Below are 144,179 nucleotides of genomic sequence, written 5' to 3' on the forward strand. Positions count from 1 at the left end.
GTGGCCTGATGTAATCAATGTCAAGTTCAAAAATAAAATAAAGGTGGTTTGGACATGGCTGACCATACCTATTTAATAAAAAAAAAACCTGAATAGTCACCTTCTCACCTTCTGTAATGTGCCATTGCTATTCAGCCTCGGGTTCATAGGGGAGCCCTACCTAGAGATGACCGGCCCACTACTGAATAGCATGTGTCTCTTTCTGGTATTTGTGGGTCCCTTATAAAGTTCATAAGTATTATTACTTCCTTGTAAAAGATATTATAAAGTGGTGCCTCCTTATAATAAAAACAAAGAAAATTGTTTTGTCATATTAATAAATGTAAAAAATTATGTGGACATCTCAGGGACTTTTTCTTTTAAGTCTTGGAGGTGAAATGTCAGCTCTTACCAGGGCAACAAAGTCCTGGAAGAAAGAAATAAGCATTGGGATGACTTTAGAAGTCATAATAATGACAGTGAAAGGAATGTGGATGACCATTTCTACACCACTAATGAACCATAGGTTGTAGAATCTCAGAACTTATTTGCAGCCTCTAGAAATGATGACGGGAAGTTTTCCAGAATCCTTTTACAAGTGCTATTCAAAGAGACGGAAAAGATCCCTTGACACGAGTTGTCTGCAAAAATAGCAAAGGCAAAAAAAAAAAATTTTGGATTAAAACCAAAAACTTTGCTGCTCACCTAATAAAATGAAAATAATGAATTTAAGAGTGTTACTTTTTGTGTGAGATTGGAGTATCCCTGGCGCTCCAGTTCAGAAACAATGTACATAAATCATATAGTAAATCTAATAGCTTAGTTTATTATGAAATGAGATTTAAATTAGATAAAAGAGGGGGTCCACATTCATATGTAAATATATAAAAAAATTATCACAGGCTACTACCAGTAGACAATATAAAAAACATACTACATATATGACAAACTACATAAAACAATGCAATTGCTCTGTAGGAAGGAGGATTGTGAAGGAAGATACGCCTGTTGTGGTTTACTCTGTCCTCCTATATGGAATGAATATGCAGCACCCTCCAGGGTGTGTGTATTCAGATAGAGATAGTCAATGTTGATATATTGAAAAGTAGGTACCTTCAGTACGACTTTGTGGACCCAATAGGGTATCCTATTGGTCAATCGGGATGCTTGGTGGGGATGGAGGTTGTTTGCTGGCAAACTAGTAAGGGTGGGATGCGTGTGAACCACGTCCTGTGTTGTCCCTTACCTCTCTCAATCAACGCTTTTCACCTGCACTTCGGGCTTCATCAGGATAGGAGGACAGAGTAAACAGCCACAGGCGTATCTTCCTTCACAATCCTCCTTCATACAGAGGAATTGCATTGTTTTATGTAGTTTGTCATATATGTAGTATGTTTTTTATGTTGTCTACTGGTAGTAGCTTGTGATAAATTTTATATATATTTACATATGAATGTGGACCCCCTCTTATCTAATTTATATCTAATTTTATAATAAACTAAGCTATTAGATTTACTATATGATTTATGTACTTTTTCTCAACTGAAGCACCAGGGATACTCCAATCTCTCACCTATTAATATACAGGGAAGATGAACCCCTGTTACATCATCCCCAGGCAGCATCACAGAGATTCATAGAGTTATAGCGCAGCCATCTCACCCCCCCTTTACTTTTTGTGTGTCTGTCACCAGATAACTCAGAGTTATTCTTTGTGTGAAAAAAAACACTGTATAAAGGTTTGTTTCCAAATGTGATAATAAGATATACTCACCTGTGCCAGAGGAGAATATGATTTTTAAGAACTTAAATCCCATAAACACTAGTTTACTCCTTTAGTTCCTTTTAGTGAGTTATTATTTCTCAGAGTAGATATACAGTAAAAAAAATAACAATATATAATTTTGTATTGTTAGCGCAGGATATGAATGGTGTTTCTGGATTGTTGACAGACTACCTGCTTGTATCCTTTTAAAAATTCAAATTAAATATAAATGATTAAAAAGAGATGACAATCTATACATTATTTAAGTAATTCAGAATTACATTCAGTTGTCATATAGACAATCATTAGGTCGATATTGCATATGTTGGAGCCCTGTTGTCGGCACCAGTATGCCAACAACATTGCTATGCTACTTAAAGTAGTTTACCGGCATTGCTAGTATAACTTTAATCATGCTGCTTTTACAGCATGTTTACGGTTATATCAGTGACACCATTAAACTGCTATAAGTTGTATATTCTTGTCTGCATATTGGTGCCGGCAATAAGGCTCCCATAATTATTATACCCCTTGAAATCTATATTCCTATTGCTCACCAAATCAGATGCCCAACTCTTTAATTCCTTTAGCTCCTTTATCTGGAAAAATAAATTCCCATGAATTAGCTTTATGAAATTACCATAACCCATTACCCATGGGGACATTAAACCCCCAACTTTCCGCAAACACTATTTCTGCCAAACTTGTCTGTCAGTCTTTCTACATATTCACGAGCAAGAAATTCCTGCTGCAATATTAGCAAATTAATTTAAATGACTGATGACATAGGGAGGTCTGATATATAAATAGGGGCTTGATGGTGCTCTGGCATATAAAGGACTTGTGGAGGAGGGGCTGTGTCATGAGTGGGCTTAGACATTCATAGGGGCATGTGGAGGAAGGTCTCTAGCATATAAAGGGTCATGAGTGGATCTGACTTAAAAAGGGTCATGTGGGGATGCAATATAGAAGACTTTGGTATTTATGAAGCATGTGGAGGAGGGGTGATCAAGCCCGACGACAAGGGGGGGACTAGGGGCACAGCCGTACCAGGCCCCGAGATTCTAGGGGCCCAAAGACAAACCCAGCTGTAACAGCTGCCTGCTCTGCTACAGGCATGTACGGGCCCCGTCACTGAATGGTCTATCACAGGCTCAATGGCATAATGTATGGCAGTGCAGCCGGTGCATTGTACCGGGGGCCCGTGGTAATGAGGGTGCCCGCATAGTTATTGACAGCAGAACTGTGAAGAGTCAGACTGACTCATTATAGTACACTGCCATGGGCCGTAACCTCCCATCTCCTCTCTGAAACTGCTGTTGCCAGGGGCCTGACGTCACAATGTAGTAACCGGCCTCGGCGCAATGAGGCCGGGAGACTGGCGGTATTACCTGCGAGCAGCACCCATAAATCCATTTTGGCAACCAAAACTTTACAGATAAAATGGTTATAACTATACAATGGTATTGGCCATGCCACCTGTCCGTGAATTTGGAAATAAAAAGGTGGTAGCCCTAATTGAATTCATGTTTTAAAGGAATTGCAGGATTGGTGATTGTATTTACTGATCAGATTGAAACATAATGATTTATCATAGGTGATCAGAAAGGCTTATAATTTGTCCTTTTCAAAATAATATTATTATTAAGAAAGTAGCAGTTATGATATATAACAATTATGTCCATCTACTGTTTGGGAAAGAGCTGTATTACAATTCACTTTTCAAATAAAGTTACTATATATCAAAGAGGAGTGATTCCCAATCATATTAGGCATACAATAAAACTTTATTATACTTTATGCTGTGTTTGTGTTTTTTTTTGGTTCACAAATAGATGTTAATAAATTAAGTGTTGCAGTGACCATGTTAATAAGAAAAAGTGCTTTCAATTAGACCAAATACTTGTTAACAGGGTTCAGAGTACTTTCAATTAAACTAAATAGTTGGTAAATCTGTGCCATGTGTAAAGCTTAATGATTAAAGGTGAGGTTTAATTAAAGATAAAATAAAGCAGAATTACAACTCATCAAGCAATTACAACTCATTATCAATTAAAAAAGTGTAATTCACAAGTCACAGCCTGTTTCCCGCTCTACAAACACTAGGGCAGTGCTCTGCATGCAGAGGCCCTGACCTTTACACATAGACACAGCATAAACAGAGCCGTAACTAGGGTAGTGCGACCTGTGCCATGGCACAGGGCACCGCAGGGCAGGGGGTGCTGTTTATGCCTTTCAATTTTCCTGTTTATTATCATTCTCACTTGTAGCTTCCTCTTTTTTATCCTCAGCATCTCCTGGCTGCCTCAGGAGTACCCCTATCTGTTCCCTGGCCCTTCCCCATGAAGCCATGGCCCTTTTTCAGGTGCACTATCTTATATCCCTATTTAAAAATGGGGACGCCAATGCTCTCTCTGGCACAGGGCACCAAAAAGACTAGTTACGCCTCAGAACAGCTGCTTTCAGTGGCCTCCAGCACCATCCTCCAGATTCTGCTCTAACAGCAGTCTCCAGCATCCTGTCCAGCTTACTGTACATCAGAGATAGTGAGTTATTGGTGGGGGCTGCTTGTTTAGGGGGACCCTATTGAGGGGAATTGTGTGACACTCCTCCCTCTCTATTGCTGTGTGTGTTTCTTTCCTATTGTCACTGTGTGCCTGTGTGTGAGTGGGAAGCTTGCTGTTTTTCTTATTTTACTCTCTCCTCTGTGTGGGTGCAGTATGATAGGCAAGAGTGCTGCCTCTAAAGCTTCACAGAAGCTTTAGGCCTGTAAAAAAATGCAACACTAAGTTCACTCAGGCTCACTCAGAGGGGGCTCTGCTATGTGACTCTTGTGACTCGGGGGAACCTGCTCCTGTGGGGGCTACCCCAGTCCTGGACCCCTCTCCTCCTTGGATCTCTACTGGTGTCATGTCAGATCTTTCTGCGGAATTAGCAGTCACACGCAGGGAGAGGAAAGCATCTAGGGTGCAGGGTTCCAGTTTAGGTTCCTTAGCAGCCTGGTAAACAATTAAGCTGGCCTGGGCTCAAGCCTTAGCCCGATTTATGGATAGTTTGGTTCAGGTGGTGGGTTTATCCTTGCAGGTTCATGGGGCACCAAGAGTTCTGCCAGCGATTTTACAGTCCAATGAGTCGGAGGAGGACTAGTCGTCCCTTTTGGTGGAAGGAGAATTACTGCAAGAGGAGGAGTTACTTCCGGAGGAGGATCCTCAGGAGGCGGAGGTGGGCCTGTAAGGGTTGGAGGACTCTCGCTGTACATCAGGTACTTAAAGTAAAGGATGCGGAGTCTCCAGCTCAGACGTACCTTTTTGCTAACCAACAAAAGTCTTCTATTACTTTTCCCATTTCCCAGGAGCTTGATGGCCAACTGGCGCTGGCTTGGAAACATCTGGACAAGAAGTTCCAGATATCTAAGCACCTTCTGTCCACCTACCCCTTTCCTACAGAAAATAGGGTTAGATGAGAAACTCCTCCACCAATGGATTCATCAGTTTCCTTACTCTTTAAGAAGACTACCCTACCGGTTCCAGGTGTAATTTCAATGAAGGAAGCTTCTGATTGTAAACTGGAAACAATGTTATAATCCATCTATACTGTAGCTGGGGTACTTCTCCATCTGGTGTTAGAAGGCTCTTGGGTCAACAAGACTACAGAACGGTGGGCTGCAGAGTTGACTAAGGGTTTGTGTTCTGGAACACCAAGGTCAGAATTACCCATCTTAGCTGAGCACATCAGAAAGTCGGGAATCTACTTTGGGGAGACTTCCAGGGATGTAGGCTTGCTTGACTCCCGGATTTCAGCTTCAGCGACTGCTGCTCACCGAGCACTCTGGCTCCACTCCTGGCAGGCTGACACTAAGTCCAAAAAGGCGGTTGAGATGTTACCATTCTCTGGGGATACTCTCTTTGATCCCGAGTTGGACAAGTGTATCTCCCAGATTTAAATCTGTTTCTCTGATTCCACAGGGGGCACTGGAGGCCCACCCTGTGCTGCTTTCTGCTTCATGTTGTTGCAGTGTGATTGTTTTGATGTCCCTGTTTGTTCTGTTCTTCCTCCTTCTCTAGAGGTTTCTCCTCTCCGTCTCCTCTCAACTCAGTTTCTATAGCTGGGGATGGGAGGAGCATAGAGGGGGAAGAGACAGTCACACTTGCAATTTTTCTTAAAGTGCCAGCTCCACTCTACACCTGTCTATACACTGCAGTCTTGACTCCAGTTTCCCATTTGGAATTAGTGAAACAGATTTAATGGAGAGTACCAAAATCTTGTTTTTACAGCCAGAAGACGTATAAGGGCTATAAAATGTAATGCACGCCATAAAAAAAAAAGCTCATGGAAAATTAGTATACTTATGCCCAAATACTACTAAGATGTGTATGGCTCTGCATTGGCAGCATATACTCCTGGTTTACATCAGGTATACATCACATATACTCATCAAGAATCCCGCACCTTGATATATCTCCCGCAGTGTATGACCCAGGGACAGGGCCAGTTTAACAATGGGGCGGATGGAGCTACAGCTCCAGGCCTCCACATAAAAATAGGCCCATCAACATGACAGAATGATTACCAGCTGCCTAACTGGCCATAAATTTTAGTATTTAAATAGTTTTTCTAGTTTTCCTTTTAAAAAAAATTATGCAATTGTTCTATTTCTATGTAGTTAGGGAGACATTGTGTCTCATAGTGTACGTGGTGTACACACCAAGGTCACTCTGACCACACCACACCGCACCGATTACAGCTCTTCCCCTTCTCAGTATAGGCCCTTGAACATTTTCAGCTCCAGGCCCATGTGGGCCTTAATCCGGCCCTGCCCAGGGATCACAGTGAAAGCTTAGGTGGTCAAAAAGGGTTCTCTGAAAGAATTTAATATGGGCCGCAAATGTATTTTTACAAGGTTATTCAATCAAAATATAGCACAGTGGGGTAAATAACAAGAATAAAAGTTCATTGTGACAATGAAACTCCAACTCCTGCATCATTTAAAGATGTCCGTCAGAAGATGCCAGTGACAATCTGTGGTCCAGTTCATGTCAGTTTATAACACCTTGTCACCTGTACAAAGAAAGAAACAAGTCACTCATTAGACACATTGTAAATGCAGCTGTTTGGTTGTAGCCAATTGTGGGTAACTTTCGTCCGTCAGTCACAAAACTTGGCAAGTATTCAGCGTGGCATATTTAACTAGTATGTTACATAACCGACCTATTAAATGTCATTGTACCTGGTCAGCTTGGAACTAATTTTTGAGGACATTCATATTGCATATCATATTCTTAGGGCCAGATTCCACTGAAATTGTAATTGAAAAGCCCCGGCTGACCAATTAGCCCACCGTTAATTACCTCGGCTAATTGAATCCAGCTCTTAATGTTAGAGAAGCACCATAACTCTAATGTTCTAGTTTTCTTTTTCCTTACTGTCCTCCATGTCTCTTCTTTCTCTAATAACAAATCATCCAATCAGTTTTCTTGTCTGAATCCAATCTATATATACATTGACTTTCATTTTTCCATCATATATATTATATATAATGCCGTTTGCAGTATCATTTATAAAATATGTATTGTAACTGTCTTATCCCTTAGCCCCCATACTTCTCTTTTCTGCAAGCCATCCCTAATCCTGATTGCATTTTATAAAATATTTAATAACATTTAAAAAAAAAAAAAAAATAAATTAAGCATAACCAGGAGCTGTGATATAACATGCTGGCATCACCAGCATGACACATTAGATAAGGTGTTGTCCAAATACTGTAAAAAAAACAAAAACAAGATGGGGAGACTAATTAAATCCTAGTTTAACGAGGCCCCTAATTACACTATTGCTTTTATCTTTCTCTGCAGTGTAGACAAGCTTTACCTTGCAAGCACATCCTGATAAGTAAGGCATTTATATGAACTGCTGAGACAAAACATTATTAGCGCATTACAGAGATGTGGAATTTCATGCTCTTCCTTTAAAAAGCTACGGATGTGTCCTCATACATCTAGCTGCCTTGCCTCTAAACAGCCCTTCTAGTTGCGGCATGCCGTGGTGTGACTCGGTAGTGCCAAGTGTCTTTTCGTGTGACTTTTTACCTGCAAATGCGTCTTATTCGCACGGCGATTATGCGAATATTTAGCACAAGCAGCTTCTGCTAATTAAAATTATATGCAGTATGCCTATATTCTGTGAGTGACTGCACTTGTATCTGCATGCGAAATGCTAAGTTACAGTGTCAGCAGCTGTAACACTGTAACGTAGCGTTTCATATGCAGATACACCCGCAGTTGAACACAGGACTAAAGCTGGCCACACACTAGACCAACTTACATCCAACCAGCCAACTAGTTGATTGGTTGGAATGAAAATCTGGTAAGGAATGGGAGTAAAATGATGACCAGCAATTTGCTCCTAAATGCCAGAAAACAGATGAAAATGGTCGTTCAGACAAGTTTGTTAAATGTTTGATCTAAACTATTTGTTCAAACAACAGTTTTGGTCCATTTTCCAGCGTTTGGAAGCAAATTGCTGATTGTATTCCTTACCAGATTTTCATTCTAACCAATCAACTAGTTGGCTGTTTGGACAGATAATCTTTAGATGTGTGGCCAGCTTTAGGCTTGCTGCATATTATTTTAATCAGCAGAATCTGCTTGTGCTAAATATTCGCATCACTGTGCGAATAAGACACATTTGAAGGTTAAAAAGTTGCATGAAAGACGCTCGGCACTACCGAGTCACACAGAGCTTCCTCGATATGTGTAGCGAGACTTGTAGTACACGGAGGATAGATGTATGTGGACACATCTGTATTCTAGCATAAAGATATTAATTAGACAACAGAATTTATTTGGAGTTACCCTGAATAATTTTTGAAATTCTATGTTAAATTGTATAATGTTACATTATTTTTGGCATACAGGTAAAATGCTGATATGAATGAATTTATTACTATATGTCTTGTGTATATTTGTATATAATTATTTTGTGAAGGTTATTTAAAATATATCGCTGCCTGTGACATTCAAAGCTCATGTAACGACAGGTGATGTTTCCAAGACATTTGTACCATCCCCTCACCTGACGAGTAAAAAAATGTGCTTTTGCTGGTTTATGGTTTATTACATCTGTAAGCACCAGCAAATTCCTAAGAGTAAAGAATCACCCCCCCCCTCTCTGCGCCCCTGATTACTCATTGACACATTTTAAAACATCCACAGGTGCGGGGTTTTTGGGTGCCCTAGGCAACAATTCACCCACCGCTCCTGCTCCCTCCGAGTCATAATTAGCCAAGCATTAGTGTCCCCAATTTATAATATGCCACACAGCAGAGTCCAAAACTATTAATATGCTATATGGAAATGCCCCAACTAATATGCCACACAGCAAAAACAGAAATCATAATTTCCCACTGGTACACTGTCCCCAATTCAAAATATGCCACACGTTATTGCCACAAATTCTTTATATGACACACAGCTGTATCCATACTTATGCTACACATCAATGCCTCCAATAAATAAAACATGGCATACATTTGTGCCCCAAATGTATTGTGTCACATAGTCTTGAATTACACCATATAATTCCCCAATACATATGCCACACATGTGCCCCAAATTCTTTATGTCATACAGATGTGCCCCAATACATTATGCCACACATCCGTGCCCCAATACATACTCATGCCAGACATCTGTTCTTCAAATACATTAGCACCCATTAAACCCCCACACACGGGCATTTCTAGAGAGGAAGGGGCACGTGTGCCGTCTCCGACACAGACCCCCTCCACTCCGTCCGGCGGCCAGCTGCGCACTGAGCAGTAGACTCTGGGCACTAGAGTGTGCTCAGAGTCTATTGCGCATGCACAGGTCACAGGGAAAATGGCCACGGCAGCCATTTTCCCTGTATTGCGCATGCGCAAACGATGGGAAAATGGCTCCGGCGGCCATTTTCCAGCCGTTTTTTTCAGGTGCAGACACCAGAGCCGACGTGGGACTCCGGAGAGGTAAGTTTTATGGGTGCAGGGTGGGCGATGCGGGTCCCCCCTGGTCCCAGGGGCAAGTGTGCCCCGCACACTCTGCACTCATTGTAAATACGCCCCTCACCCCACACATACATTAACCTTTTCAGTACTCATTAATACGCACTCACTCTGCCAGAACTCATATACACACACACACTCGCTCTGCCAGCACTCATTAACCCCCCCCTTCCTGGAAGGGTGCAGCCAGTTGCCTTTGCCCGCCCTGGACACCTCCATTGCACCCACAGTACACCTCCTGGCCTGCCTAAGCCTGCTTCAAATGAGCGTGGCTTACAGCGATGGGCAGTGTAGATGGTGTGCGCTCAATCCTGGTGGGAGTAGTATGTGTGCAGCAGCACTCGCCATCATCCATCTAGGTGATCGGAGTTTAGTCAAACTCGCACCGTGAGTGTCGCTGGTGCTGACAGGCAGAATTCAGGGATGGGCACACAGCCAGGGAGCCTGCAAACCTGCAGGGGCAGCTCCTCCTTCTAGTCTGGCCCATTGCTTTGTGATATGCAGGATGGACGCGGATAGCAACCTGGAGCCTGTTAAGCTGGCCTGTAACATTAAGCAATGCTGCAGGGTTTGCATAATGAATGGCACATATGAAGCTGTGAGGATTAATACAGACTGGATGTAGACGGGTTATCTATTTAATGATTTAGTAGTTGCCCAGTCAGGTGTAATGATGCGGTGGGGTGCCAAGACTGGAGTAATGATGAGGTGGGGTACCCAGTCTGTTGTAATCAGTTGGATTAAAGTTTTTGTCCTAAGTCAGCTCCTGTACCATATGAGTGAACATTGCATGTACTGAACTGCGGAAAGGAGACAGAATTGCACACTACATTATGTACTATGCACGCAGCCCTGACACTGATGAATGAAGTCCGCCAGGATCACTCATTCCCCCAGGAGCGAATTTCTATATCTCTACTACATGCAACAGGGACCACCGTCAGCACATATTTCGGCTGCAGATGGAGTTATCCTACTCATCTCTGGTTTTATATGGCTCATTTGATGCCTGATCTAGTAAGTTTATGAAGAAGTGATTATTTGCATTTCGTCCAGTTGCGCTGTTGTGTTGTGGAAACAAAAACATGACAGAATCAAATTAATTGCTGCTGGCTCATGCTTATCTGACCCTGGGCTAGGACTCTCTGCAGTTATAGGGGTCTATGTACTAAAGCCTTGGCGATCGATAAAGTGGACGGAGATAAAGTACCAGCCAATTGGCTCCTAACTGTCTCTTTACAGGCTGTGTTTGAACTATGTCAGGAGCTGATTGGGTGGTACTTTATCTCGGTCCACTTTATCGCTCTCCAAGGTTTAGTACATAGACCCCCATGGTATCTTGTCTGCATGAACCAGGAGTGTAGGGGCGTAACTCCCAGAGACAATGGAGATGCCTGCCTCCGGGCGCCAAGCCCTGAAGGGGCTCCTCTATCTATAGCATATACAGCAGCACTTGTGTGGTTCACATAGGAAAAGAAGTGTGACTGCTGATCTTCCACTGCAGCTCTGTAGCTGTGCACCCTCTGCTGCAGCATTGTTCAGCTTTGTCCAGGGAGCTCCTCTAACACCTGCACTAGGGCACTGGAAGGCTCCCATCTGATACCCCTTAGCCTGCACTGCAGCAAGCGACGGTACACCCACCACTGCTGCTGGAGAGTGACACCTATCTGATCTCCTATCCCAGGATCCACTAGTACAGTCACCTGCCGGTAACCCTGATTCTGCTCACAACACATGGCGGCTCACCAGCATATGCTGCTGCAGACTTGGCTGAAACTCAGTGAGTCTGTCTGACTCTGACCCAACAGCCGTTGTCACACAGTATACCTATACCTGTGAAACAAAATTTACATATCAGGCATAATTATATATGAGCGTCTGTGCTTGACCTTGTAAAAGCCACAGTGAAATGCACATTGGTGTCCTACTGTGTGTTCGATGCCTCATGTACAAATTGTGGATACTACATAAATATGATTGCACCTATGCACTAACTTTAGGAGAACTATCCCTGGGTTTTGATACTGCAGGACCCTGTGTCTTGATACCAGAGACTTGGCAGCGCTGAATCAGGCACAGACACTCACATTATACAACTATACCTCATGTGTAAATCATACACCTCTAGACCCCATAGAATCATATTAATACATTCTTTTTGTGTGTAATTGCTCGGAGATTATATATTACACATACACACAAACCAAATTATTTATGAAGGGGGGGGGGGGGTTGTTCGCCAGACTCAAACTTGCCTCCGGGCGACTGGGATGAACTTGTGCCTCTGCAGCAGTGCATATTGTGGTATTATGTCACAGGGGCAAAACCGAGATTCAAGGCATCAAATATCTACATACAAAATGACACAAAGACACATTATTTGGCTGCCTCAATCCATAGTACCAAACAGGTAACTGAGTCGGCAGTCTCTAGATCCCAAAGGAACTCAGCATGAGGCCTGACCTCCAACATGCACAAATTGTTTGCGCAGCTTTTCTCCCAGACTTTTTCCGTTAATGGATGCACTCCTGAGACTCTCCAATGAAATCAGTCCCGCAGTGCCTACTAGGAGAACGTAAGAATACTGTATCTACACTGCTATATTAAAGGGGCATAGTGATACTTTATAACAGGGGGCACACCACCCAGGCTGCATCAGTACTAATGTTTACACACCTGTTATATCCCTGTATCATATGATACTTATTGTTCCATCTGATTCAATACATTTAAGACCTGGTTGAGCTATATCACATGTGGACTAACCACCATCTGCACCAAACAACTATGCAACGCATTTAACACCTTATGCACTCTGACCAAGTGTATGGTCTACTACTAAGGGGGGGAGATCACACAACACCAATTCCACCCAGTGTTATGCTGGCATACAATTCCGTTGCTGCTACTCTGCTAATACCCCAGAACCCCCATAGCCTTAATCCAGTTCTGCCCCTACTCTTCTGATTCAGTCAGTATCTGAAATATGTATGAGGGGATGGCTGACTGCATTTACAACCTCCTGCCTGGCTATAGTTACACGTCAGTATGTGTCCATGGCTCCGGTAGCAGCATTGTGGCCAGGTGCTCAACTCCTGCTGCCTGCATCGGTCTCCCACTCCAGGGACAACGTGCTTCTGCCAATTGGAGGAGCCAGCTCTCTGTGTGTGTCTCGAGGAAGGAAGTGGCAGGTGCTACTGTTCCCCTGCCTGATTGATAGGCACTGAGAACCAGCCTGGAGCTTCTTTATCTCAACATATAGGGTAGGACCAAACCAGATAGTGCTGTCAGTACTCTATTCTCCTCCACATTCTCCTACTCGGGTGAGAGTTTTTGCAATTCAGAAGAGAGCTATGAGACATATAAAGGGGAATGAGGGGCTATGGGTTGGCACATAAAGGAGCACATGGGGGTTCTGGGCTAGCATAAAGGAGCATGAGGGGGTTCTGGGCTGGCATATAAAGAGGCATAAAGGGGCTTGGAGGCCGATATGTTGAAAGTATTGTCCTGTTCAGGGTGGCAAAGATAATTTTCTCCCTGGGATTAATTTGGTCTAGAACTGTCCCTGCCTTTAGTTATGTTAATGGTATTTTTTGAAGATTTTATTGTCAAAACTAGTTTATAAGCAGTTCATTGTGTATTTCTTATTGTGACCCAATTCCCACACATTTTTTCAACTGACCTTTTTTTTTGGCGTCTTAATTCAGTTTCAGAATAATCTATTACTCACTTGAAGAGCATGGAAGAAGTATCAGGGACAGTCTGCCATGAACATAAATAAATGATTAGTTATTGCAATATGTGAATGGTATGGTGACACAGTGGTTAACATTGCTGAATTACAATCTGTTTTCTTAACATGACACTTTCTGTGTGGAGTTTTCATATTCTCATCTTCGTATGGATTTCGTGTGGGCATTTTTCTTTCTTTGAACGGTCCTAAAAAACACAGTTAGGTCAATTGGCTTCTGATAAAATTAACTCTAGTATTTGTGTGGTAGAGAATTTAGGGGTCAATCCAATTAGGTGCGAATTGCGAGTTGCTATTTTCCCTTCGAATTCCCATAGTAACTTAATTTTGCAATCCAATCAGCAACTCGCACTGAATCAGTCAGACTGAAATCACATTTTTCCATTCGCACCTCCCTGATGGTGAGAGATAGAAAGTAAAAAATCTTTATTTTAAGGTTAAAATCTCGGGACACTGTGCTGAACCCCTTGGACCCCCCCCCCTAATGACTAAGTTTCCAATTAGCTTAATTAGTCCAATAATTACATGTAATTTTTTTGGGGAAAAAACAAAAACTCAAATTACCCCAAAATCACATTTTTCGTTAGTTTAGGCACCCCAAATTTAACTACAATATTTTTTAATTGAAAAATTATTTTTATAATTTTTTTACATTTTTCAAGGTGCCCTCAAAGTACCCCAAAATCACTTTTTTCCTACTCTTTTTTGTTGAATTAATTTGAGATTAAACAAAGATTGTTTTTTTATAATTTTCTTGCATTTTATTTAAAAAAAAAGCACAAATCAGCCATTTGAAAACCTACAGTACCTTCCTAATGCCCACAAACAGCCTTCTATGCGGTCCTGCTGACAAAAGTATCCATTTTGGAGGGTCCAGGATGGTCTCCCCACATTTTCATGCACTTCTCTCAAATCTCATTGACAGTCAATTCGCAAACCTCTGCTGCGAGTAGTGCGAATAAGCATTTTTAATTGGATTGCAGTATTCTCAGATGCGCGCTTCTGTGCGAAGTCTGCAAGTTTCAAGAAACGAACTCGCTCCTCGCAATTCGCACCTAATTGGATTGACCCCATAGATTCTAAGCTCCACTGAAGCAGGAATTAATGTGATTAATGTTCTCTGTAAAGGAGTGTACGAGGTTGGTGGCGAAATTTAATTATAGGACACCTGTAAGTCTCATGTAAACCCCTATGACAGTGATTCCCAACCTCGGTCCTCAAGGCACACTTAGTGATATCCATGCTAAAGCACAGATGGTTAAATCAAAATAACTGAGGTACTAATTAAGTCACCTGTGCTCAAGTATGGCTATCCTTAAAACCTGGGCTGTTAGTGTGCCTTGAGGACCGTGGTTGGGAACCCCTGCCCTATGAGATAGGTAAGAACATTGTCAAGCTAACATATAAAATAGAGTTATTGAAACTAAGCAATAGTTTACCATCTCACAATTATATAATCTGATCAAATTTTTGGGGGGAACTTATATTTCTGGAGATGTGCTACCAAGCATTGTAGCAATGCTCAGCTAGGTATGTATTGGCCAGTTACGGTTACTGCCGTCATCACAAGTTTAATAAACACCTCTACGTGATGTGATGCAATATTAGCGATATAAAAGGACTTGCTGTGCTTGATTTACGCAGGTAAGTGACATCATACGCAGATGAGAAGGCAGCAGTGGGAGTCGCTATGCTTGGGCGATCTTTGCAACCATTAGCTTATTATTACAGCTGCGTTGCGTACAAAATCGCTACTGTGATCACCATCCATCTCTGAATCAGGTGTAGAATTGAATTGCCCCCTTTTTGTTGTAGTTCACATTATAAAATTAATTTATGTAGGGGCTTCAGGGAGTTTAGAACATTAAAATCACCACTTCTTTGGTTGGAGTAATACATTTTCAGCAGTTTCCCAGGGATAAAGCAAAGCTATGTCCCCATGCCACAGACTGTTTAGATCTGCCTGTGCAATTAATTCACTTCTGTCCTAAAGAACAGAGCTGAGAAATGTTCTGCATACTGTATCTTGTGGGTACAGCACAAGTGGCTGCCATGTAAAGTTCTTAGAAGTGGCTAATTTACATATTGTCTCTGCAGGGTAGCTCCATTGTTCTGATGAAAGCATCATTTTAATGATCAAATTTATGAAAGATACAGTTTACATAACCATCATTACTAGCAGAATTTATACCGTTTTGCTGCTACATATTTCCAAAACTTTTATTACAACCACCTAGATTATTATCTTTCCAAGGAGCCATTTTCACATAAACATGCTGGCATTCATGGACAATAATAATTAGGTTAATTACATTTTTGCAGGCACATTGTAGGGCTGTTTTGATGTAATTAATAAAACTTGATATACTGTAATATAGTTCTCTAGCATTGCAGAAGCATTACAAGTCACTGAATGCTAGTTATATTCTCGTTCACAGTAATAAAACATGATAGATTTAGTGAACAATGCAAACATCTCTGTCCAAAGAAATAATTTCAAGAGCAATGTTCTATCGGTCAGTAATACTGCTTTTAGACCTAAATCCTGGGTCTGACCAGAGTTTTGGAACTCACTTCAACAACAACCTGCACCCTTTAAAAATGTGTGTGTCCAACAAATGACCTGAAACCTTTAAAAATGTATCTAGCTCTTTGCAATTTTCCAGTGCCCAGAGGAAGCAGCTCCCCAAACTTTGTTTTCCTCCTGTCCTCATCCATTTTTATTTGGCAGTGCATCTGCTGAGCTTCATGTCTCCAGTGAGGGGGTAAGTTAGCCATGCTGCCTAAAATCACCACTTCTACACATTTTTCACTCTTGGAATGTTGGTGTTTTAAACTCCCATTAAACGGTAGCCTGTCAATTCTCATCTCAAACGCCTACGCTCCGCTATCATTTTCCTTTAGGAAAATCACTGGGTAAGGGAGCTGGGTCTGCTCTGAGTGCTTTGGACCTGTCTCTCAGCCTCTTTTTGTGCCAAATCTAGAAGGGCTGCCATTATTTTCCACAAACGCTTGCCTTATACAATCCTTGTCAGGTTGTTGACCCAGAAGGTCGCCATGTAATAGCAGATGTAGAAATCTTTAATACTAAATACACCCTAATGATTGTTTATGTCCCGCATATCAATTCACAACCTTTTTATATCCAACTACATCAGGTTATACATAACTTTCCTTTATTGGTTGCAGGGGATTTCAGTGCAATTGATGATCCTGCTTTAGACAAATCACCCCCATTGCAGAGAGACTGAACCTCTCTCCTGGAGACATATTAGTTATCTTAAAACTCATCACCAATTAACAGATCCCTGGCGACTTTTTATACCTTACATTCAGCAGTTTACCATTCTTGACTACATAACCATAGTCAATGTTCTTGTTTCTCTAGTACAGCGGACAGATATTTATGATAGTCATATCAGACCATGCACCCATATCAATACCTTTGACACCTTCCTGCCACCAGTCTCCTGACTGCTTTTGGCGATTTCCACAGAATTTATCTCATTCATTGGAGTTTAAGACATTGTTACGTTATTGTTAGGTGGAATTTCTCAATAATAATATCGATCATTGTGAAAATACCCAGCTTTTTTTGGAGTCTTCTCAAGTAGTCATGTGGGGCCATATTATCAACTGGACTACTGCAGAAACTTTTCAAGCGTGATTCCCAGCCGAGAGACGCCTCACTTCTAGCTTACAAATAGGCCAAAAAAACTTTTGGCACATTTTCTCTTGGTCCAGGCTAAGAGGGATATCAGTAATGCTAAAAACAAGTATTATAGGTGGAGAAACAAAACTGGTAAAATATAGGCCTCTATGTCCAAACCATAAAGGAAGAGAAAATATGAGATATGGTAAGAATTTACCCTTGTTATCTCTATTTCTACGAAGTCCATAGGGTTCCACAAGATACCTTGGGGTATAGGCGGATGATGTCAGACATCGGGCACCACATAGTTAAAGTTTTCAGCCTCCCAGGATGCACTGGGGTCCCCCTCCTATACCCTGCCCCCGAGCCATGGCAAACCAGTTACGTAACAAGCCATAGGCCGGAGGAGGAGAAGAAAGAGAGAGAAGAAAGTCTGGAACACACAAGAATCACATTCTCACCAGAAGGAGACGGAAAAACCGGTGACCAGATCAAAGCCCATCTGCAGTACAGGTGCGACAGGGCCGGAGTCCTGTGGAACCCTATGGACTTCATAGAAATAGAGATAACAAGGGTAACTTCTTACCATATCTCATATTTTCTACTTCAGGGCTCATAGGGTATCCACAAGATACCTTGGGGATGTCCCATAAGTAGTATCCTTTAAGGGTGGGGACGTTCCTGTGCTGGAATGAGAATCCGCCGCCCAAAGCAAGCATACTGAGAGGCGAAGGTATAGAATGCATAATACCTTACAAAGTTATAGACAGAAGACCACGTGGCTGCCTTGCAAAGCTGAACAGCAGAGGCACCACGTCGAGCTGCCCACGAAGGACCCACAGACCTAGTGGAATGAGCCCTAACAGAGTATGGAACAGGAAGGCCTTCATGAATATAAGCCTCAGAAATAGCCATGTGAATCCATCCTGCCAAAGTTTGCCAGAGTCCGACTTCCTAAAAGAATTGGTACGGTCAACATAAAACTTTAGAGCCCATACCACATCTGTGGTGGCCTCACCAACCGAGAGGTCTGGAGAATTAAAGGCCGGCACTATGATTTCCTCTTTAATGTGGAAACTAGATACCACCTTCGGGAGAAAACTAGGGCGAGTGCGAAGCACCGCCCTGCCCCTATGAAAAATGAGAAAGGGAGGCCGACATGAGAGAGCCCCCAATTCTGAAACCCTTCTGGCCGAAGCAATGGCCAGAAGAAATACAGTCTTAGCTGTAAGCCATTTCAAGTCCACTGAATCCAGTGGTTAAAATGGCGGTCTTTGGAGAGCCTTCAGGACCACAGCCAGATCCCAAAGAGTCACTGGAGGAACAAAGGGAGGCTGAATACGAAGTACACCTTGCAGAAACGTGCGGACATCAGGAAGAGTAGCAATCCTACGCTGAAACCACACTGACAGGGCAGAAACCTGCACCTTCAGAGAAGCAAGGCGAAGACCGTGATCTAAACCCGCCTGCAGGAAAGCCAACAACCTGGATATCCGAAACACCTAAAGGATCATAGCCTCTAGAGCGACACCATTCAAAGAAAGTATGCCATACCCGATGGTAAATTCTTGCAGACGCAGGCTTCCGAACTCTGAGAATGGTGTTAACTACAGAGCTGGAAAAACCCCTGGACCTTAAGAGGGCAGTCTCAACAGCCACGCCATCAAAGACAGACGACCCAGGTCCGGGTAATGGCAAGGACCTTGAGACAACAGGTTCGGACGTAGAGGCAACAGCATCGGAGTGTTTACGGAGAGACTCCGAAGATCTGAGTACCAGTGCCGTCTGGGCCACGCTGGAGCTATCAGCAGGAGCCTTCTTGCTTGAATTTGCGTATCACTCGAGGAAGAAGGGAGAACGGAGGGAAGAGGTACGCAAACAGGAGGGTCCACCGGACCGACAGAGCGTCTACCAGAAGTGCCTCTGCATCTCTTATTCTTGACCAGTACACAGGTAGCTTGTTGTTGTGTCGGGAGGCCATGAGGTCCATCTCTGGAAGGCCCCACTTGTTCACCAGGAGTTGGAACACCTCCTGGTGAAGAGACCATTCTCCTGGATGCACGTCTTGACGGCTGAGAAAGTCTGCATCCCAGTTGAAGACTCCTGGTATGAACGCTGCCGATATGGCAGGGAGATTGCCTTCCGCCCAAGCTAGAATGCGGGACACCCCAGTCAGTGCCGCTTGACTGTGGGTCCCTCCTTGGCGGTTTATGTAAGCCACTGTGGTGGCATTGTCTGATTGCACCTGCACGGGTTTTCCATGCAGGACATGTCTCGCTTGCTGGAGAGCTTTGAATACTGCCCGAAGTTCCAAGATGTTTATCGGAAGCGCAGATTCTGCTGGCTTCCACCTTCCCTGGAAGAAGTGTGGACCCGTCATCGGTCCCCAGCCTCGGAGACTGTTGTCCGTTGTCAGAAGGACCCAGTCTGCAACCCAAAAGGGGCGCCCCTTGTTCAGGTGAGCAGTGTGCAGCCACCAGGCCAGAGACAGTTGTACCTCCGGGGAAAGCACCATTGTCTGTGTCTTTATACGATGGGGAAACCCATTCCATCTGGAGAGGATCAACTTATGCAGGAGGTCTGGAGTAAAACTGGGCATACTCCGACATGTCGAACATCAACACCATGGATCCCAGTAACCTCGTCGCCAAGTGAATACACACCCGGCCACTCTGCAAGCAACTGCATACTTTTGCCTGTAATGCAGAGGTCTTTACCTCCGTCACAAAGATCCTCTGTTGTTGAGAGTCTAGGAGGGCTCCAAGATGGAGCAATCTCTGTGAGGGAACCAGGGAGGACTTCTTTCAGTTTACCAGCCAGCCGTGAGTCTGCAACACAGAGACTGTCAGTTGCAGATGGCACTGAAGAACCTGACCCTGATGGGACTGTAGCCGATGGCAGACACACAGACTTAGCTGCTGCCAGAGTGGCTACAATTTTGTCCAGATCAGGGCCAAAGAGGACCTGTCCATTAAAAGGCAAGCATTCCAAACCCTTTTTGGAATCCACGTCCGTTTTCCAAGAGTGCAACCATAGGGTGCGGTGAGCCGCCACCGCTGCCGAGGAGATTCTTGAAGTGAGGAGACCTATATCCAAGGCTGCCTCATTAATGTACGTGGCTGAGTCTCTCTCTAACTCCACCTGCTCTGGTGAAGAGTCAGTGTCCAGAGACGCCTCCAAGCTATCATGGCTCTGGCCACCCCAGCAAGGGAATAAATTGATTTTAGGCATATTTCAACCTTGCGATCCGTAGCATCCTTTAAGGAGGACATGGAGGGCATGGGCAATGTAGCACTCCTAACTAAGCATGTTACATGAGAATCTACTTGCGGAGTTTACCACTTGGAAAAATAATTATCCGCAAAGGGGTATGCAAAAGCCAAACGTTTTTGAGACTGGTACCGCTTACCCAGATTTTTCCACGCCTCCTCTAAATGATCCACTAACTGACCAGACAGAGGAAATACAGTGGCATCTCCCTTAATATCCTTAAAGGCGTATTTGGATTTAGCCACGGGGATCGTCATCCTCAATAACCAAGGCAGCACGGACTACCCGTATAAGACCAGGTATATAGACTTTAGACCTAGACTCCGCCTCCTTAGTACGGAGAGGCTCCTGGTCTGAAAAGTCAAAAATATCACCGTCATCAGACGACATATCATTCTCATCATACTGAGCCGTCTGAGACATTAAAGGCCGCAAAGATGACCCCCCCTGTAAAACGTCCAACAGGTGTTGCACCGTATTGGACAATTAATTCACCCACCCAGGCTCCTGTGAGACCTGGGGGGGCAAAAGCGGGACACACGGGGGTACAATCAACTGCCTGGGGAACCCCTGCATGGGTGACGACACAACCGACTGTGATAACCCCATCTGGGGGAACGCAGGGGGCGTTGCTAGCTGGCCCACAGGGGTTGTAAGTGCCTTAGCAAAACAAGCCCAGGGCAGTGCCAAAAATCGGGTGTGATATAATATAACATGCCCTACATAAACCCTTTGGAAAATGGCCACCGAGGAGCAGAGAGGAGGCGAGCTCGGGGGAGGAGCGCTGACACAGCCCGCCAGACTGCTATGGAGAGGCACTGTGCAGCGGGGGAGGCGCCGGCTGTGAGACAGGGAAGGCGCGCTCCCCTGGCATGCAATTAATCGTTGGGACGCCGGAGCTTTGCCGCTCAGCCGCGGCCCGCTGTCCCTGGTGGTCTAGTGGAAGCGCAGGTTAATACCTGGCTCCACGTGCAGCCAGTCCCCAGGGAGCCTCCTGCCTGGGGACTTAGGACTGTGTATCAGCGGGTACCCTCCGCAGGACCCCGCCGCTTACCTGCCCCCTTGAATCCGGCCACAGTCCGGGTAATCCAGGGTCACCGCTAGCTGTGACCCCAGACACCCACCAGCATCCCCGGATCAGTACCGGCATTCTGGTCCGGTGGGATGGAGGAGTGACAGCATAGACGTCACAGTATATACGTCAGTACTGACTGTCTATGCTGTGCAGCTCATCTTGTGCAGCCACAGCTGCCTTGAAGAACTGCAGGGGCCATTACAGTCGCCCTCTGTTAAATGGTGATCCGACTCCGAGCTGGGAACCTACGAAACTGGGTTGCCTTGGCTCGGGGGCGGGGTATAGGTGGGGAACCCCAGTGCATCCTGGAAGGCTGAAAACTAACTCTTTGGTGCCCGATGCCTGACGTCATCATGGCAATTGCAGTCTTACAACCCCACAATCACCTGAGCCTGATGGGTTATCCGGCAGTTACTATAAAACGTCTGCAACTTGCTATTACCCGTTTTGGTTGAATTATTTTAAAATTTGCATAGACATACACCGCCATTTCCTGCCTTTAACGAAGCCCATACTATATTACTTCCCAAACCTCATTCTGACTCCCAATTACACACCTCATACAGACTGATTACTCTACTTAACACAGATTTTAAACTTCTACCCAAAATTATGGCCTCCAGACACCAGTCTATATTTCCTGACCTGTTAACTGAACATCAGTTTGGCTTGGGAAAGGGATGTCACGCGGTGAAGGGTATATGCACAGCCATTGCTGTGATCCTAGTGTCCAAGAGATACCATTCCATTTCACCCATGCTTCTTAGTCTTGACGCACATAAGGCTTTTAATATTGTGTTGTGGCCTCAGCTGTTCGCTGTACTGGATCACAGGAACTTCGTCTCAAAATGTATTTAATAAAATTTTTAAACTTGTTCCAAGTCATCTCGCCCAGAAGACATTATCAGATGGGACTTTATTATGACTTTCACCATTGCCCAAAATGTTTTCCTAATCAGGCAAACCTTTTTCATTGTCTATGGGAGTGTCCGTGTCCTCTAATTAGACACTTTTGGTTATTGGTATGCAAGTACTCTGAAAATCAGCTGGTGAATTATGTCCCTTCTGGCCCTATTGGGGTTTTTCTCAGAGAATCAGAGGGGCAGTAAGAAACAACTATTAGCAATCAGTGCAGCTGGTTAGAAAAAACATTATTCAAAACAGGATTCAAAGGGAGCCCCCCTCATTTGTTATTTTCAATAAGTTAGGACAGTGTTTAGGATGGACTGGAACGAGACATTGTGGAAAATAAGCGTTTTGTAGGTTTTTCTTTGAGGTTTGGGAGAGTAACATTGATATACTTCCCAACGCCACCAGATATCAAAACCACAAGAGCTTACAACATACTGTACCTCCCTGTTATGAGCTTAGCATGGTTGATAATGATCCTCTGATTTCTCTGAGTTAACTTTCACTGGAATTTAAGTAATGTGTCCTACCTCGCCCCGACTAGATCTACTCCTGGGCACACTTAAATTTTGATTAACTTTTCTATGTTTTGTTTGTATATTGGTGGCAGGTTTTCGGCTTATTATGTATCCCATAGTTTTCTCTGTTAACCCAACATATTCTTCCAATGTTACTTCATTACCCATCTGATTTCTTGAAATGTTTTAGTACTGAAGTGTTTAATATTTTGTATTGTTGCAATGCAATATGCTTCAAGAAAAACATTTTTCAACAAAAAAAATAGAATGTATCTGTGTCCAGCCAGCAAGTGGGCAATAACCTGCAGCCCTTACCAACCATTTAAGTGTGTTCAGTCCTGCCAGCAAGCAATTACCCATAATGAGTAAGAAGTTAAATCAGAAAACAACTCTTTAAAAAAAATTTGAAAGAGTGAAAACAACAACAAAGTCAGCGATTTCCAACAAGGACATTGCAGAGGATGGTTCATTTTGTGAAACACAGTCTGTATCAAATGAAAAAAAATATGTCTCAAAACACTGCTGATCAGGAGTAAGAAGGGACTGGTTATTGGTGAAAGATAGCGGAATGATTTGATCAACACACAACTATTAAAACCCTGAGTAGAGGGCTCAATTTTTAGAACACTCCATCTTTAACTCCATTCTTGCTTACCTCCAGGTAGTATTTTAATAAAAGTGCATTAAACTATAACTGACAGTTTTGGCATAAGTTTTAAGCTCTACTTATCAAGATGGAGCACATTGCTTTATTCTGTTCCCTGAAATGTGTATTATGTTACTGTCCTCAAATAACTATGGGCTTCATTTATCAATGAGTTTTATCATATGCAATGCGTTTTAAAACTCGTTGTGAATGATAAATGGTGCTCAAGCCAATCTCCCAACTCTTATTTTTCAAATAAATGACAGTTGGAAGCTGATTGGCTGGAGCAACATTATCATACGCAAATAGTTTTAAAACTTTCTGCGTATGATAAAACTCATTGATAAATGGGCCCACTGAAGAAACAAACTTCACAGAAGAACTGATTTTCACCGTCACACATCACAGTAACCAGGTACGACATGCCATTGCGTAACCAGTTCTGCAGGCCAGACCACAGTATAGAGGATCTGAGAATGCTAATTCAGAGGAGATTTTAAAAACAGGAAAAGAGAAAAATCTGGGAATTCAAATTTATAACATTATTTACCACATTTAAAAGAGATTTAGTCCAGTATCTATGACACACTGTGACTTTGAAGTAAATGACTGGGTTTTCACACTATACAATAATATTCACTAATGTTTATATCCAAACCATGTCACGTTTATATATGCAGTCACACAAAAATGTGACATTTCGCAATAAGTACACTATTTTCTCTGGTGATATGGGAACTTCTTATTGTACAATAAGTGTATGTTATCTATAAAGTACTAATTTATTGGCCATAAATATAGTTGATCCTGAAGCTCATGCAGCCTATCAACTCAAAGGGCAAAATTTACTAAGCGGCAGGTTCTAATCCCTGGCGGTTTGGTGGTGGTTTGTAAATGACAGCCCTGTTCTATTTTAAAATTTGTTTTGACGGCGGTTATGCAGTGGTTTTGGCATTAATAAATCTGCGGATAGCAAAACCGTCGCCAAACCACCGGGGTTTAGAATCTGCCACTTAGTACATTTTGCCCCAAATATCCTACACAGTCTCATATCTAACAAACAGATCATCATCACTAGACATACAGTCCAGGTATAAATAATTACTGTGAATGAAAAATGCCTCTCCCATTGTAAACCATTGCAGAGAAATGTGCAAACTGCATACTGCAGAGAAAGATCCCCTTACATGGAAAAAGACACACGCAGAGAAATATTCCCGTACATTACAAAACCCATTTTGCACATCCCCCATGCCAACGCAATTACTGCACAGAAACCACCAACTGCCACCCACTTTTGACACAGAGAGCCCTTCAACACCAGTCGTCTTGCACTGGTCTGCTCAACTTAATACTCCAGAGACTCCACTACACATGCAATAGACAAACAGTTTTACAAGAAGAAAATAAAATTTGCATTACTGTTCAACATTTTGTATTTACTCATTTACCATCTATTACCTTGTGTTGAGATTTAGCAGTAACTTGTGATGTTGATCCTTAGCTGTATATCGGCAAAGAGGTTAACTTGTGTTCATGTGTTAATGTGCTAACAGCTAACATTATGTTAACTACAAAAAAAGTTAACTCCTTTAGGCAGAAATTTTCTATGGGATGCATTTTAAAATAAAATATAAATCAGGGTTTATACATTAGTATATACTATGGGAACATTTATTTTAAACTGGTTCACAGGTAACTGCACAAAAAAAAGACAGGGTTTTGCTTTTATTTTCTAGATTACACTATGAAGAATAAATTGTAGACTTGAGCTGTTTCATGTGCTTGGCCAAACTGATGATCGTTATTATGCATGCAGAACCATATCTGGGATATCTGGCTGCTCAGGCCAAAAGGACGTATGATAAAAGGCGCTATGTACCATGTGGTAATTGGATGTCTGGATATGAAGCCTTCCTGTTCTACATCCAGCAATAATTTATGGCAATTAGGTCTAAAAGGACCTAATTGACTGAAAAAAATCACATCATGTTGTTATATTTATAACTTTATTTATAGGTGCCACCTGTGGTCCGCAGAGGGAAAACAAGACGGTACTTGATATAACAGTGCAATACAGTAAACGAATAACACTACAACACAGCTAGTGATGCAAGGTGTATATTTAGCTCAAGCTGAAACCTGCACCCATTAGCCTGGGTGCAACTAACAAGTTTAGAGCCCCTGAAAGAGGACCATAGACAAAGAAGGTTTGGAGTCCAGGGGCAGAAAGCCCAAGAAGGAGGTGTAGAGTGTAGCTTGTGAGCAAGAGTTGTAGGTAACGAGAACAGGAAGGAAGAGGGCCTTACTCATAGTAACTTACAATTGGGGGCAGACAAACAGTTGACACAAGGGGTGTGCCAGTGTAAGGCAAGAAGCAAGAGTAGGAAAGAAGGAACATGAAAGAGGTTGAGGTAAACTACATGGTTAAGCAGTGGACTGGTATGCTTTTGTATACAGGTGGGTTTTCCACTACATGTTTGGACCCTTTGAGTCTCAATAAGATTATATAACTTTATTTGCTTCAACAGTAATCCAAAATGTAGTAGACAAAATCTATATACCGTAATAAGCAAGAAAGTGTCTGTGTGTGTCCTTTATGCACAGCCAGAGTTTTGTACCTAACTCCACTAAATTTGGCATGATCGTGTAGTCTGACCATGATTAGGTTTTTGGCTATGTTTGAAGTTCTTCAGAGCCATGTTGTCAACATGGTGCCCATCAAGTTGGCTATGGAGTCTCTAATTTGAAATTGTGGTTTAAGCAAGTTTGCTCAGGATGTCTTCCAGTGCCTAAAACTGCACTGATCTGAAGGCACAGGCTGATATGGGGGGGCAGGCAGAGGTCCAACGGAAGAGCAGTGAGTCGGAGGATCAACTGTCACACTGCACCTACACTGACTGTTACTAATTTCCTCCCAGCACATTCTCATATGCCATGGTCTCCAATGTCGGTCTGCAGTGTAAAAAATTAAGGCTGCAGATGTACTCCAAGGTCCATTCCCATTCTTCAACCCGGGCAACAATGGGTATCCCAGCTAGTATTAAATAAGGCTATTGGTATAAAACAGGTTACAGCATGAAAATGATCTCTATTCAGAAAAACAAAAGTAGATATTATGGGGCCAATTCAGAGTTGCACACAAGTCAGCCACAATTACACTTGCATTGTGTGCATGGAGCTAAATGAAGATATTTGCCCGTATGCAGAGTTCTATACAACTATTCATATGCTTTGTTTCATAGCAGTCATTATTGTCAGTGGAAACTTGCACCATCCACATTTTTGGCGCAAGCAATGCGTTTGTTAATCAAGAATGCACAACCCTGCATTGCCTGCAGTTCCAACTAAACGTAGCCTATATGGGAAGGCCCTGTTACCACCTATTTGAGCCCATTCAGCTACAAGTAGAGATACTACCGAGAGGAGTACAAAACGCCTGTAGAGGTGCACGCTTGGCTATAGAGCATACGCAATGCAAACATCTGTCAGTAAAGCGGACTTGCATGTTACTCCGCTTCAGCCCGTATATTTGCCCCTACATTTGCTAATTATTCATTCTTGTTTTTTTAAAAATAGAGTTACATGGTTAGATTAATATGGCCATGTACTGGACTCAAACATAAAAGTGAAAATATATGCAATTATAACTATACAGTACAGTATATGCAGCTACGCTCAAACACAATACAAGAGAAAATCTTTTGTGTTAATGTAGCATTAATGATTAATACAGTGCATCCGGAAAGTATTCACAACGCTTCAACTTTTCCACATTTTGTTATGTTATAGCCTTATAAAAAAATGGAATAAAATCATTTTCGTCCTCAAAATTCTACATACAATACCCCATAATGACAATATGTAAACAGTTTTTCTGCGATTTTTGCAAATTTAATAAAAAAATAAATAAAAAAAAACACTAAGAAAATCACATGTACATAAGTATTCACTTTGCCATGAAGCTCAAAATTGAGCTCAGGTGCATCCTGTTTCCACTGATCATCCTTGAGATGTTCCTACAGCTTAATTGGAGTCCACCTGTGGTAAATTCAGTTGATTGGACATGATTTTGAAAGGCACATACCTGTCTATATAAGGTCCCGCACTTGACAGTGCATGTCAGAGCACAAACCAAGCATGAAGTCCAATGAATTGTCTGTAGACCTCCAAAACAGGATTGTCTCGAGGCACAAATCTGGGGAAGGGTACAGAAAAATATCTGCTGCTTTACAGGTCCCAACGAGAACAGTAGCCTCTATCATCTGTAAATGGAAGGAGTTCGGAACCACCAGGACTCTTCCTAGAGTTGGCCGGCTAAACTGAGCGACTGGGGGAGAAGGGCCCTAGTCAGGGAGGTGACAAAGAACCCGATGGTCACTCTGTCAGAGCTACAGCATTCCTCTGTGGAGAACCTTCCAGAAGGACAACCACCTCTGCAACAATCCACCAATCAGGCCTGTATGGTAGAGTGGCCAGATGGAAGCCACTCCTTAGTAAAAAGCACATGGCAGCCCGTCTGGAGTTTGCCAAAATGCACCTGAAGGACTCTCAGACCATAAGAGACAAAGATTGAACTCTTTGGCGTGAATTCCAGGCGTTCTGTTTGGAGGAAACCAGGCACCGCTCATCACCAGGCCAATACCATCCCTACAGTGAAGCATTGTGGTGGCAGCATCATGTTGTGGGGATGTTTTTCAGCAGCAGGAGCTGGGAGATTAGTCAGGATAGAGGGAAATATGAATGCAGCAATGTACAGAGACATCCTGGATGAAATTCTGCTCCAGAGCGCTCTTGACCTCAGACTGGGGCGATGGTTCATCTTTCAACAGGTCAACGGACCCTAAGCACACAGCCAAGATATCAAAGGAGTGGCTTCAGGACAACTCTGTAAATGTCCATGAGTGGCCCAGCCAGAGCCCAGACTTGAATCCGATTGAACATCTCTGGAAAGATCTGAAAATGGCTGTGCAACAACGCTTCCCATCCAACGTGATGGAGCTTGAGAGGTGCTGCAAAGAGGAATGGGCGAAACTGCCCAAAGATAGGTGTGCCAAGCTTGTGGCATCATATTCAAAAAGACTTGAGGCTGTAATTGCTGCCAAAAGGTGCATCAACAAAAGTATTGAGCAAAGGTTGTTAATACTTATGTACATGTGATTTCTTAGTTTTTTTTTTAATTAAATTTGCAAAAATCTCAATAAAACTTTCTACACATTGTCATTATGGGGAATTTTGAGGACAAAAATGAATTTATTCCAGCATCCTGAGAGGCAAAGGTGTCAAAACGCGTAATACCTCACAAAGGTATGGACAGAGGACCACGTGGCAGCCTTGCAGATCTGGACTGCAGAGGCACCACATCGAGCTGCCCACGAAGGTCCCACAGACCTAGTGGAATGAGCCCTCACAGAGGATGGAACCGGAAGGCCCTCATGAAGATAAGCTTCTGAAATTGCCATCCGAATCCAACCTGCCAAAGTTTGCTTTGAAGCAGGCCAACCCTTTTTACGGAAGCCATAGAGGACAAACAAGGCGTCCGACTTCCGAAACGAGGAAGTGCGGTCAAAATAAATCCTTAAGGCCCGCACAACGTCTAAAGTGGCCTCACCCACTGAAAGGTCGGGTGAGTTAAAAGCTGGCACAACGATTTCCTCGTTGATATGGAAACGTGAAACAACTTTGGGAAGAAATTCAGGACGAGTGCGCAGCAATGCCCTGTTCCCATGAAAAATCAGAAAAGGGGGTCTACAGGATAGAGCCCCTAAGTCAGAAACACGTCTGGCCGAAGCGATGGCCAGAAGGAAAATTGTTTTAGCTGTCAGCCATTTAAGGTCCACTGAGCCCAGTGGTTCAAACGGCGGTCCCTGGAGAGCCCTCAGGACCACAGCTAAATCCCAAGGTGCCACCGGTGGAACAAATGGCGGCTGAATTCGAAGAACACCTTGCATAAAGGTGCGCACATCAGGAATTGTAGCAATCCTACGATGGAACCAGACGGACAGGGCAGACACCTGCACCTTCAAAGAAGCAAGGCGAAGCCCATGGTCTAGTCCCGCCTGTAGGAAAGCCAATACTCTAGACAGACGGAACTTTCGAGGTGCATAACCTCTCGGCCGACACCACTGGAAGAACGTATGCCACACACGATGGTATATTCTCGCAGAAGGCTTCCGAGCTCTTAGCATAGTTCATACTACAGAGCTGGAAAACCCCCTGGACCTTAACATGGCCGTCTCAACAGCCACGCCGTCAAAGACAGCCGGGTCAGGTCCGGGTGAAGACAAGGACCCTGAGACAGTAGGTCCGGTCGCAGCGGCAACCGCAGAGGACTGTCCACGGACAGACCCTGAAGGTCTGAGAACCAGTGCCTCCTGGGCCAAGCGGGAGCTATCAACAGGAGCGTTCCTCCTCCCTGTTTGAATTTCCGGATTACCTGTGGAAGAATGGAAAACGGAGGAAATAGATAAGCAAACCGGAACGTCCACTGGACAGACAGAGCATCCACCAGAGACACCTTTTCGTCTCTTGTGCGAGACCCGTACACCGGCAACTTGTTGTTGTGCCGTGACGCCATGAGGTCGATCTCTGGAAGACCCCACCTGTCCACCAGAAGTTGAAAGACGTCCTGGTGCAGAGACCACTCCCCCGAATGAACGTCCTGGCGACTGAGAAAGTCCGCCTCCCAGTTGAGAACTCCCGGGATGAATACTGCTGATAATAGCCAGGAGATTGCGCTCCACCCAGACCAGAATGCGGGACACCTCTACGAGTGCCGCTCGACTTCGGGTTCCTCCTTGTCGATTTATGTAGGCCACGGTGGTGGCGTTGTCCGCCTGGAGCTGCACGGGGTGACCTTGGAGAACCCGCTGTACCTGCTGGAGAGCATTGAAAACGGCGCGGAGTTCCAAGATGTTTATCGGAAGCTCCGTTTCTGCCTGAGACCATCTGCCCTGGAACAAGTGTGGACCCGTGACCGCTCCCCAGCCTCGAAGGCTGGCGTCCGTTGTCAATAGGACCCAGTTCGCCACCCAAAACGGACGACCCTTGTTGAGATGGGTCGTCTGCAACCACCAGGCAAGGGACAGGCGAACCTCCGGAGTGAGCACCATCGTCTGAGATTTTAGACTCTGAGGCAGTCTATTTCATTTGGACAGGATCAATTGCTGCAGAGGTCTGGAGTGAAACTGGGCATATTCCACCATGTCGAATACTGACACCATGGAGCCCAGTAACCTCATCGCCGAGTGTAGAGACACACGGCGACTCTGCAGACAACTGCGCACTCTCAACTGCAAGGCCGTCACAAAGATCCTCTGCTGACTGGAGTCCAATAAGGCTCCGAGGTGCAGAATCCTCTGAGACGGGATCAGGGTGGACTTTTGCCAGTTTATCAACCAGCCGTGGCGTTGCAGTACTGCAATCGTCAGATCCAAGTGGCGTAGAATTAGCTCTGGAGACCCTGCTACCAACAAAAGGTCGTCTAGGTATGGCAACATGCGGACTCCCTGCAGCCGCAGGGACGCCGCCATGACCGCCATAACCTTGGTGAAAACACGTGGTGCCGTCGCCAGGCCAAAAGGTAACGCCCGGAAATGAAAGTGATCGTTGCGGATTGCAAACCTGAGGAACTGTTGGTGACGCAAAAGAATAGGGACATGCAGGTAAGCGTCCTGTATGTCCAATGACACCATGTAATCCCCAGGTTCCAGCGCCAGAATGATGGACCGTAGGGTCTCCATCCGAAACCGCGGTACCCGCAAGGACTTGTTGAGGGCCTTGAGGTTGAGAATCGGACGGTACGACCCATTGGGTTTCTGCACCAAAAATAGATTTGAATAGAAACCCTGGCCCCTCTGGGAGAATGGAACAGGCACTATAACTCCAGCCTGGAGCATAGTGTGCAAAACCTTCCGCAGTTCCATGGCTTTGGTCTGGTCTAAGGGAAGACCCGTGGTGAAGAATCGGGATGGGGGCCTGTGCCGAAAGGAGAGGGCATACCCGTGAGAAACCACCTCGTGAACCCAAGTGTCTGTCGTAGTTGCCGACCAATACTGGGCGAACTGCAGCAGGCGGCCTCCCACTTTGGGATCCCCCAAAGGGAGGCCCGGACCATCAGGCCGCAGGCTTGTCATCAGACTTAGGGGCCGGATGTTTGGTACTCCAGGCCTGTTTCCTAGGCTTGGCCGATTTCTTGGGCCCAGCCTGTCGGGGAAAGGACTGTGCCTTAGGCCTATCCTGGGCCCTATAAGGCCAAAAGGACGTACCCAAACTAGAAGGGACCGCAGCAGATGGGAGACAAGCAGACTTGGCTGCCGCCAGCGTGGCCACAATTTTGTCCAGATCCGGACCAAAGAGGACTTCTCCATTAAATGGCAAAGCTTCCAATCCCTTTTTGTCCGGCTTCCAAGATCGCAACCATAAGGTGCGACGAGCAGCCACAGCTGCCGAGGAAATGCGAGAAGTGAGGGTACTAATATCCAAGGCCGCTTCATTGATGTAAGTGGCCGAATCCCGGAGGTTGCCTATCAACTTGGACTGTTCAGCCGAACAGTCGGAATCCAAAGACGCCTCCAAACTATCGGCCCAGCGCTCCATAGCTCTGGCTACCCAACATACGGCCATAGCCGGTCTGGATGCCCCCCCGCGAGGGAATAAATGGACTTTAGGCAGATCTCCACCTTACGGTCCGTAGCATCCTTCAAGGAGGACATGGAGGGCAGGGGCAATGTGGCACTTCGTCAGTGGTGTAACTAGGATATTTGGAGCCCAGGACAAATTTGAAAAGGGAGCCCCCACTCACCCACGATGTGCGCGCTGCAAAAAATGGGCGTGGTCACTTAAAAATGGGAAGTGTCAACATGACACACCCCTTTATTTTCAAACTGAACATTCCTATCCATATGCACCTTAACCCCAGTAGTACCCCTTATACAGTACCCCCAGTATGCAGTTGTGGTCCCTCTTATGCAGGCCCATAGTAGTGCCCCTTATACAGTATCCCCAGTAGTGGTCCCCCTTATACAGCCCCCAATTAGTTCCCCTTACTCAGTACCCCCAGTAGTGGCCCCCCAAATGCAGTGCCCCAAGTAGTGTCCCCCCCCCAAGTAGTGTTCCCCCTTATGCAGTGCCCCCAGTAACAATGCAGTGTGCCCAGTAGCGGTATCCCCTTATGCAGTGCCCTTTATATGGTGCCCCAAGTAGTAGTCCCCCCCTATGCAGTGCCCTTTATATAGTGCCCCCAGCAGTAGTCCCCACCCATGCCGTTTTCCCAGTAGTGGTCCCCTTAGGCAGGCACCCTGTAGTGATCCCCCCTATCCAGTGCCCCCTGTAGTGGTCCTTCCTATTATTGCCCCCAGTAGTGGTCCGCCGAGTGCAGTGCCTCTAGTAATAGGCCCCTTTTATAATGCCCCCAGTGGTAGTAGTTCCCGCCCAAGTAGTAGTCCCCAGTAGAGTAGCCCCCCCCCAGTAGAGGTTCTCCCAATGGCACCCCCAGTAGTAGCCACACCTCCCCCAGTAGAGGTCCCCCCAGTAGTAGCCACCCCCTCCCCCGTTGTGCAGATAGGTTAACAAAAATAAAATAAAATATATAATATATATATTATATAAGTATACTTAGCTGAATTCCTGCTCCTGCCCGCGACGCTGCTCCCGTCCGGGCTGGCGCGCTCAGCATTATGGGACAGACGTCATGACGTCAGTCCCATTACCCACTGACTCTCATTGGCTGCTGTTTAACACACGCATCGCCGCCAGCGCTGTTATGCACAGCCTGAGCCCGCCTCCTAGCGCTATTGGGCAAGCGCTCAGGGGGAGGGAACGGGCTCAGGTGTGAAACACAGGACCGGCGCTGGAAGCCTAGCGCCGGTCCTGTGTAAATGTGTAGCGCTGACCGCACTCATTGCGGTCGGTGCTACACTGGCTAACTAGGGCGGGCGGGCCGGTATCGTGGCTGGCGGCGCCCCCCCGCGCCGCCGGTCCAACGGCGTCCAGGGCACGCACCCCGCTCGCCCTGCCCTAGTTACGCCACTGCACTTCGTACTAGGCGTGTCACATGAGAATCCACCTGAGGAGGGGATTCCCACTTAGAGAAATAATTGTCCGCAAACGGATAAGCCACCGCTAAACGTCTTTGAGGCTGATACCGTTTGCCAGGATGTTTCCACGCCTCCTCTAAATGGCCTACTAATTGACCCGAAAGAGGAAAAACAGTGGCGTCACCCTTAATATCCTTGAAAAAGGCATATTTGGACTTTGACACCGGAGGATCATCATCCTCAATAACTAAAGCTGTGTGGACTGCACCAATAAGGCCAGGAATATAAACCTTAGACTTAGCGTCCGACTCTTTAGTACGGAGAGGTTCTTGGTCAGAAAGAACCAGAATCTCCCCATCATCGGACGTCCCGTCGACATCCTCATAAGGAGCAGACAGAGACGCCACCGGCCGCTTGTGAGGCCGCAACACAGACTCCCCTTGTAACACGTCCGACAAATGCTGTACAGAGCTTGTCAGTGAATTAACCCACGCAGGCTCCTGAGAGATCTGAGGAGGGGAAATAGGGAGACTGCGGGGTACCATCAGTTGTCTCGGGAACCCTGCATGGGTGACGACACCGCTGACTGCTGGGACAATCCCATTTGAGGGAACGCAGGTTGCGGAGCTAACTGGCCCACTAGAGTTGTAAGCACTTTGGCGAAACAAGCCCAGGGCGGCTCCTGTACCGGAGCCGTGACAGTAATTGGTCGCACCAATAAAAAAACACTGCCGACATAGCCCCTCCGCTATAGGTACCTTGCACGTAGTACACAGAAGCTGGTGAGGAAAATCACTCTCAGACATGATGGCAAGTATGTGACCCCTCTCACTGATACTCGTTAGTATAGTGGGAGAACCGCCCTGCAATCACCGCACCGCAAGGGCTTTAGAAGAAGAGCAGGGACAGTGAAAAGGCTGACAATAGAAAGTGAAAGTACAGGCAGCAGCGCTAGCAGAAGTCACATACAATGCAAAGAAATCAATCCCTGCACTATCAGCGCTGATCCTCAACTACGCAAACATAGGGCCTGGTAGGACACAGCGCCGCATACACAGACCTGTGCCAACGGAGGAGAGGTATGCCGGGGGACCCAGACCACGATCAGCAGCTTCCAGCAGCGTTCACCATGCTTCTGTAAAGATGGCCACCGAGGAGCAGAGAGGAGGCCGGCCTGAGGGAGGAGCGCTGCCACAGGGCCAATCGGCAGGTGCAGAGAGGGCTGTGTGCAGCGGGGGAGGCGCCGGCTGTGTACAGGGAAGGCGCACTCCCCTGGCATGCAATTAACCCCTGGGACGCCGCAGCGCTACCGCTCAGCTGCGATCCGCTGTCCCAGGGGGGTAGTGGAAGCGCAGGTTTGTTACCTGGCTCCATGCTGCAGCCAGTCCCCAGGGAGCCCCCTGCCTGGGGACTCTGGACCATGTTTCAGCGGGGACCCACCGCGGGACCCTGCTGCTTACCTGCTGCCCCCCCTTGAATCCGGCCATGGTCCAAAACATCTGGGGTCACCGCTAGCTGTGACCCCAGATGCTTACCAGCATCCCCGGATCAGTGCCGGTGTTCTGGTACCGGCGGGGGTGTAGGGAAGACAGCATGGACGTCAGTAGTGACTGTCCATGCTGTACTTCCAGATGGGCAGCCACAGCTGCCTTGAAGAAAACTTAAGGGGCTATCCTTAGCCCCCCTCTAAACAGGTGCTCCGACTCCGAGCCGGGCACCAACGAAACTGGGATGCCTTTTCTCGGGGGCGGGGTAAAGGAGGGGGACCCTAGTGCATCCTGGTAGGCTGAAAACTTAACTCTATGGTGCCCGATGCCTGACGTTATCACCCATACCAAGAGGTATCCTGTGGATACCCTATGGACCCTGATGTAGAAAATATATATATATATATATAAATTATATACAGATCCCACCTGGTCTGGCACTACTCCATAAAGAAACACGCTGCCTCCGTGCCCTCTGCAAAACTTAGTACATGGTCCGGTATACATACATATTATAATTATATATATATATATGGCATAAAGCTTGGCACTCCTCCTCAGCCAGTGATTTCGGGTGCCCTCCGCAAGTAACAGAAAACTGTAGTGTAGAAAGTGGTGGCAGCGGCACTCCTTAGTAATAAATCAATAAACAGATGAAGTTCTAAACTTCTTTACTTCAACGTTTCAATCTTTTGGATTTTCGTCCTGAATATAGAGGGTTCACCACAAGATGTAAACCATTGGCGAGCCACAAAAACAGGAAGACCAGATTAGAGTTTGCCAAACAACATCTAAAAAGCCATTACAGTTCTGGAACAACATCCTATGGACAGATGAGACAAAGATCAACTTGTACCAGAGTGATGGGAAGAGAAGAGTATGGAGAAGGAAAGGAACTGCTCATGATCCAAAACATACCACCTCATCAGTGAAGCATGGTGGTGGTAGTGTCATGGCGTGGGCATGTATGGCTGCCAATGGAACTGGTTCCCTTGTATTTATTGATGATGTGACTGCTGACAAAAGCAGCATAATGAATTCTGAAGTGTTTCGGGCAATATTATATGCTCATATTCAGTCAAAGGCTTCAGAACTCATTGGACGGCGCTTCACAGTGCAGATGGACAATGACCCGAAGCATACTGCAAAAGCAACCAAAGAGTTTTTTAAGGCTAAAAAGTGGAATGTTATGCAATGGCCAAGTCAATCCCCTGACCTGAATCCGATTGAGCATGCATTTCACTTGATGAAGACAAAACTGAAGGGAAAATGCCCCAAGAACAAGCAGGAACTGAAGACATTTGCAGTAGAGGCCTGGCAGAGCATCACCAGGGATGAAACCCAGCGTCTGGTGAAGTCTATGCGTTCGAGACTTCAGGCTGTAATTGCCTGCAAAGGATTTGCAACTAAAGCTGCATACACACACAACGATTTTTTTAATGAACGATTTGAGTAAACGATTTTTTCCCTTGAAAAAATGTACTAAAATCGTTTACTAAAGTTGTTCATTTACTAAATGTCATGAACGATTTTTATGAACTACAAACGATTTTTGCATATTCCCTTAATGAAAATCGTTGAGTTGACAAGTCTGACTGAACGACAAACTACAAACGACAAACTACAAACGTGAACGCGCATGAACGATAATCGTTCATCGTTTGACTCAGAAAGTGAACGATTTTTGCCATCAATTATCGTTAAACGATATCGTTTAACGATAATCATTAAAAAAATCGGTGTGTGTGTATGCAGCTAAAGTATTAAAAAGTGAAAGTTAGATTTAGGATTGTTTAGTTTGTCTCATTACTTCAGGCCCCTTAAAAAGTGGGAGGCACATATAGAAATCGTTGCAATTCCTACACCGTTCACCTGATTTGGATGTAATTACCCTCAAATTAAATCTGAAAGTCTGCAGTTAAAGCACATCTTGTATGTTTAATTTCAAAGCCATTGTGGTGGTGAATAGAGGACAAAATTTGAAAATTCTGTCACTGTCCCAATATTTATGCACCTGACTGTATATATGTGTGTGTATATATATATATATATATATATACACATATATACATACACACACACACATATACATACACACATACATTTTGGAATGCCACAAATCTCGTTTTCATATCAAGTACTATACAATAGCGTCACATACAAATGAAAGACTTTCCAAATACTTCACCTAAGTCAGAAATACAATAAGTATACCTAATGATAGACTGAGAACACTAAATTAAAGAGGACCAAAGCATAAATTAAATTCCACCTGAGCTGCAGTCAGTGTCAGGAGAAGTAGCAGCAGCTGTAACGATCCAAATAACTGTGTGAAGAGACTTAAGATCATTTAAATATTCACATTCTTCAATGCTACCTTCAAACTCGCTTAGTATAGACAGGAGAAAGAATATTTCCCATTCAGCGTTACACATCTAGTAACTAACAATAAAATATTCAGTTATACTGAAACTATCTTGTTCTTGCAGCTAAATGTTCCCTGGGGGAGGAGGTAAGCCCAACCATTACTTCACTAGCCTCCCAAAGCTTTTTAGCAATGCCAGCATCCTGCACATGGGGTTGTAATTTGCATGGCTTGGAGTCTGAGAAGTAGCCACCATTGTGCTGGAGAATGTCGTCAGACACAGCACAGTATATGACAGTCTGAGCGGCCGCCTGGCAGGAGATGAAGAACAATGACGTGATGACACACATCACTATACGGAAGAGGATGGAAAACTTGGATGTCCATTCACCAGCAACATAGCCTGTAAAAGAAAGGGGTGCAGTAATGATTACGGATATTTAACATAACTACTGTGCTCTATACAATAACGTACAGTATTTATGGAATAAACAACAGAAGTATTATAGTTGCATAAAAGAAATATGACAAAGAAAACTAACTGGTAGAAATGTGTAGGTTTAAAGTTTGGTATAAAGTTTGTCAACATTTATCATGTCGACATGATTAGAATGTCAACAAAAACGTTCCTGGTGGTTTAGTGGTGACTTACCTGGTACGATGGATCCTGCAGTGCTTCCGGCGGTAACCCTCCTGTAGCCTAACCCTAACCTTGCCCCTAGCGGGGATTCCATGAGGACTAGTAACATACCCAGCAATCAACAACAAACTGAAAACATCACCCACAATAAATGGTCACTGCGGAGCCAATCTGGTTGTTAGGTTACTTCCCTGTGATGACCATGAGGTGAAGGAATGTCTGATTGCTCTCTGCATTCAGTCATTATTACGCATAAGCATGTCAGGAGAAACAGTATTAGAAATACCAATTTCTGTATAGGTACGAAACTAATATCTTACACACGATAATGCAATGTATTATGTAAAAAGGGGCTTCCTCTGACCTGGATGAACGGCACATGTTGTGACTCCATGCCTCTCCGTCTGTCGGGCTAATTCCTGGGTAACATACACATTTGCTAACTTGCTCCGGCAGTACGTGAAAAGAGGCACTATGTTATAGTTTAGGTCAGAAAAGTCCAGCTTTTGATATTTGTGGACATTGGAAGTGATGTTAACAATGCGGCTTGGAGCAGAACTTTTGAGGCGTTCCATCAAGAGATTGGTGAGAAGGAAAGGTCCAAGGTGGTTGATACCAAAACACATACTGAAACCATTCTCTGTCCAGTCTAATACAGCTGGCACTCCTGTGAATTACAAGAAGGTTATCATAGGTTTCAGTGCACAAAATACATACATGCACATACCACAAGCAATACTAAAACATTTATTTATTTATTTTTACGTTATTTTAAGGTTATTAAGATCCCACAGCGCTCATGAGTAAAGATAGACAGATATATACATACATATATATATATACACACACACATACATATTATATAAAAAATACTCTAGGACGTTATTTTCTTAAACTTTCTAAACTGTGCAATAATGTTGCTTGAAAGTACAAATAACAACACATACTATTATTATTGGCAAATCACGGAGCACAAGCTCACGTTTCAGGTAGCACCATAAACAATATTTGCAAAAGGCAAGATGCTCCATCAACTTATAACTGCCAAAACGTGAAAAGGGTGAAGGGGTAAAAACAAAGTTAATAAATAAAAAGATCTTATTGTCAAACTATAACTAACTCAAATTTAAATTATAGTCTAGGACAGTGGTTCTCAAACTGGGTTCCATGACACCCTGGGGTGCCGTGGGGCACTTGCAGGGGTGCCACGGGTTTGTGGTCCAGGAACTAATCAAATTATTGTCAGTGTGACAGGCAAATACAGTGCTGGTGGCTGCCAATCATAAAATGTACAAATAGCAGCACCACCCTGTCCACCACCACATAACTGACCCTAAGGATGACAGGTAAACATAGTTTACTTTATTTTTTTCGGAATTTTTCAATAAGAAACTTTTTGCCTAGAGGTGCCGTGAAAAAAATGCTGATACTCTAGAGCGCCATGTCTCAGGAAAGTTTGGGAACCACTGGTCTACTATAATTATACCCCAATATACACTAGTTTAAATTTAGATTTTTATAGAAATACAGTATATCAAAATATACTACACAATTTTAGTTTTGTATATATAAAAAGCTAGATGTATATTACTCATTAACAGATGTATTGTAAATTCACCTGCTCCTAAAGTGACAATTCTATTTGTCTGAAAACAAAAGTAGTGCATATATGTATTGTATACTCTTCCCTAACCATGTATTTTATAAAAGACACTGAATCCAAGCCAGAGTTGTTTTATGCGGTGTCTGAATTTACTTAACAAAACCTACAGCCCCATCTAGTGTAGACATGTACAAATGCAGAGAATGAATGCCAGAAAAAAATATAAAAGCTATTAAGAAACTCTTATGCTGTGCAGTCTGTTTAATACTTAAAAAACAAAACTACATACACAACACTGAGATTAGCAGTAAGTGTGGATCAATTTTGCAATTACTGGAGTTAATTTGATTACTGATTATTGGTTTTCTAGTTGTCTTTTTGTAAAGCTTTGTTACTGTCATATTCTTTATTGTTACAGCATCATTCTCCTAGTATTTTTGTTTTAATAGCTTCTAAATAAAATGATTCATTTTATAGTATACAGCAAGTATAATGTTTTTTTTTTTTTTTACATTTCAGTGTTCTCCCCAGAAAATGTTTCCAGCCAGGTGGCATCAAGAAGTAGCCAGGTGGGGACCTTCGCAATAATAAAATGTTTTAAACCCTGACCTTATAATGATTAAAACTTGAAATAACATTTTATATATTAATTATCTTCTTCTTATTAGAGGCCCAGTAGTCTGATTATGAAAAAGCTGCAGTCTGTAGGATCTGGTCCTTTTTATACAGCTCCCAGATACTATCCCCACTTGCAGGCTCCCAAAGTGCCGGGTGATAGGCGGCGTCTTGTCGGATGGTGCACCCGCAAAAAACAGCCTGGGGAGAACACTGCATTTTCAACCACTTGCCTAGTGTGGTCACATCTGTCAGGCTGGGTTATCCCCGATATGGTCGCATCTGATGTGACCAGTAAGAAACACACACTGGGCAGCTGCTGGAAGATAATCTTCCAACAGCCACCAATCTTAGAGGGACCTCATGGCCCTTCAGCACCCTTGGATCCACCTCTAGTGTATATGGTTCACTGCTTGCTGCAGCGATCGGGCAGGTGGCGGCACCACTCACCCGGCGGCCGCAGGGAGGAATAGTCGCCGGTAAATACAGTGCTGGCCCCAGTGTATACCAGGCGCCTGAAGAGAAGCCGCCTGAAGAAATGTAAAGATAGCAGCACCTCCGCCCCCCAGTGTATACCTGACAGCTGCAGAGAGGAGCAGCCACCGAGGAAATGTATAGACAGCAGAGCCTCTGTCCCCAATGTGTCTTGATTAGACATCCATGTTAATTTTCTGATAGAAATATCGATATGCACAACTGACACTAATAGACATTTTTGTTGTGCAGTATCGGTGATCGCGCTAAGCAAAAAAAAAATTGTGGGTCCCAGGGACCCCTCACTTTATAAAATTGGGGTCCTACTCCACTGTTTTTGGGTCCCATCACATATTATGGGGGGGTGTGGGCAGGCAGCAGTTGGGACAGTGCTAGGGTTAGGTAGCAGTTGGGATAGAGGGGGTTAAGGGCAAGCAGCAGTTAGAGAAGTTGGGGTAGAGCTGGAGCCAGAGGGCAGTAAGGGCAGACAGAACTGGGGATAGGGAGGGGTAAGTGCAGACAGCAGTTGCAACAGTGCTGGGGGCAAGGAAGAGGTTAGGGACAGGCAGTGCTGGTGTAAGGTGGGTGGTGCACACAGTTAACAGTCAGGGTAAATGGGAAAACACACAGCTACACAGTCGAGGGCTAGGGAAGGAATGCACACAGTTACACAGTCAGGGAGGGTAAACACTTTTACACAGTCAGGATTAGGGGGGCTGCACACAGTTATCCTGGGTACACACTGGCAGATATATTGGACAATATATCGGGTGCCCGTCGGCCAGTGTGTACCAACGATTTGTCTGTGACCGACAACCGTCCGTACACATGCAGCAGAGGCCACGGGGACGCGACATGCCTCCCGGCCAGTGGAACCCGCGGCCAGATGATCGGTGTGTATGAACAACCATCATCTGCAGATATATTTGCATGTCACACGATCTGCAGATATATACGTCAAGTGTGTACTCTGCTTTATACAGTCAGGGTTAGGGGGGCTGCACCCAGATACACAGTCATGGTTAGGGGGGCTGCACAGTTACAAAGTCAGTGTTAAGTGGGGGTGGGGCTGACCACAGTTACAGAGTCACAGAGTTAGGGGGGAATCTGCACAGTGATGACCGTAGGCTGTGACTGACCTGTCTGAGCTCAGGGACTCCCTTTTGACACTGGCAGTCAGAGCTCGGTATCCCTGTGCATGCTGAGAGTCCCCCCAGCAGCTCCGGACCAGAGTTCTCCTGAGCGCTGTCCGTCTCACCGGTCGATGCAGAGTCCATCAATCTAGAGAATGTGCTGGCGCCGCGGGCATGGAGGGAGGGTGGGTGGTATCAAGCGGCAATTAAATCAGATGCTGCCAGCAGCAATTCGTTGAGGAGACGCTGCCGGCAGCTATAGGTTGAGGATAATCCGCCAGAGGTGATTGGTGGAGAAGATGCCACCGGCGATTGGCTGCTGTCACGCTGCACACAGGCAACACATTCAGCCAGCGCATCCTGCGGGACCCGCTGAGTTTTAAAAACCGGGACCCTGACTTGCTGTAGCGCATAAAAACGCGCTATATCACATAAGTTGAGATCACTGAGGATCATTTAATATATTGCAGGGAGTAGATTCTGCCACTGTGATATATCATTCTTGGACCAGCAACATCAGGGCAGCAGCCTGGCCCCCAGACCTCCTGTAGACTACAACTGCATAGTAGTAAATATCGATAGTTATAAATATCGGTATTAAGATTTTGATTATGGCAGTGCCGTATTGATCAAGAATATCAATACAGGACTGCCGATTAGGGAATAATCGTAAATACAGTGATTTAAAAGTATTTAAAGTTAATTTGAAAAAAAAAATGCTATTTTTATGGTATACTGGGGGAGATGTACTAAGCTCTGGAAAGTGATAAATTGGAAAGTGCTAAACTACTAACCATTCAGCTCCTAACTGTCATCTTACAGGCTGTGTTTGAAAAATGACAGGTAGGAGCGGATTGGTTGGTAGTGTATCACTCTCCAAGTTATCACTTTCCAGAGCTTAGTACATCTGCCCCAGAGTGACTTAAAAAAAAAAAAAAGATAAGTTTTTTTTTTTTAAATAAAATTGTGTTGGATAAGTTCTAAATAGAAGTTCTTGACGGAATTCAATAATAAACCCCCCCCCAATATTGAGTGGTTTTTAGAAGAAGTGGTTAAAATAATTTATATCGAAGTTACATATAGGAATTCTGTCAATCTTTAAGGTCAATGCGGATCAGAGCGATATATATATAACGTGTGGATCGCATACTGTGTACGCCTCGCATGTGCCCGCAGGGCGTTCATCGGATCGTCCCAACGCCTGTGCTTTTTTCTTATCTCGACTCAGCTAAGACGTTAGCCTATACACGGCATCCATGGAGGCACAAATTTATCAGGTAAAGAGTGTTTCCTTGTTGCTCAAACATGTATTAGCAGGCAGTACCACTAACTTAGATGTTGGCGACTTTTAAGGTCATAGAGTATGCTATCATGCTCTAACATGATCATTTGGGAAAGGGTCTACCTGGCTTTTATCCTCAGTAGGAATCTAAAGGTGCGTACACACGGACAGATATATTGTTACGATATGAACGATATCGTTTATCGATATATCGTTCATTTTTATGCAGTGAACGACCAACGATGTGTGTTCCCGCATGAACGATAACGATATCTATGATCGTCCGTGCATGCAGGCCAATCTGGACGATATCGTCAACTTTGCATGTTCAGAGATGTGGCAGGATGACTCACTGAAAGATATCTTTCATGTCGTTTGTGGTACAGATCGTCCCGTGTGTACGCACCTTTAGGGGTGATGCTACTGGGGACATAGATGTGACAACGCACTCTACAAAGAAACCATACTTCAGTGATTTCATGACTGATAATTGAGTGAGAAGTTTCTTGGCTGCTGCACAAGGGCTGTAACTGACAGTATGGTTCCAATGTGGGCACTACACTAACTGCAACAATGGGACAGAAACAAAAAAAACAAACCTGATCGCTTTCTCACTCACCCTCATTGTTGATGAGGATATGGAGACTCTTTTCATAGTTTAAGAACTCCTTACAGAAATTGCGGATGCTTTGCAGATTTGCCATGTTCAGGATACAGAATCGCACGTTCATACTTGCACTCTCTTTTTTAATCTCGTGGAGGGCGGCTTCCCCTTTCTGTTCATCATGACTTGTGATGTAGACACGAGCGCCACGTCTTGCCAGAGCAATGGCTGTCTCTTTTCCAACTCCAGATGTTCCACCTAATGTTTAACAGGACAATTATCTTTCAGGCATAAGTGACTTTATTCAATTACAAAGATGCAATAATGGAAACTGTGCAAGTGCAGCTAATATACAAAATGGGCTCCACACCCATAAGGATAGAAAGATCTGATGCCACATGGGAGCTGCATATGCAAAACATGTCGACAACTGTACATAAATGCAATTCCAAGTTGACGCAAAAACTACTTTATCGATTTTCATGAAAACTTCATTTTGTAGTGGAAACTCCTTGAAACAACCTGCACTTTGTTTCATCTCAATCCGTCAAGTTAAAGCTGAGCAATAACAAACACAAAATTGACATTATCAATGCAAAAAATAGATGTGGCACCATGCACATAGCCAATAAGGGGTGGGTGGAGAAGCGCTTTGGGCCTGTGGGGGTCATTCAGACCCGCTCGCGAGCGCAGGACGCTCGCAAGCGGGTTGATGGTGCCGAATTGCGCATGCGCGAGACCCGAATAACGACGGCCAAGCCGTCGTTATGGGTCTCCCACCAAAGGGGGCGTGCTGTCGATGGTGAGTGACAGCACGCCCCCTTTGGTGGGCGTGCTGGGGGTGTGGCTGCCAGACGGAGGCGTTCCCATGGGAACGCCTACCGTTTGAGTCCGGCCCCACTGACATCAGTAGTGATGTCAGTGGGAGTGATTTTGGCTCTGATAGAGCCAAAATCACTCCAGGGCTTGCGGTCACCGAGACCCTACCGCAGGGTCTCGTCGCAAGCTCGATGGTCGCGATGGTCTTGACCATCGCGACCATCATCATGGACGCTCGCTATAGCTGTGGGTGGTAACCCACAGCTATGCGAGCGTCCATGAGGCCGCTTCAAGTTGAGGGAGGAGGGCCCTGATTCAGAGCGAGCGCTCTGGTCAGAGCATCCGGCTCTGAATCAGGCCCAGTGTTCACTTGAATAGGATAGGCTATATAGTAGTCTGTGCACTGGGCGCACAGTGACATTGATGTGAGTAGTGGGTGAAGGTTCTGCTGCCAACAGTATGTATAGCTGCTGGTCACATGGGCCACTCCCACCACAGGGTCTCTATGCAAAGCAATACAACTAGAATACTTCAAAATTTAAAAAAATGTTGGTTGAAGAAATTGTGGGCGAAGTCGTGGGCTACAGCTAATTTATAATAAGTGACATTAGCTGAATTCCATCTCTTTATGCAAATACTGATCTCTATCAATGGAGCTTTGTAAATGGGAAAGAGCATCGGATTGGCTGTGAGTGGCTTACATCTAATTATATTCTTCCCTATATGGAAATGAACGTCCTCAACCATTTGAAAGCTCTTCTGCCGAGTCCTGTAAAATCAGGATCAGCAATTACAGGGAAAGAGATTATTACATTTATTTTTATAGCTCCACCAATTTACGTAGCACTGTACAGAGCACCACAGGGAAACCCATACAAACACAGGAGAACATACAAACTTCCCACAGACGAGTCACGACCAGGAAATTACCTTAATGCTTTACACAGTAATGCTAAGCAATACACTTAAAAAAAAAATCTGATTGTGTTTTAAAGATTGGCTTACCTCCTAGAAATAGTTGGTTGGAAATACTAAGTCTGCTGTTCCATTTTTGCAAACATTTTAAGTTTGGCCAGAGAAAGGATCAGGGATTATGGCAGCACTGCATGCTGTGATTAACACTGCATTCACAGAAATGGGCCCCAGTAAATCAAATGCTCAAAAGCGCCCAGACGCCCTGTCTTCTGACTTACTCGAAGCCTAATTTCTGTATTAACAAATCTAAACCTCTAGTAAATAGCAAAATGGAAGTCTAAATATGAATTAAATGGTGGTTAGCAGTGTTTAAAAGTAATTGGTTGAAATGACTTGATACTGCAAAAATACAATACCTATTCATAGTCTCCAAATTAAAAAAGAAAACAAAAAAAACAAAGCAATTTATTTGAGGATGGTTCCATTGAAAGAAAATAGATTGCTATTCAAAATAATGAAACGAGTTTCAAACTAGTAGGAAAAGTACAACAATATGCCAATGTTTACTTGTATTGGTTAGTTTTCTCTTTGGTGAATAGGTGTAATATTTAGAGAACTTATAGGGGGGAATCTAACCCCACGGCTAATTACCTGCACCGGGCAATCCAATTCGTGGGGTATACCCTGCGCGTTAATACACAGAGGTGGACTATCCTCGCAGCTTCAGGAGCTGCACAGAAAAGTCTGTGAGACAAGGCACCCTCTGGAGTTTAACGCGTGGGGAAAGCCCATAGATTCTGCACTTTACTTTTACCTGCTTTATCACACAGGGAAAATGCTATTTCATTGAATAGTATTTCCCTGCGCAACACAATCAATTAGCTGCAGGGCATTTTCTGTGGGTAATTGAATTCCCCCCCCTAGCCTGCCCACTCACATATAAACCAGTCTCTGTTGCATAAGCAATCTGCCCATATGTTAAAAAATATTGTCCTAACTGGTTTGATATGATATTCTGAAAGCCACCTATTGGACAAACCAACAAATGTTAGGATTCCCGATTACAGAGAAGGGGGCTGGACGCTGTTGGTAGACGATAATACTTTCCCTTGGAGAAATTATTTTTGTTGTTATAAGTGGAGGCTTGGCATTGTGGAACTAAATTGAATTTGGGCTTCACTATTGATTTAGGAAGATCCTCTGAAAATAAACAGATTTGCTGCAGCCATTTCAAAAAGTCACTCACTGGTGCCCGAAATCTTTTCAGTCTCAAGGGGGTCGATTCAATCCGGCGCGATGCTCAACAGCCCCGGGAAGGAATTAAAAAGGGCTATTCAATTCAGCGAGCTGTTACGTCAGACTACAACCACTTAAGTTGGAGAATGGCGGTTACTGCACCTTAAGTTGGCTGTTTAGTTGCGGTAACCGGATTTTTCTGACTAAAGTGCCGGCCACGAGGCTGTTAGCTCCACGCTAAGATGGAAAACAGCATCTAGGCCAACACTAAAGTTGAATTAGCACAAATTCTGTAGTCGGACATAACACACTGAATTGAATAGCTCCGGGAACGCCTTCCCAGGGCTATTCAGCATCACGCTGAATTGAATCGCCCCCATGGTATAACTAATAAGTTTTGTATCAGCTACATATGAAGAATTCACTTTCTGAATTTCTTTAGAAGCTGTATTTAACATTATTTGTAGGAACACAATTAAACCTATGAAATAAATTCATAGTAATCCAAAAACATTTCATAGGATTTATTAACAGTGTCTGGAGAACAGAGTACTACGCTATGCCAATACATGCGTTTCATTTCTTCTAATTGACCGTAACAAGCACTGGCACAGGAAGGAAGGTAAAGAGACCCTGGAAGTGAGTCCATGGGAACAGGAGAGCATTACACAGTACACACTTCATATTCTGGACATTAACTGCTACATTCTGGCTGTCAACGATTCAAAGAGGTTTATTTACACAAGCCCTATTTTGAAACAAGTTGGATCTTTTCATCCTAAAAAGAGCTACTAGAGTTTTCACACCAGTCAGGTACTCCACAGAGACACATACAGTTATTGAGACTCCCATCCGTAATTAGAGAGCATTTTAACCACTTAGTTCCAGTCCTTTATTACGTTGTCCATTTGGAACATCACCATTTATATTGTACATTGGGCTTCGGTTGTACAATTCTGTGCTTCCCTAAAGACAATCAAAGTACAACACATATAACTGATTTCAGCTTTGTCTAAGAACAAGGTGGAAAATGTGAAATACCAGCAAGTTTGCTGTGGATTCCAGGTGGGATTATATCCCCCAGATTTACTACGATCAAACCTGCTGCAAAAATCGCAGAGAAACCACACTTTAGAATACAAATGAACATCGAAAGACCAACAATATTTTTACCATTAAAAGTATAGAAACCCCAGTTTAATTAAGCATTGAGTTTATTGCCTGCCCAAATAAATGACTTGCCTCTGACAAGTGGATATGTCAAAAGTAGTGCAAAGATCCCTAAAATAGGGGACAGGGATTGTGAAACTGACGGGGATCGATGGCAGGATCTTTTTTTGTAGGTCAAACCGAATACTGGAATTTGGATTTAGAACTTGCAGTCAATCTGCAGCAGATCCCGCCTGTGGGATGTAGTCGGTCGGCATCCCAGTGTGCGGGATGCAGACGGTCCAAATATCGGCACAGAAATCCCGACAGGTTGGGATCCTGGCACCAGTATCCCGACCACCGGCATCCCGAATGTATCGGGGTATTAGGGGGAGATTAGGGTTAGGCATTAGGGGGAGGGTTAGGCACTGGGGAGGGAGTGTTAGTATTAGGGTGCGGGGAGGAGAAAGTTAGGTTTAGGCACTAGGGGGGAGGTTAGGTTTAGGCACCGGGGAGGGGGTGTTAGGTTTAGGGTGCGGGGAGGTTAGGCTTAGGCACTAGGGGGGGGGTTAGGCACCAGGGAGGGAGGGTTAGGGTAGGGGATGGGAAAATACTTACCATGCTTTTCCATGGGTGTTGGGATGCTGCTGTCTGTATTCTCACCAGCGGCATCCCGACAGCTGCGATTTCATACCCAACCCCCATCTGTTTCAAAACCCCAGTAAACCAGCTACTTAATAAATCTTGCCCCAAATTTCTCTGATTGTCCAGTAATGCCTATGGCTACTACCATTTTAAACTGAATTTTTCAAATGGCATGATCCATAGGAACAGATCTTATAGCACTGTTTTAGAACAGGGCTGTAGCAGGGCGATAATGTGTCACGACAATGAGTTAAGGCCATCGGGACTAGGAAGAAGCAGAGTGCCCTGGAGTATCCTAGGATATGCCGAGCGGCCCTGAATAAGGCCCATAGCTCGCAATCTCTGGCAGTAATTTTCTCCAGTCACTTCTTGCATTAGCAGCATACTGTATATAAGTGACAGTTACTCAGATTCCCAATCTATCAGTATGAGATCTGTTCTACTTCAACTGAACATCAATTGATGTTGTACCAAAATTTAGCTTCACCCCGTGTTCCGTTAACAACATTACATAAAATTTGAGAAAAAATGCTTCATATTTCCTGTTCTGAGGTTTTCAAAAGGGTTAAACCTTGTTTACACACTGGCTTTAAAGCATCCTGAAACTTGAATAGGTAAGGAAGAGGAGACAGCAAGCTCTGTAACATGTAACATGCTTTATAAAAAAATTATAAACAATAATTGATTCATCCTAAAACATACAGAAGATGTTGTTACCTGGAATTTAAATGTCTAATTGGAAAATTGTATAATGTTTTTGCTAAGCAAACCAAAGAGCCTGAAACCCCAACTGAAAATGTCCTCCATTTTCCATGCAGAGGTAAAAATCAAAAATGACAGTGGGGCTTGCGGGTTCTTGCTAATGAGAAAGTGTGAGCCTTCAAAAGTAATTTACTTTAAGATGCAATGTTAATCTTGCAAGTTAGTGATCCTTGTAATCCCAGCTATTCTCTGTCCCCACATCTCCTGCAAGGCCTTGGCAGGTGCCAATCCTATACTTAGAATAAATTAAGTTTTTAGGTCATATATTCCTGTAAACACTTGTTTGTTAAAGCCACTAAACGAGTTGTGGAAGAAGTAGAAGGTAAGCTATATATCTCTAAGCAATGTGTTTATGAGTAAGCACAGCCATTCCTTTATAGTACAACATGGGAGCAATCACTGTTTTGGGTTTCCTAGTATTTTGTGAAGATTACGGACTCTAGGTCACTAGGATCTATGCATAGAGAACCAAAAACATGATCACTGCAAATATCTCTGGCCAGAGCAACTATGAGAGGTAATCAAAGCATTTTTAAATCCATTAAGTAAATATAGTAGGTAATTAAAAAGCTTGGCTACTCATACATTAAAACCCCCTTTATTTGTTGATGGATACTGATGGGAAAATATTTCATCCAGATGCAGCGGATTCCCTTTGTCAGCTTCCCACTCCTGGCTATAAATAGAAAATTGCCAGATCCATGTAAAGAGATTTTTGAGTTGTTTCAGAATTCTCAGTAGTGCATATTATATATATATATATATATATAATAATATATATATTGTGGCAGTATCACCAGAGATGGCGCTGGTGAGCAGCAGATTCTGTGTGGGGCAGGAGAGATCCTCCCACGCAGAGAAGAAAAGCATTCTGGGAAGAGGTGTAAGGGCTGCCGAGTGAACTCAGTCCAGGGAGGACTGAGGCAGACCAGTCAGACAGAGCTCACTGTGCTAGCAAGCCAGTGAGGGCCAGGAGGCCTGAGCCTAGATCTGTGAGATACAGGGAAGGCTATCCAACTTTGGAACTGAACTATGGTACTTGCAAGGAAGCAGGCCAGACTGTGAGAGGCGGCAGCCAACAAGCTAAGGAAACTATACCAGGCCAGGAGGACAGTCCTGCATGTGGCAGGAAGGACCACCAATCTCAGAGACTATGAGAGACTTTCATGCAGAGTAGCTGCTTCTGTAGAGAAGGTTCAAGAAGTGAGCTAGTGCCCTAAGAAAGGGCTAGGTGTTTATTATTTTCTGTTTGTCCCTGATTATGCTGGAAGTAAAGCACCACGTTCATTTGTTTTACTGGAATGCCATGTGTGGAGTCTGATTCTGCACCTAATCAATGCACCACTGACACTAGTCTACCCAATTACCACAAAATAAGTTATATATATATATATATATATATATATATATATATAATTAGGGATGTGCAGGCTCAGATAGGTTCGAGTTTGCACGTTGAGTTCGGATTTTTCCCTCCAAAAAAACGGAACTCAGAAAGAGGCAAAACGTCATCTTGCATGGACGAACATCATCATTCCTGGACTGGATAGATATATATATATATATACATACATACATACACACACACACACACACACACACACACACACACGTATAAGTGCATTCAACTTTTAGTTTGCTCTGTTTGCACATTTTTGGCGTGCTTTTAAAAACCAAGGACGTAACCGTGGTCAATGCAGAGATTGATTTTCTGACCAGGGATAGGGCTAGTGTAAGTGTGCACCGATATTGATGAAGGCTATGAAACCAAGAATATAGATAGGGGCAGTGTGGTCACAGAGATGCGTTTAAGTGAAAATCAACATTTTTCTCCGTGCATGCAATGCAGGTTTAAACACGGCAGACTCATGTAACTAGCTTAGCCATACAGCACAGGCCTGCCATTTTTAATGCAATACCTCCTAAATATGCAAGAATTGAATTAACAAGGGATGTATGTAGAATTAAACATTCCTTCAAACCAAATTTCAGGATTTGGGATAATTGGTTGGCCATTTAGGTTCCAAAACAAAATATGCATAACAGGCGTGAATTCTAACTGACATATTGGGAACATACCGTAATCACATATTTTACAGAATGAAGTCTATTAAAAGGTTATGCCAAATGTATTGATAGGAAAGGTATATCTCTGTGATGTATCAGAGGGAAGTTATATAATGAAAAAGGTTTGACCACATTAGCATTTACTGTGCCCCCTTATTGCCCTCCAAGGGGAAAATGTTTATGTAACCTGTGTCCGCTCTGGGCATGGAGAAACTGTCAATTCAATTTCCACCTGGTTCTCTGCATACAGATTATTTTGTTTATTATAGTTCTGTAATTTTGATATATTTTTTTGGTTTATGACTGTTTCTGCACTTGTGTCATTTTCTATATGTTTCGTTTATATTATTATAACTCATGCTGTCTTTTGTTATATTAAATGTAAAATTTTATAAGTTTTGCCCTTGTTAACTGTACATTTGGCACATCATAGATATGAGCTTAATTTTAGTAAGATGTTTCTACAACTGAGTCACAGGAATAGAATATGGCTGGACAAGAGTCATACTGATATTTTATATTATTACAATGAGTACTTTGCTTGAGGTTTTTTCAGTGAAAACAATATGCTGAATATACAGATCAGACAAAGATCTGGAGATATTGCTTTACACAATATGACTTCCTGTTGTGGATAACACAACACACAAGGTACAAGTACTGCTAAAGTTCTTCTTTATTATTTTGTTCTTTAACTTCCAACTAAGAAACAAATGAAAAAGAAAATTAAAAACATAAATAAATAAAACATCTTACAATCTATTCCTGTATTAGCAAATGTAATAGAAATAAAACATGCAGTTAGTGAACCAGCAATAAGCAGAGCGTCATGGCCAGGAAATGTCATTTCCTCGGCGGGGGTATAGTAGACTGACACAGTTTGGAAGACATGCCAGGAGTCACAGAGAGACCAGGTGGCACAGCAAAAGCTTCCTTTTGAAAATTCAACTACTTACGTCTCTGTCAGTACTAATTAGTTTACAGGCATCCGAACATTCAGCTGGACAAAAGCGCCTCTTGGAAAAAGTTTTGGTCATTTGGCTGTGGTGGTGGCTATAGTAGCCAAATCACAGCAAGGCCTTCTGTAAATATGTATTGTTAAGAGATCATGCCAGGAGATTCATGGAATGAAGTGAGAGGGCTTAAAAGGAGATGAAAACTTGTCGTCTATATAAAGATAAGGACACTAGGTCAGCCAAATAATTAAGGGATAATTTACTTTTATTCTCTGTAACTAGATTAAAATCAAATTAATATGTTACGAATATGGATGGTGATAAGCATCACACACAGACTTGGCAACAATGCTATCAAGAGAAAGCCGGATTCAAACATGCTCCATGAAATCTCATTGCTGTGTCTAAAGGGCAACTCACTGCAGATTACAGTTGTACATTAGGGATTTCACCTTCATGTTTATTTTGGGTGTAACAATCTCACATAACATCACATTAAGGAAAATATATAAAGCTTTCTTTAATTGAGGATTTTTTGTTAGTAAATTATAATTTCCCTTTCCACAATTACAGATTACATACTATTTTTATAAAACAATATTATAATGCCTGAAAAATCTCTCATGCTATAGTACAGTGGTTCTCGAACTCGGTCCTCAGGACCCCAAACAGATCACATTTTCCAGATCACCCAGCAGCTGCACAGGTGTAATCATTACTCACTGGCACATTTTAAAAGGTCCACAGGTGCAAATATGCAAAAAAAAAAAAGGAAAAGCGAGCCACCCAAACAAAAAAAACAACATCATTATAAAATGTACAAATAGTGCAAGTAACATTTCTTAACTGTAAGAGAATATTTTAAAAGACCAGAAATGATAATTATGCACATAGCTTTTGAAAAATATAAGAAGCGTATCTGGAATATGGAATTTCTTCCACACTGCACCAGAAAGAATCCTCTCCAATGGTCACTGTAATTGAAGGTTACCAACTGGTGTCAGAGGCGTCACTGGGGGTGCGGACTGGATTAGGTGTCAAAAATATGTCAGCTCTTCTTCAGAGACAGGGAGGCGGCCGCTGCACACTAACACTGTGATGTTAGTGTGCAACACTCAGCTCCTGGTCACTAAGAAGGAGCTGGCAGCACAGGCAGACTCTCTGGGAGCAGCTGGGCATGCCACGAGAACACACCCCCTCCCAATTAAGTCATGCCTCCTTTATGGACACACGCGTCTAAGGCGTGCACAGAGGGTTTACTTGCGCACTAGATGTCACTGACCCCAGTACCGCCATTGACTAGTGTAGTACTGTTAAAACAAAAAAATAATTAAAAAACAGCATCCAATTTGCTCACAAGCAAGCTCTTGATAAAAGGCTTATCTGAATATCCAAGGTGCCAGATCGCTTGGACAAGGACCACTGGGTCAATATGGAAACACCAAGTGGTCCACGCACGGCACTTGCAGATATATCTGCAGAGGATGGTTGGTCATACACACTGAACAACCATTATCTGTCATCTGGCCGCGGTTCCCACTGGCCAGGTGTTGCGGCCTCCTGTTCCAGTGAAGACCACAACTCCCATCAAACCGGGCTGTAAGAACACCCTATCACTTCCGATCACGGAATATGGCGACTTCCGGTTGTTCTGAACACCAACAAATATATACTTGCAGCCACGCCTTTTGGATTTTAAAAGATATTACCCAGGCCATACGGACCATCCACAGAGAAATTAGCCTTTTTTCAACCAAATCAGATGTATTGGGAATACAAATTAAGGTCTACGGGACCCGATAACCGGAAAGGAGTCTCGTGCAGCATTCAAAAGCCATTTTCCACACACTGCTAACATTCCTTGATAAAGAGACTGGAATCTCAAAACATGTTGGCATAGCAGTGTGATCCAGAGACCCTATAAATTGGTACAAGGATGAGATAAATTACACATACTTCCTTTACATTTAATTATATCCGAATTGTGACTTTCTGTTGTGAAGCATTGTAGAACCACATGGATCCTCACCAATTTTAGCCTAATTTTAAACCTAATTATGTGTGTCTAATCTGTATATGTAAATCTTACATCTACAAATATGGCCTCCATCTATGAAAGACAGATAAAACACCATATCAAGCAAAAGGAAAAACAAGCCTTTATGCACAAGTCCAGGATCTATTTATCGTGAGTATGGGTACCCTTTATCCTACTTTTTAGAAGGGGGATTTGTAAAGATACCTTCATGTGTTTTTGTATCACATCAAAAGTATGAGTTTTGAGTATGCACCTCTTTTCGTACATTGGGCACCATTTGGGAAAAGATACCTTGATATGTTTTTTTCACCATAGAGATTGTGAGTTTGGTATGCATTGACTCAGAACATGCACTTCCCCTGATATACCACACTATACATTTTGTCTGTATGTTACATTGAAAGTACCACACATTGTTGTCCATGTTTTTTTCTCTACACCTTTTGGGAAATCCGAGGGCTACCTGTGAGGAAAACCACCTTACATCTATACAGTACATTGAAAGAGGGGTTACCCAACAGAAGTACCACACATACAATTACATTTATACATTACATCTCTTCATTTTTTCTCCCCATAGTTCAGCAACTCCTCTTAGCACCTTAAGGGAGCGCAGTGTTGTGTACACCACCCACCTCTTGTTTACTAACCCGAAAGACCTGGAGAGACAATGACTGTGCAGCAGGAGATCTGATCCTCTCCTCTCCTCCTGCTCAGCTGCTGCAAGTAAGGGATCCCGGGCTGACAGGGGCAAAACAGCCGGCAGACGGTGGTTAATTAGGCGGACACTACCGGTCACTGTCCGCCTAGTTATAGTTCAGTTGGGAGGAAAGTTTCCCCTACACTAGTGATTAGTTGGGCAAATTCAAATAGGTTTCATTTTCCCAACTAATTGGACCAACCTTTTCCTGATGTTTTTCAACGAATTATTATCATTTGCTCCCACACACTAGACAATTATCATCCCAACCAGCCAATGAGTTGGCTGGTTGGAATGATATTATTCTAGTCTATGGCAAGCATTAGCCTTTATACCAACATCCCCCATGGGAAGAGGCTGGTTAGAGGCTACACGGAGGCTACTTACTAACAACTGTAAATATGCAGGTCTGGATTTATCCTTCTTCTTGAAATAATTAGAGTCGAGCCTCATAAGAAATGACTGACAATAAATGGAATGTTTAACTCCAGCAATGTGTCATGGGTTCTTGTGTAGCCCTGGCATTTGCCAACACATATATGTTCGAGATTCAGAGAAACATGTTTGTTCTAGACCCTGAAGTGTATGAGAAGATCTTGTTCATTACAGATATATAGAGGACCTTTTTGTGATTTGGAAAGGTGGATTTTGAAATACGATGGCAAGAATCAACACTTGGATGAAACAATTAAAGTTATCTACCAGATTAGTGACACCACTATTTACTATATGGATGTTCAGGTCACTTTGGTAGATAGCATCCTCCATACAAATATATACTAAAACCCACTGACAAGAATACTATCCTGTACGCGGCGAGCCATAATCCTACTTCCACAAAAAGAGGTCAATCTTACTCTCAATGTTTAAGAGCACACAGAATATCTGATGACTTGGATGAGACGACCTGTCAAATTGACAGGATGATCTCACAGTTTCTTGCTAGAGGATATAATCACAAGGTTCTCATTCATGCCAAGAACAAAGTACTGTCTGTCCCCAGAGAAAATACCATACTAGAAATATTTTTTTTTTTGATGTTTCAAGAAGGTGGTCATGATACAGAATAACACCACCTCTAGTTCTCAAGATAGCTAAAGTATGGCCCTTGATCTCCACGGACACAGACTTACCAGTATTGAAGGATACAGGAATTTAAAGGACTGGCTAGCCCATAATGATATTTCCAATTTCAAGCCTTCTAGAGCATTAAATACCTCTATACGATGCAAGGTTGCTATAAATGCATGGGATGCACTAAGTGAAATTATTTAGAAGTAGGCAGTTCTTATGGGAGCATAACTGCCCGAGTTTAAAGACTGCTTCAAGTCCCGTAAGTGCCGCCATCTCTCCATTGCTTGTGTATACTTACTGGAGGACACCTGTGCACCTCCTATGTAAGGACCCAGTCCTGAAAACTATCATGCCAGAAAAACCAAAAGAAAAAGTATACAACTGAAAAAAAAAAACACACACATTGCAAACAACAGAGCGACACTGGGGGCATAGACAACAATATACACATGGAAAGAAAAAAAAACAGGAAAAAAAAGTTGCTAATGAGTTTTTGAAAAAGAGAAAAGTGACAGAGAACATGCTCTTTTCTGAGGTCACTCACATTCTACTGTATATGGTTTTACAAAAACACATGGATTTACATGGCAGTACGATCATGCCCAAATATATGCAAAACTTTGCATCAGCCAATGGAAGAGTTGTATGGATCGAGGATGCGCCTCGTTGGGTGTGGATTAGGTCCACATCCACACGTAGTTGTGCAGTTGGATACAGAAATCAGAGGGATGCAGTCAATATCCCGGTGTGCGGGATTTAGAATCCTGGTCCAGAATCCCGACACCTGTCAGAATCCTGACGACGGCATCCTGAGGTAAATAGCAGGGTTAGGGGGAGGGTTAGGAGTTCAGGTTAGGCACTAAGGGCGGAGGGTTAGGTTTAGGGTGCGGGGAGGTTGGGTTTAAGACATTAGAGGGGGGGGGGGATTAGGCACTGGAAGGGGAGGGTTAGGAGGATACTGACAGACAGCTGTCGGTATCCTAACCCTGTCGGGATGCCGGAGCCGGGATTTTGACAATCGGCAACCTGTACCCAACCCAAAATTTGTAGTTCTTGGCCTTGCAGGTTAGCACACTCCCTTTTCAAATCTGCTAAATGACATTTAACTGTTGCCAACTCTGAGAGGAGATCCTAACCCACTTCTCTATGCTCCTCGCTCACCGTCTCTCCCTTGTGTGTCACCCCTATCCGTCTGCCCCTCCCCTTTATATTGTATTCTCTCACGAGCAGAGTCCTTTACCCTCATGTACTTTTCCTTCCCTCACTTATTGTCGTCCAGCTGCATATGTGGCTATTATAACTGCTGCTGCAGCAATGTTTATAAACCTTCTCCATGTACTGCAATGTTTTGTAAAGTTACTTTTTCTTCTTTTTGTCATATGGTTTCCGTTTATGTACTTTGTAAGGCACTGCGTACCCCTTGTGGCGCCATATAAAGTATAATAATAATAGGAATTATAAAAGATGTTTCCCTACAGTTATAATGGGAGGTATTTTTCAGGGAAGAGCATTTGTAGAGACACTTTAACTAGTGTAATAAAAAGCTTTAAAAGGCACAAAAGTGACATGTAATAAAGAAAGAACTGATGTCCCCTCACTAACATGAATAATTTTCAACATAAATGAAGCTAAACCCAGCAGTATTTCAGAAGAAAATGAGAAAAGATTAATCAAGCGATGGTTCAAAAACTAGGAAATTGTTGCTCTTATGTTTTTACAGTTTCCAATCTGCATGGTGCAGGGAGGGGGGGGGGCTGTTTCACAAGACTGGTGTGCACCTTAAAATGCACTTGGCAGGTAAGTAGTAACACATAAAGAAGATTTGTGGATCTGCAGAAGGGACAGATATGAGCTTATGTAGGCAAACAATAATGAGGTCTACAAGCTGGGTAGATAAATTATACACGAAGCAAGGATAGTTTATAGGGTTAATTTACCAAGGTGTCGATTTTCTGTATGTTTAAGCAGCAAATAATATTCAAAGCAATACACTGCTTAGTAAATGTACCCCTTAAAATAGAGACAACAAGCAAGCAAACAATGGAGATGGGAAAAGCTGTAAAGCAGTGTAAGTAGCATGAAAGGTGATAGTAAAATGGTCTTAACATAGAGTTGGGGGTATGATAGGTCTATGACAAGAGAAAAAATCTAAGTTGATGCAATTTCCAAAAATTCCTAATATAGGGGAGAAAATCAGGAGCTTTGTGATTTATTAGTAGAAGTAAGGGTTCTCTTATCAGTAAATCCTCTATCCAAAATTAGAAAAAAAAATAACATTTGCTGCTGTTTCAAGATGTTATACACACAGACATGATCATCCGCTGCATCTCCTTACACTCACTGTGCCGGGCACTGTACAGGGAAACACCAAGTAATTTAGTATATTTATTTAATAAACTTATCAAGCATAGGGCCGTATTCAATTATGTGCGAAAAGAGGTTTTCTCACGTTTTTTTTTAAAATTCCTCCTGAAAATGTATCTCCGTATTCAATTCCAGACTGTTTTTGCCAATGTGAAAAGTCAAGGCACTGACTTTCTCCACAGAATAGCAGGAGAAATAAAGTGTAAAATCTATATTTTGGTGTGCAGATGTGTCTCAGAACACTTGGTACACCCCCAAAGGACAATTCACCTAAAAAAAAGAAATAAAAAATTCCAGGAGCACCCCAAAAAATGCCTTCGAAATTGGAAAATGAAAAAAGTGGGGGGACAACTTCAAAAACTAGCGAAATAAGCTTCTGGGGGTGTTCTAAGAAGGGGCAAAGTGTTTTTCAGGATTGCAAGTGCTTGTACTAACTTTTTCTAAAACTTCACTTTAGAGACATTAAAATATGCTAAAATATTTCAAGTCAGTGGCGTAACTAGGGCAGGTCGAGCGGGGTACGTGCCCTGGGCACCATGGCAAGCCCTGCAGAGGGGGGGGCGCCGCTGGCCAGGACATCATACCCGCACGCCCTCCCCCGCACCACCATTGTGTCCTGAGTTTTTTTTTTAACGAGCAGGCAAGTGGCCTGCTGTTGGCTTGGCTGTCTGTAGGGGGAGCTGCAGTGGAGGCCCGCAGCCCCTCCTAGGCAGCCTTCCTACAGCTCTATCCTCCCCTCCTCCTGATCTGCTGGAGTCCTGGACTAGAGCCAGAGCTGCCGTCTGCGCCGGGTGAGGAGTGATTCTTCCCTCCCCGGCGCTCTCCATCTACGCTGCCCGCTCTCACTAACTACAGGTAAGGTCTTGGGTGAAGGGGGGGGGGGGGGTGGCTAATGGATCAACTGCTGCTGGGGGTAGGGGGGAGGCTGTATTGCATGGCTAAACTGCCGCTGGAGGGGAGGGGGGTGTTCATTTTTTATGTGGGGGGCTGCTGGCTGCATTTGTCTGTGTCTCTGTATAAGCGGTGTGTCTGTAAGTGTATCTGTTTAAGCTTTATGTGTGTGTCTGTATGTAAGTGTCTCTGTATAGGGTGTGTGTGAAAGTGTCTCTGTATAGGGTGCGTGTGTAAGTGTCTATGTATAGGGTGTGTGAGTGTAAGTGTCTCTGTATGTGTGTAAGTGTCTCTGTATAGGCTGTGTGTGTGTGTGTGTGTGTGTAAGTGTCTCTGTATAGGCTGTGTGTGTGTGTGTGTGTGTGTGTAAGTGTCTCTGTATAGTCTGTGTGTGTAAGTGTCTCTGTATAGGCTGTGTGTGTAAGTGTCTCTGTATAGGCTGTGTGTGTAAGTGTCTCTGTATAGGGTGTGTGTAAGTGTCTCTGTATAGGGTGTGTGTGTGTGTGTGTGTCTCTGTATAGGCTGTGTGTGTGTGTGTGTGTGTAAGTGTCTCTGTATAGGCGTGTGTGTGTAAGTGTCTCCGTATAGGCTGTGTGTGTGTGTGTAAGTGTCTCTGTAAAGGCGTGTGTGTGTGTAAGTGTCTCTGTATAGGCTGTGTGTGTGTGTAAGTGTCTCTGTATAGGCTGTGTGTGTGTGTAAGTGTCTCTGTATAGGGTGTGTGTGTGTGTGTGTAAGTGTCTCTGTATAGGCTGTGTAAGTGTCTCTGTATAGGCGTGTGTGTGTGTGTAAGTGTCTCTGTATAGGGTGTGTGTGTGTGTGTGTGTGTGTAAGTGTCTCTGTATAGGCTGTGTGTGTGTGTAAGTGTCTCTGTATAGGCGTGTGTGTGTGTAAGTGTCTCTGTATAGGCTTTATGTGTGTGTCTGTATGTGTCTCTGTATAAGCTTTATGTGTGTGTCTGTATGTAAGTGTCTCTGTATAGGCTGTGTGTGTGTGTGTTTCTGTATAGGTTGTGTGTGTAAGTGTCTCTGTATAGGCGTTGTGTGTGTGTGTTTCTGTATAGGCTGTGTGTGTAAGTGTCTCTGTATAGGCTTTGTGTGTGTAAGTGTCTCTGTATAGGCTTTGTGTGTGTGTGTATATGTGTCATGGTGTGTGTGTATATTTGTCAGTGTGTGTGTATATGTGTCAGTGTTTGTGTGTATGCAGTGTTCGCAAAATACGCGCTGCAGACGATGAAGGACTCCGTTTCTTAAATGAACGGGTCCTGTAGGAACGCGCTGTGTGCCTGTCGCCGCAGCAGCCGGGCCAATTACATCCTCAGCAGCTACTCCACCAATCACCATGGGCGGCAGCGTCTTCTCCTCCAATCGGCATCAGAGTCTCCGCCTCCCGGTCACGTGACGCTGCCAGGCTTTCTCTACTCAAGCTCTCTGCAGCACAGAATCCTGCCTCCTGTTACCTGACACTCTGTGCGCATACTGCGGGCAGCACTGACATGCGACACTGGCTGGCATGTGAAACTGTGCGGCCCCTGGCTAGGTGACTCCGGATCCCCCCTTCTCCTCCTGGGCCGATCCTCAGACCCCAGCTGTGTCCAATATTGTCTGCCGAGTTCATGGGCCCCAAGAACAGGCTGCTGGGTGCTTATGATCTTGAAGTCTTCCTCGAGCTGCAAGTGTGTGTGGTGGGAGCTTTCTGTGTGGTGCCAGGGTGCTCCCCCTGTGAGCCTTCTTTGCGATGCCACTATGTGTTGGGACCCTACTGTTTGGAAACAGGGTGCTGCCAGTGTAGTACCAGTCTGTGGTGGGACCCTTCTGTGCAGTGCCAGGGTTGTGCCATTGTGTTGTGGGACCCTTCTGTGTAGTACCAGTGTGTGGTGGGAGAGGACCCTTCTGTGCAGTGCCATAGTGGTGCCAATGTGTTTTGGGACCCTTCGATTTGGTGCCAGTATGTGGTAGGGCCCTTCTGTCTGGTGCCAGTGTTTGCTGGGATTCTACTGTGTAGTGCTAGTGTTTGCTGAAACATGTTTGTGCAGTGCCAGGGTGCTTTCAATGTGTGGTGGGACCCTTCTGTCTAATGGCAGTGAAATGCAGTAACCCCCTCCTTGTCCCCCAGTACTGCATCAGCTGCTATTTACCCTTGCACCAACCCTACCCCCAGCCCTGCCTGCCCCTTGTCTCCTCCCTGCCCCCCAAGCACTGTCGCAACTGCTGTTTGCACCTACACCCTCCCTACCCCTAGCATTACCTGCCCTTACTTCCCTCTACCCTCAGCGCTACCCCATCTTCTCCCTGCCTTTACCCCCCCAGCTCTATCCCAACTGCTACTTGCCCTTAACCCCCTCTACCCCAACTGCTACCTGCCCCCAGCTATGTCGCGACTGCTGCCTGCCCTCACCCCCCATAATATGTGATGGGACCCAGAAACAGTGGAGTAGGACCCCAATTTTCTAAAGTGAGGGGTCCCCGGGAATCACAAATGTTTACGCTCAGCGCGATCACTGGTATGTATATGTGTGTGTGTGTGAGATATATATATGTGTCAGAGTGTGTGTATATGTCAGTATGTATGTGTGTGTGTATATGTGTCAGTGTGTGTATATATGTCAATGTGTGTCAGTATGTGTATATTATCAGTGTGTGTATGTGTGTATCTATGGTAGTGTGTGTATGTCTGTGTGTATCTATGGCAGTGTGTGTATATGTCTGTGTGTGAGTGTGTCTGTGTGTTGAGAGACAACGCGGGGGGGATGTGATGGTGTGCTGAGAGTTGATGCAGGGGGGAGATGATGGTCTGCTGAGAGATGACACAGGGGGGGAGGCGATGGTGTGGCTAAGAAAAGATGACACGGAGGGAGATGATGGTTTGGCTGAGATGATGCAGTGAGATGATGGTGTGGCTGAGAGACGCAGAGGGAAGGAGTCTGGTTGAACTGCTATCGTATGATGATGACCTTGTTAATATTCCTACACAAACAGGTATCTTACGGACAATGTGACCTACATGAATATTGAATACCGACTGAAGACGCCGTCGTCCCAGGGAGGATGTATTTCTTCAGAGGTTCCACAGTGTGAGAAACTACCATACAGGTAAGGTGCGTATGGAATAGAAAGGAATGTTCCCAGACTGACAAGAAATTGGTGGAGTGTCATGTTGGCACGCCCCATTTTCAATAGCCACGCCCCTTTCGTCATTTGACCACGCCCATTTTTGCCTCCAATCTTAAATTTGCCCTGGGCTCTGAAGACCCTAGTTACACCACTGTTTCAAGTACCCCAAATTTGACAAGACTACTTATTTTCACCCAAAAATACTGCTTAATGCCATTCTTCACCACTTTTGCAAGGACGCAAAAAACAAGGGCCCTCATTCAGACCCACTCGCAAGCGGGCGCACGTACGTTAGGCGTACGTACAAAAATATTTAAATTCAATGGCTCGCTCGTATTTTCGTTCGCATCTAAAATTCCTCCCTAAACTCTGACGACCCCTCCTCTAACTAACGAGCGTACGAAATAGCGAGCGTACATCCCCGAAATGGCTTGAAAGGAACGCACGCACAAGTATAAACAGGAAGTGGCCTTGTCAGATGTCGATTACCTGCTCTTTTATTCTGCCTACCTCCATCAATCGTATCATGCCAATCAATGTATCAATTAGCTTAATTATTTGTTTTTTTTCAACACAATGCAAGAAACTTTACTCTTGTCCGTGTTTGTGTTTACCCGCAGAATACGTACGGATGAAACATTCGCTGTTATTGTTCAAAAAACATGTGAACCACAATTAAACAATTGTTCTATTGCTGTGGATCCCCGCATATTTCCCTGGGTTCATTTCTTTATTTAAATTTGCTTACGCATGTCACTGCATCAAGCCTATCATAACTCTCCAGAGATTTCTGGCCCTGTCGAACACATGACTCATACACTAACCAATAAAATTGCTCCTGTTAATTTCCAAAATACATTAGCCAATCAGAAAATTTTTACACACTTTATCAAAAATGATTTTTAAGAAAAACACCATTGCCATCATGAGAGCCTCCGCATTCACCAGGCGCGAGCTGCTGGTGCTTACGGAGGTCATGGATCGCCGGATCACCAGCCAACCTCAACCCATCACCAACCGGCAGAAGCGCTCCGCGTATGCGGAGGCACGGTCCCGCCTGCGGTCCTTCGGCTCACGCCGCAACATCGGGCAGCTGGAGCGCAGGTGGTCCGACCTGCAACGGCGAACGCCCCGCTTGCTGGCATGCTTTCGCATGCAGATCGAGGAAAGTAAGTGTTATGTATTGTGGTTTTAATGTTTGTGGGGCAAACTGCGTGTGCATGTTTTCCTGTCTGTCCTATTTATTATTTGTACTCATATCTGCGTGTGCATGTTTTCCTGTCTGTCCTATTTATTATTTGTACTCATATCTGCGTGTGCATGTTTTCCTGTCTGTCCTATTTATTATTTGTACTCATATCTGCGTGTGCATGTTTTCCTGTCTGTCCTATTTATTATTTGTACTCATATCTGCGTGTGCATGTTTTCCTGTCTGTCCTATTTATTATTTGTACTCATATCTGCGTGTGCATGTTTTCCTGTCTGTCCTATTTATTATTTGTACTCATATCTGCGTGTGCATGTTTTCCTGTCTGTCCTATTTATTATTTGTACTCATATCTGCGTGTGCATGTTTTCCTGTCTGTCCTATTTATTATTTGTACTCATATCTGCGTGTGCATGTTTTCCTGTCTGTCCTATTTATTATTTGTACTCATATCTGCGTGTGCATGTTTTCCTGTCTGTCCTATTTATTATTTGTACTCATATCTGCGTGTGCATGTTTTCCCTCTATTTCTGATTTATTAATTCTACTCCTATTTGGCTTATTTTTTGGGTTTTTTTGTTTTTTTTTAGTTTTGGTCCCCGGATTTGTCCATAAACTAACCGCAATTTCTTTGACATATTTTAGGGGGACAGCCAAGACTCCGCCGTCACCGTCCGTCCAGACGGCGTTCCCGGCCACTATCCCCAACCCCCAGCCAACACTCCACCCCAAATCTTTCCCCTATTCCCCACTCCTCCCCATCCTTCCCAGACCCTCTCCCGGAAATGTCGGGCCTCCTTCCCCTCCGTCCCACTTCCCCCTCTCCTCCACCCACCCCTCTTCCAATTACCCCCTCCCCGGAGTCCATCATAACTCCTCCCCATTCTTTGGGGAATGACGGATCCTCCGAGGAGGATCATGGAGGCATTTCCGGAGCTCCCGTTTTGGCTCCCGGTATGTTTTTATTTTGTTTTTTTTTAAAGCACAAACTGTTTGTATGTAATCATGTGTCGTGCCTTTCTTCGTGTTTTTGTGGCTTGACTTTTGGTGATTTTGCAGTTTGCCTTTACCTCTTCCTGGTGATTTCAACATACACATATCACACCTGTGGGAATTTGTACATAGGCCTTGTATTTTTGGCAGCACCCCCTTTTTTTTAGGTGTGATTTCGTTGTGTTTTTGTTTTTTTAATGTGGATTCCCTATTGTTGTATTAACCCACACACTTTTCTCACCCACAGAGGAACAGAGGCGTCGGCAAGAGGTGGCGGATTGTGTTGGCCAGATGCGCCAACATGTAATTGGCATTCTTGTGGCCCTCGACCGGCTGTCTGGCCTCCTTCGCCAGTAGTTTTTTTATTTTTGTTCACTTTTCAAAATAAATTTATTCAGACAAATATACGTTCTGGCTCATTTTTTAAATCCAAAACCAAGATAGTTTAGCATGACATAAGTAGACTGTTCCTGCAAGGATTTCCCTTTTTTAAAAGTTAGATTGTGTTTTGTCTTTGTATGTCAAACAGACACAAGAAACACATAACAGTAACAATGTCATTTCCCTTTTTGGGTGTAGTGTCAATTACATATTTCTACATTTTACAGGTTCCTAGTTGGTGCGCAAGCTGCTTAGGCCAATCTTACAAATCCCAAGGTTGGGCCAGGCTTCCTTTTGGTGTGGGTTGGGAAGCTGAAAACATATTTCAGTTTAGCTCAACTGGCGTCAGTACTGGATTACCCCTTAGTCAAATGTAACTTGTGTTAACCTGGTTACACTTGCTGTTAACGTCCCAAAAAAGGAAGACCATTTCACTCTCCAAACATTTATTCACAACATAACAGAGAAAACAAAGTGGTCACTCCCAAAAAAAGAACACAGTGATAAATTCAAATACAACACATACCAAGAAATAATTAAATAAAAACAAAAAATCAAGAACTGGTTGACGAAGGACCATGCCAACATGATTCCACAAACATGGCGTTGCGATATGGGTTCCAGAATATATGCCCAAAAGGACCAGATCCAGGTTTGGTAAGGGTAGCAGGAAGTAGTGAGCGTTGGAGTGCCAAAGATTATGTGAACAAACAGAAGATGGTGAGAAAAAAAACACAAAATTAGATGTTCGCAAACAAACACAAACACATTAGGTATAAACACTGTAGTTTTGTTACAACTTACCTAAAAAATCTGGCCACCACATCATCGCGTATGGCCCCCCCACATACTGACCTCCGACCAACCTCGGGGGGGCCATCCTCAGGTAAGGCATCCTCTGGCTGCATTGGGACACCACTCCTTATGGCAATGTTGTGAAATATCCCACACAGGACCACAATTTTAGACACCATATCCGGCACATACATGAGCTCGCCACCAGAGCGGTGGAGGCATCTGAATCGGCCTTTTAAAAGGCCGATACAGCGCTCCACCACTTGCCTGGTGGCTGTAAGTGCGGAATTATACGCACTTTGTGGCCCTGGTGTGGGAGCCAAATAAGGAGTGAGCAGCCAGGACATGCAAGGGTATCCACTGTCTCCTGTGAAAAAAAATAGACAACATCAGGAACACTGTGTATCAAGCTTAACATTGTTATGTACTAAAGGTCTCCACTTACCCAGAAGCCACGCATCACCAGCTTGTAGGTTGGTTAATTTCTGCCATATCCCTGATTGCCGGATGACGAAGGAGTCATGAGCACTTCCTGGTAATTTAGCATTCAGGGACAGGATCTGGAGGGAGGCATCACATACCACCATTACATTCAGGGAGTGATAGTGTTTACGGTTTCTAAATATTGCCTCCAGCCGTGCTGGAGGCTGAAGTGGTATGTGAGTACCATCCACAACCCCTATGATGTGTGGGAAGCCAGCTATTTGGTAAAAATTGGCCTTGGCCACACTAAGGGCACCCATATCCAAAGGCATTTGAATAAAATGATGGAGGTGCTTGAAAAGTGCCTCCATCACTGCCCTCAGGATCCGGGAAAAGGAGGATTGGGAGATGCCCGCCACTATTCCCACCGTTGTTTGAAACGATCCTGAGGCACAGAAATGTAACACCGCCATAAATTGCGTCAGTGGTGGTATTGCTGTTGGACTGTCAATTTGCCGCTCAAGATCACTTTCTATTAATGAGAGAGTGTCTATGATGATTTTGGGAGGTAGACGGTAGCGTCTTAAAACCTCATCATCGGGCATTCCAAAAAGGGTGACACGTGTTAGAAATATCTGGGGCCTTGCATGCCTACGATGCCTACGCCTGGGACGAGTTTGAGGTTGGTCGTCTTCCGGGAGCAGGGCCAGAACAATTCGCCCCAGATCTACCTGAAATTCAAAGTTTACAATGTAAGGCTTTTGAGCCACCCCAAAAGTAACATAAAACAACTTAGCTTTATGATACCATCCATAGCTGCTTACATGCCGGGGTATTGTCATGATACGTATAAACTGTAAAAAAGCCAAAAATGAGACATCAAAAATTTAGAGGGTGATTTTATGTTTGTCAAATTGGTGCAAGCCAACACATAAAATAGGCGAAACACACATTTGGCCATCGATGAAAACGACATTGCACACCGTACGTCAAATAGGGGTCAAATGGACCCCAAAAATGGAAAAGGGAAAAGCAAAACTGGTTTACATGATGAATAAGCCTCGAAAAATGCGTTAATTATTTCGCAAATGCAAGTCACTACACCAACAGTCAAAAAAGCGTTAATTAGTTCGCAAATGCAAGTCACTACACCAACAGTCAAAAATGCGTTAATTAGTTCGCAAATGCAAGTCACTACACCAACAGTCAAAAATGCGTTAATTAGTTCGCAAATGCAAGAAAAATAATGGACTTACCAAAATCGAATATATAAGATTTCCCTCAAAAAGGTCTTTGGGTCCGAAAGCCAAAACAAACTAAAATAGATGAAATTAGTGTTAAAAAAAAAATATCAAACAAAAAACCAGAAGTAGACACCAATTGGCCACAAATTAGACTGCACAAAACTTACCAAATCAGGAAACGATGGCAAAAAATAAACCAAAAAAATGCGAACGGAAAACCAAAACAACTGTAGCAAACCAAAAAAAATACAAACACCGCCAAATCCTCCAACCGCAAACAACCAAATCCAACCAACTTAACCGCCAACAATCCAACAACGCAACCTCGACTCCACACACACCAAGCCATAAAGTGTTTATTTTCCCGCACAAATTAAGGATGAATCATAGGGACGCACAATCAATGATGCGGCCGCAAACTAAGGACGCATGTATAAATACGTCACGAAATCACATTTAATTTCTGGTTGATTTCATTCTGGAAGCAGAGACATGGCTTCAGACCAGGGAAACAATGGCCAAAATTCCGGCGGTAAGGCCTTCATGCATTTTGTCTCAATGATTCTTTTAAAACATAATATTGTGCAAGTTGTGAAGTGGCTAAATCTGCATATTTACCCAAATAGGTGAGGAGGATGACATGGAAGAGACTGCTGGCCCCAGTCAACCCGCCAAAGCTGCCAAAAAAAAAAGGCAGCCACATTTCACAAGCAAGGAGATGGAGGTTTTGATCCAGAAGTGCGTTGACATCCTGCCCCAGGCAGCCAGGAATATGAGCCAAAGCCAGAAGTGGAGAATGTGGGAGGAGGTCGCCGTTGCTGTCAATAGGGTGGGTGATTATGTCCGTCTAGCCCGGGATGTCAAACGGCGGTAAGTAAACACTTTCCCATCCTATAAACAAACCCCATTGTAAAAAAAAGGATAATGGTTCCAATTTCATTCCACAGATGGGCAGACTTCAAATATCGTCTCAAGCAAAAACTTGCCGACAGGGCTAGGCATGCAAGGGGGACAGGTGGGGGTCCCACCCCTGTGTCATTGGAGTTGACAGACTTAGAAGAGCTGGCACAGGGGTGTGTGCAGGCTGTGGAGGTGTTTGGCGTGTCCAACATGGATACGGACATGCCAGACTTTGCGGCTCCTCATGTTGGCCAAGGTAAGTCTTGTGATGTCACCAACTCTGAAATGCTATTGTGCCAATATGTAGATTCTAATGTGAGTCTTTTCGCATTTTTCCTAACAGAGACAGAGGCGGATGAGTCTGCTCCAGAGGGGAGCCTTGGCCGCAGAATTTCTGCTGGCTCTGCAGGGGAGGAACCAGTACATCCGGCTGAGGACCCTGCAGAAGCCAGTCCAGGGCGTGCCCCCTCGCAGGCAGTGGGCCTCCTCACAGAACTCAATTTTAAATCGGATTTCCATACGGAGATTCTGCAGAGGATGGACGCCAGTCTGATACGGGTGGCAGAGGCCCTGGAGCAAAATGCTGCGGCCAACGTGACCATTGCTCAGGCCCTGGCGGAAAATACCAGGGCCAACATCCGCATCGCCGATGCCCTGGAGCAGCTCGTTCGCCAGCACATGGTGGAGCCGACCTCCCTTCCTGCCGGAACATCAGGATCCTCCACCTCTGGCACAACATCAGCCAATCCTCCAAATGTGCCTAGCCCTGTGCCTAGTCCAAAGGCCACAACATCTGCCTCTGGACAGGCCAGCCCGATGGCATCCCGGACCCGGTCTGGCGCCCACCCTCACCCAGCCAAACGGGCGAGAAAACGGTGACAGCAATGGCGACTTTTCCCACACTCCTTCTGTGCTTGGCTCATATTCCTTTCTGGTCAAAACTTCCCTCTCCTTTCTTGTGAAATGTTTTTAATTTTGGTATTTACGTTTATGTTACCAGTTATGGCTTTTTTTTTTTTTATATCTTTGCCACAAAAAAAAGGCAACAAAATATTAGGCCAATTTGTTTGTGTTTAAACAATAAATTTAAAACAAAAAACTGACATTGTATTGTGACATTATTGTACAAATGGGTTACATTTAATCCTGGCCCTAAAGGCAAAAGCTGACCCTCTTAAAAAAAAAAAAAGGCCTCTTTAAGGAACGTTTAAAAAATCACATAGCGATGCAAATTCCACAGTAAACCAAAAAAAAGGGGAGCTAATTAAAACATGATGACATTATTGTTACAATAGGCCATAACCAACAAATTGTGGCCAAAATAAAACACCAAAAATGTACGCTAATTGATTGTGTAATCCTGACATTAGCAGCTCTGATTTCCACCTGCGTACGCTTTTGTGCTATCCCAATAAACTGCTTTCCAAACACATACCAAGCCGGTTTTCAATCCAACACTAATTACTTTACTGACCAGCCGCGATTAATCGCAGCACCATCGTTGAGTCCCGGGACGGAGAAGGCCATCGCCAATGTGGTCGAGTAATCCTGACCCTAAGCTGTGCGAGCATTTTGAAGGGAAAGCGGATGTTCCAGTGACGTATGAGACGGTCCGAACACATTTGACGTTCGCATCTGCTAATGTATGTACGCCCCAAAAACGCCTCGCCACGCCTGCGTTTTTTCATCTCCACCCCCGTCAACATCCAAAAACGCCCTGTTCTGTCAATCACATTTGACATGTCACTTCCTGTACGCTATTTTAGGAACGAGAGAAAAAAAGCTCGCAATCTGCCGTACGCACATGCGCAGTGTAACACCGACGCATGCGCGGTTAGTCAACATCGGAACGCAACGAGCGGCTCTGAATGAGGGCCAAGGATTTTAAAACAACTTCAGTACCACAAATAGTTTTATTAGGGCCATTGGAACACTTCTACATTGATCCCCAATGTTAGTGCATCTTTTTGGGTGGTTCAGACAGATTTCCCCAATTCTGACAGAACTTTCCGCCTGTTTTGCATTCGCCGCTTGACGATTTCGCCTGGTTAGTAATTGAATACGGCAAAAGCGGGGACACACGATAAGTTTTTGCGTCCAAAACACGCGATGTAGGCGAAAAGTTGGGCAGGCAGAACTTTTTTGCAGATGCGAAACTAATTGAATATGGCCCATAGTAGGCTGGAAAGCACAGATTTTCTATTACAAACAACGGGGGCGATTCAACTCAGCGCTATGTTTAATAGCCCCGGGAAGGAGTTCACGTAGCTGTTCAATTGGCTGTGCTGTTAAGTCAGACTACAGGATTTCTGCTCGCACCCTCCTGAGATGCGAGCAGAAATGCGAATTAAGTGCCGGCCGCAATACTGTTTTCAGGCTTAGCACGGCACTAACAGCCTCGCAGCCAGCACTTTAGTATGAGAATGCCGGTTACCGCGACTAAATACGCAGCTTAAAACGTAGTACCCTGCATTCTCCGACATAAGTGGTTCTAGTCAGACTTAATAGCGCAGTCAATTCAATAGCTCCAGGAACTCCTTCACGGGGCTATTCAACATCACGCTGAATTGAATCAGTGAGTTCAACTGTTGGCAATAGACACAGGCAAAGTGATGAAACCAGCTCATCAGTTATTTCAATCAGAAGATCTGCAGACCGAGCATCCTATTGGTATGTGTGTATTGGCTTACCAGTCGGCTGCTCGATGTGTCTGTGCTGACTTCACAACTGGCCAGGCATTTAAATTTACCCGCCCAGTTGAGATGTCAGTCACCAGCGGCCCCTGCAGCAAGTGTACGGGTGGTCGATGGATCGCCCAAAACACAGCCAGATGTGCCAATATATCTGCAAGATACATCTAAATTGGCTGTGCTGTTGTCTGTGAACAACGTCATTCAGAGACTTATCATCTGTACACACCTGCCAATGCACTACAGAGATATCACCCATTCAATGGAACAGGCGATTTATCTGTCTGTGTGTACCCAGCATTAGACACTAGAAACAACCGAGCTGATGACCTAATAGCTTGATATGTTGCCAGGTTCATCTTATGGCTCTTCGATCTAAGAGAAAAAGGCCTCATTATAATTTATTAACAACCAAATGCTCAACTCAAAATGGTTTCCGAGTTGTATTTTAAGCATATGTCAAATGCAATGTTTTTAATTGGTCTACACAACAGTTCATTTTCTTTTATTCTAAAACTTACCTACTGTATATTAACTTATTATACACGACAAAAAGAAATCACCATGTTTCCTTGGTCTCAGTCATATGTACAAATATATTTGTGGAATGCCCAAATGACAATATTTCTAAAAGCAATAATATACTTTCTCTGCCCCTCTATAAGGTACATTAGATCTCATGTAACCAGTGTCTATCTTAAGTTTCCTTTCTACTCCATCAGCATCACAATGATAGATGGTGCCAACACTATTACATGTAGTAGATAGAATATTGACACTCAAACATGACAGCATAACTGTAAAATTACAGTTTTACATTTCACATGCACACTCTATTGTAAGTACAGTTTACAAATGAAAACTGCTGTTATACTATCACTACATAACTAGAGTGGTTTAGTCTTCTATAGTTAATACACTATATGGAAACTCACCAGTAATGAGTACCGTTTTACCATCCAACCTTTTGACATCAAGACACAAACGTCTACTTTTGATGCGCCTTTGAAGCAGGGTAAAAAGTAACGCCACTAACACAATGACCAGCACATACATGGTTTCCTCCTGCAAAATTCAGAAGCAAAAATTAGCACCACATTAATCAGAAGTTTAACAGTTAAAATTAAACGTACTATTTAAAGTATTAGGCTAGTGTCATCTGTGATTTGAAAACGGCATCTGATGTTTCACTAAAAAGGATCAGAGATCTGCTTTAAATTCACTAATATCGCTAGTCTGTGGGATCTATTCTTTGCTCAGACACTAGTGGGCATATTTACTAAAATGAGAGTTTTCAGAAATTGAGATGTTGCCCATAGCAAACAGATTCTACTTAACATTTAACTAGCACCTTCTAGAAAAAAAATTGCTAGAATCTGATTGGTTGCTATGGGCAACATCTCCACTTTTAAAAACTCTCACTTTAGTAAATATACCCCTAGCTGTTTACAATAATAAAATTAATGAACCTCCCATCATTTAGATTAGTATCAAAGCAATATTAATTTAGCTAAATAAATTAATTTGCGTGAATTACAAATGTATATATGAATGTTTACAATGAATAGTACAAAATGCATTCAGAAAAATGCAACACACAAATGCTAGTAAACAAACAAATGGCTATGGGATAATTAGACAAAATTGATTCTACTTTTAGTGTCATTTACTGTACATACAATGTACTACCCTTAAAACTGCATTTCCTGTTTATCAGTAGGTATGTGGCCTTAAAGAGATGCTTTCAGCCACTATATGCTCATCTCCCATAAAAGGTATTTTTTTTAAGAAGTGTAGTTTTGAGACTTATGGAGCATACACACGGTCAGATTTGTCAGACTTGTCAGATGAACGATTTGACCAAAGTTTTGAACGATTTGAACGATTTTTGACTGCATTAAATTGAATGGAATCGTCCAAGTCTGACTGCAAACACATCAGATGTCAGATATCGATATCTGACAAACGGGAACGCGCATTGTAGATCGTCCATCGTTCAGGCATGTCAGATATTGGAGCGTACACACGGTCAGATTTGTCAGACTTGTCAGATGAACGACTGAACGATTAAATGATCTGAACGATTTGAACGATTTGACCAAAGTTTTGAACGATTTGAACGATTGAACGATTTTTGACTGCATTAAAATGAATGGAATCGTCCAAGTCTGACTGCAAACCCATCAGATGTCAGATATCGTTATCTGACAAACGGGAACGCGCATCGTTGATCGTCCATCGTTCAGGCATGTCAGATATGAACGATTTTCCTTCAGATATGAACGACTGAACGATTTTTAAATCGTTATCGTCCATATCTGAAGAAAAAATCTGATCGTGTGTATGCACCATATGTCAGATTTTCCTTCAGATATGAACGACTGAACGATTTTTAAATCGTTATCGTTCATATCTGAAGGAAAAATCTGACCGTGTGTATGCACCATTAATTCTATATCAAGTCACAACTCTGTTATTTTGTATCCATATCCAATTTTAATTTTCAATGATAGCATTTCGATTCTTGCACAAAGCTAAAATAAACATATTAAAGCAATATTGGGTTTGTTGAATATAATTAATGTGTATATTATGAAAAGGATAATATTTTTTTCTTACATGCTAAACACTAAAAATAATGCTATTTGGTAATGCCAGGTATAATTTATTGACAATAAAGGTTTGCCTTCATATTACATGCAAACATTCTTGATTCTTCAATTTTACAAATACCCTTCAGTTATACAAAGCTGGAATTATGTTGACGGCTCTGTTAAGCTTTGACGTGTTACGTCAGGCATATACATGGTTACTTACATGCTGTACAAAGACACCATATAGATAACACTACAGCATACTGAGCTGCTTTTCAATTCTTATTGCCAAAATGTAAGCCCAACTCTGCTACCCAGATGGACAATCTGCATTTTTACTGACAAAGGACTGATTACAAATCAAAGTGTCTGTTTTCCCTGTATGTTCAGTGGTGGAAACCATGTTTTTGAAGCCCACTGTTTACAGAAACAGGTGTAATGTCATATAGCAAATGATGACATGTATGGAGACAGTATTTAATAAATAAAAGACTCTTTGTTACATACTGCACAATAGCCTGCTGTTTCCAATGCAACATCTACAAACAAAAATGGTTTCCAGCAATGTGATAAATTGTTACAACACATTTTTTTTAATTGTTTCAATTTAGTTAATATAACCAGTAATAATCAACTCTTCAATGTTATATATAGTCAGGCCTCAGAACTATAGCATCCATTTAGATTCTAAGTTATCAGTCTACAACAGGGGTAGGCATCCTGTGACACTTCAGCTAATGTGGAACTACACATCCCAGGATGCCCTGCCACAGTTTTGATGTTGAGGCATGCTAAAACTATGTCAGGGAATGCTAGAATATGTAGTACTAAAGCAGCTGGAGTGCCACAGGTTGCCTACCCCTGGTATATAAAAATATGAGATATGGTAAGAACTTACCCTTGTTATCTCTATTTCTACGAAGTCCATAGGGTTCCACAGGATACCTTGGGGTATAGGTGTGACGTCAGTCGCAGGGCACCAAAGAGTTAAGCTTTCAGCCTCCCAGGATGCACTAGGTCCCCCTCCTATACCCCGCCCCCGAGCCAAGGCACCTCAGTTAGTTACCAAGCCATAGGCCGGAGGAGGAGAAGGAAGAGAGAGAACAAAGATCTGGACACATACAAGAATCACATTCTCACCAGAGGGAGACGGAAAACCGGTGACCAGAGCAAAGCCCATCTGCAGCACAGGTGCGACAGGGCGGGAGTCCTGTGGAACCCTATGGACTTCGTAGAAATAGAGATAACAAGGGTAAGTTCTTACCATATCTCATATTTTCTACTTCAGGGTCCATAGGGTATCCACAGGATACCTTGGGGATGTCCCAAAGCAGTATCCTTTAAGGGTGGGGACGCTCCTGTGCAGAAAGGAGAATCCGCCGCCCGAAGGAAGCATCCTGAGAGGCGAAGGTGTCAAACCTGTAATACCTCACGAAGGTATGGACAGAAGACCACGTAGCAGCCTTGCAGATCTGAACTGCCGAGGCACCACGTCGAGCTGCCCACGAAGGACCCACAGACCTAGTGGAATGAGCCTTCAGAGAAGGAGGGACCGGTAGGCCTTCATGAAGATAAGCTTCAGAAATAGCCATACGGATCCAGGCTGCCAAAGTTTGCTTTGAAGCAGGCCAACCCTTTTTACGGAAGCCAAAGAGGACAAACAAAGCGTCCGACTTCCTAAACGAAGAAGTGCGGTCAACTTAAGTCCTTAAGGCCCGCACAACATCCAAAGAGACCTCACCCACGGAAAGACCCGGTGAGTTAAAGGCCGGAACAACTATTTCCTCGTTAATATGAAACTGGGAAACAACTTTGGGAAGAAACTCGGGCCGAGTGCGGAGCACTGCCCTGTTCCCATAAAAAACCAAGAAAGGGGGTCTACAAGAAAGAGCCCCTAACTCAGAAACACGTCTGGCCGAAGCAATGGCCAGAAGGAAAACAGTCTTAGCTGTTAGCCATTTAAGATCCACTGAGCCCAGTGGTTCAAACGGCGGTCCTTGGAGAGCCCTCAGGACCACAGCCAAATCCCAAGGCGCCACAGGTGGAACAAAGGGCGGCTGAATGCGGAGAACACCCTGCATAAAGGTGCGCACATCCGGGATTGTAGCAATCCTACGGTGAAACCAGACAGATAGGGCCGAAACCTGTACCTTCAAAGAAGCAAGGCGAAGCCCATGATCTAGTCCCGCTTGCAGGAAGGCGAGAATCCGAGACAGACGAAACTCCCGCGGTGCATAACCTCTCGGTCGACACCACTGGAAGAACGTATGCCACACGCGATGGTATATCCTCGCGGAAGACGGTTTCCGAGCTCGTAACATGGTACGCACCACAGAGCTGGAAAACCCCCGGGACCTCAGCATGGCCGTCTCAACAGCCACGCCGTCAAAGACAGCCGAGTTAGGTCCGGGTGAAGGCAAGGACCCTGAGACAGAAGGTCCGGTCGTAGCGGCAACCGCAGAGGAATGTCCACGGACAGACCCTGAAGGTCTGAGAACCAGTGCCGTCTGGGCCACGCGGGAGCTATCAACAGGAGCGTCCCTCCTTCCTGTTTGAATTTCCGGATTACCCGTGGAAGAAGGGAGACCGGAGGGAACAGGTATGCGAACCGGAACGTCCACCGGACGGACAGAGCATCCACCAGAGACGCCCCTTCGTCTCTTGTGCGAGACCCGTACACCGGCAACTTGTTGTTGTGCCGGGACGCCATGAGGTCGATTTCTGGAAGACCCCACCTGTCCACCAGTAGTTGAAAAACGTCCGGGTGCAGGGACCATTCCCCCGGATGAACGTCCTGGCGACTTAGAAAGTCCGCCTCCCAATTGAGCACTCCCGGGATGAAAACCGCTGATATGGCCGGAAGATTGCGCTCCGCCCAAACCAGGATCCGAGAGACCTCTACGAGAGCCGCCCGACTGCGAGTTCCTCCTTGCCTGTTTATGTAGGCCACGGTGGTAGCGTTGTCCGACTGGACCTGCACCGGGCGACCCTGGAGAAACCGCTGTGCCTGCTGGAGAGCATTGAAGACCGCACGGAGTTCCAAGATCTTTATTGGAAGCTCCGCTTCTGTCGGCGTCCACCTGCCCTGGAACAAGTGTGGACCCGAAACTGCTCCCCAGCCCCGAAGACTGGCGTCCGTTGTCAACAGGACCCAATTTGGAACCCAGAACGGACGTCCCTTGTTGAGGTGGGTCGTCTGTAACCACCACGTAAGGGACAGGCGAACCTCCTGGGTGAGCACAATCGTCTGGGACTTCAGAGACTGAGTCAGCCCGTTCCACTTGGACAGGATCAGGTGCTGCAGAGGTCTGGAGTGAAACTGGGCGTATTCCACCATGTCGAACACCGACACCATGGAGCCCAGTAACCTCATCGCCGAGTGTAAGGACACCCGGCGGCTGTGCAGACAACTGCGCACCCTTGACTGTAAAGCAGAGATCTTGTCCTCCGTCACGAAGATCCTTTGCTGTCCCGAGTCCAATAAGGCTCCAAGATGCAGAATCCTCCGAGACGGGATTAGAGTGGACTTCTGCCAGTTGATTAGCCAGCCGTGCCGTTGCAGCAGTGCAATGGTCAGGTCCAAGTGGCGTAACAGGAGCTCTGGAGATCCTGCCACCAATAACAGGTCGTCCAAATACGGCAACATGCGGACTCCCTGCAGCCGCAGAGAAGCCGCCATGACCGCCATCACCTTGGTGAAAACACGTGGTGCTGTTGCCAGGCCAAAAGGTAACGCCCGAAACTGGAAGTGGTCGCTGCTGATTGCAAACCTGAGGAACTGTTGATGGCGCCAAAGAATAGGGACATGCAGGTAAGCGTCCTGTATGTCCAATGACACCAAGTAGTCCCCAGGTTCCAGCGCCAGAATGATGGACCGTAGGGTCTCCATCCGAAACTTCGGGACCCGCAAAGACTTGTTGAGTGCTTTGAGGTTGAGAATCGGACGATATGACCCATTGGGTTTCTGTACCAAAAATAGATTTGAATAGAAACCCTGGCCCCTCTGGGAGAATGGAACCGCCACTATAACTCCAGCCTGGAGCATAGTGTGCAATACCTTCCGCAGCTCCGTAGCCTTGTTCCGGTCTGATGGGAGACCCGTGGTGAAGAAGCGAGCCGGGGGTCTGTGCCGGAAGGAGAGGGCGTATCCGTGGGAAACCACCTCCAGAACCCAAGTGTCTGTCGTAGTAGTCGACCAACACTGGGCGAACTGTAGCAGGCGGCCTCCCACCCTGGGATCCCCCAAAGGGAGGCCCGGACCGTCAGGCCGCAGGCTTGCCATCTGGCTTGGGGGCCGGACGTCTGGTACTCCATGCCTGCTTCCGGGGCTTGACCGATTTCTTAGGGCCAGCCTGTCGAGGAAACGACTGTGGTTTGGGCCTGCCCTGGGCCCTAGATGACCGAAAGGACGATGGTCCCGAACCAGAAGGAGCAGCGGCCGACGGGAGACAGGCAGATTTGGCTGCCGCCAGCGTGGCCACAATCTTATCCAGATCCGGACCGAAGAGAACTTCTCCGGTAAACGGCAACGCTTCCAGACCTTTCTTGGAATCTGCGTCCGCCTTCCAGGATCGCAGCCACAAGGTGCGACGAGCAGCTACCGCTGCTGAAGAAATTCTAGACACCAGAGTACTAATGTCTAGAGCCGCCTCGTTGATGTAGGTGGCCGAATCACGGAGATTGCCAATCAACTCCGCCTGATCGGCCGGACAGTCGGATTCAAAAGAAGCCTCTAATGAATCCGCCCAGCGCTCCATCGCTCTGGCAACCCAGCAAATGGCCATAGCCGGCCGTGCTGCCCCCCCTGCAAGGGAATAAGCGGACTTCAGGCAGATTTCTACCTTGCGGTCCGTAGCATCCTTAAGGGAGGACATGGATGGCATCGGCAATGTGGCACTACGGACAAGACGGGTCACGTGAGAATCCACCTGTGGAGGGGATTCCCACTTCGCAAAATAATTATCCGCGAACGGATAAGCCACCGCCAGGCGTCTCTGCGGCTGGTATCTTTTGCCAGGTTGTTTCCACGCCTCCTCTAAATGGTCCACCAACTGACCCGAAAGAGGAAAGACTGTGGCATCGCCCTTCACATCTTTGAAAAAGGCATACTTAGATTTAGCCGCTGGGGGAACTTCGTCCTCAATCACCAAGGCTGTGCGGACCGCCCGAATAAGTCCAGGAATATATACTTTGGACTTAGCATCAGCGTCCTTAGTATGGAGAGGTTCCTGATCGTAAGGATCTAGAATCTCCCCATCATCAGACGTCCCTTCGTCATCCTCATAAGGAGCGGACAGAGACGCCACCGGCCTTTTATGAGACCGCATCACAGACTCCCCTTGCAACACATCCGACAAGTGCTGTACAGAACTCGTCAGGGAGTTAACCCACGCTGGCTCCTGAGAACCCGGGAGCGGGGAAATAGGGAGACTGTGGGGTACCACCAATTGTCGTGGGAACCCCTGCATGGGTGACGACACCACAGACTGCTGGGACAAACCCATCGGAGTAAACGCGGGCTGCGGAGCTAACTGGCCCACTAAAGCTGTTAACGCCTGAGCGAAACAAGCCCAGGGCGGCTCCTGTACCGGTGCTGTAACCGTAATAGGCCGCGCCATGGACAAACACTGCCGGCAAAGGCCCTCCGCGCTACCCTCCCCCTCCGCTAACGGTACTTTGCACGTGGTACACTGTAGCCGGAGGGGAAAATCACTTTCAGACATGATGGCACCACGTATGTGACCTCTCTCACCAATTAAGTATTAAATAGGCGAGAGACCACCCTGCAGCACCGCACCGCAAGGGCTTTAGCAGAAAGAACAGGGACAGTAATAAAGCTGACAGTTTAGAGAGAAAAGATTACAGGCAGCAGCGCTAGCACAGTCACATACAATGCAGAAAAATAACAATTCCTGCACTAACAGCGCTGATCACTCAACTACACAGACACAGGGCCTGGTAGGACACAGCGCTGCATACACAGACCTGACCACAGCGGAGGAGAGGTATGCGGGGGGACCCAGACCACGATGCTTCCTTCCAGCGCTTCCAGCAGCGTTCACCATGCGTTCTGGAGAAGATGGCCGCCGAGGAGCAGAGAGGAGGCTGGCCTGGGGGAGGAGCGCTGCCACAGGACCAGTCGGCAGCATGCAGAGAGGGCTGTGTGCAGCGGGGGAGGCGCCGGCTGTGAGACAGGGAAGGCGCGCTCCCCTGGCATGCATTTAACCCCTGGGACGCCGCAGCGCTACCGCTCTGCTGCGGTCCGCTGTCCCAGGGGGTAGTGGAAGCGCAGGTTGGTCGCCTGGCTCCACGCTGCAGCCAGTCCCCAGGGAGCCCCCTGCCTGGGGACTTAGGACCATGTGATCAGCGGGGACCCACCGCGGGACCCCGCTGCTTACCTCTGTCCCCCTTGAATCCGGCCATGGTCCGGAGCATCTGGGGTCACCGCTGTGACCCCAGACGCCCACCAGCATCCCCGGATCAGTACCGGCGGGGTGTAGGGAAGACAGCATGGACGTCAGGACTGACTGTCCATGCTGTTCATCCAGTTGTGCAGCCACAGCTGCATGAAGAATAAGCTTCAGGGGCTCTTCTAGCCCCCACTCCAACAGGTGCACCCGACTCCGGCCGGGCACCAAACTAAACTGAGGTGCCTTGGCTCGGGGGCGGGGTATAGGAGGGGGACCTAGTGCATCCTGGGAGGCTGAAAGCTTAACTCTTTGGTGCCCTGCGACTGACGTCACACCTATACCCCAAGGTATCCTGTGGATACCCTATGGACCCTGAAGTAGAAAAGACATTAGAAGCTGGTTTCTATAGGCAACTTCTCCACTTTATCGCTCTTGAATGTTTGATATTGCAAACCACATAAATAGAAGAGTTTTACCCAGACGGCGAGCTTCGGTTTTTTTTGTTTAGTTTCAACATTTACTGTTTGTGCTTGAAGTAATGAGTCTAGAACAGAGGCATCCAAACTACGGCACACAGACCAATGCTGTGGTCCAGCCCACTGACGTCACATATACAGATCTAAACTTTACAAAGTGCGCAGATTGGAACTTGCAGCCGGTCTTCTTGTTTTCTTGGAGCAGGAATACAGTACGCACTGTCAGTTTCATTTTGTCAGTTTGTTAGAGAAAATAACAGTTACTATGTGGGAGATTCAATTAGCCGCAGGTTATACCACACGGTCTGTGCACCCAAAATAAGTGCAGGGGGGCTATTCAATTAGAAGATCATGATCAGCACAGCACTTAGGGCCTGATTCAGAGCCGGACGCTATTTGCGAACGGTCGTTCAGAAAAAGGGGCCGGCTATTTAAATTGAGCGCCCGCTCTTTGCGGTCTGTTGACGCCTCTATGTCTGAGCAAGCGAACTAAACATGCGCTCGCTATTTTGTAAAGACGCCCCCTGGCCGTTCGCATCACACGTCATCTCCGCTATTAGATTAATCGAGTACATCGAAAGGCGTCTGAACTGCTCGCAGTGCTTGTGGTTTTACTTCCCGCAATCACTGCGAGCAGTTCAGGCTAAAAGACAACCAAGTGACGTGGTCGATGACGCTGCTTTGTTAATTATGCACTCCCATTAAACGCCCGTTTTGACCGTTTGGCACGCCTGCGTTCGGATCTCCACTCCCCGTTTTCAAGCACCTTCCCGTTGCCACCCACAAACGCCTCAGTGTGTCCGTAAAGGGGCGTGGCCTCATTTCCACAGGCAACGCCCCTAGGTGACACCATATTAGGGGCATGCCCATATGGCATGCTCCCTGTTTTACATCATGCTGAGGCTTAACCAGCACTCCATCAGCAGCTGGGCTGCCCCCAGCCGTCTTCCTGCACTGAATGATTTTTGCACGCATGCGTGCAGCATCCATTCAGCTTCACCGACATCACTGCTCTCTGCTTAGCAAAGCAGAGCTGCGGCGATGCGTGTCCCTAACCTCCCACACTTCAGCCCGTGGATGGAACAATGGGACTGTACCGCTGAAAGCGGGACGGTTGGGAGGACTGCGGCTCTATGGACTGGCGCCCCTGTTTGACCACACTGGTCGAACACCCCTAGAGCCGGCCCCGATTATACACAACGTATAGTGTATACGTCAGATCCGCCGTTCATCGCATTGACCCATCTGCTGTTCTGCACAGCCAATAGGACAATGCAATGAATTGTGTTGTTACATGCAGCATATAATGACACATTGCACCACCGTACATCAGATCATGCTGTGTGTATATCATTACATCGCATTGTGTGTGTACCCAGCTTAACTGTGAGAAAAAGGTTATGCTCCCCTGTCCGAAGTTATTTCCTTAATATGGCACTCCAACAAATACAACGTTTGGACGCCAATAGTCTAGAATCTTAACCAACTTCAGCATTGCATAATCTAATATTTCTCTTATGTTCAGTCTCCATTTGCATGTTTTACAGTAATATCTGGCACACTGGCAAATCCTTGTCACTTCTGTATTCTATAAATATCTTTTTTTCTGAATATCCTCCAGCATGCATGTACCTTATTATAATTTATATGAAATCATGCATAATGCCTAAAGGGTACTAACCCCTCTACATCTGTAGCATCAGTAACCTGACAGACACTAGCATCAGTGATCTGTGCACAGACCTGCTAGTGACACACATGTACTGCAGAAGCGCAGCCCCCACGTGCCTAGTAACACCCCCCCAGTGTTCTCCCACCTGCAGAGCAGCCCACAATGCCCACTCCGGCTAATGTGCTCCTATCCCTTCACTTGCGACCGTGATCCATGGCTCTGCGCTCCCCCTGCCAGCCCAGCTTCCGGTGCTATTCCGGCCTTTTCCGCTCTACTCCCGGCTCGATTCGGTAGTACCGGGACTCATTCACTAAGTGTATGGTATCTACAGAGCGACGTCCGCGGCGGGGTTTTCCTATAGCCCCACAATGGGCAGCCGGTGCGCTCTTCTATCCTGCACACCTTGTGACGCGCTGCTGTATGATTAGCGGGACGGCGCTAGCGCTGCTGAGTGCGGCAGTTACGTTGCAAGGGACGCGGGCGCCCCTAGGGGTGGTGAGAGAAGTGCCGGGCCCGGCTCCCACTTACGGCGCTTGCTTGCCTCATAAGCACACGTTGCCGAGGTTTTGCTCATCGCGGGGCTGGCATGATTAGTGCTCCAGAGTCATATCCCTTTTAGGATTGATCATTTAGTAAATAGCTGTAAGCTCAGTTTGCCGATGCTTGTGACAGCACTGCTTACACCATCTGTAGATTGCGTAAGTGGTATGGTCCCCACTGCCAGCAATGGGGATCCTTCAATTTTTGCGAAGTCCCTGTCAAGTTAAAATCAATGTGCATGCAGACGCAGCTGTCTCAAATGTGCATTACTTAATGGCTCGTCGCTGGCAGCGGAGGACGCCACTGAACCTCACTGGAGAGTAGATTCCAGTTCCAGTCACTGAAGCCGGAAAGGGATGTAGTAGGTATTACCGCTGGACACATGGCTGGCGGTTTAAATCCCGACAACGGCAGCCCGGCAAGGGTGAAAATCCAGATCGTCCCAAAGGTAAGTATCGCTAACCTAATTCTACTCCCTAACCTCCCCCCCCAAGTGCCTTACCTAATCCCCCCCTCCAAGTGCCTAAACCCCCCTCTCCCCGTTGCCTAACCCTAACTCCCCCCGGGAGCCCTAAACCTCCACCCCCGGCTTCCCGCGCCCGGCTTACCTTCGTTCGGTATGCCAGGAGTCGGTCTTCCGGCGTCTGGTTAATGACAAGCGTCGAGTTTTCGACGCCTGTCATTAGTACCACACCGGGATTAGAAAGTCTGGAAGCCGGCGGTTGGCATTTAGACCGTCTGCTTCCAAACTAAATCCCCCAGAAAGGCTTTTCCTGGGTCCCCATTCCTGGCAGACACCATCTACACATAATTGTGTTGGGGTGACGAGGCTTCCTACCCCTGGATCATGGTATGAGAAACGCTGCTCCTATTTTATAAATTTTCCTTACAGCCCCCTGGGAAGATAAGTAAACTCAACACACTTGTGATGAATTCCACTTAGCTCTCAGAGGTACATCCCCTTTGAGCCGTCTTTTATAAGTTTATAAGTCCAAAAATGGTTTGACGGAAAAGAATTGATATGATTGGTTTAACAAGTACATAGGATGTGTCAATGCATCTTCAGTTTGTCTTTTTTTCACAGTGTCCAGACTAATAGGGGTATTCAATATGGAGCAAAAGTCCTTTTTTGCGATAATTTCACAAAAAAAGACGTAATTTTCGCTGGTTGTGGTTTTACACTGTATTCAATTTCAAAGATTTTTCGCAGGTTCGAAAAGTCTTTGAAAAAAAATGGTGATAACTTTTCACCACGGAATAGGTGGCGAAAAAAAGTGCAGAATTGGGGTTTAGGGGTGCAGGCTTAAAAAAATAGCCTGCACCCCTGGGAATGACATTTTAAAATTAACTGTGTCAAAAAAAGTTTTAAAAAAAAAATATTGACACCCCAAAAAATGTATTTAAAATTTGGGGTGAAAAAAACAAAATGGGAAAAAAGTGTTTAAAAATAGGGAAATAGGTTCAGGGCTATTCTGCAAGTATGCAGCAGTTGTATTCTAGAATAGGCTATTAGCGGCAGGTGCATAGTTGCAACATTTTTTAAAAACTTACTTTAGGGACATAAAAATATGCTAGTACTCATTTTCATGTACCCCAAATTTGATGGGACCACTTAAAAAAACGAAAAAAATAACCTAAGTGCTCTTCTGCAACACTTCTTCAATGTCGGGAAAAAACACCTGCTGCAGCTATTTAAATCCCCAACTTTCATTTGCAGGCTAAAACAGGGGTACCCATAGTGATCCCCATGTTTTTACAATTTTGGGGGGTCCTACAATTTATTGAAGGAAAAATTAGTTTTTTTTATGAAGATCCCACTTCGCAGTTTCCCGTTCTCGTAGCTTTTATATTGAATACTGGGATAAAGCGGGCGCGCGCCCGATACTTTATCCCAGGAAAATCTCCGATGTGGAGCGAAAAGTCCAGCACGGACTTTTCGCTCCCATATTGAATACCCCTCTTAGTATCCTATTCTGGGATTCTTCAGCTGCTGCTCTCCTTCAACTGCTTGTTCAATATACCGTAATGTGGTTCAATCTCATGATATTTGTGTAAAGGAAAATGGCTTTTTCTCATAAATACTGATGAATCTTACAATATGTTTTAAATAAACACTATAAATTATTATAGACTCTCACACTTTCCAACTCTACTGCAATGGCGGGGAGGCTCCCGAAAATTTCCCAGTCTGGCCGCCACCCCACACAGCTCCCCACTTACCTGGTGGTCCTGAGCGGTCCGATGGCGATATTTGCACTGAATCGTGTCATCGTAATCCCTTCCCCTTCACAACCCTCCCGGAGGGTCAGCATGAAAATTCGGCAAGCAATGCATGCATCTACAGATGGCGTAAGTACGGCCGTTGAGAAATGAATGGTGCCCGCGTACTGAGGAGGTGGCCATGTTCCCTCAACAACAAAAAATAATAATGTAAAATACTGTTGCACTGCAAAGAGGGATATAATCATCTCCCACAGCAGCTGGATCTGGCTTCCCCAATAAACCCAGGTAATTAGGGCTCCATTTACTAATGAGTTTCAGGTGTGTGAACTCGTTTGTGAGGGAAAACAAGTGTGGATGTTATTTATTATTGCATGAATAGTGTTTTCTTTTTTTTTTTTACAGAAGCGCTATTCTTTTCTATTTCACCATGCAAACCAGTAGGCTGCCCTTATTTACCTTCTGTTAAACAGCGCTCACAAGCGCTGTGGTCCTTCCCATCCATTATTCCCCCCGGTGCACAGCACGCGACTGCTCCACCATCCCTGTGGACAGCACTCGCCGCTCTCCCCCTCCCCCAGTGCACAACAGTTTGGGGCCTCCCTTTCCTTCCCACAGCAACCAGCGGCCAATCCTTCCATCCTCACCCTCTACCTCCTCCTCCCTCCCACAGGACCCACCTCTCCATCACTGCAAGGCAGCGGCAGCATCCTCCCTCACAGTCCAGCAAACAAAATTCTGGACTTTGAAGGGAGGTTGCTGCCAGGCAGGGATCCTAGAAGGATGCCAGGTCTCACGGCGCATGCGCCAATTACAAAAATAAAACTTCCATTCGTCAGTGCTGTTTGGAGAGAAGAAACAGCGCTGACAGGATTTTTAGCACTACCGCTTGCTGGTGAGCAAACAATTGATCAAATTAAATTAAAAAAATCCGAAAGCTGCGGTGAGCGGTAACGCTAAATAACATAACAGGGCAAACTCGTTAGTAAATGGAGCCACTAGTACCCACAACTGGGTGTAAGCGGTGTAGTCACAAACAGTGGTAAACTAACCTTATCACTATTTGCTAAATACTAGATGTAGGTTATAACCCCTTTTGTTAAATGGGTTATGGCTAGTTCTTAAATGGAAAACCAGTCTTGTTTTATTATAGTTTATTCCAAATGGTATAGCATTTGCCCTGTATAAATGTTAAGAATATTTATATAAACTATAGCTATTTTAAGGGGAGAAGATACGTCATTACGTTTTTATTCTCCCACCCCCCAAACAATCTCTTCTAAACAGTACGGCTGATAAGTGAGACCCCCAGCAGTTTCTGTAGCGGGTAGAGGCCCAATAAAAGGCATGTAAAGTAAAGCTGAGCATCCACTATACAGTTTTCTGTCAGATATCTGTCCAATTTGGCTGGAATGAAAACCTGGTAATGTATGGGAGCAAATGACAGTAAATCATATGGTTTTAAACACTGAAAAAAGGACAAAAAAAATGTTTTAACCAATTTGTCTGAACAACCATTTTTGGCTATTTTCCAGTGTGTGTGAGCAAATGGATGATTGTCATTTGCTCCCATACATTACCAGGTTTTCATTCCAACCAGCCAGATTGGACAGATCTCTGACAGAAAATTGTATAGTGTATGCCCAGCTTAAGGGCATGTTTACTTAATTTAGAAATGATGTAGAGTGGCACACATGCGCCTGTCCAAGCAGTTGGTTTGTGGGGCATTATGTTGCATTACTTTATTTTTTTTAATAGAAATTGAATTAACGGTTTTCTGAAGGCATTTGCTCATATGGCATTTATTTTAAGGGGTTGGGTAGGGGATGCCGACACTCAGTATACTGACGGTTAGAATACTGACACTTGTAGGTAAGTATCCTAACCCTCCCCCTATCTGTAAACCTAATCCTCCCTCCCGCAGCCTGACCCTAACCTTCCCTCTCCGCAGCCTAATTCCCCCGCGTCCTATCCCTAACTCTCCCCTTAGTGCCTAACCCTCCCCCTAACCCCAATATTTACTGCGTCATCCCGACAGCCGGTATATAAACTACATTTTAAGCTACTGCCTTTTCACGAAGGGAAACCACACGCTTCGCTGGATACTGTTGCTGGGAAACAATATAGTTCTGTAGATTAATAAAAATCCATCTATAGTTATTATTCCTCCTTGAGCTGATCCTTAAGAATTTTCAGCTGTTGTTTGTCTAGTTGTTTCCTGGGGGAATGCAGTCATAAGGTTGACATTCACAATGACAACATTGTTCAAATGTCGACAGGCTACATGTCGTCATCCTCAACATGTTGACAGGTTCACAATGTCGACATGTGAAATCCAGACGTGAAATCCTGTCATTCTCATACATTAGGATTAGGCTGCAGGACGGGACTGTTAGGCACTAATGGGAGGTTAGATACAGGGAAAATATTCCCCAGAACGCTGCTCATCACGTCACCGCCAGAAGACACTGCTGCCGTCGGGACCAGGTAAGACACCACTAGACCACCAGGGACTGTTTTGTTGACATTAATTCATGTCGATACTTCAGCATTGTCCACATGAATGTCGACATGCTAAACATCTCGACATACTGGATGTCAAAATTTTAACCATGTCGATATTATGAATGTCAACCACCACTTGTTTCCTGGTACATTCCTGGTACTTGGGTCCAATTTTAGTGGATTTTTCTAGGAGCTATTTCTCAGGCAAGATATTGTATTAAAACATACTATGTCATCAAAAAGTTGATCCATGGACGTTCATTCAAACAGATTTTTTGAGTGTAGATGTTCTCCACACTTGTTCTGTAGGGGTTCAATATCTCTTGTATTCTCAAAAAGAAAAACAAACATATACCATATAGGGCAATAAAGTCTAATTCAAAGTGACAGTTTATAAGGTAATTGTGGCTCCCTACCAGAGAAAATGGTCTACATAGCAAGTAGACACATGAGCTTTGGGGGGGTTTGTGGATGGTCTAGTCCCAAACTGATCCTTATCCGTCCTTGTCTCTCATCTTAATCACTCCGATACATATGAATGGATAAAAGGGATCCAAATAGTGTAATACAGTACTTTTATTCAGTGTGGTGAACAGCATATATAAAAACATCTAAAAGGAATAGGGTGGCTGCTCACCAGATTTTATAGTCCACTTTGCAAAAAGACTAAAAAGAGCAAATGGTGTAGTCCTTCAGGCTTCCCCGGATACCACCACCAAGGTCTTAGATGAGTGAGCCAACCAGTTCCCGCACTGTTCTCTCAGCCTGAAAGGACTATGCGGGAATTGGTTGTCTCACTCATCTAAGCTGTCCATTTGTGCACTACATGCAACAGCAGCTATTATTTACCCTGCATGCAAAAACATGAATTTGCACACCTTGCATTGCTTCTTGGTTTGTCCAGGTGTACAGTTACTTGCTCTTTTTTGCTTTCCTCCTACCTCAGAATCAGGCCCATAAAGTGGGCAGGTGCGCATTACAAATGTCAGTGTTGTGTATAATAGTGTACTCAATAATATGTCCATAGTGGCTAGTTCTCTCGTTCTAGCCTGGACTTGTGCCCAATGTCGCTTCATCACATTTCTTAACATATAGGTGTAAATATTGCACTGAACGCCAAACACTCCTTGTTTAAATTGCAGCACACTAGTATTAGGCCGGGTACACATCAGAACGATGTGTATCTCGATCGATGGGGAGAGATGTTGGTCGGCTGTACGCACTGAACGATATAGAGCATGATAGCGCGCTATATTGTTCATGGCCGCATTCAGCTGTTTGCTATCGGTCGCCAGGACGTCCCATCTGCTGTGCAGCTCAGCAGATGGGACGACCCTGATGTCGGTGGGCGGGAGCGCACGGTAGTGCGTATACATCAGGGATAAGACAACATATTGTTTGATGTGTACCCACCCTTAGTATTATTACTATCTTCTTATTATGTAGCACTATTCATTGAATAGATCATGATACAAACATGGCTCTTCCAAAATGATGTGGGGAAAATTTGAAACAAGGTAGTGTACGTATTGTCAGGCAACAGCATAATCACTCTCCAATAATAAGGTAGTCATTGGCGACTGACTTTTCTAGGTGGCTACTGTGGTGTAACTGTCCTTACATATTTGTCATAGCTAAGACGTGGGTTTCTATGAAACCATGCATGTAAGTCTAAATACAGGAAAATACTTCATTCTGTGAACACAATGTGGGAGTATGTTTGTCCTTAATGTATCGGCCCTCTGTGCCTACTGTGACACAGTTAGGTTAGGGGGTCCCTCTCCTGGGTAGAGGACTCCTTCCTTACACACACACACACAGCAGCAGGGAAGCAGCACACCAGTCTGGATGCAAGTACAAGCTGGTCGGCACCAGTCTTTATTGTACAATGTCAGAAATAACATAAAGAAAACAAACAAAAATCCTAGCCCTGTCAGGGCACTAACTTCACAGGTAGTTCCCTCACTACCAGAACCTGGCAGGGCCTAGTGCCCTCACCAGCAACAAAAGCACAGCACAACACTTACAGTTTAGGTTTTCAAGTGTCTCTGAGCAAACTCCCTGTCTGCTCTCCCAGGTGAGACAATCAGCCCTCAACACACTAGGCTTATATTGGCCACTCTCAGGTGGAAACCCTAACAACCTGTTACCAGGCTGCGAGAACCAATACCTGGAGTGGCCGTGGGTGGAGCCCTCCCTCTCCTCTCACCCACAACCCCCAGGTCCCAAACCGGCTTTTCAAAAAGCCGAAACTCAAGCCTGCTACACTGCAGACTTTCTCCTGGGGATTTTAAACACATAGGACAGGAATCTGGGATAAATGTCCCTGCCACAGACCACTTTACCAGTGATCCTATCACACTACCAAACCTTGTGTCTCCCATTTCTGTGTTACTGTTATGATGAGTAGTGGCAGTACCCCATCACACATTGGTATGTGAGTTTTTTGAGGGGGGGGTTTATTTATGAGAATTATAGTTAAGTTGTGTTAGTAACTAGTATTGATTTGATTCGTAAGCTTGCAATATTTGCTCTAAGGGCTCAAACACACAGGATAACCTTAAAACTGTAAAACAATAGCATTTTACCTGCAGTCCAGTCAGCGACAGTTCTGTAAAATATGATTTTATGCTGAATTTACTCAGAATATGCTAAAAATAATGAATTTATATTTCCAATAAAATAACTTCCATACAAATGATGGGGAACATATTTCAATGTAATTAGTGTTTACATTTATTTAGAAATTAAATACAGTCGGGAAAAATGACATATCATTGTCCTAATCATAACCAGTCCCCCTTCTGCTGGTTCTAGAGGCAGATTTAGCTTTTTGCTGCACAGTCACTCTTGTGGCTATCTGTCACGTTGCAGTAACTGTGAAGCACAGTGTTCTTCTTTAGTGCCATGCTTGCTACTGGAAAAAGAGCCAGGTCTGTTATTCCCTATGTACGGGTAGTAGCTGCTGTTACCAGTGTGGCAGAAGAGATTACTACAGAAGAAGTAGAGATGACAGCAGCAATGACAATTTACAGAATTATAATTGTAGTAAAATCTTTTATAATTGGTTGCTGTGGTTCAGTGCAAATGTTGCACTTAGTTGTAGTTTTAGAAAATGAGCATGCTGTTTTAGAAATGTAATTGAATGCTTTAATTCATCCATCTGCAGAGGTGTACACATCCTGAGCTGCGGCCATATCTCCCAACTATGGCATCTGTGCATAGTTGTCTGCTAGTCATCATCATCATCATGTGTGCTTTTGTACCTACTGTACTCTACAGTAGGTGTAAAAGACTACACCCAAGTCTGCATAACTATCACTTACTATCACATGGCAGCAGAGCAAGATTAACAGGAAGGGGGGGGGGGGTACCCAGATCCCGGATTACAGCATTTTGCTGCCTCCAGACTGGTCCTCCTCGGCAGCTCAGCTATTTTGTATACAGTAGCCGGAATGGGATTGAAATGCCTTACGTGCCGCTGTCGGGAGGAAATCCCGACAGCAGCATGTTAGTAACCTAACCTCTTCTACCCTCCCTTAGGGGTGTCTAACCCCAACCTCCCCCCTAGTACCTAACCTCCCCCCGGGGTGCCTAAACCTAACTCTCTCTCCCCACACCTTAAACAATGCTCCTGAGGGGGTTCTAACCCTAAACCCCCTTCCCCTAGCCTTACCCTCCCCGGGGGGGTGCCTAACCCTAAGTCCCCCCGGGGTGCTCTAAACCTAACCCTCCCCCCCCCCCGCAGCTAAGAGGACGGACCTACCCCGTTTGGGCCCGCATCGTCCTGGATTCCGGCATCGGAATTGTGATAGGCGTCGGTATCTCGATGCCTATCACGAATCACTAGCCCGCAGTCTGTCGTCGGGATTGTGACCGGCGGCCGCAACATATAGCTGCCTTCATTACAATTAAGTCTTGCGAGATGTTGCGTCATCATCTCACAAGACAGTTTTTCCAGACCACCAGAGCCAATGCAGAAGGAAAGATTAGGATGGATTTGGGCTGCAGAAGGAACAGAGCTGAATCCCAGATAGAGATGACCCAGGTGCTCCTAGACTTGGCAACTATAGTGTGGATGTATCTGTGTTATTGTGGTTAGCCAACAGGCGGGTAAGCCTCACAACTTAATAAGCACTCTCATTATATATATATATATATAATTATAAGGGCACAATCGTGCCTTATATTAAGGCTGAATCTAAAAAATGCTTAATTCTCCCATAGAGAACTCCGAGGGGGGGGGCATGGTGTTTAAGCGGCTACACCTCAAAAGCTATTGGAGGTAGTGAGCTGAAATTTGGCATGGGTGGGTAGAACTGTCATGGTGCTGCATGCCAAATTTCAGAGCAAAAACCTAAAAAATTAGGATTTGGGAGTAATCTAAAGTTCCAACTGTCAGTTTTTTCTCACTCAATTAGGACCACTTTTCTGCTGTTCTCTATGGGGGATTTTTGGGAAGGCATAACTCAGGGTAGGGGGCGAATTTAGACTTGGGGTTTGCTTTATTAGGTAACTATTGTTCCAGGGTAGGTGCTTTTGGGGTTTAGGTAATTGAGAAAATTACAGTTTTTAAACTATTAGCTCACAAATCTGCCATTATAGAGATAGGAAGTTTCAACTTGTTGCACAGCCTCAGTAGGAGCCTCCAGCAGGTGTACTCACTGTGGCTTCAATTGGGTTCACCAAGACAGTTTGAGTTAGCAAGTTGCATGAATGTTAAAGTCCGTCCTCTAAACGTTTAAATTAGGTGTTCTACTTTTGAACTGTTTGACATTAGACCATGAGGGATCCTGTGGGTATACCCTCCAACAGAAAATCACCCAAAAGAAGGCCAAAAATGCCAACTAAGGGCCTGATTCAGACCCACTCGCGAGCGGCTGTCCGCTCGCAAGTGGGTCGATGTTATGGACTGAGCATGCGCGCGACGGAGGGAGCTCCGTCGTGCGCATGCGCCAGACGCGACGAGCGAAGGAAAGTCCTTCGCTCGTTGTGTCCGATCAAAGGGGGCGTGCTGTCAATGTTGTTTGACAGCACGCCCCCTTTGGTGGGCGTGCCGGGGGCGTGCCTCCCTGACGGGGGCGTTCCCACGGGAACGCCTCCCGTCAGAAGCCGGCCCACTGACATCACTAGTGATGTCAGTGGGAGTGATTTTGGCTCTGATGGAGCCAAAATCACTCCGGAGCTTGCGGTTGAAAACCTCAACCGCAGGCTCCGGCTCGCAAATTCGATGGTCGCGATGGTCTCGACCATCGCGACCATCACAATGCACGCTCGTATAGCCTGTGGGTGGTGACCCACAGCTATACGAGCGTCCAGGAGGACGCTCCATGAAAATGGAGCCCGGTCCTCATTCAGAGCGTGCGCTCTGCTCAGAGCGTACGGCTCTGAATGAGGGCCTAAGAAAGATACCAACTTTTTATTTTTGATAAAAACATAGGTTCAACATTTAAAAGTCCTGGTTCACATAAACAAAGTAAGAAACATAACATAGATCCAATAAACCAGTAAGCCAAGGACAGTGTAGAGGAGATGTTTTTTTGAGACCCACCCTCACCTTTAAACAAGTGTGAGCTCAATAGGGAGGAAATCTTCACACACTGGTCAATGGAATGGTAACTGGTAAGCGTTTTCGATTTCAGGGGTAGGTATTAAAAAAATTTATTGATAACTCAGGGGTATGATTTACAGGTAATAATCAAGTTATGGTGGGCATCGCTGTACTTCAGCTGATCAATCAACACCCAAGCCTGATAATCCAAAATCTACTCTAATGGGTTCATAGGATCAGAGTTGAGCTTTAGTATTCCCTTCTGTGAGAGCAAACAGATGTGAACCAGTCTCTGTCAGTCCCTCCATTGGTTGCCGGTCTTCTACCGTATTCAATACAAAATACTTTTACTTACACATAAGGCCATTAACCAAACCACACCAACATACATCTCTTCACTCATCTCAAAATATCTCCCAACCCGACCTCTCCGCTCAGCACAAGATCTGCATCTCTCATCCCCACGCATTACTTGCTCCCATTCACGGTTACATGACTTTCTTCGGGCAGCACCCACTCTATGGAATGCCTTACCAAGCACAATAAGACTTACATCTAGTCTCCAATCCTTCAAGCGTTCCCTGGAAACCCACCTCTTCAGGCAAGCTTATCAGATTACAGAACTGCCCACATAACCTTCATAGCTTCCATGTCTAATTACATCCCCTTTCACAGTCCACACATAACCTCACACACTGTCTTTCTTTCACATCCTCCTGACATTTGGCCGACATTCCTGTGTGACTGGATCATGCAGCCCACCAAGAAACTCTGCAGCCTGGGTGGACCAAATTGCAATATATAGCACCTATCCTTGTGTATCAGTGCCTATTTCCTTATAGATTGTAAGCTTGCGAGGAGGCCCTTCCTACCTATATATCTGTTATTACCCAGTTTTGTTCCAATTGTTTTGTTCCAAAATGTTCCAATTGTAAAGCGCAACGGAATATGCTGCGCTATATAAGAAACTGTTAATATATATATATATATATATATATATATACACACTAATATTATAAGAACGTGTCTGTTCCAAGTTGGCACAAAAATAACTGATTTTCATGAAAAGCGTGCATCATTTTGTAGTGGAAACTCCTAGAAATAACCTGCACTTTATTTCATCTCGATCCGTCAAGTTAAAGCTGAACAATAATAAAAAAATGTTATTGACACCATCAATGCAAGGTGTGGCATATAAGGGGTGGGGGATTGGTGCATTGAACCCTCGTTCACTTGAATAGAATAGGCTACATAGCAGTTTGTGCACAGGGCACACAGTGACATTGGTGAGAGTGGTAGATGAAGCAGTGTGCTGGTCACGTGGGCCATTCCCACAACAGGACCCCTATGCAAAGCAATTAACTAGAACGTTTCAGTTTTATTTTTTCAAAATTTTCATCAGGACATTAATAAAATGGAAACATTGACAAGAGGCCTGGTGATTTCCACCTGTTTCTTTGGATAATTACTAGGACGTGAGTGCCGCTGCAAACATTCAGATATTGCATCATTCATCCCTGGGGGCACCTCCTAGGCACATTGTGGACGTTTGGATGGAGTGCCGGCTCATGCATAAATTATATATATACAATATTTACTACTATTGATAGGTGTTACACTATAGCAATGCAGTCTGTGCATCTGTGTTTTAATGCAATGTTTATGGTTCTCCGAGGGCATTTTTTGCAGTCAGCTCACATAATGTCATGGAGACAAAGGATACTCCTCAAGCATTTCTATAAGAGCCACACATCTAGAAGGGAAGACATGGTTATGCCATAGAGAAGTATTCCTGTTATATATTAAGTATGTAGAAGAAATATAGTGTAGTCAGGGCCACAGGTAAAGGCAGGTAGAAAGGAACTACTGGCAGTTTCCAACATTACATTGTTTTTGAAATATGTTTGCAGCACAGTCCGTTAGTTGATTGTTACATATCATCACTCCAGTAATACATCACATCGCTGGAAGTGTCAGAGTGGGTTTTGGAGTCTGAAGATGTACAGTTCAGCACTGTGTTAGGAACCTCAATAGGTTAAATGCCACATGGATTGTATATCATCGATCTATAAGTACACTAATACAGTTGCATTTGTTCTTTGTCATGCGGCAGTATCTGCTGCAATATTGTGAGAAAGTAATTGCCACATTATAGTATCTGTCAGAGCAAATATTAATAAAAATGCATGTAACCTCTACTCAGAGCTTGTTCCAGGAATGGCTTAATGGTGCTGATTACACCTCTGCCATATGTGCAGTGCATAAAACAATAAAGATATTAATCAAAACACTTGGCCATGGGCTGTCTGTAATCATAAATATTAGTAATGAAACATAGCATAATTTCACAGGAGCACAAATATTATTTTTAATTAGCATTTAACGCCTAAACAACAGGCCTCTAAATAATCTGGGCACTCAGGTCTGTCATAAAGATAAATTGCTCAGTGATAATGAATTTATTAAGAATAGTGAGTGCTTCTCAGATAGCACCACTTTTGTCATATAAGCAAAGAAGCTTTGATTAGTTTTGTAAAGCCTGTCAAGAAAGCCATTGAGCTATAGGTCAGCTCTAAAATATAACGTCAACATGCAGCTAGATTACATGCCATAAAAGAAAAATAAAGCAGAGATAGGAGTAAATAGGAACTGTTATCCTTAATCACTTCCACGTCCACAAGACATAGGGACAGGGTGCTATTTCCAGATAACTTTCACATTGAAAGACTCATCAACAATAGTATTGGCTGATGATCAGGTGATTTGCATATGATTGGAAGGCACAAACATAGCCTGCCATCCAACCATCAATCTTCTAACAGATGTCCAGCTAATGATATGTGTTCTCCTTATAAAGCTACTTATTACTGTACAATTTGCTGTAATCTAATTACTCTGTGAAACATGACTCCGGGGGAGTAGGAGTACACAGGTTCAATTAGATTTTTCTTATATTCACTTTCCTGTGCTACAAGAAAAAAATTGTTAAAATACTTCTAACTTCCTTTTTTGATATTCAGTAGGTGCATGAATGATCTTTGGGCCTCATTCAGAGGCACTCGCAAAAATCGAGCTCTCGCTCTGAATCAGGGCGGGCGCTTTTTTTTTTAGTTGCGGCCTTCTGGCCGCTCGCATAGCTGTGGGTTACCACCCACAGCTTATGCGAGTGGCCAGGTGATGGTCAAGACCATTGCGACTTTCGGGCTTGCGACGAGACCATTGCGGTAGGGTCTCGTGGCCGCAAGCCCCAGAGATCTTCTGGCTCTAATAGAACCGGAAGCTCTTCCACTGACATCACTGGTGATGTCAGTGGGGCCGCCCACAAACGGCAGGCATGTGCATGGGAACGCCTCTGTTTGGGAAGTCACCCCCCGCCACGCCTACAAAATGGGGCGAGCTGTCGATCAACATCGACAACCGCCCCTTTTGCAGTGAGCCACGGAGCGAGTGCTTTTTGTGCTCGCTCCGGGGCTCACGTGCGCACTGGGCCACCATCGACCCGCTTTTGAGCGCTATGCGCTTGCGAGCGGATCTGAATCAGGCCCTTTGTTCTGACACAATGTCTGTCTTCTAAACAAACAGGCTATATCTGGTCTAGATAAGTAAAATGGCTATCCTTTGAAATGGCAGGACATTTCATGTTACAGGCTCATGCCCTGCGTAGCGCCTAAGACTAAAGAAGTGGGTTACCTTTCTGTTCCAGCAAATCACAATTTTCGTTCACAAAGTTTCACTCACATATTCGTAGATGCTTAATTACTAAAGAAGTTTTCTAGCCATATTCTAAAGCCAACTTCCTTTTCTCCAACTAGAATTAATCTTTGAATTATTGTAGTGATCCACAAAATGTATCGATTGTATGTATTGCGTAGACATAACCATATTTTTGCACAGAGCAGTAGATTCATTCCAAGTGCTCCATAGTGTCAAGCCCTCAACAAATTATCATTACCCACAAAGGCAGGATTGTTTCTAGAGAATTGCAGGGCTAGTAGACTTGAATACCACATGATTCTGCCAATTGGGAGTAAGAAGGATGCCAGCACCAGGGGCCTGACAAGTGTTGGGATTCTGGCGCTGGCATTCTGAGCGCCGGAATCCCTGCGGTGAGGATATTTCCCGCATTCCATATTAGATAAGTGGGTAGGGTTAGTGCAGTCAGTAGATACAGCCTTGGTAGTCAGTAACAAATAGCTCTATCTGTAGGTGTTAGCCAATTTAGGTGAATGCTTCACTTAGATTGTTTCTGCAAGAAACAGGTACACTTTAAATATTTTAGTCCAGAAACAAGAACCCGCTACAGGGTTTTCTGTTGCAACTACGCTTGCTGCCTGAGTGCTGCTGTCATGTGTCTTGACTGGCTTAACTTGAATCCTATCTGTCAGGAATCAGAACTCTTTGGGGTTAGTTAAATTGCCGCAAACGGGTTGAAGTGCTATTGAACCTGCATGGAAATGCTGGCAATGGCACCTCAGCTTGTCACCTCCTTGCCCACACCTCACCTCAGAGTCACAGATTTTTGTACACAGGCATAGGGGTTATGAACGAAAATAAGCAAGTCCAGGGCTAACGTAAGTGTGACATATGGCTGCACTTACTTGCTCCATAACCATACATTATCTAAATTGATGTCTACTAATGTAAATTAGGAAGAGTTGTTATTCAATCTCGAATTGGAGAGAGACCAGCAGCTTCAAGTTAGCAATGTAAACAACAGTACATTGCAACATAGTTAAATCAAACATGAAGAAAAAACAGCAGTTGAATCAATGTATGAATGTATCATTGTAAAGCCATAACTGCAATAAAATGTTGCTGCAGCCATACCTGAGCTCAACTGGGAACTGTGCTGTCTGTCGTGTGCAATATCACTGTGTTGCTGGCGGCAAGTTTCAGAGTATGCAGCATATGCAACAACAGGGAAAGATCTGTCTAGTGGAACAGGCCGATAGTGGTCACTGAGCTACACTGTTTCCTCTGGGACCTGATTATATAGGGGTCATGTTTGTAACCCTGGTAGCAAGGGACCAATCAGCTCAGTAGGAACACAGGCACTATTTATATTAAATGTTGTACAGTAAAGGTGTACAGGACATCGGAAGTGTTTCTTCTCCTTGGACTGGGCAGGAAAAAGGGGAAGAAATTGGGTGTTGCCTAAACCCATGGCTAAAGTTGGTAGACCGGGAGGGCTGATAGCATACCCTCCAACATTTCACAGGAAAAACCCGGTACAGGGGCATGGCCACATTCAAAAGGTTGGGTTACAGATAAAGGGGTGTGTCCACAGGTACTGTACATGGCTGGAGTCAGCTGGCGCTGGCTGGTTTAACAGTCTGACTGCTGTACACTGGCGCTGGTGTGATTACGTCAGCGTCAGTAATGACTGCACTGCAGAGAACCATGGAGGACGGAGCGGAACCAGCTGTCACTCAGCAGTGCTGCAGGAGTCCTGTGTTCCAGCAGCATTGCTAAAGAATTCGGGAGATTGTACCCACCCGGTACAAAATGGTACAGTTCCTGTTTGCTGGTACAGACCTTTAAAAAACTGTACTGTACCGGCTAAATCGTTATAGTTGGAGGGTATGTGGTAGCACATGGCTAGATAGGTAAATCTGGGATGGCTAAACTGCTGTAATGAATTCGAATTGTATGCAAATAATGTGGTTATAGGAGAAAATCACATGGAGATGTGATCTAAAAAAAATTGAATGTAGCAAAATCATAAAACTGGTGGTAAACACTAAGGGCCTGATTCAGGGGCACACACAATGCCAATGTTCCGGTAACTGAGTGATTATTTGTAACTGCACATTCACATTAAATTCAGAAAACTCCTACTGGGAATGCATTACACAGAGTGCATGCACAAAGATGCTGTTGTGATCAGGACAGACGGTATAAGAAATAGCAAAGTGACGGGCTTTCCTGGGAGGTGGCTAGTAGTCTGGACGTGTTATGGGAGTGTCGTAACAGCTGCAACCACAGAGGACATAGACAGATGGAGAAACTTGCACCTGCCATAGGAGGGCTGGTGTAAGTGTCAATGGTGGCATCTAAAGCATCACTGGTGTTATTAAAGCGTGCAGAGATGCTGAAATTGGGCATCTTAGTCCTTGCACATCCAAACACATGGTACTGCATCGGGGAAGGCTGATATTAGCATTTGTATAATATAGCAGCCACAACTCCAGCAATAGACGCAAGATCGAACACAGCTGTGTCCACTTCTGAATCAGGCCCTATAGGTCACCATTACACTAGCATGTGCTCTTTTATATGAACAGTGGATCTGATTCTCTACCGTACGCAACTGCGTATTCAATAGCGATTATGCACGCAGTTCAACTGCAATAGTATACTAATCCATTGCGATCGCAATGCCGCCGCTGCACTCCATAAGGACGCCCACTTTACCTTACACACATACGTACTGTTTAGCAAGACTGCGAAAACATTGGTACAATTGAGTACCATCACAGCCTCACGCACACTTGCACAAGGTCTGACCTTATTCAGAAATTGCTAACTTCCACGCACACTATCAGGCCTCAGGCTACATAGGGCATCGTAGTGGATAATTTATGCCCCCTGTCACCACCCACTAATAGCACTTCCTGTCAATCACTCAGCCATGGGTCCGCGTAGTCACTGCGACCGCGGCCGGTTCACGCATGCGCACTGTGATGCATACACATGCACGGAACGAAACAATCGCCCGATTGCATATGTAATCGCAGTGGCGTACGGTAGTGAATGGGGCCCAGTATTCAACATGAAATTAATAAAATTAAAAATAAAAATAAAGAATAAAAATGAAAAGGTATAGAAAGGTTAAACTGAGCATAGAATCAGAGAAAACGTGACAAATTAAGTTGTTCATTTGGTCCCAATGCTGGAAATATGACCTCATGTCATGGCACCCGTCAGTAGTCCATGTATTTCTGGAGTACCAAAGCCATTTTGTCTTGCACAAATGCTGCTATTTTTCCATCCCTTCCATACTGTACATATGTGCATGACCACTTTCTGCTTGGGAAGTTCCCTTGTGTAAACACTGTGTGTGACCATTAGGTTTCATGCAAAGATGGGATTTTTTATGATGGAAGAAAGAAAATACCAACCTTCACATTTCTCTATTTATACATGATCACATTCAAGTCTTAAATAAGTTGAGACTTGTCCTCATTTCATGTGTCCCATTTGTAATGTTTTTATTCTGTTGGTAGAAATAAAATACAAAAATTCAGGACCTGAGCTCAGATGGGCATATGTTTGTGTGTAGAGAGTATCATGCGTGTTTTTGCACTGTTCAGGCTCCAAAACCCAGCGTGTATATGTAAGGATGATGTAGAGTCATATGCATTCCAATCGTATCTCCACTTGCGACTAAAGGGGTGTAACTGGTCTGTAGGTGGAACGTTCTCACACCTGCAGAGTTTAGAGGAGGCGGTATTGTGGATTATATAGAGCTGGATGGAGACGTAGATACACCTGTTTCCAGGCATATAGGCCCTCATTCAGAGGCGGTCGGAGGATGTAAGCGGTCGCTCAGAAACTGGGCGGCCGCTTGCATCCTGACCGCCCGCCTCTGTTGCGGTCGTTAGGCTGTGGGTCTCTGACCATCGCGACCATCGGGGCTTACGACGAGACCCTAGGGTAGGGTCTCACTTGTCATAAGCCCCGGAGAGCTTCTGGTTCTGTCAGAGCCGGAAGCTCTCCACTGACATCACTAGTGATGCCATGGGAACGCCTCCGTTTGGGCTGCCACCCCCCCGGCCCGCCTTCCAAACGGGGTGAGCTGTCAATCAACATCGACAGCTCGCCCCCTTTGGATCGAGACCCGCTACGACCGGCGCTGTCGGTCGTAGCGGGTCTCACGCATGCGCACGACGGCGCCAGCGCCGTCGTGCGCATGCTCTGTGGGGGGCCATCGACCCGGTCCGAACGCATCGGCGCTAACGACCGGGTCTGAATGACCCCCATAATTTCCACCAAGTATAGACTGCTACAAGTGTATCCTTATGATGATGCTATCAAACTAAGCATACTTCTAGTCAGTATTTGCACCATAGAGTTTCGTACCACTCAGCATATGGGCAATTACTGTATAAGCATTTATTTCCATGTGCACAATGTAATTATAGCTGACTTGCATGCCAATATTAGCACAACAAAACTTCCAAGTGCTTACCATATGTAGATAATAAATTTGCATGTATTTACTAAAATTTATGCCCAATGTCAGTAAATTGAAGTTTTAAATTTTTTTAAATTTCCCATATAAATCAAGTCCTTTAAGTCCCAAAGATGTCTTGTGTCCACAATATATCAGGGACAACAGGGGACAGAGATATCTGTGCCCTCTATATGGCAACTGCGGACCCCTTCTCAGTGTAAGTGTCCCCGCTTCCTATAATATGGAGCGAGTGCAACGTCTGCCAGCGGATTTCTCATACGCTGTCAGCTCGACCACGGAGCTCAGCAGAGAATCAATCACTCCTCAGTCAATGCGTTTTGCCTGGATAGGCTTTGTTAGGATCATAGGATAGTTGATCACAGCTTGTTCTTTCCATTTTAAAGCTTCAAAGGGACAGTTGTGTTCTCTGCTTAGGGGTGGAAATCACTTCCACCCTTAGTAGGTCATCTTAGAAGTCATTTTTCACCCTTATACTCTAAATAAGTTTCTGGAGAGTGAAGTGGGCAGCAGAGCGATTTGAAGATGCTATTTGCACTGAATCATTGCCCCACCCTGCTGCACAATGCTACAAATACGGCCCTTAGGGGCAGTTTAAGAGTTGGGAGTAAAGCAATAAAAGAGGGACACATTAAGTCCTAACAATGACGCCACACCCATTTAATTCCAATATGCTACCAAAGGATAGATAACAAAACAGTATAATACTTTCTTGGGCAGAAATAAAACAAAAAGTAATTCCCAGCAAAAAGGGCACATTGTTTGATTTTTATAATCTGTCAATTTAGGACAGTGTGGAAGCTATTTTGTCATGAACCTGTAGCAACACCTTGTCTAATGTTCCTCATTAATGTAACATGATAACTGCAGATATAAAATGTATGGTGTAACCTAAATGCACACTGACTTTTGAGAGTATAATTTCCCTTTAAAAAGTAATACAATGTATAATTTGTAAACAAAAGCTGGCTCAGTCCTTCAAATAGCCCTGAAATGGCACTGATGATTATGTGAAGTAATCTGCCTCAACTTCATGCCTCAGTAGGCTGATGCGCTCTGTTTTTTCCTGAAGTATTCTGCAGCTATAGATAGAACACTAATAATGTTTTACTGCAGTAGTAATGGTAATGTTGCTGAACATGTGCCTGCTTTGTCAGACTTCAGTCAGATAATTTCCCTAAAATAAAGTAATATAATTAGTGAGTTAGCCATAATATTAGTCTGAGTTGATGACTCAAAATAACATACGTTATTCAAACTTTGCTAAATATGTCTCATTGGGACTGATTCAGAGTTGTAGGCAAAGCCAAAGGTTTGTGTACAAATCCGATGACGGGGACTGCACATGTGCATGATCTGTTCTGTGCACGTTCTGCATCACTGTATGGAGTGCCCCCACGTCGCCCCGTTTTCTGGGAGTGTCAAGGCCAGTGTCAGCATCTTCTGTGAGACAGCTATTCTGAGTACCCTGAGGGTTACTCAAATGGCCGATGTTCTCACTAGTGATCCGATGCTGCGTCCTTGGACGCAGCAGCGCATCACACAAGCATGCAGGAGGCATCTATTAACAGGAAAGCCTCCTACAGCATTAGCATATTTACACACAGCAGCTGCTTCCAAAGACGCAGCTACTGCGTGTAATGCGTACAACTCTGAATCAGGCCCATAGGCCAGTGGTTCCCAAACTGTGTGTACCGTGATGCTCTCACCAGGGTGCCGCAGTGACCAGTAGCCTGAAGAGGCCGCCCAGTGTATTTTCTTTTATTATTTTTTTTGTGCGCGGGGGGAGAGGGTTGGGGCGCAGAGTGGGGCGGGCGTTGCGATCAGCGGGAGGAGCATGCAGGAGCGCGGTCCTGTCAGTGCAAAAGCAACAGGCAGTGAACAACGAGGCTGCCTGTTGCTGAATGGGATTTTACAATGCAGTGCATAGTGGGAGACCAGATCTGAGGAGCGATGCTGCAGAACAGCACTGGCGATCACAACTAAAGGTAAGAAAGGAGCAAATGGGGAGACCTGGAGGGGGTACAGGGTGAGACCTGGAGGGGGTATAGGGAGAGACATGGAGGGGGCAAAGGAAGGACATGGAGGGGGCAAAGAGAGAGATATGGATGGGACGAGAGACATGAAGGGGTAAAGGGAAAGACCTGGAGAGGGACAAAGGGAGGGACAAAGAGAGGGGCAAAGGGGGTTACATGGAGAGGGGCAGCATTTTTTTTATTGTATTTGCAAACAACTTAATAAGTATAAGTATTTCTGTCCTGACCTAAAAACTTATCACGTTATTTTGGCTCAACTACTTAAAAAACTAGACTGCTCTGGAATTATTTTGGCTTAGGGGTGCTTGAAAAAAATTTGGAGACCCTAAGGGTGCCTCAAACTGAGAAAGTTTGTGAACCACTGCCATAGGCTCTTTAAAGTATTGGTTTACTGTATAGGAAATGATACTCAAATCATTTGGTATATTTAGCTGTGTGACATCCACTCAGTGAGATTGAGTATTTACAATATACATAGTAGGGATCATTCATAGCAGTTCCCTCAGCACATTAAAGCCCAAAATCTCTGCACTGATTCTGTTTTGCCTATTATAACATTTATACTTACTGCCATAAGCAACTAATTTCATAATGTATTTTTCCAAGCACATTTTTTTTATTATCCTGTTTATTCTATTTACATTAGCTATAGATACAATAGACAGTAAAAACAAAAAGTACTTTCTACTGTCATTTTTCCAAATTTACTATTATGCTCTCAGCACAACACCAGAAAATTGGCATTAAACTTTATTACCTAATTTGAGTATAGTGATACCAGATATATATATGTATTGAAGGCAAGGTCTAAGGAAGTTATAATGGTAGTTTTTTTACAGAGACCTTAAAGGGGCCAAAAGTTCTGGCTGGGATTAAAAAGCAGCTATAACAAATTTATCACATTTCCAAAGCTTCTTTACCCACTGCAGATGCTCCCGAATTTATTGTCCGCAGTGGATGAAGAAGTCATAAATGCCACTTTTAGAAAATGTATCTGGCAGAACAAAAGGCAGCGGATAAGTTTAGTCAAATTGCAGCAGTCTGTGGCCAATGGTGGTGTGAACCTTCTGAATCTAAAATTATATAGTCATGTCTGAGTTTTTCGATATATCCAAGATTGGATTCATGGTACGGACCTACTTGTACATACAATATCGGATATAGAGAAATCCATTTTACCACACCAACACTTATCTTTCCTACACAACAATAAACAGAATAGTCACTCTATAGTCTCACATAATCCACTTCTGATGACCTCCTGGACTGTCTGGCATTTTACCAGACAAAAGAAGGGTCTCAATAGCCATCATTTGCTATTTCTCCCATTGGTAGCCAACCCTGAATTTCAACATGGTCAGGCATTGCCTCCTTTCCTCTCCTGGCAATCCAATGGTATATCTCATGTTAGGGCACTGGTGGATGATACTGTGCATTCCCCTCTCCAAGTTCAAGTACTTGTGGACAAATATGCTATACAACATTTGCACACTCTAGTTGTTTATCAAGCTCAGCATTATGCTAGCTCAGTCATTATACTTTTTTTTTCACACAAGATTGGTCCTTAAGATGTTACGCTAGCCAGATCAACATCTGGTAGGAAAGCTATATCAATATACTACCAATTATTACATGATCCTTTAGATCTGACAAAATCAAAGATGGGCATTTTATCTTGGACACAGACTGTTCCCCATATTGCACTAGACCTCCTTTTGAAAACGTTTTCTTATTCCATATGAATACTATCTTCGTCAATGTATAGGGAAATGTTTTACAACATATTTCACAATGGATATCTCTCCACATCATAGATTTCCAATGGGTATCTCGGGCCTGCCCAAAATGTGATAGTCCAGACGCCACATTCATGCACCGTATATTTGAAAGCAAGTCAGGCAGTTTGCAATGACTTAGCTTCTTAATCATTTACCAATGACAGCTAAATGGGCAGTTTTGGGTTTTGTTCCCCCCACAACCAGAATGTTGCAGGGAAGCAAAAAACTAATGTTGATAATATCCGCTGTTGCTCATAAATGCATTTTACACCAATGGATTCATAAGTAACCTCCTTCCATACATTTATTTCATGCCAAAATATTTCATGTATTCCATATGGACTGTGTCAGGTTGTGACCTAGGATCGGCCTTTACTCACCTCAGCGCCGGCTTCCCCTGACCTCCCGGGTGGTCAGATGCCAGATGCAGTGGCAAGTGATACCCTGGGGTCTGCTAAGACATCCATGTGTTGCTCTGTGATTTGGTTCCTGCGGTTACCGTCATGGACGCAGCCATGACAGTCTACATCACCTGATTAGTCCTTTACCCAATGGTAGCATTGGTTGCTGTGAGCTGACACCATCCTCCAATGAATCGCTACTTTAGGGTATTTAGACGGGCTCTGGACAACAGGAAGTTGCCTGAACAACTTTGCTACTTCCAGTGATTACTTGCTGTTGCAGCATTTCAGGTTCCATGCTCCTTTCTTCTAGTGTATTACTCCAAGTGTTATTCAACAGTGTATGTACTCAGTACGTCACCTGAGTACTGACTCCTAGTGCCATTCTCCTGTACCAGTTCTGCGTCTGGATCAACCGTGTGTGTACTCAGTACGTCACCCGTGTACTGACTCTTAGTGCCATTCTCCTGTACCAGTTCTGCATCTGGATCAACAGTGTGTGTAATCAGTACGTCACCCGAGTACTGATTCCTAGTGCCATTCTCCTGTACCAGGCGTGTGGATCAACTGTGTGTGTACTCAATATGTCACCCAAGTATTGACTCCTAGTACCATTCTCCTGTGCTTTCCCTGTGTTTGTGTTCTTCCGTTTTCCCACTTGTATCGGATACCTGACCAAAGACCCGTGACCTGCCTGCTGGGTGCAGCTTAAACACATATCTTGATGAAGGGGTCACTGGTGAACACCTCCCAGTAAGTTAGACTCCACACCTTTGGTCAGGTCTAGCCAACATCTGGTATTCGTGGATGAGAAGACATATATCCAGGCCCCTCGTCTCCGTTTCTTTCCCCAACCTAGTACCTCGACTTCTAAACCATCTGTGGAAGATCTTCTGAGCCTAAACATGACAGACTGGCTGGAGGCTTCATTACACAAAGAAGAACATACTTAGAAATTTTTTCAAACTTGGGAAGGGTTTATAGACTCTTTGTCAGGGGACTTGAAAACTCAGCTACACAAATGTTTCCATTCTAACCAATGGTACGAGATTAGAATATTACTAGAATATTACTCCAATTAATTTGCCAACGAATACTGCCACCGTTTAATTAGATTATAGTGCCAGCCACGCCTGTCTGTTCTGGGTTTTATATACTGTTTATGTCACTTTGTATTTTTATTTTCCATTTTTGTAATTTATGATATACAAGTTGTGTATCAGTTGTTGTTTCTTTTAAATATATTGTATTGGATACTGTATGATCCATGTATCATTCTTATTTGTTCCATCCTGAATAAAACAAATTTTTTTTTTTTGAAAAGCAGCTACTGTATGATATGCAAAGAACATTAATCCTTATTAACCTGTGATCACCAGACAATATCACCCTACACCATGTAAAAATTAAGTTTTCCCAAGATGGGAACAAAGGGCTCGATTGAGACCCGCTCGCTAGATGCATTTGCTCGCTAGATGTGTATGCAAATGTCAGCAAGGTAGGCGATTGCACGGCAAGGTATTAGCACGCCCACTATGTCTTAGCAGTTGGGTTATATAATATAGTACAGTAGGGTAGAGATCAAAGCAGACTAGATAGATTTGGGCAATGTAAATGTAGAGGTGGTATTAGAGGGTGAATGAGTAAATTTGTTCACCAAGAGAAGAGGTCTGGGAATATAGCTTTGTGGGTCCCCAACAGATAGTGGATGTGAAGAGAATGATGTGCTAGATTTAAAGACACTAGAGGAGTGTTTTGGCAAGTAGAAAGGTAACCAGGAAAAAGCTGTGTCATAAAGCCCAATGGAGTGAAAGTTGTGCAGAAAAGGGGAATAAGTAACGTGGAAAGCAGATGTCCCAGCTCTCTATCTGCTCCCTAACATGGCTGTTAGTATTTACAAGTGGAATGAAGAGGCAAAGTTTCAAATCACAAGACAGAATTATACTCAAAAAAGCCAAAGGTCAGGGTCACAGGCAATGGTCAGGGGTACAGGCACAGAATCACAAATGTATAGTCAAGACTTTTTTATGGGCACAAGCACAGAATCAAGAACACTAGCAAAGGTCTGGTACAAACTAAGACAGGCACTATAACTAATGCAGAACAACGGGAGAGGAAAACAGCCATATATATAGATAAGTGAGTTAGGGAAGAATGTACTGAGCTTTAGAGACAGATAAAGGTAAGAGAAATAAAGTGCCAACCAATCAGCTCCTAACTGTCACTTTAGTTAGAAAATGATTGGTTTGTACTTTATCTCTCTCCACTTTATCTCTCTACAAGGCTTAGTACATCTCCCCCTAAACACATTGGGGGTGCCGCAGTCGGCCAGTGGGGACATGGATGGCTACAAAGTGACAGCGCCAGACTTGATAATGGGATCCTGGACTCAGGCAAGTGACAAACACAGAGAGAGGGGGAGACAGAATTAGAGAGTCTGCTGAACACTGATGTCTGCGATCCTGCCCCAGTTCCAAATTAGGTGCCATGCTCTGAATCATGATGTGGACTCTGCTATGAGTACAGTCTCAATGGAATATTGATTTCAGAGAGCAGAGAATGGAAAGAGAGAGAGAATGAAAAAGCGGTTGTACACAAGTCAGACAAGTACGGTAGTTTAAAAGCAAAGGGGATGAGAGTAACTGGGTGGCATTTGGAGGAATAGTTTTGGTTGAGAGGTGGAGCCATTAGGACTGGTGAGATGAGTGCCTGTTATAAATGTAATGGAAATGTGTTAGTGGATAAGGAAGGGTTTAATAGGTGAGCAGTGGGGGAGAAAGAGCTGGAGTGGAGAAATTCAGAGGTTAAAGCGTCGAAGGAGCATGTTGTAGGGAGATGATGAGAGATGAGTGCAGAGACATTGTCATACTGTAGGTCACTGGAGAGAATGTACTGAGGGTAGATTAGCAAGTGTAGAAATGGTGAGTTTAGTGTGCTGGATTACCTTGTAAAATGTTGTTAAAGTATGTGGCAAAATGATGGACTGTAAGGGAGGAAAGCGGAGGGGCTGCAGCTGAGTAAAGAAGTGGGTTGAAAGTGGTAAAGAGGCAACAGGGTTTAGAAGACTGGGTGGATATTAAAGAAGTGAAATATTTATAGTAGGTAAGTGTAATTCCAGTGTTTGTAGGGTGAAAGAAGATGAACAAATGAATTTATAGTGGAGGAAGGTGGCATAGGAGTGAGATTGTTGCTCAGCAGTGTTAGAGCACTTGTGCCAGTTTTGAAGAGTTGTATCAGCGGATAGAGGGCCTGAATCAGAGACGGACGCTCTGAAAGAGCGCTCGCTCTGAATCAGGGCATTTTTTTATTTATTTGAGCGGCCTCTTGGCTGCTCGCTTAGCTGTGGGTGACCACCCACAGCTATTGCGAGCGGCCAGGATGATGGTCGCGATGGTCAAGACCATCGCGACCATCGGGGCTTGCGACGAGACCCTTGTGGTAGGGTCTCGTGGCCGCAAGCCCCAGAGAGCTTTCGGCTCTAATAGAGCCGGAAGCTCTCCCACTGACATCACTGGTGATGTCAGTGGGGCCGCTCACAAATGGCAGGCGTTCGCTTGGGAACGCCTTCATTTGCGAAGCCACCCCCCTGCCACGCCTACAAAATGGGCGAGCTGTCGATCAACATCGACAGCCGCCCCTTTTGTAGTGAGCCACGGAGCGAGAGAATTTCTCTCTCACTCCGTGGCTTACGCACGCACAGTGAGTGTACTGAGCCCACCATCGACCCGCTTGCAAGGGCTCAAGTACTTGCGAGCGGGTCTGAATCAGGCCCACTGTTTGTGTGCTGCAGCTTCAATGGCTAGGACTGAAGTGAGTGTTTTGCTGTAGAGTCAGTCTGTTTAAGGAAAGACATGGTAGCCATAAGGGAATAGCTGTTTTCCTGAAAATGAAAAGTGGATTGGGGAGTGAGTAGTTACTTTGCTGTGTGTGTGTGAATTTGGCTATGGGGGAGGTGAGCGTGAAGTAAAGTGATGCTGTAGGAAAGATATTTGTGGTTGAATAGGAGGGAGGCCAATCAGGATAGTACTGTATATGGTACAATTGAGCGAATAAACATTAAAGGAACTTTGGTGCCATACAGAAATATCAGTTACAGATGATGAATCCAACCATAAATCATGTATTAGGACCTGGGGAAGGTTTGTAATACAAAGCATGGATATTGGTAGAAGCCTTTCTCCAGGCTATTAACTTTAAAATTTTTTATTTATGTTTATTATATTTTTATGAGACCTTACATGTGTTTCCTTTGTAGATGTTGCCTGTTTTCTTGTTGTCAACAACACCAGAGCACATTATATATGTTTAAGTGCAAAATAATGAGTTAAAAGATTTGGTTTCTGCTTTCAGCACTGGTTGCAGTACCACGTATTCACCAGGGATGCTGCTTTGTTGGTGTTTTTGTTAGATATACAGGGAAAGGTTAATCCTATGGTTTGTTCTCAGTTAATGAACTATACCTGTGTACATCTGTGAAAGACTGTACCTGTCTCCAGCAAACAGTCCTTGGCAGATCATTGACTCTACCTTGTCAGATGCTAATCTCTGGTTCAGGTATCTGCTTGCTCCAGGATCCCTGCTGCCTTGGACTTCTACATTCATGTTTCATTACTTATAATAATATAGTGGTTTCATCAAAATTGCATTATCTTTAAGGATTTAGGGGCATATTTATCACAATCACATTTTTAATTCAGATATGATAAATACTTTACGTGTCAATTTTCAAAGTCAAGAATATCTTAATGTGAATTTACTAAAATCCTCTTACAAGGAGATGGGCTCCGATAAGAGCTTAGCCTGGTGAAGAGCTAGAAGGAGTGTGATAGTGTAATGCACAGCCAATGCGCATGCGCCATCGGATGGCAACGGAAGCTCTCTCTCCTTAAAAATGTGCAAAGTAGTAGCCCACAGGCTGCTATAGGGTTATCCTATTGGGGCCAAGCTCCGAAATATTTCACATTCCAGAGCTTGCTAAGTCTGACTGCTCTGCAGCCCCCGTAGGAACCTAGGGGTGCTGCCGCTGCTGCTGGAAAAGGAGGGACTAAAGCAGATATCGGAAATACTGCTGTGGTCCTTTATTCATACATTCGGGTGTTTTCAATGAACATCCTGTAAATATTATTTGATATAAAGACCCCTATTTGCTGTTCCCAAGTTTATAGACTTCAGTTTACATTCTCAAGTTTTCAGTAGTTATTATTTTCCAAGTCTCCAAATATTCAGGGTTTATACAACTGCCCGGTTAGTCATATTATTACCTGCAGGGGTGCCGAAATGGGGAAAAGTGGGTACTGAGTACCCGGGCACGGGATTGCTGAAGGGGCCCAGCAAGGATCCACCACTCCCCCCTCTTAGTCCTGTCAATGGCTGCAGAATCTAGCACACACTGCTGTGTGCTGGGCTGCAGTGAGTACAGGGAGGCTAGATACACCTCCTTACATTAAGTCACGCCCCCTTGCCAGTACTCGGGGCCGTCCAGGCTCTCTATGGCCCTGGGTACCTTAGCTACAACTTTGCCTAAAAGAATATCTGGTTACCTTGCTCTTTTCCGTCAGCTTCCTTTAAACGTCAGGGAATCTGGTTATATCTCCTACTTATGCCCTGCTCTGCAAAACCTGGACTATCGCTAATTATTTATATATTTTAGAGACCTGTTATAACATTAATATGTATCACTACTTTGTCTGCAAACACCTGTTTCTGTGTCCCCAGCCACTGCTCTACCATCCTTGTAATAAAGACTATTCTAATCATATTCTTGCCTAATTTATACATTTATTTGCGAGTTTGAGTATGAATGTGGGACACTATGTATGTTTTCCTTCACTAAATAATAGTGAATGAGGATGACATGTGTAATGGAGATGATTGTTGATGTAACAGGAGAAGTTATTCAATGTACATTAGCTACAATGGCACCATTTAGGCAATAATGGTCACTTATGTCTGCAAGCTCTGGTAAACACTATAATTAATATGGAAATCTAATACGCTGGCTATCCAGCAGTCTAATTTGCCTGTGTTAGGCTTTTAAACTATTGTAAGGTTAGTATTTCCTTTTTTCTTATATTCTTATACTAATCTTGTTGCTCAAGTGCATTTGTTCTATACTGTTTGTGATATGTTAATAATATAACCTTTTGTTGTAATACTCAATAATATAGTTATGAGTAGTGTGGTAAAGTAGCCTTATAGTAGAAGCACGCACACTGATTCTGGTCTTCTCCACCACTGTTTTATTAATTTAAGGATGACCGCAAAACAGTGTCTTTAACAGAGAAGCCCTGTCACTCATTAACAAAGACCTGCTCTCTAGTCACCAGCCACTAACTGGTGTCGTCATACTGATACATGGCCTACAGAGGCCTTAAATACCACAGACTCCTCATTGCCCTCCTAGATTGACAGGCCAACCACACTCCCTTCTTGTCTTTAAAAGAGAGGCCTTCACAGGTGTTAAGATTTGGCCAGACATATTGCCATCCGAGAGAGAGAGAGAGAGAGAGAGATGGGGACCTATTCATCATTACTAAAAAATATATGGAGATAATTAGGTTTAGAACTCACATGGGGTTCTACCCAATTACCGGAGGAATTCATCGTTCCGTCGCTCCATAAGTTTTCAGAAAAGCTGTAATTTTTGCGAACTGCCTGTTCCTGCCTTACCGCAGCTGGAATCATTATTGCACATGCACTGCTGCTATTCGGAGAAGCAGCACATGCGCAGCACTGACTACAGCTGTGCTAATTAAAAAAAAAAAAAAAAAAAAAAATATATATATATATATTATTGCCTTTTAAGTTAACATCTATGTTCTACCCGCCGCTGCACTGCATGCTGCTGATGGAAAGCATCTCCCCTCTGTCTGCTCCCTGGTGGCACTTGTAAATGCTTCTTCAATTATTAAGCTTACTTACAAGTGTCACCAGGGAAGAAAGGGAAGATGCTTTCCATCAGCAGTAACATGCACCGGCGGGGACAACACACAAGTGCCGCCGGAGCTGGAGGAGGGAGCCGGAGGATGGAGCCAGAAGGACATGGAGGAGGAGGAAGCCAGAGGGACACAGCGGATGGAGCCAAAAGAGAGCCCCAGAGTAGGAGACAGAGGGACCAGGAGGACGGAGCCAGCAGAGAAACATGTAGGAGACCTGGGGGCAGATGCGTGTGCATGGAGCTAATATTCAGCGTTTTCATACAGGGTCTTATGCATTCGCTAATATGCGACTAGTTAACAGCGCAATTGTGCGTATTAATGTGTGTATGAGAAATGGTGAAAGATGTAATTGCATGATGCTAATAGTAATATCGCCACATGTATTAAAGTGAGTTTATCTAAAATGGTGCTTAGGCGGCCATTCGCAAAATGGCGTCTTGCAATCTCATTTCCAAGATGGCGTCTTGCAGCCAGTCGCAATATGGTGTCGCTGCGATCCAATTTTAAACTGATCTTGTCTCAGCCAATTATCCAGCTTCGACAGTCCACCCTTTGATAGCGAACAACATGCTATCACAATCTGATTTTAAAATATAATTTAGGCTTACATTTATATACTATTTAGTGTTATTATGGGATGGCACAAGGTGGTTCTTAATCCATCAATAATGTGTCTCTGAGTGGGGACATAAAACTACTATTATACGCACACTGCGGATCTTGGAAGATCATGTGAAAGGTGTGGGGATACACCAGTCCTATAAAGGCAGTCTTGAAGGGGAAATTTGAGACTTTACATTATCTGAGGTGTTTTAAAATAACATTTCAATAATACATTCTATGCATGTCTAAATATAATACATTAAATGATGGTATTTCCTAGTTCAGGGTTGTAATGCAGTTCTGTATTTACCTCGGTATTCATACTGACCACCATCATAATTTCGTTCTCTTTACTCTATTTTTACATTTTCCACACTTCAACACAATAGGAACACACTGGACCCATATGCCAATTATTAAGATGACTATCAGTATAAGGATTAAGAATTTGCCGATACTGGCGATCACTTCCTGGACCCATTCCCCTAGACCTGAGAACCATTTCACTGGGTTCAGCCATGAAACCCATCCTTCTATCTTCTCGCCTACTTCAGCCACTGAAGCATTATGGTTCTTACGAAATTCCCATTTTAGCTGCAAAATTTCATCCATCTTCTGGTCTATCACTTCCTTAGGGTCGCTGGTATCAATAGTGACATAGGTGCAACATTTTACTCCAAACTGGGTGGCCTACATTACGCAATACCCTCCAGTAACAGCAGTTAAATAATTTAACACTAGCCTGTGTTGCACCAGTTCTTTCTTGTACGCTTGCAATTCTCTCCCTGTATACCTGAATGTGTCATCGTACATCTCGGTGATATTATCTATCAATTTAGCAAGTTCCTGAATATATCTAAAGTTTAATGTACCCCGAGCGATCCTGGTGGGATCCAATGCGACTAAAACTTGAAAGCCAGTTGTCTCACTAATTAACTGAGTGGCTTTGTGCACGTCACCAGGTATCATATTTCGTTTGCCTCTGTGTTCATATTGTGTGTGAAGATATGGTGATGGTGTGTTTTTATGTATACCAAGCATTTCAACATGTGTGAGGGTCATAACTTCTGGGACTACTCTTCCCAGGTAACACAAACCTTCGGAACTCGGGGAGAGCCACTTATACACTTTTCTTCCACATATAAAATATACATTATCAGGGAGAACATAAGGAATGGTATGCATCATTATCATTAAGCACATTTCCCTTGCAAACAATCCTATTTCTGGGTCTTCCATCTGGTACATGCAAGTTTCTGGCTGTATTATTTTAGCACAATAACCATCTGGCACCTTACCAATAATTTCTTTGGTGGAACTCAATGCATACCGGTACCTAAAATGTCTCCCACTAGATTTAATTGAGCGTAACAGATCATGGTTTATGGACTCATTATCAGCTCTTTGTGAGAAGGTCATCGTCTGATTATTGCCTGTCACTTCCAAACTCCCGGGTTTATTGGGGTTGGTTATGTTTAAACACAAAAGTGATCTATCTACTTGGAATTGATAGAGTTTGAAATGAGGTGGTTTGGATGAGAGGAATTTTCCATCCAATGTTTTCCCTTTCTGTAATTCTAAAATTTCCGTGATATTAAGCGGAAATGGCACCAACCCTACATTATGCTGTCCCTGTGGCACATGTGAACTCACCCAGCAATCAGTTTGATTTAACACTTTGCCTACCATGCTATGATAATCCTCTAAAGGATACCCACCCCAGTATGGGTTATATTTAGGCTGGCACCATTGGATACAATTCTCTTCAACTAGGGACCCACAATGCTCACAAATACAGGAATCTTCAGACAATAAACCTCCACACCGTCCCCGAGTATCCGGAATAACAGCTCTCTTAACAATAACAGTACTAAGATTGGTCAGACACTCCCCTGATTGGCATTGCACTCCTTCTGACTCCACACCATCAGCACTGCCATCAACTCCCCTCTCCACAATCGGTCCCCCTTCACAGAAACCGGACATTCCCGAACCGACCAGGATGATGAACACTCTAAAAGAGAACATGAAAATGAACACAGCAGGCCCATCCATTGCCACAACAAGACCTGCAGATTTCTTTTAGTTCAGGTATCTCACTACAACCTTTTCAATCCTCCCAGAACAAGTTTGCGAGCGACAGGTCCATGCTATCAGCCTTGTCTCCGACTTGTTTCTCCACCGGTTGATTGACCTTTTTGCAGTGAGTGGAATGGACCCAGGTATCTCTCTCTCTCTCAGCCACCTTCAACGATGTAGTACTTGTCAGCAGCACCTGGTACGGACCTTCCCACCGATCAGTCAAACAACTTGAACGCAAGAAATTTCTGATCATAACATATTCTCCTGGTTCAACATCATGACAGTTAGTTTCAGGCATATCATTAGACAACAATTTCAGTTTCTGCTGCTGTTGTTTTAACTGCTTACTCATTGATATAAGATACTTTACAGCTACCTCGTTGTTACCTTTCAAGTCTTCCTGTGGACTTATAATCAAATGAGGTTGTCTACCGAACAGTATTTCAAAGGGAGACAGATTTAGAGGGGGTCTGGGAGTGGTCCTTATACTATGCAGGACCAACGGTAATGCTTCTGGCCAACCTAGATCAGTCTGTGCCATGAGTTTACTTAACTTATTTTTAATAGTCCCGTTCATCCTCTCTACCTTGGCACTGGCTTGCGGTCAGTAGGGGGTGTGAAGTCGGCTATTAATACCCATCAGCTTACACATATTTTGAAAAACATCACCTGTGAAATGAGTACCCCTGTCACTCTCGATGATTTTAGGTATACCGTATCTGCATACAAATTCCTGAACTATTTTCTTGGCAGTAAACGCAGCAATATTAGTGGCCGCTGGGTAGGCCTCAACCCAATTAGAAAATACATCAGTGCACACTAATACATACTTAAGATTCCTGCTGGGTGGTTATTGGATGAAATCAATTTGTATCACCTGGAAAGGTCCATCAGTCGGTGGAATGTGGGACGGTTCAGTAGGGATCACTTTCCCTATGTTCTTCCTCAAGCAGGTCAGACAGGACATTGCTATCTTTTCTGCTTGTGAAGAAAAACCTGGTGCAAACCAGTATGCTCTCACCAACTTGCACATACCTTGCTTTCCCAGATGAGTCAGACTGTGTGCTGTCTCAGCCAGGCTGGGGTAATATGCCTTGGGGGCTACTGGCTTACCTTGTCCGTCCCTCCAGAGCCCGGAGGACTCTTGCCCACACCACTTGGACTTCCAAATGGACTTTTCCTGGATTGAACACAAATTTTGCATCTCAATTAATTTCAGCATATCAATTGTTTGGAAAGACATAATTTTTTCAGTGGGAGAAAACATTTTTAACCCTGCTGCCCATTTTGCAGCTTCATCGGCTCTGTTGTTGCCCAGTGACACCGGGTCATCCTCATATGTATGGGCTTTACACTTGATTACTGCCACCGCTTTGGGCAGTTGGATTGCTTCTAAAAGTGTCAGGAATGTGCAACTGGTGTGCCTGCTGCTGTCATAAAATTTCTCAAGACGCCATAGAGCCCCGAAATCGTGCACCACCCCGAACGTGTACCTCGAGTCAGTGTAAATGTTAGCAGATTTGCCTGCTGCCAGTTCACACGCTCTAGTTAGTGCTACTAACTCTGCCACCTGGGCTGAGTGAGGAGGACCAAGAGGTTTGGCTTCTATGATGTCTGTGTAATTTACAACAGCATAACCTGTACATAATTCACCTGTGTCTGTTTGTCTATGACAACTCCCATCCGTGTAAAAAGTCACATATACATTCTCTAAAGTTGTGTCGTGTATGTCAGGTCTAGCAGTAAAAGTCTGATTCAGATATTCCATACAATCGTGAGTATCAGTATGTCCGCTGAACTCACCCTCCGCCAGCAACTCGTCTCCTTCCACCCTTTGTACATCATGTTGTACATATGGTAAATACGTTGCTGTATTCAGCGTGCTGCAACGTTTAACAGTGATGTTCGCAGGTGCGATTAGAGCTAGTTCCCATTTGGTAAACCTAGCCGAATAGACGTGTCTGGTTTGAGCAGAGTTCAGCAGAGCAGATACTGGGTGGGGAGAATAGACAATCATATCATGACCCAATACTACGTACTCACTTTTACTCACCAATAGAGCGGTAGCTGCTACACTTCTCAAACAGGTGGGGAGTGATCTTGCCACAGTGTCCAATTGGGCACTGTAGTATGCTACGGGCTTACTGGCATCACCATGTTTTTGTGTAAGGACACCTGCAGCACAACCATCGGCTTCCGTACAATACAAATCAAAAGGTTTTTCATAATCAGGTTTTCCCAATGCAGGTGCTTTGGTCAGACTATCCTTAAGATTAAGGAAAGCCTTAATCGGGCTTTGAGGAAGAGACTAAGTTCTGGAAAGGCAAGACCAAAATAGAAAAACCTGGTATCCACATTCTACAGTATCCACACATTCCCAAGAAGGTACGAATTTGCTGTTGATTCTGCGGCAGTGTCATGTTCTGGATGGCCTGGATTTTATCATTTGTGAGATGTCTTAACCCCTGGGTTAGGCAGTGTCCCAAATATTTTACTCTGGATTGGCATGGCTGTAGTTTGTCCTTAGCCACCTTGTGTCCTGTATGCGAGAGATGAAGCAACAAAAGTTTAGTATCATTCAAACATGACATAAATGAATCAGAACATAGCAATAAATCATCCACATATTGAATTAGAACAGATCCATTTGCAGGTTGAAAAGATTGTAAACAGTCGTGCAATGCCTGGGAAAAGATACTGGGACTGTCTATGAAACCTTGGGGAAACCGTGTCCATGTATATTGCACACCTCTGTATGTAAATGCAAATAGATACTGACAGTCAGGGTGGAGAGGCACAGAGAAGAAAGCAGAACAGAGGTCAATGACAGTGAAATGGGTTGCGTTTGGAGGGATCTGCATAAGAATGACAGCTGGATTTGACACTACGGGGAATTGGCTCTCTACTACCTTATTAACACCTCTAAGGTCCTGTACCAGCCTATAACCCCTCCCACCACGCTTCTTCACTGGAAAGATGGGACTGTTGGCTACACTAGCTGTACAAACTAAAATTCCCTGTTGCAATAATCATTCAATAATTGGATAAATTTTTGGAGCTTGCCTACCGCTTTTCAAATCTACCATTACGGGCTTACGTTTGCCTTTAATCCAGTGTCTTGTCCATCCTTAGTCCAAAGGGAATCTGGAATTTGGGACAACATTTGATCTACCTGGGATGGATTTTCATTTAAACTGGTAGAGTGATACATTATCCTTTGTGGAGTGTCCAACATATCCCGCACCTCGTGCGCAACTCTCTCAGGGATATCTAAAAATACACCATCAGGGGTGCAATATATAACACATCCCATCTTACATAACAAGTCTCTACCCAGCAGGTTAGTAGGAGCCGCAGCAGCCAGAAGGAAAGAATGCCTGGTATGCAATGGCCAAATATTAACCTCTGTGGACTTTGTTAAAGGATAATATTGCACTTTACCTGTTACACCCATTGTTGGTACTGTCTCGTTGGTCACCTGTAAATTAACGGGAGATTTTATCACTGACCTGATCACCCCTGTGTCTACAAGAAAAGGATATTCAGTACCAGCTACATCAACCATCATGACCGGTTCTTCCCTAGTACTTCCCGTTAACCTGAATATTTGTAGACTACAGGTATGACCTGACCCCTAGCGTTGGTTACCATTCTCCAATAAAGCATTAACGGACACAATTGGAGCTTTTGCTTGCTGGATATTTGCTGGTCTATGTATGGGGATATCCATGTACTCTCTGGTTTGGGGGTCCTACCCTTTTTACTCTGCAGGTTCTACTTAAATGTCCTGGCTGGTTACAATTAAAACATATTCGTGGATCGGATGAAGACACGGGTTGTTGTGATGTTTGGGCAGGGGGAAAAGGTGGTGAATACAGGGTAGGGATATGGAGGATAAGGGTATTGTGGGGGATATGAAGTTTGTGAGTAGTGTGGGATCTGCGGTTGTGTAGGGTTAGTAGAATAGGGCTGTGTTTGCTGTTGCATGGGATTAGTGAGGGCATATAACTGTTCAGGTGTAGGTGTGTGTGTAGATGCAAGTGTGTCTGTTGGCTGTGATGTTACCGTCATTCCTTCCAGAGCTTGAAAACACACAGCCATTAGTTTTTCGTTCTGGGTCTCTCTCTTCTTTGAGATGTTCTTATCATGTTCTATGGCAGATTCTATGAGTGTATCGATTGTGACTCCCCTCCAGCCAGGTTGTGAGGTCTGAACCCGAGTCTTTAAGTTTTCCTTAAGACCGTCCATGAGTACCGTGACTATCATTCCCCTGTGGTGAGTGCTATCTTTAATATCTTCTATCCCAGTGTACTGGGTGATAGCCTGCAGAGCCCGGGCGCAATACTCTTCTGCAGATTCACTCTCCTTTTGCTTTATGGTGAAAATTTTGTTCTAGTTAACTACTACCGGAAAATATATACCCAATTGAGTTACAATGCGGGAAATGTTACCTTGGTTTACTTGGTCCATTAAGGGAACGTCACCATCCAATACACAATCCGTGTAGACAGGCCCTTAACACCACACGCCAATCTTTATTAGTTGGCTCATGAGAACTAACCAAATTCCTCAAAAATCTCTGACATTTGGCTAGTTCCTTTTTGGGATCGGGGAAATCATTTATGATGGAATTTAGTTCTGTTCTTGTCCAAGGACAATGCATTACCACCTCCCTCGTGGGCACTACACCGTTCGCATCTGCATTTCCATTCGGAACAGTTATTGTCCGAATGGGATGCAGACTGGTAGCGCTGCTACCTTTGACCTTGTTACCTGGCTGGGGGTTTAATCTGTTGCTGCTACGTATGGTATTAACAACTTCCTCTACGGGTGCAGAGGGTGTTAGCACTTCCCTTGCTGTTACCAGAGATGACGGCACCACTCGTGATTGTCGTGGCGTAGCATCTATCATTTGTACAGCATGGGAAATGGCAAACATTACAATAGGCTCATCATCCACTTCATGAACATTTTCTTTATAGTTGCTTAAGCGAGGGTACAAATTGCTTGTTACATTTTTATGGGTATTTTTGATAACTGTACTTGCACCTCCATCCACATAAGGTGGGGGTGGTGCGCGTGAACTGCTGGCAATACCTTCCGCAACGCTACCTTGCTGCACGTGCGCACCATTTTGCGGCTCGCACGCTTTGCAATTCAGCGTCGCGGATGTATTCTATGGCGATGCGCTCGCAACGCTAGGGGATTTTTAAGCCACGCATCCCCTTCATGCTGCCACAACTTTAAACATTCATAATATTTGACCTTTTTCTCTCGGGAGCGCATCAGACTGATGTGATCCTGGACATTATCTAATACATCTTTATCAAAACTACCAATTCTGGGAAACGGTCTAACACTCCTTCATCGTCATCAAAACCATACATCACAATACCTTATTGCATAAGTACCATACTTAGTATGCATAATACGACGGGCCGATCCAAACGGCGATTCCATTAGCAGAACATCATTGTCTAACATCTCTATTGTTTGCATGGCTCCCATTCTGAGACAACTCCTATGTTTTTCAATAAAGATTTAAACTGGTGAAAGACAGTCAAGATACTTTCACTTACCTGTGGACGATCTAAACGGCAGCGCCCACACACCTGTGAAGATTTGAAGAAGGCTACTCCACACACCTGGATAAGATTTAAGAAGGCAACTTCCACACCTATGAAAGTTTAAGTCGGCTACTTCCACGCACCTCTCTACAACAAAGACAACATGTACACCTGCTACTGTGTATAGAACGGTAAGCTGCTTACCGAGCGGCTAACACTTAGCCCTTAAAGGTCATACGGTACCTCTAACTTTAGGGAACAAGTTACCCCTGCCAACAAATACTCACTGTTACACACTATTTTCCTGCTCAGAAAAATACAATTTAACCCAGATATTGACAATTGAAAAGAATGTAAACCTCAATGGCTTTGTTTAAACACGTGGCAGCACGACCGGAAGTACGTATACACTATTGTGCGACCAGTCGCATACACAATAATGCGACTACCACACAACCGTATGACAACCTTTAGCTGCGTACACAAAAGTGCATCTTTACTGTGCGCAAAACTGTGACTTAGCCACGTGTTTAATACTGTGGCACCCCTTTAAATGTTAGGTTCTATCAACACAGGAAAACAAACTTTTTCGTCTCTTGTCCCTGGATTCTAGTCAGCGTCCCTGGCTCACACAAAAACGGGTAGCGATCTCTCAGCACCGAGCGGTTGCAGGTAAACCCTGCATGTGGCCACTCCACCCTTTGGTGAGAAATCGATAACCGTAAGTGCCGTGTAAGCGGGTAAGTGACTTCACTACGAGCCCCCAACTAACGATACTGCCTTTGAACCTCTATATACCCCTGCCTATACTTTCTAATATCCTGCCTATAAACCTCTAAGGATGAGCTAATTTGCATACGCAGTCATACAGTAAATAAAGACTCCAGACCTAGAACCTGTGGTTCCAAAGCACAAAGTATTATTCAAGTAAAAGTACAGCAGTTACACGCTATGATCCTCATATAATCTTAGCACAAAGAGATTATACAGACCCAAGTACAATTATACATACGCAGTGCTCTCTAGTCCAGATGTAGGCATCAGCAAGAAACCCCTCATCAATCAGCATTCAGCACGAAGACTAGGAACCCAGTGTCAGAGCACACATATTTATACCCCCCAGGAATAAACAACACAATAGAGAAGTTTGTTGCTAATACCATTGGTCCTAATGGAGAGGGCATATGTTACAAGGCATTTAACAGGTTGGTTCAAATAGATACAATCCAGCCTCTAACAACTGGTGGTCTCTGGTTTCCCGCCTTATGCAAATCCTAACAGTTGTTCATATAATGTACATTTTGTTGCTTGAAGTTTCTGCGGTCCATAAGTTGAGAATGCATGTTGCGATCTCTCCATCGATATTACCGGAATACTGTTGAGAGAGAACGCATCAGTACAATACCAAACATGGCTTACTTATCACGTATAAAACCTTAGTTACGAAATAACCTTTATTTCCTAGCAATGATAATAAATGTGCATACTCGAATCTTACACCATAAAGCTTATGGAATCTTGTATGTGAATATGTAATGTGTGAGTATGTGGGGTTTGATGTAAAGACGCTAGTTAACTTGGGGCAGATGCGTGTGCATAGAGCTAATATTCAGCGTTTTCATACAGGGTCTTATGCATTCGCTAATATGTGACGAGTTAACAGCGCAATTGTGCGTATTAATGTGTGTATGAGAAATGGTGAAAGATGCAATCGCATGATGCTAATAGTAATATCGCCACATCTACTAAAGTGTGAGTTTATCTAAAATGGCGCTTAGGCGGCCATTCGCAAAATGGCGTTTTGCGATCTCATTTCCAAGATGGCGTCTTACGGCCAGTCGCAAGATGGCGTCGCTGCGATCCAATTTTAAACTGATCTTGTCTCAGCCAATTATCCAGCTTCGACACCAATGCATAAGTTTCCTGGGCTTGCCACTAAACACACCTGACTCCTTACAGAGTACATTGCCCTTTTTGCCACAGCAGTAATATACTATTAAAGTACCAGTAGGTAAATACAGTACAATACAACTGCATTGCCTATATTTAGTGTCATGTACACACAAACATGTAGTAAAACTAGTACAGTGGTAAAAGCTTGTTAATGCCAATGAGCGTTTGGTAGGTTAATTGTGAATTCACACAGTGTTTTCCTTTAGTTGGGCATCGTCTCTCCATCAGTTTGGCAGGGTTCTGGTGTTGTTGGTTTTGGTGTTTTTTCTCTGGGGCAGTTCTAGTTAGATGTCAAGAGCAATGTAATAAGGAGTAATCGCTAGGAAATTGGTGAATAGGTGTAAATGGGAAGAATGGATGAAAAGAGAGATTATACAAAGCATAATAAGTGGGATGTCTAGATAGAAATGGTGGTGCTGGTTTACAAAGATAATGTAATAACATAATGATTACATTGTGGGTGGTGGACTGGTGATATAAGAAAATGGGAGTTAAATGGCATTATCTGATGATAAGATGTGTGAAAGAAGATGATATGACATGCAGACTTGCATAAAGGAAGTAAATATGAAGAATAGGCAAGAATGACAATGATGAAAAACAAGTGAGAAAATTGTAATAAGTTAAAAAAAACTTGACATACAATAAATTAAAAATGCTAGGTGCATATGTACAGGAATAATACAGAAGATGATGGAAATGTAAAAAAACATTTTATATTGAGATAAATAAGGATGAAAAAACAGAAAATAATATCAGAATAACTGACAGTACAAGCGAAAGGCGGTGATAAATATTTCTATTATTCAGTGTTTTTACAATTAGCAAAATCCCCAATTTAAATGTGAAAAAAAGTAAATTATAGAGTATTCTGGGTAATATTGCCTTGCAGGATGTAACCTGAATAAGTGATTAATTATCACTACATCTATTTCAAGCTGCATATTTCTCTGGAGCTTTTATTTTACTGCTTGCTATTACTTCTTAGTTAATGAAGTAAGAAAACAGATGAATCAGTCACTATGTAGATTTTCACATTATACAGAATGCTTAAGCAGTGACCCAAAAAGCCATATTCTTCGTGGCAAGTGGCAGTACCGATCAAGATCTCTAAACTGAACTCATACAATGGGCGCAAAATGGCTGCTTTGATTTTGCTGCAGAAAGTGGTAATAAAGTTAATGTTAAGTTATTCGCAATCCTTTTTAATAAGCTCTGCAAACATTATTTCAAACCAGTTTTCCTCTAAGGATTTCGAGATCAGAGCTGAGAAAAATGGACAAAAATATATAATATTACTGAGTAAGCAAGACTAGATCTTTAATAAAATATGTTCCTGTAGCCTACTGCCTACAGCCACTTGGAAACAATTGTTTTACTGTTTAAATTTGCCATAATTCAAGCTTATTTATAGTCCACACAGCAGTATAGACAGCATCATGATTTTCATGTAAGGAGTAAGATTGGTTTGCCAAAAATAAGATTAGCCTGCTAGACGTTTGTAGAATAATTCTAACATGTAAATATTTGAGTTGAATTCAAGTAAGAACATATCCCTAGAGCTGTGGTAAGTATACAATATTGTGTGCACCACTGCAGTACTTAGACAATAAATCATTGCTCTGCCCTCAGGTAACCTACAAATAATGGCTATGCTATACTAGCACACAGTCATCTCAGCTTTAACGGAAAGAAAGGGAAACTGCATTGCCTCCTTATCCAATTAGAACACTACAGTGTTCTAACTCAAAATTACAGATTTATTGCGGGCTTGCTACTCCACGAAAAGGGATATTGCAGCCAATGTTGAAAATTAGCATTTCAATATATCTCCTTCTCCCAGGCACAATTTGTTGCATCAACATTGTAAAGTTTTCTCTGTAGATTATGATATGCCTTGAGGGGACATATCTCAGATATGATTTAAAAGAAGCACAGTTAGGTCTGTGAATAGGAGGCTGTGCCTAATTTATTTTAGCGGTCTGTGAGCCAGATGGGTATTGGTTTGAAGTCATATTTCAGTTGGATATGGAGAATTTCCTCCATGAATAAATGAGGTTGCAGCAACTGCTGATTAACTGCAGTGTTGCAGTAGTAAACAACCAACAGTTGAGTATAAAACAACAGCAAAAGACTAATAATTTTACACTATGTTCAGCAGCTCATGATGTTCAGAATATTTATGAATAAAAAAAATAAATAACTGCAATATTGCAGTTTTGTACAATAATATTTAGATGTAATGGTTTTAAAGATGCTTAAAAATTAAGTGTAATTATGAAATTATAACAGTATATATATAAACAAAAACAAATGATAAACTAGCAATACTGCAGTTTACATGGAAAACGACAAGCTGAACACTTACTGGAATACCCTAGGCACACATGTAAGACATTTATGATATCATCAAATATATATAGATTGATAATTTCAAATATCTTTCCTCAAAGTTTTCTTTGCCATATACAGTACAGGGGCCTATGTATTAATAATCACCGCAGTGTCGAGATTGTTAGCAGTCTGGCTTGCAATGGACTTTTTAATTTATTGCTAAAATGTCCCAGGTATGGGCCTGATTCAGAGATGGACGCAGCAGTAATGTGTAAATATGCTAATGCAGCAGGAGGCATCTGAGGCGAAAAGACACCTCCTGGCAGCATCGCAGGTCCAAGTGCTGCATCCTAAGATGCAGCATCGGATCATCTGTGAGTCCATCGGCTATCTCAGTAACTCTGAGGTTACTCAGATTGGTACTCAGGAGACGCAGACCCTGGCTTTGGCACTCCCAGAAAACAGGGACAGCACACCCGCATTTTCTTGAATGGAGGCCAGCACCACCCCTTAATGGCCTCAACCTGTCAATCAGGCTGTGGCTCAAGGTGCACTGCAGAACGGGTCCTGTGCATGTGCCCCACAATTGGTCAGCTTTGCATACATCTCCGAATGATGCCCTATGCATACTTGCCTACTTTTGAAAACTAGTTTCAGGGAGATTGTAAGTGGTAGCAGAATGTGCCGCGTGGCACGCCACTGAGGGGGCGTGTCATATTCTGCCCAAAGGGCGTGTCTAGCTCCACCTATGGGTGTGTCTATTGTCACTCAGGATATATATATAAAAAATAAAAATTATATATATATATATATATATATATATATATGACTGTATCCAGCATACTTGCCTGTGACACTCGGCACCCAGCCACCATGGGCTATATATTTATATATATATATATATATATATATATCCATATAAAACGCAGTTTCCTTTCCTTTCCTTGATGAATAGGCCCCTGAAAGTGCACTCTCCACAAACTACATGCATGTAAATTCTCAGTGATAGCTTAGTGGGATGTTGTTAAAACAGTACTGGACCTAGTTGTTGATGTTGACACACACACATCCGGTCACAGGCATGCATAACTGCACTCTAAAACGGCACTCACTGACAGCCATCCATTTATTGGCTGTCAGTGAGTGCACTTCCAGAGGCAGTTCTGTATGCCTGTGACACTCAGCACCCAGCCACCATGGACAAAATATAATATATATGAGATGCAGTTGCCTTACTTTGGAGCCGGCCACTGTGGGGGGAGTAAAGGTCAGGAAGGGGATCACATTCATAAGGCACTGGAGAAACCATGGTGCAATACACCATTTCTATAGATTAAAAGAAAAATCTAAACAATTCAGTATCCAAACATATTCTACTGTATGCATATGGGTCTGGTCCATGGGTAAACATAGTGAAGTATGTTGCAATAAAGTAGAAAAATTCTGCCACTTATGCTATTTATAACCTGTTCAATGGTATAATAATAATATCCATTTTGTTCATACCTGCTGACATTCTGGGAGCAGCCAGGTCAGCTGGCGGGGGGGTGTGTGTGTGTGTGTGTGTGACGCAGCATATGGGAGTGTGACGGGGGCATTTGCGTCATCATGGCCCCATCTCCGCTACACAATGCTGTGATTACCATCATTGTAAAGCAGGAAGCAGGGCCACAATGACGCGATGCACTGCGAATGCATCATTGGCCCCCCGCTGCTGGGGTGTGTGTTGGAATGCGCGGGGTGGGGGGGGGGTGTCCAGGGTTATGCAGGCTGGTGGCAGCCGGCCGGGAGACTTACCCACTTTTCTGGGCAGCCAGGAGTGCCACACAATTTTCAGAAGCCTCCAACCTGTACAGGGAGGGTAGGCAGGTATGATTTGGTTTCAAATGATTAATAATTAGGTTATTTGCTATTACCAATGTCCTAAGCCCCTGTAAAAATCGGGATCCAGAGGTTAATATTAACCTTTATTGGTTTCTTTATTTGGATTAGATCCTCCCACACTGCAACATATTTATTAACTAAAAGTGGAATTATCTGTAGTCACAACAACAAATCTACTCTGAGCATGGGCGGACCTCATGGGGCCTAAACAAGACACCGATTTGGGGCCCTCTTCCTTAAACTATAGATGTTTAAAGTCCATAATGGCCTCTGATTTAAGTGGCCAAAATGGATGAGATTCAGAAAGATCTCTTCTAGTGTCAGTGTGCATCAAAGATGACTGTGCACCCAGGCCAATAAATATCATAGGTGGAGTTAATCTGACCTAATTTACTAAAAGATTTTTATCAGCCTATCATCGTGCATTGGGTGTTTTTTGGAACAATGAACTAGACATCAAACAGATATTATTCAACAGGCAATAGTATTTGTAGATATTTCAGCCAATGCCGGGTACACTGAAGATGATATGTTGTCTGATCCGAAGGAACGGACGACATATCGTCCACATCGGCAGTGTGTACCCACTATGTAGCTTATGATACGTACTCCCGCTCGTCATCAGCGACATCACCCCAATACAGCATCGCCACTGCTGTCACTCCATTGCTCCCGGCATTGGCAAGTGTGTACGCACTTGTTGATGCCGGCACCCCCACTGGGACCTGGCGCCGATGACATCATGCTGGGTATACATCGTTAAGTGTGTTCCCAGCCTAAGTTTGCATTTTAGATCTAGAGTCGAGGTCCAGGGGATAACTGCAGAGGGTGTGTCATAATGGCGACACCCCCTATGGAAGTGTGCGGTATGCGGTAGGTTGGCCTGCTCTTCCAGAAGTCTGAGAGACTTACACTAAAGTTGGGAGAGTAGGCAAGTATGATTTAATCGTGTAAAGCCAGTGTTCCTTTATGAACAGGGCCGGATTAAAGGCAGGGCGACAGGGGCGGTCGTCCAGGGGCCCCCACACATAGGGGGCCCCCACACACTGTCCCCGACCCCTGGCCCAGGTCAGGTCCAGCTAAGGTTGGTCGCGATCTACTAGAAGCTCGCGGAGCTCCTGCATGTAGATCGTGACCAACTAACTGGGAACGCTGGCCTCTGATCGCTTCAGAGACCAGCGTTCCCAGTGATTCATTGCGCGGGTGACATCATGACGGCACCCACGCGATGAGAGGAGCCTGCGCGCCTTTACTGGATCTAGTTAGATCCAGCAGGCAGCGGCAGCCGCGACGGCGGGACCCGGGAGCCCTGACAGGTAAGTTTTTCACAGGTGTGTGGCCGCGGAGGGGGAGTTTATACTGGGGGCACTACTTTAGGGTGCATGACTACAGGGGGCATTGCAGGGGGCACAACTACTGGGAGCATCGGACAAGTGGCACAACTACAGAGAGCATTGAATAAGAGACACAACTATTGGGGGCATTGCAGGGGGCACAACTACTGGGGGCATTAGAGAAGGGGCACAACTACAGGGAGCATTGAAGAAGAGGCACAACTACTGGGGGCATTCAGGGGGCACAATTACTGTTGGTGTCGGACAAGGGGCACAACTACAGGAAGCATTGAATAAGAGGCACAACTACTGGGGGCATTGCAGGGGGCACAACTACTGGGGGCATTAGAGAAGGGGCACAACTATTGGGGGCATTGGAGAAGGGGCACAACTTCAGGGGGCATTGCAGAAGAGGTACTATATGTGTGTGTGTATATATATATATATATATATATATATATATATTTATATAGATATATATAGATATATATGTATATATATATATATATATATATATATAAAACCTTTATTGATAGGGTCCCCCACATGTTTGTTGCCCAGGGGCCCCCACAGAGCTTAATCCGGCCCTGTTTATGAATCATCTGTGAATGTGTGTAAGCTTCTACTTACCACAAGTGAAGTACTTGACAATAAGTTAATAATAGAAAAACAGAATGTTGTCATGGCCACACATTTCCAGAATTTTTTTTTTAATCTTGGAAATTCATAATTGTAGGGTGGTCAATATCCAGCAAATAGTCAGTCCTTCACCTATTTGGAGCCTTTCTGAAGTAATTTTGTACTATGTGCCGAAATCCTGAAAGTAATGTGGTTGCCTTTTCTATCTCTTCCCTGGCCGACTCCCCCTCCATCTGGCCACCACCCAAGCACCTGCAATCACATGCTCCTTTATGTAACACATTTAACATACACATTTTAAAATACTGTCATACTCGGGACCCAATCCCATCACCTCTCACATGGCAGTCAGACACCTTACTTAGCTCCCCTATCTCTTCCCTGGCCCTTTTTATTTGGAATTTCTTTGTCACTTAATGTTGGCTAGTATGATAACGTAATAAATTATGGCCGGCTTCAATAGCATGGCGTCACGCGATGTGACGTTCCCCCGCAGACCCCGCCCCCCGGCATTCCGGACTCGCACATGGGCAGAAGAAGAAACCGGGAGTTAATGGCATAATGCACACTTTCGGGGCAGTGGGAGGCTTCACTAAAAATCGTGAGCTGCCCGCTAAAATTGGGAGGGTAAGCAACCATGGCCCCTGTAACTGGCAGGGACAGCGGTAGCGATAAATGCTGTCCATGAAAGTTATATACCCGGGATATTGGAGAAGTCACATTTGTGAAAAACTCTTCTTGAGAAAGTGCCACTGCACATGCACACACTGTCATATTCCTGAGCCAAACAGAGGCTGCAGGAAGGGGATCACATTCATAAGGCACTGGAGAAACCATGGTGCAATACACCATTTCTATAGATTAAAAGAAAAATCTAAACAATTCAGTATCCAAACATATTGTACTGTATGCATATGGGACTGGTCCATGGGTAAACATAGTGAAGTATGTTGCAATAAAGTAGAAAAATTCTGCCACTTATGCTATTTATAACCTGTCCAATGGTATAATAATAATATCCACTTAGTTCATACCTGCTGACATTCTGGGAGCAGCCAGGTCAGCTGGCGGGGAGGGGGGGGGGGTGTGACGCAGCATATGGGAGTGTGACGGGGGCATTTGCGTCATCATGGCCCTGTCTCTGCTACACAATGCTGTGATTACCATCATTTTAAAGCAGGAAGTGGGGCCACAATGACGCGATGCACTGCAAATGCATCATTGGCCCCCCGCTGCTGGGGTGTGTGTGTTGGGATGCGGGGGGGGGGGGAGTATTTAGGGTTATGCATGCTGGTGGCAGCTGGCCGGGAGATTTACCCACTTTTCTGGGCAGCCAGGAGTGCCACACAGCAGGAGCCTCCAACCTGTACAGGGAGGGTAGGCAGGTATGATTTGGTTTCAAATGATTAATAATTAGGTTATTTTCTATTACCAATGTCCTAAGCCCCTGTAAAAACAGGGATCCAGAGGATAATATTAACCTTTATTGGTTTCTTTATTTGGATTAGATCCTCCCACACTGCAACATATTTATTAGGGGTGTGCACCGGCCACTTTTTGTGCTTTGTGTTTTGGTTTAGGAACTGGATCTTTCTTCATGTTTTGGATCTGGATTGGTTTTGCCAAAATCACCCTTCCGTGTTTTCGGTTCTGGGGTTTGTGTTTTGGATCTGTATTTTTTTTAAAAAAAGCATAAAAACAGCTAAAATCACAGAATTTGTGGGTTTTTCTGCTCCTATGCTATTATTAACCTCAATAACCTTAATTTCCACTAATTTCCAGTCTATTCTGAACACCTCACACCTCACAATAGTGTTTTTATGTCCAAAAGGTTGCACCAAGGTAGCTGGATGACTATGCTAAGCGACACAAGTGGGCGGCACAAACATGTGGTCCATCTAGGAGTGACACTGCAGTGGTAGACAGGATGGCAGTTTGAAAAACTAGGCCCCAAACAGTACATAATGCAAAGAAAAAAAAAAGAGGTGCAAGATGGAATTGTCCTTGGGCCCAGCCACCCACCCACCCTTATGTTGTATAAACAGGACATGCACACTTTAACAAACCAATCATTTCAGCGCCAGGGTCTGCCACACGACTGTGGCTGAAATGATTGGTTCATTTGGGCCCCCACAAAACAAGCTGGCAATTAATCTGTCCCTGCACAAACTGGCTCTACGGAGGCAAGATGTCGTCCTCATCCTCCTCATCCACCGATTCCTCACCCTCTTCAGTGTTGTGTACATCCTCATCCTCACAGAGTATTAATTCATCCCTGCTGGAATCCACAACCACAGGTCCCTCTGTACGTTCTGGAGGCTGGTCTCCCTGGAAGAGTTGATAATTCATTTTTATGAACATCATCTTCTCCACATTTTGTGGAAGCAACCGCTTACGCCTTTCGCTGACAAGGTTCCCGGCTGCACTAAACACTCTTTCGGAGTACACACTGGAGGGGGGGCAACTCAGGTAAAATAGAGCCAGTTTGTACAGGGGCCTCTAAATTGCCTCTTTTTCCTGCCAGTAAAGGTAAGGACTGTCTGACATGCCTACTTGGATGCTGTCACCAATGTAATCCTTTAACAGAGAGATGCATGCTTGTCGCTGCTGCTTTGAGGATCCAGGTGCGGCCACAGCCCACACAATTCACAAAGACAGAAAAAAAAAGAAGAATTTTTTATTTTTTGTGGAGCGCACTTTGAGGGTTACACCACCCTTTAACAGACAGACGCACGCTTGTTGCTGCTGCTTTGAGGATGCAGGTGCGGCTACTGCGCATACATTTCACACACAAACACAGAAAAAAAGATTATTTTATTTTGGTTGGAGCGCACTTTGGGGGTGACACCACCCTTTAACAGACAGACGCATGCTTGGCGCTGCTGCTTTGAGGATGCAGGTGTGGCTACTGCGCATACATTTCACACACAAACATAGAAAAAAAGAAGATTATTTTATTTTGTTGGAGCGCACTTTGGGGGTAACACCACCCTTTAACAGACAGACGCACGCTTGTCGCTGCTGCTTTGAGAATCATATGCAGTGACAGTAGACTTGTCAGAAATTGTTGGCACGTCCTTCAGTCCGGACCAGATGTCCAAACCGGCCCTTGACTTATGACACAGGCGCACGCTTGGCGCTGCTACTGTGTTGATTCACGCGCGGCTACATCGCACACAAGTCACAAACACAGAAAAAAAATGTTTTTTATTTTTTGGAGCACTTTGGGGGTTACACCACCCTTTAACAGACTTTTGGGACACAGGCGCACACTTGGCACTGCTCCTTTGTTGATGCATGTGCAGCTACAGTGCACACAATTCACAAAGACAGAAACATTTTTATTTTTTATTTTTTGTGGAGCGCACTTTGGGGATAACACCACCCTTTAACAGACAGATGCATGCTTGTCGCTGCTGCTTTGAGGATAGTATCATATGCAGTGACAGTAGACTTGTCAGAAATTGTTGGCACGTCCTTCAGTCCGGACCAGATGTCTAAACCGGCCCTTGACTTATGACACAGGCGCACACTTGGCGCTGCTACTGTGTTGATGCACGTGCAGCTACATTGCACACAAGTCACAAACACAGAAAAAAAATGTTTTTTATTTTTTGGAGCACTTTGGGGGTTACACCACCCTTTAACAGACTTATGGAACACAGGCGCACGCTTGTCGCAGCTCCTTTGTTGATGCACGTGCAGCTACAGTGCACACAATTCACAAAGACAGAAAAATTTAATTTTTTTATTTTTTGTGGAGCGCACTTTGAGGGTTACACCACCCTTTAACAGACAGACGCACGCTTGTCGCTACTGCTTTGAGGATGCAGGTGCGGCTAAAGCCCACACAATTCACAAAGACAGAAAAAAAAGAAGAATTTTTTTATTGTTTGTGGAGCGCACTTTGAGGGTTACACCACCCTTTAACAGACAGATGCACGCTTGTCGCTGCTGCTTTGAGGATGCAGGTGCGGCTACAGCCCACACATTTCACAAAGACAGAAAAAAAAAGAAGAATTTTTTATTTTGTTTGGAGTGCACTTTGGGGGTTACAGCACCCTTTAACGGACAAGCCAGCTGGCCCTTTACTTCTGACACAGGCGCACGCAGTCGCTGAATGGCAAAAGTGGCCAGAAATTTTTCGGGCCACCCAAAGCGTCTCCTCCACGCCCCTGTCGCTTTTCAGAAAATTCTGCACCACCAAGTTTATTGTGTGAACAAAACATGGAACATGCTGGAATTTGCCCAGATGTAATGCCCGCACAATATTGGTGGTGTTGTCAGATATCACAAATCCCCAGGGGAGTCTAAGTGGGGTAAGCCACTGGGCGATGATTTCCCTCAGTTCTCTAAGAGGTTGTCGGCGGTGTGCCTCTTACTGAAACCGGTGATACACAGCGTAGCCTGCCTTGGAACGAGCTGGCATTTCTGAGATGCTGCTACTGGTGACGCTGCTGTTGTTGCTGCGCAAGGTGATACATTTACCCAGTTGGCTGTCACAGTCATATAGTCCTTAGTCTGCCCTGTTCCACTTGTCCACATGTCCGTGGTTAAGTGGACATTGGGTACAACCGCATTTTTCAGGACACTGAGGACACTTTTTCTGACATTTCTGTACAGTCTCGGTATCGCCTGCATAGTGAAGTGGAATCTAGACGGGATTTGGAACCAGGGACACACTACGTCCATCAATTGTCTAAATCCCACTGCACTAATGGTGGATACTGGACACACATCTAACACCAACATAGCAGTCAAGGCCTCAGTTATACGTTTTGCTTCAGGATGACTGCTGTCGTACTTCATCCTCCTCGCTAAGGACTGTTGGAGGGTCAATTGTTTAGTAAAAGTAGTGGTGTTCCTACTTCCTCTCTGGGATGATGAACAACTCCCAGCAGCAGCAACAGCACTAGGAGGAAGTGGTTCTTGATCTTTCCCTATTTTATTTTTATCGGAGAAAGTTTGGTCCTCCATTTATGTTATATTGATATATACGTGCGGCTAAGGCGCACACAAACACAGAAAATTATTTTTTATTTTTGTTGGAGACTAGTGCACTTTGTGGGTTACACCACCCTTTAAGAAATGAGGCAGCCGGCCCTTTACTTATGGGACACAGGCGCATGCTTGACGCAGCTCCTTTGTTGATGCACGTGCAGCCACAGTGCACACAATTCACAAACACAGAAAATATTTTTTTATTTGGTTTGGAGTGCACTTTGGGGGTTACAGCACCCTTTAACGGACAAGCCAGCCGGGCCTTTACTTATGACACAGGCGCACGCTTGGCGCTACTTTGTTGATGCACGTGCGGCTACTGCGCACACAATTCACAAACACAAAAATATATATTTTTTTTGGAGTGCAATTTGGGGGTTACAGCACCCTTTAATGGACAAGCCAGCCGGCCCTTTACTTATGGGACACAGGCGCACGCTTGGTGCTGCTCCTTTGTTGATGCACGTGCAGCCACAGTGCACACAATTCACAAACACAGAAAATATTTTTTTATTTGGTTTGGAGTGCACTTTGGGGGTTACAGCACCCTTTAAAGGTCAAGCCAGCCGGCCCTTTACTTATGACACAGGCTCACGCTTGGTGCTACTTTGTTGATGCACGTGCGGCTACTGCGCACACAATTCACAAACACAAAAATATATATTTTTTTCTTTTTTTGGAGTGCAATTTGGGGGTTACAGCACCCTTTAATGGACAAGCCAGCCGGCCCTTTACTTATGGGACACATGCGCATGCTTGGCGCTGCTCCTTTGTTGATGCACGTGTAGCCACAGTGCACACAATTCACAAACACAGAAAATATTTTTTTATTTGGTTTGGAGTGCACTTTGGGGGTTACAGCACCTTTTAAAGGTCAAGCCAGCTGGCCCTTTACTTATGACACAGGCGCATGCTTGGCGCTACTTTGTTGATGCATGTGCGGCTACTGCGCACACAATTCACAAACACAGAAAAAATATAGATTTTTTTGCAGTTGTGGGGAGCACCCCTGATGGACAGAGCACCCCCTGGACAACACTACAGCACCTCTTTAGGACTGGGACACTGCACAGGACAACTGACTGCAAAACACAGTCCAGCCAGCCCCTATGGACTTTGGAGGAGTGGAGACAGCCCCTATGGACAATAGCAGCACAGCACAACACAGCCAGCCCCTATGGACTTTGGAGGAGTGGACACAGCCCCTATGGACAACAGCAGCACAGCACAACACAGCCAGCCCCTATGGACTTTGGAGGAGTGGACACAGCCCCTATGGACAACAGCAGCACAGCGCAGCACAGCATAACACTACACTGCACTACACTACACTACACTACACAGCCCAGCCAGCCCTAACTCCCACCCTCCCTCTTCACTGTCCACAGCCGAGTGAGAAAATGGCGCAGACGCGGGTACCTTATATAGAATCCAAAACCCGCGAGGCCCGGAAGGCGGGATGATGACGTTTTGCCTCGATTTCAGATCCGAGTCAGGCGGGAAAAGTCGAGCCTGACTCGGATCGGCCTCGGATCGGGGGGGCTCGGGGAGGTTCGGATTTCTGAAATCCAAACCCGCTCACCCCTAATATTTATTAACTAAAAGTGGAGTTATCTGTAGTTACAACAACAAATCTACTCTGAGCATAGGCGGACCTCATGGGGCCTAAACAAGACACCGATTCCGGGCCCCCCTTCCTTAAACTATAGATGTTTAAAGTCCATAATGGCCTCTGATTTAAGAGGCCAAAGTGGATGAGATTCAGAAAGATCTCTTCTAGTGTCAGTGTGCATGAAAGATGACTGTGCACCCAGGCCAATAAATATCATAGGTGGAGATAATCTGACCTAATTTACTAAAAGATTTTTATCAGCCTATCATCGTGCATTGGGTGTTTTTTGGAACAATGAACTAGACATCAAACAGATATTATTCACCAGGCAATAGTATTTGTAGATATTTCAGCTAATGCCGGGTACACTGTGGATGATATGTTGTCTGATCCGGAGGAACAGACGACATATCGTCCACATCGGCAGTGTGTACCCACTATGTAGCTTATGATGCGTGCTCCCACTCGTCATCAGCGACCTCGCCCCAATACAGCATCGCCACTGCTGTCACTCCATCGCTCCCAGTATTGGCAAGTGTCTACGCACTTGTTGATGCCGGCACCCCCACTGGGACCTGGCGCCGACAACATCATGCTGGGTATACATCGTTAAGTGTGTACCCAGCCTAAGTTTGCATCTTAGATCTAGAGTCAAGGTCCAGGGGATAAGTGCAGAGGGTGTGTCATAATGGCGACACCCCCTATGGAAGTGTGCCGTATGCAGTAGGTTGGCCTGCTCTTCCAGGTGGCTGGAGACCTACACTAAAGTTGGGAGTTTCTAGGAGAGTAGGCAAGTATGATTTAATCGTGTAAAGCCAGTGTTCCTTTATGAATCATCTGTGAATGTGTGTAAGCTTCTACTTACCACAAGTGAAGTACTTGACAATAAGTTAATAATAGAAAAACAGAATGTTGTCATGGCCACACATTTCCAGAATTTTTTTTTTAAACTTGGAAATTCATAATTGTAGGGTGGTCAATATCCTACAAACAGTCAGTCCTTCACCTATTTGGAGCCTTTCTGAAGTAATTTTGTACTATGTGCCGAAATCCTGAAAGCAATGTGGTTGCCTTTTCTATCTCTTCCCTGGCCGACTCCCCCTCCATCTGGCCACCCACCCAAGCACCTGCAATCACATGCTCCTTTATGTAACACATTTCAACATACACATTTTAAAATACTGTCATACTCGGGACCCAATCCCATCACCTCTCACATGGCAGTCAGACACCTTACTTAGCTCCCCTATCTCTTCCCTGGCCTTTCCCCATGAGGCCATGGCCCTTTTTCAGGTGCTCTATCTTATATCCCATTTAAAAATGGGGGCGCCAATGCTCTTTTAGGCACAGGGCACCAAAAAGCTAGTTATGGCTCTGGCTTACGCTATAACATTACTTCTAGGTAAGGACTTGGTGAGGCTGCCATGTATGCATGCCATCAGGGTGCTCATGTGCCAGTATTGACTTACAGGGAGTGACCGAAGGAGGGTGTTTGCAATGGGGCTACATTTTCAATGTAGGTAAATTGAAAATTTCCAAATCCAAGACAAATCTAACATTCAATAAGATTTGATATTTTAACTTTATATAGAATCACTTTAATAAGTGATGTTTCTTAAGCTGGATATTTTACAATGCTAAATACAAATAAACAAATTATTTAATTAAAATACATAAATATACCAAATCTATATTTACAAATCACATTTACTTTCAGTGATATTACAGACAGCCAAAAAAATTTAATTTTTCATAAAATCTCCTGTACTAAAATGGTTCAAATACGCTGCATGTAAACTGAAATGATTCCTGCCTTGGACGTCTATGTGTCTTTCTATGTATTTCACTTACATCGCGTGCCAAGTCAGCTGTTAAATAGTTTGGGGTGGTGACTTTTTATTTGGAATTTCTTTGTCACTTAATGTTGGCTAGTATGATAACGTAATAAATTATGAAAAGCTAGCAAAGCATAATGGGCTCCTGTTGAATTCTTAGAGCCTTGAGAAATAAGACCTATTATGCATGATTGTTTGCCTAATGAGGCATTCTATTAAATAGAAAAATCTAAGTCGTTAGACTTTCATGTAAGTGACTAATAGGTTTGAACATGTGTAGAAAGAAATTCACTTCTATTATAGTTACTGCAACAAAACTTGGCAGTTTTGCAACTTTCCTTTTTTATATCACTGCTGTGTAATTACCAGTACAAATGATTATATAGCATTGAGGCCCGTATTCAATTAGAGAGCAAAAAGTCTGTGCTGGACTTTTCGCTCCACATCGCTGATTTTCCAGGGATAAAGTATCGGGCGCGTGCCCACTTTATCCCTGTATTCAATTAGGAAGCAGCGAAAACGGGAGTCAGCGGAAAGGTAAGTATCGCTAAAAATTCGGGAATTTTCGGGTTTTGTTCCTAGGACCCCCCTAAAGATGTCCAGACATGGGGGTTCATTCTGGGTACCCCCGTTTAGCCCTGCAGAATGTGTTCTGCATTTTTAAATAGCAGCGGCAGGTGTTTTTTCCCGACATTAGAACAAGTGATGCAGAAAAGCACTTAGGTTTATTTTTTCATTTTTTTAAGTGGTCACATCAAATTTTGGGTACTTGAAAATGGGTAGTAGCATATTTTTAAGTCCCTAAACTTATTTTTTAAAAATTCTGCAAAAATGCACCTGCCGCTAATAGCCTATTGTATAAAACACTTGCCGCATAGTTGTAGAACACCCCCGAACGTATTTGGCTATTTTTAAACACTGTTCCCCACTTTTTTTTTTATTTCCCCAAATTTAAAATAATTTTTTTGGGATGTTCCTATTTTTTTTTTTTTTTTTTTTACTTTTTTTGACACAGTTCGTTTTTTTGGGCTATTCCCAGGAGTGCAGGCTATTTTTTTAAGCCTGCACCCCTAAACCCCAATTCTGCACTTTTTTTCGGCAGCTAAAGGCTGGAGAAAACTTATCCCCGTTTTTTTTCAAAGACTCTTCGAACCGGCGAAAAGTCTTTGAAATTGAATACGGGGATAATTGATACATGCGAAAATTACGTCATCAGCGATAATTTATCCCCGATTTCGACTTTTCGCAGCCTAATTGAATACCCCCATAGTTGGTTATGATTTCTCCCTTCTCCTTTTCCATGTTCTGAACTTCACGTTACATTGGACATATAGAAAAATATTAATATCATTGCAAAAAAAAATTAATTGCTTTGTTGCTCACTGTGTATGTTAAATAAAAAAGCTAGGTACATTTTATAATGATTAGTGTAAGGGTTTTGTTTAATTGTATCAAATTTAAATGATTTTTTTTTTACTTTTTACCATGTCATATTTTACTGAACACATATAAATATCAAACATATATAGATATAAAGATATTGTGCCTGATTTTAATCGCACACTGGGCCTGATTCAGCAAGGATCACAAAGAAGAGTTAGCTCGCAGTTGGCCGGTGTTGCTTCTCTGCGCATGCGTGTGCGTCTCAATGCGCGTGCGCGAGCAAGTCACTGCGATCAAGTAAGGGATCGCACGGCATATGCTATTAGCACGGACAGACCTCCGCTGTTGATTGACAGAAAGTGCCGTGTGTGGGGGGTGACGGGGTGGTCGGACGAACGCAGGCATGCCTGTCCATCTGAACGGTGATTCAGGGGCGTGCATAATTAAGCTTGTGCGGCGGCATACGCAACTGTACGTCTCGAAGTACACAGGAAGCTGCCACAATCCTGCGGCTGGTTAGGGCTTCCACAGTTATGCGTATGGCTTTGATGGTTCCCGATGTTACCGATGTTTTGCTAGCCTGCGTACTGATCAAGCATAGAGTAAAGGGAGGTGGGCTGGCTTTATGTAGTGCTCGCATCTGCATCTTGTGTTGCGATTGCCGTGCATATGCATTCATTAGCATATTCTCGCAGCGGCCAGGTACATCTCTTCTTTGTGATCCTTGCTAAATCAGGCCCACAATACAGACGCAATACCGATGTTCTCATTGCTGAGCAATTTTTTGCAACTGCACATGCGCGAAAATTTCTGAAAAGTCCTACAGCTCATGCGTTACCCAAAATGTATGCATGAAGTTGCTGCTGCCATCAAGACAGTGGGTATCAGGAATGTTATGGAAAAGTGATGGGCTTTCCTGGGCAGTGACTAGAAATTAGGGATGAGCGGGTTCGGATTTGTGAAATCCGAACCCCCCCAAGCCACCGATCCGAGCCGGGAACTGAGTCCGGCTCGGGTTTTCCTGCCAGACTCGGTTCCCGGAACGAGGCAAAACGTCATTATCCTGGGGTCGGATTCTCGTGAGACCTGGACTTCGGCCCTCCCGCCCCACCATCTTCACTCCAGTCCTGGAGAGGGTAGTGAGAGGACATGTCTAGTGTCTGTGGGAAAGTGGCTGCTGTATCAGTCTGGGGGTACCTGCTCTGCTGTATCAGTCCAGTCCAGTGGTGCTGTGTTGCTGCTATATCAGCCTAGGGGTGACCTGCTCTGCTATATCAGTCCAGTCCAGTTGTGCTATCCTGTGATGTATACACTATATTGAGTCCAAATAATTTTTACAGGGGCTGCCCTGTGTGGTGTAGGGGTACGCTGCCCTTCATCCAAATAATTTTTATAGAGGCTGTCCTTTGTGGTGTAGGGGTATGCTGCCCTTCATACAAATTATTTTTACAGGGGTTGCCCTGTGTGGTGTAGGGATACGCTGCCCTTCATACAAATACATTTTACAGGGGCTGCCTTGTGTGGTGTAGGGATACACTGCAAATAATTTTTACAAGGGCTGCCCTGTGTGATGTAGGGGTACGCTGCCCTTCATACATATAATTTTTACAGGGGCTACCCTGTGTTGTGTAGAGGTATGCTGCCCTGTGCTGTGTATTCACTCCAGTTTATTTAATTAATCCAAATAATTTTTACAGGTGTTGCCCAGTGTGGTGTAAGGGTATGCTGCCCTGTGCTGTGTATTCACTCCAGTCTCCAAATAAAAAGGGGTGATTTAATTAATCCAAGTAATCTTTACAGGGGTTATTCACTCAATAAAAATAATGCACTCCATAAAAATAATGGAGGACAAAAATTTGGAGGATAAAATAAGGAAAGATCAAGAACCACTTCCTCTTAGTGCCAAGGCCGATGCCCAGTGTCATAGTAGAGGGCATGTAAAATCCAAAAAGCCAAAGTTCAGTAAAATGACCCAAAAAAATTAATTTAAATTGTCCGAGGAGAAACGTAAACTTGTCAATATGCCATTTATGACACGGAGTGGCAAGGAACGGCTAAGGTCCTGGCCTATATTCATGACTAGTGGTTCAGCTTCACATGACGATGGAAGCCCTCCTCCTCCCGCTAGAAAAATGAAAAGAGTTAAGCTGGCAAAAGCATAGCAAAGAACTGTGCGTTCTAAGAAGATATCACAAAATCCCCAAGGAGAGTCCAAGTGTGTTGGCGGTTGCGATGTCTGACCTTGCCAACACTGGACGGGAAGAGGTGGCTCCATCCACCATTTGCATGCCCTCTGCAAGTGCTGGAAGGAGCACTCACAGTCCAGTTGCTGATATTCAAATTGAAGATGTCACTGTTGAAGTACCCCCTGGATGAGAATATTGGTGTAGCTGGTGCTGAGGAGGAAGTTGACGAGGAGAATTCTGAGTGATGTGGTTTGTTCAAATCAGGCACCAGGGGAGACAGTTGTTGTCCATGGGATGAGAAAGCCCATCGTCATGCCTGGGCAGAAGACCAAAAAATCCACCTCTTTGGTCTGGAAATATTTCTATACAAATCCGGACAACAACTGTCTTGCCATATGTAGCTTATGTAAAGGTGTAATAAGTAGGGGTAAGGATGTTTACCACCTAGAAACATCCTCCCTTATACGCCACCTGCAGCGCATTCATAAAAAGTCACTGTCAAGTTCAGAAACTGTGGCTAAGACCGTAAGCAGTCCAGGGACACTTAAATCCCTTTGTCCTGTTGTAACCAAGCACCTGCAAACCACACCAGCAGCTCACTCCTTGTCAATTTCCTCCTCAATCAAGATCGGAAGTAGTCCAGCAGGCCATGTCACTGGCATGACTGACTCCTCTCCTATCCGGGATTCCTCTGGAGGATCCTGCATTGCTACACCTACTGCTGCCACTGCTGCTGTTGCTGCTGGGAGTCATTCATCATCCCAGAGAGGAAGTAGGAACACCACTACTTTTACTAAGCAATTGACCGTCCAACAGTCCTTTACGAGGAGGATAAAATATGACAGCAATCATCCTGTTGCAAAGCAGATAACTGAGGCCTTGACAGCTATGTTGGAGTTAGACATGCATCCCGTATCCGCCATTAGTGCAGTGTGATTTAGACAATTGATAAAGGTAGTGTGTCCCCGGTACCAAATCCCGTCTAGATTCCACTTCACTAGGCAGGCAATACCGAGAATGTACAGAGACATCATAAAAAGTGTCCTCAGTGTCCTAAATGGACAAGTAGAACAGGGCAGACTAAGGACTATATGACTGTGACAGCCCACTGGGTAGATGTATCGCCTTATGCAGCAACAACAGCAGTGTCACCAGTAGCAGCATCTCAGAAACGCCAGCTCGTTCCAAGGCAGGCAATGGTGTGTATCACCGGTTTCAGTAAGAGGCACACCACCGACAACCTCTTAGAGAAACTGAGGGAAATCATTGCCCAATGGTTTACCCCACTTAGACTCTCCTGGGGATTTGTGATATCTGACAACGCCAATAATATTGTGCGGGCATTACATCTGGGCAAATTCCAGCATGTTCCATGTTATGCTCACACAATACATTTGGTGGTACAGAATTTTTTGAAAAACAACAGGGGCGTGCAGGAGACGCTTTGGGTGGCCCGAAAATTTCGGGCCACTTTTGGCATTCAGCGACTGTGTGCTGAAGACTGGAGCACCAACAAACACTTGAACCTGCCCCGCCATCACCTGAAGCAAGAGGTTGTAACGCGGTGGAACTCAACCCTCTATATTCTTCAGAGGACGGAGGAGCAGTAAAAGGCCATTTAAGCCTAAACATCCACTTATGACATAGGCAAAGGAGGTGGTATGCAGCGGACTCAAGTGCAGTGGAGAATGATTTCCGTGTTGTGCAAGGTTCTCCAGCCCTTCGAACTTGCCACACGTAAGTCAGTTCAGACGATGCGAGCTTGAGTCAGGTCATTCCCCTCATCAGGCTTTTGCAGAAGCAGCTGGAGAAAGTGAAGGAGGAGCTAAGATGGAGTGATTCCGCTCAGTATGTGGGACATGTGGATGAAGCCCTTCATTCTTCTTGCCAGGATTTGAGGGTGTTCAATCTGTTGAAATCAGACCACTACATTTTGACAACCGTGCTCGATCCTAGGTTTAAAGTCTATATGGTGTCTTTCTTTCTGGCGGACACAAGCCTGCAGAGGTGCAAAGACCTGCTGGTGAAAACACTGTCAGCTGAAGCGGAATGTGACACGTCAACAGCTCCTTCTTCATTTTCTCCCGCAACTGGGGCTGCCAGGAAACAACTTAGATATCCTAATCAAACTGGCTCTATTTTACCTAAGATGCCCCCTCTCCAGTGTATACTCCAAAAGAGTTTTTAGTGTAGCCGGGAACCTTGTCAGTGAAAGGCGTAGGGGTTTGCTTCCACAAAATGTGGAGAAGATGATGTTCATCAAAATGAATTATCAGTTCTTCCGGGAAGACCAGCCTCCAGAAAGTACAGAGGGACCTGTGGTGGTGGATTCCAGTAGGGACGAATGAATACTCTGTGAGGATGAGGATGTACACAACACTGAAGAGGGTGAGGAATCGGTGGATGAGGAGGATGAGGACGACATCTTGCCTCCGTAGAGCCAGTTTGTGCAGGGACAGATTCATTGGCAACTTGTTTTGTGGGGGCCCAAACGAACCAATAATTTCAGCCACAGTCGTGTGGCAGACCCTGGCGCTGTAATGATTGGTTTGTTAAAGTGTGCATGTCCTGTTTATACAACATAAGGGTGGGTGGGAGGGCCCAAGGACAATTCCATCTTGCACCTTTTTTTTTCTTTGCATTATGTACTGTTTGGGGCCTAGTTTTTCAAACTGCCATCCTGTATGCCACTGCAGTGCCACTCCTAGATGGGCCACGTGTTTGTGCCGCCCACTTGTGTCGCTTAGCATAGACATCCAGCTACCTTGGTGCAACCTTTTGGCCTAAAAACAATATTGTGAGGTGTGAGGTGTTCAGAATAGACTGGGAATGAGTGGATATGAAAGTTATTGAGGTTAATAATAGCATAGGAAAAAAAAAATTCTGTGAATTTAGCTGTTTTTATGCTTTTTTCCCCAAAAAATACAGATCCAAAACCAAAACCCGGAAGGGTGGTTTTGGCAAAAACAATCCAGGTCCAAAACACGAAGAAAGATCCAGATCTAAAACCAAAACCAAAACACAAAACACAAAAAGTGGCGGTGCACACCCATACAGAAATGCATGCAAAAATGGTCCATTCAGTTGGCATGTTATGGACAGTGTCACAGGCGTGTCAATGCAAGCGGCTGCATTCACAGATGCACAGTCACAGGCATTGGAGTCCACGATGAGATGGAGAAACTGCACCTGCCATAGGGCCCACTATGAGGCTGAGTTGGCTTTACATCAGTTTGTGTAGTGTAAAAT

General features: G+C 44.3%; 1 protein-coding gene across 2 annotated transcripts; it reads right to left on the reverse strand.

Annotated features, from left to right (window-relative positions):
* Positions 1–6,627: 6,627 nt before the first annotated feature.
* On the reverse strand, positions 6,628–82,755 carry LOC148532392 (retinol dehydrogenase 12-like). Of its 2 annotated transcripts, XR_015877733.1 has the most exons (6): positions 82,500–82,755; positions 72,138–72,267; positions 43,859–44,101; positions 38,497–38,799; positions 13,465–13,721; positions 6,628–6,802 (listed from the first exon to the last, which is right to left on the reverse strand). XR_015877733.1 is itself a non-coding variant. In XM_088467935.1 (5 exons), exons 2-5 carry the CDS (start codon positions 72,256–72,258, stop codon positions 37,600–37,602), a joined length of 963 nt encoding a protein of 320 aa, XP_088324061.1. In that variant the 5' UTR covers positions 72,259–72,267; positions 82,500–82,755; the 3' UTR covers positions 36,437–37,599. The 2 variants fall into 2 exon arrangements, 1 of the variants encoding a protein (XP_088324061.1); XM_088467935.1 differs by lacking the exons at positions 6,628–6,802; positions 13,465–13,721 and adding an exon at positions 36,437–37,895.
* Positions 82,756–144,179: the final 61,424 nt, after the last annotated feature.

This window comes from Taudactylus pleione, unplaced genomic scaffold (genome assembly GCF_031769625.1).
Source record: "Taudactylus pleione unplaced genomic scaffold, aTauple2 ptg000078l, whole genome shotgun sequence".
In the NCBI taxonomy this organism is placed as follows: domain Eukaryota; kingdom Metazoa; phylum Chordata; class Amphibia; order Anura; family Myobatrachidae; genus Taudactylus; species Taudactylus pleione.

Coding starts and splice junctions, on each gene's coding strand:
- LOC148532392 (XM_088467935.1), bottom strand. CDS start 72,258: ATGTATGTGCTGGTCATTGTGTTAGTGGCGTTACTTTTTACCCTGCTT. Junction 44,102..72,137: donor TAAAACGGTACTCATTACTG/GTGAGTTTCCAT, acceptor GTTAAACATTAG/GTGGAACATCTGGAGTTGGA. Junction 37,896..38,496: donor AACATGTGCCGTTCATCCAG/GTCAGAGGAAGC, acceptor TTTCTTTTACAG/GCTATGTTGCTGGTGAATGG.